Source organism: Leopardus geoffroyi, chromosome E2 (genome assembly GCF_018350155.1).
Source record: "Leopardus geoffroyi isolate Oge1 chromosome E2, O.geoffroyi_Oge1_pat1.0, whole genome shotgun sequence".
Taxonomy (NCBI): Eukaryota; Metazoa; Chordata; class Mammalia; order Carnivora; family Felidae; genus Leopardus; species Leopardus geoffroyi.
This window is the reverse complement of record NC_059335.1, coordinates 11,626,486-11,760,375: the sequence shown is the minus strand read 5'-3', so window position 1 is coordinate 11,760,375 and position 133,890 is coordinate 11,626,486. Positions and strand designations below refer to the sequence as shown.

At 57.3% G+C, this 133,890-nt stretch overlaps 9 protein-coding genes and 1 long non-coding RNA gene across 20 annotated transcripts in view; 9 read left to right on the top strand and 1 right to left on the bottom strand.

Moving 5' to 3' along the window:
• CBLC (Cbl proto-oncogene C) overlaps positions 1-7,341 on the top strand; it is a 12,515-nt gene extending 5,174 nt beyond the window's left edge. Inside the window, exons 6-11 of one of the 4 annotated variants that reach the window (XM_045442005.1) lie at positions 1,219-1,306; positions 1,989-2,120; positions 3,727-3,888; positions 6,838-6,953; positions 7,078-7,151; positions 7,263-7,341. In XM_045442005.1, coding sequence (XP_045297961.1) covers positions 1,219-1,306; positions 1,989-2,120; positions 3,727-3,888; positions 6,838-6,953; positions 7,078-7,087 — 508 coding nt within the window. In that variant the 3' untranslated portion in view covers positions 7,088-7,151; positions 7,263-7,341. Of the gene's footprint in view, positions 1-1,218; positions 1,307-1,988; positions 2,121-3,726; positions 3,889-4,111; positions 4,175-4,212; positions 4,272-6,837; positions 6,954-7,077; positions 7,152-7,262 lie in introns of those variants that run through there. The other 3 variants (XM_045442007.1, XM_045442006.1, XM_045442008.1) reach the window with 3 other exon arrangements.
• A 5,624-nt stretch (positions 7,342-12,965) lies between these two features.
• Positions 12,966-22,528, top strand: BCAM (basal cell adhesion molecule (Lutheran blood group)). The gene is made up of 15 exons (XM_045442004.1): positions 12,966-13,109; positions 14,848-14,969; positions 15,562-15,790; positions 15,880-15,950; positions 16,174-16,270; positions 16,369-16,551; positions 17,020-17,156; positions 17,525-17,681; positions 19,706-19,821; positions 19,930-20,071; positions 20,263-20,399; positions 20,589-20,733; positions 20,838-20,982; positions 21,825-21,942; positions 22,059-22,528. The coding sequence occupies exons 1-15, from the start codon at positions 13,028-13,030 to the stop codon at positions 22,062-22,064; spliced, it is 1,887 nt and encodes a 628-aa protein (XP_045297960.1). The 5' UTR covers positions 12,966-13,027; the 3' UTR covers positions 22,065-22,528.
• Positions 22,529-28,625: 6,097 nt separating this feature from the next.
• NECTIN2 (nectin cell adhesion molecule 2) lies at positions 28,626-58,168 on the top strand. 3 transcript variants are annotated; one of them, XM_045441991.1, is made up of 9 exons: positions 28,626-29,021; positions 40,577-40,972; positions 44,478-44,774; positions 46,208-46,325; positions 47,132-47,280; positions 54,647-54,800; positions 56,944-57,007; positions 57,150-57,236; positions 57,790-58,168. In XM_045441991.1, exons 1-9 carry the CDS (start codon positions 28,931-28,933, stop codon positions 58,057-58,059), a joined length of 1,626 nt encoding a protein of 541 aa, XP_045297947.1. In that variant the 5' UTR covers positions 28,626-28,930; the 3' UTR covers positions 58,060-58,168. The 3 variants fall into 3 exon arrangements, with proteins under 3 accessions (XP_045297947.1, XP_045297948.1, XP_045297949.1); XM_045441992.1 differs by lacking the exons at positions 54,647-54,800; positions 56,944-57,007; positions 57,150-57,236; positions 57,790-58,168 and adding an exon at positions 51,784-52,514 and having other exon boundaries at positions 28,628-29,021; XM_045441993.1 differs by lacking the exons at positions 54,647-54,800; positions 56,944-57,007; positions 57,150-57,236; positions 57,790-58,168 and adding an exon at positions 49,570-50,482 and having other exon boundaries at positions 28,628-29,021.
• A 2,071-nt stretch (positions 58,169-60,239) lies between these two features.
• Positions 60,240-70,893, top strand: TOMM40 (translocase of outer mitochondrial membrane 40). Its single transcript, XM_045441994.1, has 10 exons — positions 60,240-60,370; positions 60,466-60,745; positions 61,501-61,568; positions 62,044-62,136; positions 63,205-63,306; positions 63,387-63,492; positions 68,469-68,591; positions 68,712-68,788; positions 68,911-69,013; positions 69,990-70,893. The coding sequence occupies exons 2-10, from the start codon at positions 60,472-60,474 to the stop codon at positions 70,127-70,129; spliced, it is 1,086 nt and encodes a 361-aa protein (XP_045297950.1). The 5' UTR covers positions 60,240-60,370; positions 60,466-60,471; the 3' UTR covers positions 70,130-70,893.
• On the bottom strand, positions 65,699-71,631 carry LOC123578798. Its single transcript, XR_006702513.1, has 5 exons — positions 71,515-71,631; positions 70,887-71,178; positions 68,209-68,257; positions 67,768-67,880; positions 65,699-66,879 (listed from the first exon to the last, which is right to left on the bottom strand). It is a non-coding gene; the product is annotated as an uncharacterized LOC123578798 (long non-coding RNA).
• An 804-nt stretch (positions 71,632-72,435) lies between these two features.
• On the top strand, positions 72,436-75,167 carry APOE (apolipoprotein E). The gene is made up of 4 exons (XM_045441995.1): positions 72,436-72,522; positions 73,287-73,337; positions 73,831-74,017; positions 74,356-75,167. Exons 2-4 carry the CDS (start codon positions 73,295-73,297, stop codon positions 75,038-75,040), a joined length of 915 nt encoding a protein of 304 aa, XP_045297951.1. The 5' UTR covers positions 72,436-72,522; positions 73,287-73,294; the 3' UTR covers positions 75,041-75,167.
• Positions 75,168-78,536: 3,369 nt separating this feature from the next.
• On the top strand, positions 78,537-81,097 carry APOC1 (apolipoprotein C1). The gene is made up of 4 exons (XM_045442003.1): positions 78,537-78,589; positions 78,713-78,790; positions 79,321-79,441; positions 80,903-81,097. Exons 2-4 carry the CDS (start codon positions 78,733-78,735, stop codon positions 80,958-80,960), a joined length of 237 nt encoding a protein of 78 aa, XP_045297959.1. The 5' UTR covers positions 78,537-78,589; positions 78,713-78,732; the 3' UTR covers positions 80,961-81,097.
• Positions 81,098-86,754: 5,657 nt separating this feature from the next.
• Positions 86,755-92,238, top strand: APOC4 (apolipoprotein C4). 4 transcript variants are annotated; one of them, XM_045441996.1, is made up of 5 exons: positions 86,755-87,010; positions 87,769-87,904; positions 89,901-90,024; positions 91,641-91,770; positions 92,033-92,238. In XM_045441996.1, the coding sequence occupies exons 2-5, from the start codon at positions 87,851-87,853 to the stop codon at positions 92,196-92,198; spliced, it is 474 nt and encodes a 157-aa protein (XP_045297952.1). In that variant the 5' UTR covers positions 86,755-87,010; positions 87,769-87,850; the 3' UTR covers positions 92,199-92,238. The 4 variants fall into 4 exon arrangements, with proteins under 4 accessions (XP_045297952.1, XP_045297953.1, XP_045297954.1 ...); XM_045441997.1 differs by lacking the exon at positions 86,755-87,010 and having other exon boundaries at positions 87,791-87,904; positions 89,837-90,024; XM_045441998.1 differs by lacking the exons at positions 86,755-87,010; positions 87,769-87,904; positions 89,901-90,024 and adding an exon at positions 90,355-90,519.
• A 530-nt stretch (positions 92,239-92,768) lies between these two features.
• On the top strand, positions 92,769-94,569 carry APOC2 (apolipoprotein C2). Of its 2 annotated transcripts, none has more exons than XM_045442000.1 (4): positions 92,769-92,810; positions 93,787-93,871; positions 94,043-94,202; positions 94,441-94,569. In XM_045442000.1, exons 2-4 carry the CDS (start codon positions 93,817-93,819, stop codon positions 94,529-94,531), a joined length of 306 nt encoding a protein of 101 aa, XP_045297956.1. In that variant the 5' UTR covers positions 92,769-92,810; positions 93,787-93,816; the 3' UTR covers positions 94,532-94,569. The 2 variants fall into 2 exon arrangements, with proteins under 2 accessions (XP_045297956.1, XP_045297957.1); XM_045442001.1 differs by having other exon boundaries at positions 92,792-92,810; positions 93,796-93,871.
• A 4,566-nt stretch (positions 94,570-99,135) lies between these two features.
• Positions 99,136-131,943, top strand: CLPTM1 (CLPTM1 regulator of GABA type A receptor forward trafficking). Of its 2 annotated transcripts, XM_045441990.1 has the most exons (15): positions 99,180-99,264; positions 104,166-104,307; positions 105,518-105,630; positions 116,854-116,977; positions 118,192-118,350; positions 120,288-120,405; positions 124,688-124,773; positions 125,612-125,732; positions 126,305-126,549; positions 127,270-127,363; positions 129,343-129,533; positions 129,782-129,877; positions 130,172-130,307; positions 130,892-131,059; positions 131,198-131,943. In XM_045441990.1, exons 4-15 carry the CDS (start codon positions 116,975-116,977, stop codon positions 131,494-131,496), a joined length of 1,716 nt encoding a protein of 571 aa, XP_045297946.1. In that variant the 5' UTR covers positions 99,180-99,264; positions 104,166-104,307; positions 105,518-105,630; positions 116,854-116,974; the 3' UTR covers positions 131,497-131,943. The 2 variants fall into 2 exon arrangements, with proteins under 2 accessions (XP_045297945.1, XP_045297946.1); XM_045441989.1 differs by lacking the exon at positions 104,166-104,307 and having other exon boundaries at positions 99,136-99,264.
• Positions 131,944-133,890: the final 1,947 nt, after the last annotated feature.

Genomic DNA, 133,890 nt, shown 5'->3' with positions numbered 1-133,890 from the left:
AAGATTCTGGTCACATTTCTTTTTTTAATTTTAAGTAGGCTCCACACTCAACGTGGGGCTTGAACTCACGACCCAGAGATCTTCACATGCTGCATCTGCTGAGCCAGCAGGGCGCCCCATCTGGTCACATTTTTGTCAACCAATTGCTACCTGATTGGTAACCAATAGTAACCTTTTTGTGTGTCTCTGTCTGAAGACACCTTTTACATTTTTTTTTTTTAACATTTATTTATTTTTGAGACAGAGAGAGACAGAGCATGAACGGGGGAGTGGCAGAGAGAGAGGGAGACACAGAATCGGAAGCAGGCTCCAGGCTCTGAGCCATCAGCCCAGAGCCCGATGCAGGGCTCGAACTCACGGACCGCAAGATCGTGACCTGAGCTGAAGTCGGATGCTTAACCGACTGAGCCACCCAGGCACCCCTGAAGACACCTTTTTAAATATACAGTTGAGGGGCGCCTGGGTGGCTCAGTCGGTTAAGCGTCCGACTTCGGCTCGGGTCATGATCTCACAGTGCATGAGTTTCAGCCCTGTGTCAGGCTCTGTGCTCACAGCTCCGTGCCCCGAGCCTGCTTCGGATTCTGTGTCTCCTTCTCTCTCTCCCCCTCCCCTGCTTGCCCCCCCCTTTCTCTCTCTCAAAAATAAATGAACATTAAAAAACATGTTTTAATATATATATAACTGATACTTTCACAGTGAGCTCACGTCTCAACGAAGCTTATCTGACACCCATATTTTCTCTATACGGCACATCCCAGGCTTGTACTTAGGCACCCACGACCCTGGGATCATGACCTGAGCTGAAATCAAGAGTCAGATGCTTAACCAGCTGAGCCACCCAGGCGTCCCAAAGATGTCTTCTGCTTGAGCCCAAACACTCAAGGACAGGGACGGTGGGGGGGGGAGGGGTACTCTGGGAGGTCAAAGCCTAGGATGTAATCAGTTTCCTGGTTCTTGTTGATCTGAGTTTGTTTCCAGAGCTTCAGCCACCAAGGTCTCGTGTGCCCTTTTTGGGGAGTCTGAGGGGACACGGCCCTGCCCCGGGGCCTGAGGAGTCACAGCTTGACCTGGAAAGTCCCAATTTGAGGAGAGGGGAGGGAAAAGATCCCCAGGCCAAGGATGGGTTTAGGAGCGATGCTCATCCGGGGGGCTCTGGGCCCATGTCTGGGGTGAGGAGTATCAGACGGCCCTCAGTACCCCCATCTTTCCTTTGCCCAGCTTCCTCTACCCAGATGGGAAGAACCACAACCCAGACCTGACTGAACTCTGCCAGATGGAGCCCCATCAGCGTATCCATGTGTCGGAGGTGAGGCCCAGGCCTGCCACCGGTCCTGTCCCTGTCCCTGCGTACTGTGCCCCCCGAGGGCCTTAACTCAGGAGTTCTCTCCCTAGAGACTCAGGCCTAGAATCCCAGAGGCCGTGAGTTTCCGTGCTGGTGCGGTGGCCACATGACCTGGGGGTAAATCACTTGGCCTCTCTGGGCCTCTGTTCCTTCTCTGGAAAACACAGCTCGTCCTGCCCCCTTCCTGGGGGGGGGGGGTGGTTTGTGGGGATTAAACCAGGAAATGATACTGCTGAGGTTGTCAGAACGGCTAATGCACTTGACCCTTCACCGACAATAGCCCCTGTATCAGTGTAGTCTTCACAGCCACCCCACGGGTGAGGGAGAAACGACAAAGGAAATCTTTTGGTATAAGTATATCCCACAGAACCCTTGGGATATACTTAAACCCCAAAATAGGTCCATTGTTTACCTAAAAATCAAACATAACAGGCATCCTGTATTTTTAGCTGCTCAGTCTGGCCACCCCACCCCAGGGAACAAGTCTCATAGGCAGGTACAGGTAGGAGGCCGCCGGACACACGGCCTTGGACTTAGGAGGGTTCGGGGCTGGCACAGACGTTCGGGCCTTTCGTCCTGTGGCCTGACTTGGATCCCCACGGCTAACACCACCCCTCTCCATCCTCCCCATCTTCCGGCCTCCTAGGAGCAGCTGAAGCTGTACTGGGCCATGGACTCTACATTTGAGCTCTGCAAGATCTGTACCGAGAGGGACAAGGACGTGAAAATCAAGCCATGTGGACACCTGCTCTGTGGCAGCTGCCTGGCTACCTGGCAGGTGAGTCCGACCGCCCTGCCTTCCCGCCCAGTCTCCCCCCACCCCTCACCCCCAGCCTCCACCTTCATGCTAGAGGTCCCTAGCATGAGGGATCACGCCTCATGGATCAGATGGAGAACCTGAGGCCCGGGGAGAGGCAGAGATTGGCTCAGGGTCACTTGGGAGCAATGAACAGGAGCCCACCTGTCCGCCTCTGTATCTCTGTCTCCGTCTTGCCCTACATCTCTCGCCTCCTTTCGTTCTCTGGCTTCCTTATTAGCGGAAAGGGCTCCTTGTTCCCTGGCTGGGTGACCTGGGGCCAGTGGCTTCACCTCTCTGAGCCTCAGCCTCTTCCTCGGGAGAACCGGGCTGATAGTAGTCACCTCCCAAGAGCCATGGTGAGGATCCAAGCCCTTGGGGAAAGAGGGCAGTGGCCCCTGTGTATGGTAGGTGCCTGACGCGAAGCTTTGTGATTGTAATGGAAGTGTTTGCAAGCTTGTGATGGCTGAGGCATGCGTCTTAAGGACATTCTTGAATACACATTGCCCCACTCACTGTAGGGCTGGAGGATGCAGGTCCTAGCAAAATGACCCGAATGAGGAAACAGGCCACCCCACATGAAGTTCCCCTTTAAGAAAACTCGGAGTGGGGGTGGGGGGAAAGGGCGCCTGGGTAGCTCATTTGGTTAAGCGGCCGACTTCGGCTCAGGTCATGATCTCGCGGTCCGTGAGTTCGAGCCCCGCGTCGGGCTCCGTACTGACAGCTCAGAGCCTGGAGCCTGCTTCGGATTCTGTGTCTCCCGCTCCCTCTGCCCCTCCCCGGCTCATGCTCTGGGTGTCTGTCTCTCTTTCAAAATAAATAAATAAACATTGGGGAAAAAATTTTTTTGAAAGAAAGAAAGAAAGAAAGAAAGACAGACAGACAACCCGGGAAAACCTAGCCAGCTGACCCCTTAAGTGACCCTGCTTTTCCCTTCCCACACCCCAATGCCTTCAATTCACCAATAGAGAATGAGCCCATGAATTCCAAGGCATCCCCCCACTCAGCCCGTAATAAAGGCAGAGCCCCCCTGGTGCGTGTGTCTTCCCTCTGTCTCTACCTGGGACCTCACCGTGTGGCCCCAGGCAGGCCACGTACCCCCCAGGACCTATGGGTAATCGATCTTGGTCTTCAGAGCTCACTGGTGGTTGTTGATGAGGTGGGTCCTATGATCCTAAGACCCACAGGGGCCGGTGGAGCCACAACAAGGTTGGCCCCAGCGGTGGCAGTGGGGTGGATGTCTGTGGGGCTCCCCACGATTAACATGGGCCCAGGCCAGTACTCAGGCATTCCTAGGCAACAGCATCATCACCGTGGACAGCTGAGACCCCAACAACACCCGGCTCCCCTGGGCTATCTGCTTCTGTGCCCCTCCGGACCCCATTTGGCTCCCGCCCCCCTTCCCGTCAGTCCTGCCCTTCCCAGCCCCTCTCTGCCTGACTCCTCTCCCTCTGTTTCCCTCCATCTGTCCTCAGCACATCCCTCTGGTGGGGAGGAAGGCCCTTGTGGTCCTAAGGGACAAGATGGCCCTTGTGGTCCTAGGGACAGGGAGACCCTGACCCTATATCCCTTCCCATCCCACCCGCAGAACTTTGAAAGCCAGACGTGCCCCTTCTGCCGCGGCGAGATCAAGGGCCAAGAGGCCGTGAGTATCCATCAATTTCAAGGGAAGCCAGAGGAAGCCACGGCCGCTGCCGAGTACCTGAGGTCCAGCAGTGACCAGGAAGATGGGGAGGAGGAGCTGGGGCAGGTAAGCAGGGCCAGGCAGGAGCTGGAGCTGGAACCTCTGGGTCTGAGGGAGGAAGGGCCAGCGACCTGGATCCTGGGTCTGAGGGAGGAGGGGGCTAGTGACGGGAGTCGGGTCCTAGGGGCCTGGACTTTTGCTTTCCCCAGGGTCTGGGGCTCTGGCTTTCTCCAGATGAAACTCCCCTGAGCGTTAGGCCCTTGCCTTATTCTCTGTTGTATCTCCAAAGCCTGGAAGAGTGCCAGAATACTGGGACTCTAAGCAGAAGGACACGTAGGTAGGAAGAAAACGGCAATTTACAGTCCCCTCCCCACCCTCCATCACTCCCAGGTGGTTTCCTCAGCCCCCCCTCAGCTGAATGTGTCCCCAGCTAAGGCCAGCTGAAAATGGTGAGTCAGGCGCTGGTCTGGTTCAGCTCCAGGGTCCCTCAGGGGCACCAGGTCCTGTGCTCCCCCTCGGCACCCACTGACCAGGTGCTGGGCGATCTGGCACCCACCACCTCTGTGCCCTCTTGTTCACTTCCTTATGCCACCCCTCGCCAGCTTTCTGGCTCTCCTTCCAGCATCCCAGGCATGTCTCATCCCAGGGCCTTTGCACCAGCTGTCCCCTCTGCCCGGGCCTCCTGTCCCCCAGGCTTGCTCTCTCTCATCTCCTCCCCAGGGCGGCCTTCCCCGATCACCCCCCCCCCCCATTTTATTGAAAAAAAGCACCCCCACCCCCTGCTGATTTTCATAGTTCTTCCCACCACCTGGCAGAAGCGTATAATTTTCTGTCACCGTCAGCCGGTTGCCACCCTCCCGAGGGTTAGGACTTCGTCTTCTCCATTGGATCTCCAGAGTCTAGAACAGTGCCTGGCACATAGTAGGTGCTCAGTAAATAGGCTTTCAAGGAGTCCAGGGAACAGAGCCTTCCCAACAGCCCTGTGAAGTAAACAAAAAATGAAAGAAATGCTCCCCTCCTCATTTTCCAGACGAGAAAAAGCTCAGAGAGGTGACTGTACCTGTCAAAATTTCACAGGCTGATACAAGAGAACCTGGTGTTGGGGGCGGGGGTGGGGAGGGGGGTGGGGGGGGTGGGCGTGGTGCTTAGAAAACCCTACCATTATCTGCTGATCTTCGAAGCAAGCCCCAGCCTTCTTGCTCCTCCCCACCCCCTACTTCCTACCCCAGGATTTTCCGAGACCCTGGCCTGCTGGGGAGGGGCCCATCTGTGTTAGGCTGAGTACACATAAGATTCAATCAATACAGAGGCGTCTTCAAACAAACAGCTCAGGAAGTCCGGGAACATTATTTCGACCGCAGCAAACAAGTGAGCCAGCAGGAAGGGGGGTGGCGGTGACACCAGCCAGGGAAGCTAAAAACAGATCCAGACCTGCAGCCCAAGGCAAATGGAAACATTAGGAGGCACTCAGCTGGCTCCCAGAGGACAATGAGGGGGGACGCGGCCAGGACGGCAGGCTGGGGGGTGGGGGAGGGGGGGTGCCTCCGGCCACGTGGGCCCACCTTGGCCCGGGCTGTGCCCTCCGCCTGGCGTGCCCTCTCCTCTTCTCCCCAAACCCTGCCTGCTTCAAATTCCAGTCAACTCCTACCCCCTTGGTTCTTCAAAACATGCTGTAAGAGGGATGGCCCCCGGGGGTCCTGCCTCCCAGCAAAGTGACGGCCGTAATGAGCATAGTTAACGTGTTAACGTGTGTCTGAGTTGCTGGGCACCCGGCCCTGTGTTTCGTGTGTTAATTTTGACAGTCATGACAGCCCCGTGAGGTGGGTACTGTTGTGATCCCTGCCGTAAAGCACGGGACACCGAGCCTCGGAGATGTGGAGGCCATCGGCTCAAAATGACAGGGTCAGGAATGGATCCCAGGCCCGCGGCTCGAGACTCCAGACTCTGTCCTCCACTCCTGTGGGCCTCTCTTCCCTTGTCTGTGAAATGGGCATCATGGCAGAGGCCAGTGGCAATGTGGGTACGGTTTGCGTGTGCTGTTCTCCATCTGAGAAACCCACCCCTAGGCAGCAAGATCGTCCGTCATTCGGCGGGACCCTGGCCCCTTGCTGGCCACTGGGGACCTCTCCCGTCCTCGCTGTCTCCACGTGGAGAATGGCAATCAGCCCGGCGTGGGCCCCACAGGTCCCGATGAAGTCAGCAAGCCTGGGTTACGTAACCTGGATCATACCCCTCCCTGACCTCTCAGAAGCCCCCACTAATTCCCCCAGGGCTCCAAGAAAAAGCCAACATACCCTCCACAGCTCACAGGGCCTGGAGACCTGACCCGTCTCCACCTCTCTGACCTCCTACCATCCCCCCCAATTCCTTTTCAGCAACAGGGGACTACTGCTGTCCTAACAGGCCATAAGCCCACCACCCACCACAGGACCTCTGCCTACATCCTTGTCACACTCAGCCTTGTGTCCCATCGCCCTCCTTCTAAGAGGTTTTCCCCAGTCGCCCCCCACTCTCCCCAGGCCTATTCCAGTTCCCTGAAGGTCACTTAATACTCTGTGGATCGTTCCTTGTTCATGCATTGATTACTCATGGTAAGTCTTTTGCTCGGTAAATTTATCAGCGGCATGAGGACAGAGATTTTGTCTGCCTGGTTCATGGCTGTCTCTTCAGAGCCTAGAAGGGTGCCTGGCCCCACACTGTAGACGCTCCGGGAATGCTTGTGAGTTGGATGGATGGACGGATGGAAAGATGAATGGATGGACGGGCGAGTGGAAAGGATGGAGGGAGGGAGGGAGGATGGATGGATGGAAGGATGGATGAATGGACGGACGGACAGAACTTCCTACTCGAGCCAGAGGTGCTAGGGAAAAAAAACAGCATGGACAAGGACGAGACTGTTGGGCTGTCCCTCCCTCCTCCTGGCCCCAGCCACCCGTGTGTTACCACCATCTGGGCCTATGAAATGACAGTTCGCTGCAGCTCAGCTGTGACACTTCTTAATCTCCTCCCCTCCAGGTACCTCTGGCCCTCCCCAGACTTCAGGGCCCTCTACCCTTGCCAAGAATTAAGACTGTGGCCTTAGCCCCATGGGAAATCACCTCCAACCCTCAGGCCAGGGAGGGAGCCACAGGGTGAGTGGAGAGGCAGCTGGGGTCCAGGGCTCCCAGGTCTGAAGGAAGATGGGATGGGGGGCAGAAGGGAAAAACACTGGTTCCAGAAAATCAATAGCCCCTCTTCAAACTCTCTCCACTGCAGAAACTCCTAAAGGAAAAGTCACCCCTCCGGCTGCCCCCGTGGGGCCCGTGATCGCTGCCCAGGCATGGGGGCCGGTGAGTCGACCCCACCCCAGCGCTGGCCAGGTTCCCTCGGCCTGGCCCTGCCCTGTCCCCCAACCTGACTGGGATACTACTATCTGACCCACCTCTCTTTCTGCCTTGCAGGGCACCACACGTGCTGCTAAAGGGAGCCCCAGGGGCTGCAAGGGGTTTGTGAATAATAAACTGCCAAGCCTGGTCTGTCGCCTGATGTGTGGAGAAAACTACAGCAGCCACCAGGGGGCAGCTTGACATTGGGAACAGGTGGTCCTTGAGGCCTGATCGCCACCTGCTGAATCCAGGGGTCTGGAGGGGCAATGGTGGGGAGCCCAGCTCTTCTGGATTCAGGAGTCCAGTCCTCCAGCCTCCTCCCTCAGACCCAACAGTCCAGGCCGCCAGCCTCCTCCCTCAGACCCAGGAGCCCGGAGTCCCAAGTTTTCAGAGAATCAGGCAACCAACCCCCTCACCCCATTAATGAAAAAATAATACTAATTCCTGAATCCAGGCCCAGATATCCAAGTCCCGAGCCCCTACTCCAAAAGATCTTTCGTTTCTTTAAGAGGTACACACCTGGTCTTGCCCAGCGTTCCTAACCTTCTCTTTCTTCATCCGTCCCTGGGATCTTCTCCCAGAGTAACAGTGATTTCCAGTCCAAATCAAACAGAAGAAGTGTCTCCCTACCTCATCACTCATCTCGGAGGTTCAAGCCTCCCTCCACTTCGGTTTAAACCGTGAGCCCTGCCCTGCGCTGTGCCCAGCCCAGGCTGGATGAGGCTGGCACAGAGCACTAATCACTATCCTCCCCCCCCCCCATCTCCGGTGGCTCACAGTCCAGTGGGGGACAGACCGTGACGACCCAGAGCGGGCAGGGCTGGGATGGGGGAAACCGGGACGCTACAGGGGCCCAGAGCGGGCAGCTGACCCAGCCTGGGAGGTCAGGGAGGGCCTCCAGGAGGAGACATCCGAGCTGGGACTGAAAAGATGTGGGGAAGGTATCCCAGTACAGAGGGGAACGATTTTAGAGAACCAGGATGGGAATGTGAGCCGTGAAAGGGAACAGAATGTCTCATGGGCCAGGATTTGGGGAAGGGCTCGGCCCTGTGGTTCTGGGCAGGGTGCAATCACACCTCTCCGGGGCGGTGGCCAAGCTTCTAGTTTAGGCGCAGCCCCGCCCCACAGCGTGGTCCCCTGAGGCAGTCTGGCTGCTTACATGGTGGCTGAAGCCTTGATAGAGAGGTTTCTAGTGACCCAGGCAGAGGCTACCTAATCTTGGGAGTCCTGCAGCATCACCCCTGCCCCGTTCTCATCTTTGCACGTGAGTCCCCAAAGGGCACAGATGTAAGAGGAAGGGACCTAGACCCCCCCCTCTCAGTGGAGCGTCAAGATGGGGCTGTAGCATGTGGAACGAGAGATACTGTCGCAGGCATCTTAGGAAAATAGAACGTGTCCCAGCCACGTGAGGGAAGAAGAGAGAAACCAGTCCCCGCTTTTTGGCACTATTAGTTCCCGATTCAAAGCATAGCAGGACGGGGGCAGCTGGGTGGCTCCGTCAGTTGAGCATCCAACCCTTTGGTTTCAGCCCAGGTCATGGTCTCACGGTTCGTGAGTTCGAGCCCCACGTCGGGCTCGGTGCTGACAGCTCAGAGCGGGGAGCCCGCTTCGGATTCTGCGTCTCCCTCGCTCTCTGCCCCTCCCCCACTCACGTTCTGTTTCTCTCAAAGATGAATACATGTTGAACACTTTTAGGAAGAGCGTGTGACTCTCGACCTCAGGATTGTGAGCTCAGCCTCCACATTGGGTGCAGAGATTACTTGAAGATAAATAAATAGAAAACGTTTTTTTTTTTTTTTTTTTAAGTTCTTATCTAAACTTTCCCTGCACAGCTAACTCTTGTTGTCCAACCCAAAATGCACACACAGTGACCTCCAAGACAGCACAGACTCCCGATGGTTCCATCCTCCAGACGCAAATCGGGAACGACGGGGGAATCACCATTGCCCTCCAAACGTATCCTGATCCCGTGTCGCCCAAGCTGTGAACTAGTTTAAAGTGGACCATCACACAGTGTGTGTACAATGATGGGCACACTGGTCCCCCTTATCCACGAGGGGGACGGTTCCAAGACCCCGACTGGATGCCTGAAACCACAGAGGGTATCGAACGGCAGCCATACTTCATGTTTTTGACTAGCGACTTCGTGCGTGGATGTCTGGACAAACCTACGATACAGTTTAATTCACAAGCTAGGTACACTGAGATATGAGCAACACCTAACGACGAAAAAGAACAGTGAAAACAATCTACGGTGATCAAAGTCGCGTGACTGTGGTCTCTCCCTGGGAGTACCGGCGGTACTGTACTCGCCCTTCTTGTGATGACGGGAGACGGTGAAAGGCCCGCGGAATAAGCTGAAGCGAGGGGAATGACTTAAGCGTGAGGACATAAACGTGGGCTACACCTGCCCTTCCTAAATGGACTTCAAAAGGAGAATCATCTGCTTCCAGGGCCACTGTTGAGGGCAAGCAACCTGGAAAGGGAAGCTGAGGATGGGGGAGGGGCTGTAGAGGAAAAATGAGGCTTGTTCATGACAACGCGTAAGTGGTGGCACCAGGGGCACCTGGGAGGCTCAGTCCATTGCACGTCAGACTCTTTCTCGATTTCGGCTCAGGTCATGAACCCAAGGTCACGGGAGGGAGCCTCGTGTCTGGCTCCCTCTGCACCGCCCTCCCCCTCCCTCCTGCTCTCTCCCTAAAACAAAATGAAATGAATAAAACGTGGGGGCGCCTGGGTAGTTCAGTCGGTTAAGCGGCCAACTCTCCCATTTCGGCTCAGGTCATGATCTCACAGTCTGTGAGTTCGAGCCCCGCGGCGGGCTCTGGGCTGACAGCGCAGAGCCTGCTTCGGATTCTGTGTCTCCCTCTCTCTCTGCCCCTCCCCTGCTCATGCTCTGACTCTCTCTGTTTCAAAATTAATTAAAACACATTAAAAAAAATTAAAAATAAATAAATAATAAAAAATTAAATAACCATGCCACTGAATTTCCAAAGTGTACCATTTTTTTTTTTACTGTGCTTCAAATAAATAGAAAAAAATAGTTATAAAAAATAAATAAATAAATATGAAATGTGTACTATATACACACGAGACAGGAAGGATGGGACTGGGAAATTCGTTTATTCCATTCGTATTTACTCTGTTCCTCCCGCCAAGCACTGTTCTAGGCGCTGGAGATTCAGTGGCAAACAGAACAAAGTTTCGGTTCTCTTAGGGCTTATGTTCTACGCCAGACAGACAATAAAACATAAGCATGTTGCATCAGTGCTATGGAGGGAAAATGTAGTAAGATAAGGGAAATGAGGAATGGCTGGGATAGCAGGAATTGCTATTTGAAATAAGATGGTCGAGGGAAACTGATGAGGGTGATGTTGGAGAAGAGCTCTGAAGCCAGTAAAGGAGGGAGCTGTGTGGACAAGAATGTCCCGGCAGAGGGACGAGCAAGTGCAAAGGTCCTGAGGCCAGCACACGGCTGGCATTGGAGGAATGGCACGGAAGCAAAGTGGCCAGCGTGGCAAGAGCAGAGCTAGCAAAGGGGAAGAGAAAGAACGATGGGGTCAGGGAGGTACCAAGGATTGAGGACCTGGTGAGCCATGGAGTAGACTTTAGCTTTTACTTGGGGAGGAACCCTGGAATGATTCTGAGCAGAAGAGTGATGTGGGTTGACTCCCATTTTAACGGGATCCCTCCGGCTGTTTCGTGGGAAGAAATTGTAGGGGATGAGGGCAGATGACGTTAGGGTACCCGTTTCTGCAGGTCTGTGAGGGACTGTGGCTGGTATTTATGCCTTCCCTCCCTCATTCACACTCCACACCCGTCCTTCTCTTCACCTTGACCCTTGGCTGGTTGGATTCTTGAGGAAGATGGACTGATGAGAGGGTGCCTACTAGGGTCCAGCCCAAGCAACAGGGGCACGAGCGGGAGCCAGAAGAGCTGGGGAGTGGGTGTCGGGGTCGCAGTGTGTGAGCTGGTCCCAGGGAGCCCTTGAAGGTGTATTTGTCCAGGAGTGAGTGTGAATTTTTTTTTTAATGTTTATTTATTTCTGAGAAAAAGAGAGAGAGAGAGACAGAGCACGAACGGGGGAAGGGCAGAGAAGAGACGGAAACACAGAACCTGAAGCAGGCTCCAGGCTGTCAGCACAGAGCTCAACACGGGGCTTGGCACGGGGCTCAGCACGGGGCTCGAACCCACAAACCGCAAGATCTTGACCTGAGCCAAAGTCAGATGCTTAACCGACTGAGCCACCCAGGCACCCCATGTCCATGAGTGACTTTGTATCATGTGTCCTGCGGTGATCCAGTGAGCCCGTGTGCTCCTGCCTTTCGAGCCCTGCCAACCTTCCCTGAGCACCTGCTCTGTGTCTGGCCTTATGCTGGGGACACAGCAGTGACCAACAGAGACCGCCCCGGCCCTGCCCTCATGGATTTACGGTCCAGTGAGGGGACAGCTTAATCCCCAGAGTGTGCAGGACTGGGGTGGGGGAGCCCAGGGGGTTGTGGGAGTCCTTGATCCAGCCAGGGAGCGGGGAGGGCATCCCGGAGGAGGCAATGGTGTGACTAATACTAAAGGGTCTCTTCTGCCGGTGTAACGGTGGCTCTCCTGTATCACCAAAGAAAGTAGCGCCTTGACCAGTCTGACCAACAACTCCCAAGCTGACCTGTAATTGAAGCCTTCCTTCCGTGTCTGATGGGCAAAGGCATCTTACCAGTGACCACCCCCCTCCCCATTCTGACCAGTGTCCAGGGCTAGCTACTCCCTATATAACCAGTGACATTTCTCCCGCCCCCCAACCCCCACCCCCAGAGGATTTTGCCCCAGTCAGACCCGGCTTGTGAGAAGCTTTGGACAGTCTGATCTGTGACCCCCCATCTGACCTGTGACCCTTCCGACCCACAGCTCTGCTCTTCCCTCCTCCCCTCAGGTGCCCTAGCCTGCTCCCCTCCCCCTCTCACCTGCTCCCTCCAGCCTAATTCTCCTGCCCTGCCCCCCAAGGTTGTGAGGGAGTGAAGGGGAGAGGAAGGGAGGAAGGAGGGTGGCATTCCTGGGATTCCCTGGATGGGGAGAAGAGAGGGAGGGCCCTACAGAGTGGAGGAGAGCCCAGGCAAGAGCACCCCACAGCACTCGCTCTCCCCACCCCTCCCCCCATCGTCACAGAGACCCGGGCTGAACTGAGGTTTGAAGGCCGTGAAATTTAAGAGATTGAACTGATGGGTTCCAGGCCACTGGTCAGACAGGAAAGCAGCCCCTAGCACGGGCTCCAGGGAAGAGCCTCACCAGGCACCCTGGAGGAAGCTGCTCTAGGCCACCGATCAGGCGGGGCACCGCTGGTTGTACTGGGAGAGGGGAGTGCAAGCCCCCGGTCATGCTGGGAACCACCGGTTACCCTGGGAGAGGCCAGCGCAGGCCACTCACTGGTCGTGCGGGGTCAGCTGGGTAAAAATCAACTGGGCAAGCCCCGGTCACCTGCCGTGATGACCCCTGGTCCGAATTAGGGGGGATGGCGGCCGCAGCGGGGTGGTGAGGTCACAGCCCAGGACACTGGTTAGACTGGTCGGTCAGGCCACCGCCGCGGGCACCGGTCAGCCCGAGCCGGGCAGCCCAGAGCTTGGGGGCAGAGGGAGCCCCGCTCCGGGCCCCGGGCCGGGCGCTGGGAGGTCCGCTCCGGGCAGTGGGAGGTCTTGGCGGGGCGCCCGGGTTTGAGGGGGGGGGTACTCAAGGGGGGGCTCGGGAGGGCGGGGCGGGGCGGGGCTGCCAGGGGCGGGGCCTGATCGCTCCCAGCCCCGCGGCCGCCGGAGCCGCAGCCCGGGCAATCGCCGCCCGCTGCCGCCGCCGCGAACATGGAGCCCCCGGACGCCCGGGCCGGGGCGCGCAGGGCCCCCAGGCTGCTGGTGCTCGCGCTCCTGCTGGGGGCGCACCCAGGTACGGCCGGGGCAGAGAGCAGGGAGCCGCTGGGGGCGGCCCCTGGGGACCCCGGGAAAGGGAAGGGGGAAGGGGATCTCCTCGACCCCAGGAAGCCAAACGTGGGAGCCCCGGGGAGGAGGGATACGGGAGCACGGGGGATACCCTTCCCAACGAGCGAGCCGGGGACGGCCCGGCAGAGGGGCTGGGCAGACGCCGGCAGGCAGCGGGTTAGTCACCACCTGAGAAGCCAGCCCCCCTCCGCGCTCGGGACCAAGGAGCGAAGGGGCCCTCAGCCCCTGGAATCGGAGTCCCGGGACTCCTGCTTCCTCAGACCCAAAGGTCCAGGCCTCCAGTGGCCGGAGTGGCTTCCCCAGGACACAGGAGACCAAAACCCCAGGGCTTCCCTCTGAAAGGTTCTCAAGTTTTGCGAGGGTCGGGGACCTTCCAGCTAGATCGCAGGGAACCACATGCGTTTGAGGCTTCCCCGGATCTGGACTCAGAGCCAGGCTCTAAAGAACTCCCTTCCCTCGCGGGAGGGCTGGAGCGCTGGCCCTGGGCAGTGACGGCGGAACAGTGTTTCCGAGTGACCGTGCCCTCTTCCTGGGGCCCAGATAAATCCACACACCTGCGTGGTGGTGGGATGGGGAGGAGGCCTTGAGGGGCTGGCAGCTAGGGACAGAGAGATGGGAGAGATTAGGGAAGAGAGATCTCTCCATCCTCCTCTTGTCTGTTGCTCAGACTAGCCCCAGGCACCAGCCTGGCCCCACACCCCTCCCCTGGGACAGGCCTGGGCCAGAGGTGGGTGCCTGGGAATCCAGGCCCCTGGCACAAGCATGGCAAGTGGTGGGTCCCCAGGGGCAGGGCTGGGTCAAGCTGGGCGGGGAAGGAAAGGGAGGTTCTCAGAAGTGAGAGCTGATGCCAGGATGCCAGCCCAGGGGGTGAGAGAGCGTGGTTTCCCCGATGGGAACAGCTCTGTCTGCCAGGATCCTGGGACAGGAGTCCAGCCGCCCCCACTCCCGCTCCCTTCTCCCTCAGGACCCGCCATCCTGGGCCTCACTGCTCGCCTAATCGGAGGGGACACACCTTATCCCCTTCCCTGCTCGGCAAAGAGGCAGAGGGGCCAAGGGGTGGGTAGGGGGATCTGGTGCCAGGCCGGGCAGGTCTGGGCCAGCCTGTCCCTCCCACATTCCTGAAACCTGCCCAGCCCTGTCCCCCCTGACCGCCCCCACACACCCATTCTGCCTCAGCTGCAGCCCCAGCCCCCGACTCCTGACAGAGACCCAGGGGCTGAGAGAGACGGAGACAGACTGTCAGGCTGACAGAGAGGCAGAGACTGTGGGACGAGAGATGGAGACCCAGAGTGAGAGACACACAGGCAGAGGTGGAGAGGCACAGATCCCTGGTGACGTGCCAGGCCCTGCGCAGGGTGCTGGAGGCCAAGGGATGAGCCAGAGCTGGCCCTGCCCTTGGGGGGCGGCTGGTCTAGTGGAAAGCACAAGGACAGGTGCGGTCTTACTCCAGGAGGATTGGATAGAAGCAGCCAGGGCCCTGTGTGGCCCGGGGGAGGAGCCCGTAGTCCTGTGGAGAGAGATGGAGACAAATGCTGATGGGAGGGAGGAGGGGCTGGGGTCCTGGACCCTGGGTCTGAGGGAGGAGGGTACTGGGAGCCAGGACTCCTGGGACCCGGGGGAGGAGGCGCTCTGTCTGGAGGGCTGTCCCCAACAGAGGCAGAAAGAGCTCAGTGGCTCTCCTGCAGGTGCCCAGGCCGAGGTCCACTTATCCATGCCTTCCCTGGTGGAGGTGATGAAAGGGGAGCCCGTCGCCCTGAACTGCACCCCCCTGGGGGCCCACGACCATTTTGTGCTGGAATGGTTCCTGGTGAGTGCTGCAGGCTGGGGGCCAGAGGGTGGCCAAGGGGCCTGGGGGTCAGGGCACCACAGGGCTGCAAACGTGCATTCCCTCCTCAGAGCCCAAAGGACCTAAGGGCTCCATCCAGCTGCCTCTCCATTTTACAGATGGGGAAATTGAGACCCCCACCAGGGGAAGGACACTCCAAGGTTCCCTGGTGTCTGGGCACAGCTGAGACTAGAAAAAAGACGCCCCGTTCAGAGCACAGGCTCCAGAGAGAGAGACCATTCAGAGACAGACAAGGAGATAGCGGGAGACCCCAGGGGTGCAGGACTAGAAGGAGAGAGGAAAAAAGAGGAGATAAGAGGCAGAGACACAGGGCTGGAGGGGGAGACAGAGAGAGGAAGGGAGATAAGAACAGAGTGTGATGGAGAACAAGGGACCTGGACCTGGGGAGAGGAAACCCACACGCAGGCCAGGGAACAGGGGACCGGAGGGAGGTGACAAGAGGAGGCAGGTGACCCAGAGAGCAGCAGATGGAAAAGGTCGTGGAGAGAGATAAAGAGACACTGGGGGAGGCAGGCCAGGCGGCCTGGAGCTGAGCCCCCCCCGCCGTCCACAGGCAGACCGCTCTGGGGTCCGCCACCGCCTGGCCTCCGCCGAGCTGCAGGGCTCCGAGCTGCAGGGCACGGTGCACGACTCTCGGGGCCGCAGCCCCCCGTACCAGCTGGACGCCCGGGGGCGCCTGGTGCTGACTGAGGCCCAGGTGGGCGACGAGCAGAACTATGTGTGCGTGGTGAAGGCGGGCGCGGCAGGCAGCGCCGAGGCCACCACGCGGCTCCACATGTTCGGTGAGTGTCTGCGGGTCCCCCCCCCCCAGAAGGGGCGGGTGGGCGAGAGCCCAGGAGAGGGGCTCCTGACCCGACCGTCTCCCCCACAGCAAAACCAGAGGCCACCGAGGTCTCCCCCAACAAAGGGATCCTGTCTGTGGTGGATGACTTTGCCCAGGAGGTACCTGGGGCTGGACCTCGATTCCAGGGTTGGAGGGGGAGGGGGGAGGGGGCCGGGAGGTGGGGGAGGTTTGCACTCCTGCATCCTGGGGGAGGAGAGGGCTGGGGAACCCAGACTCCTGTATCCGGAGCGAGGAGAAGTCCCCAGGAAAGAGGGCCCCCTCCCCGCCCCCCCGCCCCCGCACCGACCTCAGGGCCCAGGGCCACGCCTGTGTCTGCCTTAGATCGCCACCTGCAACAGCCGGAACGGGAACCCGGCCCCCCAGATCACGTGGTACCGGAACGGGCAGCGGCTGGAGGTGCCCATGGAGGTGAACTCAGGTGAGCGGGCGCGGGAGCCCAGCTGGACGCGGGAGGGCGCCGGGTGGTGGCGGGGGGTGGGGGGCTGGCTGACCCGCCGCCTCCTCCCTCTCTGCCAGCCGGCTACATGACCAGCCGCACAGTGCGGGAGGCCTCGGGCCTGCAGTCTCTCACCAGCACCCTCTACCTGCGGCTCCACAAGGCCGACCGGGACGCCAGCTTCCATTGCTCCGTGGGCTACCACCTGCCCGCGGGCCAGCACGGCCGCCTGGACAGCCCTGCCTTCCGCCTCACCCTGCACTGTGAGTCCAGGCTGGTCCCCCCCTCCCCGGCCGCGGCCCCCTCACCTCCCTGAGGCCCCGCCCCCCCCCCCCCCCCCCCCCCCCCCCCCCCCGTCCTGACCTCTGACCGCCTCGAGCGCCCGGAGGCCCACAGAGCCTCGCACCCGAACCACGCCCCGCCCTCTCACACCAGCTCAGGGTCCCGGAATCCCCGCACGGACCTGTTGCCCACGCCGACCTCTGACCCTTGACCTGCACTCTCAGCTCAGCTCCACCTCTGACCTCTCTGGTCGCTGATCTCAGAATAAGCGGGAACCTGACTGTGACAGATGTGACCTCTACCCTTCGACCGACCGCAGCCTTCCCCTTGGCTGGGGCCTGACCTCTCTCCCCTAACCCAGCCCTTGCCTTTTACCCTGGACCTGACCTACCCTCGACCCTGACCGTGAGTCTGCCCTGACCCGTCTTCCCCTTTGCCCTTTCTCTTAGATCCCACGGAACACGTGCATTTCTGGGTGGACAGCCCCTCCACCACCGAGGGCTGGGTACGCGAGGGGGACTCCGTCCAGCTGTTTTGCCGGGGGGACGGCAGCCCCAACCCGGAATACACATTCTTCCGCCTTCAGGTGACTCACCCCGTCGTTCCTTTGGAAGTCCTGGCCCCTGACCTCTGTGACATATTGGCCCCCACCAACTTCTGACCTTTCACCTGGGTGGCCCCCGGCTTAGCGAGGCGCCTGCCTGTTGACCCAGGAGCTCACAGGACCTCTGAGCCCTGACTTGAGAGAGTCCTAACTCAGCCCGATACCCAGCCGGGGTGGCCCCTGGCCTGGCAGGGCCTCTGCCCCCTTGCTTGAGTGGGCTCTGATCTAGCACGATGCTAACCCGGTGACCCCTGACTCTGACCCGGTTGACCCCGACCCAGCATGACCCCCGCCCCCACCCCCGGACCAGGGCGGCTCCTGAGCCGGGTTCCTCATCCCTGGTCACCCAGGACAAGCAGGAGGACGTGCTGAAAACAAATCTTGAGGGGAACTTGACCCTGGAGGGGGTTCAGCGGGGCCAGAGCGGGACCTACGGCTGCAGGGTGGAGGACTACGACGCTGCCGAGGACGCGGAGCTCTCCAAAACCCTGGAGCTGCGCGTGGCCTGTGAGCGTCCCAGGGGGATGGGCAGGGGGACCCCGGCACCAGCGGCCTCCTCGCCCTCACCCCCACACAGCCCCGCCGGCAACCCTTTCCACTTCTGGGGTCCTCGTCCTGGTCTGGATGGTCCCCTCTGCCCCCTGGGTGCCTGCCCCAGCCCCCAGCCCCAGCCCCCTCCAGTCTCCCATACGAAGCAGCCAGAGAGCTCACTCCAAAGCACACACCTGATATCCCCCCACTCTGAACCTGCCGTGGCTCCCGAGTGCCCCGATCCACCCCGGCCTTCAAGGCCCACCTGGCTGGCCGCGCCTTTGGCTGACCCATCTCCCCACCAAGGCAGTCTCCTCACCCCAGCCGAGCTCCCCTCGTCGTTTCCAGGTTAACACCCCTGCTTTCTACCATCCACTTTCCAGCCTTCTAGAAAGCCTTCTGAGTCTGCTCGCACCTGAGCGCTGTGCAAAGGCCCTGCTCCTCCTTGGCCCTCCTTCTGCCTCCTTTCCTGGGGCTAGACCCCGTGACCAGGGTTGGGGAGACATCTATGAACGAGACAGCCCAGCCCCCACCTTCACAGAGATCTCGGTCAAGTAGGGGAGACAGGTGGTGAATGCTGAACAAGGTGCTTTGAGTAGCGATGGAGCCCCTATAGGGACTGACGCAGAGTGAGGGGATGAGGGACTGGCCAGGCGAGCGGGGACTGTTCTAGATGGAGGATGATGCAGGCTCCGTCTGTCTCCGTTCCCCAGGAAGCAGATTCGGATTCAGAGAGCTGCAGGCAGGAGGTTTATGGGAAGTGCCTTGGGATCCCCACCGATGGAGGCTGGAGTGGAGGCTGGGGAGGGCACAGGAGCAGGACTGGGCAGAGGCAGAAGATTGGTCTCAGTTGTAGTCTAAAGGTCTCAGTCGGCCCTGCAGGGTGCTGGGGAAGCTGGGATGGCCCCACTTGGGGGTAAGGGAGCTGGGCCTTTATAACCCCACACCAACCGGGCATTGCACGTGGCCTGCCCGAGGAAGGGGGCATGACCTTGAGCGAGGGGCTCTCCGCAGCTGAGGCAGTTCCCAGAGAGGGCTGACAGCTGAGGGCTGACAGCTGACATCCTTCTCAACAGCTGGGGGAGAACAAATCCTTCAGCGCTAGAGGGGAAATCTCAGTGTCCACCACGGGGGGACAGAGAGGCCTCCCTGAGAAGGGGCCGTTTGGGAAAACCAAAGAATGGGATCAGAAACTCGAAGAGCCGGAAGAGGAGCTCCCAGGCCGGGGGAACAGCAGGTGCGAAGGCCCCGAGGCAGGACCCCACATGGCGTACTGGAGAGAAACCAAGAGAGTAGGGTAGCTGGTGTTTGGGACAAAGGGTGGGGGTGGGGGTGGGGGCGTGCGGTAAGAAGTGAGGTTGAGGAGGTAGGTAGAGGTCAGACCAAGCAGGATCCTGGGGGCTTTATCAAAGAATTTGGTCTCTGTATACTGGGCAACCACTGCGAGGTTTCACACGGAGGGCAGGGCTGACGGGTGTGTGGTTCGAAAAGATCCGTCTGGCAGCTCAGGGGAGGAAGCCTGGCCAGCGGGGACACCGGCGAGGAGGTGGCTGCAAGGTGGTCCGGGCAGTCGGACCCGGACGTCAGAGACGGAGAGAAGTGGGAAGGTCCATTTCGAAGGCAGGGCAGACAGGGGCTCGATGGAAAGATGGGTAGAGGGGTTTGGGTGGTCAATCCGAGAAGGAACACCTTGCCACCACCACCCCCCCCCCCCCCCACCACCGGTCATGCATTAACTGTGGGCCCAGTCATCGGCTCTGGAAGAAGATGGCTGAGATGGGGCCTGTGTTTTGGAGTTAGATGTGGGCTCAAGGCTTGGCCTGGATGGGAGCGTGGAAAGTCCGTGGAGAGAGAGAGAGAAAACAAGGAGAAACACCTGACAAGCTCTTCTGGTTGTGCACTCACGTCTGCGCCCCCCACCCCCACCCAGTCGCCCTGGAGAGCCCCTAAGCCGAGTGGGTGAGGGTCTGGGGAAGGTGACAGTCTGTCCCCCCCTCCAGACCTGGACCCCCTTGAGCTCAGCACCAGGGAGGAACTTTCCTTACCCTTGGGCAACAGCACAGCCGTGAACTGCTCCGTGCAAGGTCTGCCCACGCCTGCCCTGCGCTGGACCAAGGTGAGAGAGAAAGGAGCCCCGCGGCCTGGGGACCCTCAGCCTGCACCCTCTCCCGTCTCTCGACCCCTCCCTCACACCCACCTGGCCGCCTGCTCCTCTCCCTGCCAGGACTCAATCCCCCTGGGGAACGGCCCCACGCTCTCTCTGAGCTCCATCACCTTCGATTCTGCGGGCACCTACATCTGTGAGGCCTCCATGCCCACCGTCCCCCTCCTCAGCCGCGCCCAGAGCTTCAAGCTGCTGGTCCAAGGTTCGGGATGGGGCAGGTTTGGTGGGGGACAGCGGGAGGGCGGCTGTGGGGGTGGGGGAGCAGGAGAAATGAGACGGGTCCACGGCTGGTGCCTCTGTCTTCTGTTCCTGTCCCCTCTGTCCTTCTCTTTCTCTCCCCCTCCTTCCCCTTCTCCGATGGGCCTCCCGCTCTCCCCCCACCGCCACCCACAGGGCCACCAGAATTAAGGGCAGAAGAGACCCAGCCCAGGAGTGAGGGCAGCTGGAGGGAAGGAGATGAAGTCAGGCTGGTCTGCTCTGCCCGCGGCTACCCGGAGCCCAAACTCAGCTGGAGCCAACTGGGGGGCAGTGTAAGGGACCTTCCCCGCCCCCCCCATCCTGAGCCCTGCGGGACCCAGGCGCCCTCCCCCAAACCCCTTGGGGAATCCTGCCCTCTCCCCAATCGTGGCCAGCCTCTCCCCGGGGGACTGGCCGTCTTCACCTCTGCCCTCACCCGAGCCCTTGAGCCCACGGGCCGGGGCTGACCCAAGCCTCCACAGCCAGCAGAGCCGGCCCCCGGAGGGCAGGGCTGGGTGAGCAGCTCCCTGACCCTGAAGGTGACCAGTGCCCTGAGCAGAGACGGGGTCTCCTGTGAGGCCTCCAACCCCCACGGGAACGCCCTGCACGTGTTTCACTTCGGCTCTGGTGAGGAACTTGGTGGTGGGGGGGGGGTTGTGCACAGGACCCTGGCGGGGGGACAGACAGAGCACTGCTGGCTGACCCCCTCCTCCTCCGTCCTGTCCCTGCAGTGGCGCCCCAGACTTCCCAGGCCGGAGTGGCTGTCATGGCCGTGGCCGTCAGCGTGGGCCTCCTGCTCCTCGTCGTTGCTGTCTTCTATTGCATGAGGCGCAAGGGTCGCCCCGGCTGCTGCCGGCAGGGGGAAAAGGGGGCTCCGTGAGTGGCCTGCAACCCTGGAATTGACTTCTGTGACCCGACCCCACCCCTGCACCCGACTCTGACTTCGCCTCCAACCTGAACCCCGAACCCAACCCACGTGGCCAACCTCAGCTCCCTCCTGTCCTCAACCCCAGACCCAAACACATCCCCGGCCCTGACCCCAACCCCGACCCGCATCTCATATTCAACCCCAGACCCCGAACACATGCCCAGACAGCCCCAACCCCAAACCCGGTTTATAGCCAACCTCAACCTCTCCAACCCTCAGCGCCAGTCCCCACCACACCCCTAACCTCACTCTGAAGCCGTGTCTCCCTCAACTGCATCTCCGGCCCCTCCCCTCCATGCTTCCCTCGTTCCCGTCCCCCCCCCCCTTTTTTTTAAGTTTATTTGTTTTGAGAGAGAGAGAGAGATTGTGAGCAGGGGAGGGGCAGAGAGAGAGGGATAAAGAGAATCCCCAGCAGGCCCCGCACTGTCAGTGCAGAGCCCGACACGGGGCTTGATCTCACGAACCGCGGGGCACACGACCTGAGCTGAAACCAAGACTGAGTCGCTTAACTGACCTCGTTCCCAGGCTCCCCACCTCATTCCCATTCCTAACTGATTTCGTCTCTATCTAACCTCTCCTGAGTCTGAGCTCACGGCCACCCTCCGCTCCAATCCGTAGCCACCTCCAGACCCATCTCCAACTCCTACCGCGTCCTACCCACCCGTCCCTAACCCCAATGCCTTTACCACCCCCCCCACCCCATCCCCCAAGGCCATCCCAACCGGAAGAGCCCCATCCTCAGTCCTTCCCCCAGGCATGACCGCCTCCAACATGCCGTCTCCTCTCCCAGGCCACCTGGGGAGCCAGAGCTGAGCCACTCAGGGTCCGAGCGGCCTGAGCAGACGGGTCTTCTCACAGGAGGCGCCTCTGGAGGAGCCAGGCATGGCAGCGGGGGCTTTGGAGATGAGGTGGGTGAGGGCCTGGGCACCCTGATGGCGGGTGGGGGGAGCTGCGGGGAGGCGGGGAGGGGTGCAGCGGCCCTCGTCAGCACAGGCGCAGGCTGACCTCTCTACCTCGTCCCCAGTGCTGAGCCCAAGGGCCTCCGGGAGGCTGCACTAGACCCGACATCAGAGAATCAGCGTCAGAGAACCAGGCCTGCTCACGCCTCCGCCCGCCCCCACCTTCCCACTTCTCCCCGGCCCTCCCTTCCCTTCCTTCCTCTGCAGGCTGGGCAGGGACCTACAGCAGCCACTGCTGCGGGGAGGGAGGGAGGGGCGGTGGGGAGGAGGGGACCTTCCTCCAGGGAATGTGACTCTCAGGCCCCAGAATAGCTCCTGGACCCAAGCCCGGGACCTGGCCCGGGACAGGACGAGGCTCCAAGGCTCTGAGGGTCGGCCGGCTCGGGCGAGTTTTACCTCCCGCCCCCGTTACCGGTCCCCCACCCCACCTGACGTCCTACTGCGTAGTCCGACACTGGATCCGGGCCCCTGCCCCCACCCCAGCTCCCATCATCTGTGGACACTGGAGTCCGGAATAAATGCTGTCTGTCACATCGCGCCAGGCTGTGGGCAGAGCCTCCTGTGGGGGACGAGACGGGAAGGGGGCGCAGGTGACACTCCCTGCCCCCACCCTCCTTGCAAGACCTGGGAGAAGTCTGATGTCACGGAGAAAGAATAAGAAAGAGGGTGGAAGAGTGAGGCGCCAAGGGTCCAGACGGTGCTGAGAACCGGCGCCCTCTTGGAGGATGGGGTGCTCTTCCCAGAAGGAAAATTCTCAAATCTGTCTTGCAGAGCCCAAGGGAATTGAAGCTGCAGGATGGGGGGGAGCTGTGGAGGGGATGGAATTAGGGTGGAGCCGCGCCCTCGGGGTGGGGGGGGGGAGGCATGGTGTTTGCAACGGAGGGTTCCCTAGGGAAGGAGGGGTGGCTTAGAGGAACCCACAGAAGGGTTTCCGGGGCAGAGAAGAGAGATAGCAAAAACAGTGAGGCCGGTTAGACTCCCTGAGGCTAAGGAAGAGCGATTTGAGAGCGAGATGGAAAGAAGGGGAGGTGGGGAAGGGGGTGGACCGCAGAAGCTCAGAGGAGATAAGAGCGAGACAGAGATCTGGGGAGAGAGAGGCAGAGACGGACAAACAGGGACAAGGAGAGCCAGAGAACTGGGACTCAAAGACAAGTACCGTCAGAAAGGGAAAGAAAACAAGGCCGAAAGGAGCAGCTGAGAAGCAGCGGGAGGGGGGTGGGAGACGGGTATGTGTGACCTTGGCCGAGGGGCCACCCCCCGGAGCCCATCAAATGGAGATCAGTCACATCTGGCCAGTGGAGGGCCACCATAAGGCATGTGCATGCCGGAAGGTCTCTGCCCTCTGGCCTCCAGTCTCGGGCAAGTGGTTCTGCTTCTCTGTCCTCGGTTTGCTCATCCACAAAATGGACAAAGTGGGGTCCACCGCCCTGGGAAACTGGCGAGCTGCTATGGGAGTCTCCTGGTAGGCGACCGAGCAGCACGCCGGGGTCCCCCGGTACAGAAGAGCTCACCGGCCTAATTAAGATGCTCAGATCCCACTGTTTATTGAATCAGCTTAAAACAAACGAGAGAAGCTGGAGAGAAGAGGTGGGTTAACCCACTTAGATCAGGACACGAGTGATCAAAGGTCCCCACCACCTGAGTTCTGGGACACACACAGCTCTGAAATCGTGTCTCTCAGCGTGGCTCTGATGCCCACGGTGGAGGGTGAACCAGGGGGTTCTGCACCCAAAAGGGTGTCGGGCCCACGTGGGGGCAAACGCCCCCAGCCATGACTGTAGCTGTTTGAAAACCTGCTTGCCAGCCATGGCTTTTACCTCCATGGCTTGGGCACAGGCGTCAGGGAACAAAGCTGGGGGTCACCAGCAAGAACCGCCTATGGACACACAGACACTTGGGGCTGCCTCGACCCGTCCATCCTTCCCATCTATATTGAAATCATTTTTGTGCAGATTTCTTTTTTCTTTAAGTAGGCTCCCACGCCCAGGGTGGGGCTTGAACTCACCACCCTGAGATCAAGAGTTGCGAGTTCTACCCACTGAGCCAGCCAGACGCCCCTATGTTCAATCCATACTGTCACTGCAGGGCTTGATAACAGGGTTTGAACTCACCAACCGTGAGATTATGACTTGAGCCGAAATCAAGAGTGGACGCTCAACTGACTGAGCCATCCCCCCTGGCGCCCCTGTGAGTCGCCTCTTAGGTTCCATCCTTTGTTTCATCACCTATCTGTCTCCTTATTTGTGTGGTTTTCTTGTTTTCTATATGGCAGAAGTGAATATTTAAAAAAAAATACAGCAGAAACATATAGAGGGTCATAGACTAGTTGGGAGAATTTGACAACCATGCAAAGTGTTTCTACAAAGCCTGTCACAGAGTATGTTTTCGGTATGTGTTTATTATTAGTATCATCATCCGAGGAAAATGGAGGGAAAGAGAGAAAAGCAAAATAGGGTCCTTTGGTCCAGGGAAGAGACCAGGTGGAGAGAGAGAGACCACTGTAAGAACAGACATTGGTCAGGAGAGATCTGGGGAGCTGGAGAGGCGGTGAGCAGATGGCTAGGGGGAGGGAAGAGAGGGGACCCCAGGGAGGAAGGGGGTGCTCAGCACCTGGTCCTTGAGTTAATGAGAGGAGGGTCCCAGCCCTCCTCCCTGGAAGACATACATTTGTATAAGGTCCCTCATCTGTCTGGCGTCCCAGGCAATTTGCATACAGATGGCAGCCTGTGCCCTCAGCCTGACCCCCCCCCCCCCTTGGACAAGGGTCTGGGGGAAGGGGCAAGAGGGATCTCCTGCAGGATCTGGGGCTCCGGGAAGTAAAAGCAAGTTTGCAGTAAACTACCCTTGTTTACAACCTTCTGTGGCTCCCTATTGCTCTCAAGTGCATGAACCGCCCTTCACCTGGCATTTAGGACCTAAGATGTTGCCCCTCACACACAGCCCACCCCTCCCTCTCTCACACATGCCCCTGCCTTGTGTCTTCATGACTTCACTATTCCTGGAATGCCCTTCCCGGTTTCCCCCATTGTCATAAAGCTTGCCTGTCCTTCAAAGCCTGGGCATCTGGAAGGATTCTGAAAAGTTTGCACTCCCCTTTTCCTGCCCTGGCAACTTTACAGGAATCTGTGCCTTTTTTGGGCTCCCATAGCTTTTATTAGTAAGGATATGTTTGGCTGCAAACGACCAAAAAAAAAAAAAAAAAAAAATGGAAGTAAAAAATTCGTGTAAATGAAAAGGGAAATTATTCACTCGTATAACCAGGCTGACTATCTTCAGGCATAGCTGGATCCAGGGGCTCAAATAGTCTCATCAGAAAGCTGTCCTGGGGTGCTTGGGTGGCTCAGTCAGTTAAGCATCTGACTTTTTTTTCTTTTCTTCCCCCAGTTCATTTATTTATTTTGAAAGAGAGAGAGAGAGTGGGAGGGGCAGAGAGAGAGAGAATCCCAAACTGGTTCTGAGCTCTCACTCTCAGCAAGGAACCCAATGTGGGGCTCGGTCTCATGAACTGAACCATGAGATCATGACCTGAACTGAAGTCAAGAGTCAGTCACGTAACTGACCGAGCCACCCAAGTACTCCAAGCATCTGACTCTTGATCTCAGCTCAAGTCCTGATCTCATCGGCGCCCTGAACTCAAGCCCTTATGTCGGGGTGTGAAGCCTACTTTAAAAAAAATAAAATAAAATATAAAATAAAATAAAATAAAATAAAATAAAACAAAATAAAATAAAAGTCTTACCAAAAAAAATGTGTTCCTTTACTATTAATTCAAGAGGAAGTCTCAGGGCTAATTCCCATTGGACAGGAATGGGCCCCACCCCCACCTTTGAACCAATCCCAGTGGCCAAGGGATCAAATGCACTGATTGGCCAGGACAGGATCAGGCTCCCTCTGAACCAAAAAGACTGAGTGTAGGGGATGCCCTATAGGAAAACTTGGCAGTAGGGTAGTAGACTGTTGGAAGAAGAAAAAGAGGCTACAGGTTGCCAGGCAGGTAAATACTTGGCATCAACTTCAAAGCTCTATCAGAAAGACCTTGGCCTTGTGCCTATACCTCCCAGAGGCTATGGCTCTTCAGCAAAGTGCCATGGGACTTCTCGGCACTGAAAGTCGACTCCTCAGGCATGAGACCCACCCAGGCATTTGTCAATAAACATGGCAGTGCGCAGCCTCATGTATGTCCCCTTCCGCCTGTGAACGGGCGTTAAAGTCCAGCTTACCTTCCTGGGGCTTCCCTCCTGGGCTCAAACATACCCAACAAAGAACAGCCGGAAAGAAAAGCTGAGCTCACTCACTGACAGGGCCAGAAAAGAGCAGGTGCTGCGGGCCCTTCCTGGAAGAAATCTCCCTGGGGACTGGGTATTTTGTTGAAGGGAGAGAGGGGAGTGGGGACAGAGGCAAGGATATTACAGAGCAAATTAGTGGCAAAGCCCTCACTAAAAGCCAGAGATCCTGACCCTCTAGGCTGGCTCCAGACTGGGGAGAGGCCAGAGAGATCACATTTACTACCCACATTTGTCCAGCTGGGCTAATACCAGGCTTGTGCCAAGCCTGAGATACATGCTATCTGAAGGACATGTAGGGTAGAGAGGATAAGAGCACGGACTGCCTGGGTTCAAATCCCTGCTTGCTACTTCCTTGCTGGGTGGCTTGGGGCCAATGGCCACCCTGTGCTCAGTGCACTTTTCAGTCAGATGGGGATCACGACAGTGTCTCCTCCGTGGGATTCTTGCGAGGAATTAACTAAGATATGTCAGATCTGGATTTGCCATTAAAAAAAAAAAAAAAAAAAATATATATATATATATATATATATATATATATATATATATATATATATTTAATTGAGAGAGAGAGAGAGAGACAGAGTGAAAGCAGGGGAGGGGCAGAGAGAGGGAGACAGAATCCAGGCTCTGAGCTGTCAGCACAGAGCGCAACGTGGGGCTCCAGCTCCGGAACCGCACGATCATGACCTGAGCGGAAGTCGGACGCTTAACGACTGAGCCACCCAGGCGCCCCTGGATTTGCCATTTTGTAACTTTGTTGGGCCATGTCACTTTCATCTCTCTGTGCCTCAGTTTCCTTATCACATAGGGTCAGGTGTGGGTTATTTGAGATAATATACTGCACTTAAATGTGTACGTGGCACACAGTAAGTGCTAAATACGGTTATTAATAGTATCATTACCAAGAGAAGGCAGACTGGAGACCTCGCCCTTTGGGGAGGAAAGCTGGGGCGTGTGCTGTGGGGAAGGAGGGCAAGTCTAGGGGCTCCTCTTGGTGGGGACAAGAAGGTCTCAAGCATCTGCGCCCAGCTGATCGGCACCCTCACCCTAGAGGAAATGGAAAGGAGGGATTTCAGGGGCTCAGTGGCATCCCCTCCCTCAGCCTCCCGCTTCCCGCCCTCACCCTGCCACACTGGGCGGCCTCACCAGCTCCCCCGGTCAGCCCTAGGAATGTGAAGAGGTAGGTGGGGGTGGGGAGGAGCGGGAGCCGCCGGGGAGAGACAAAGGGGCCGAGTCAGAGCGAGAGACACAAAGACGCGAGGAGGCTGGGAAGATAGAAGTGGGACAAGGACAAGGGGAGGGACCGGCGGAATCTGGAGGCCCGACCCTAGCCCAGCCCCGCAGGGCTACCAGAGCGCGGGGGGCCGGTCTGTGCTGCCCCCTGGCGGGAGGCCGCGGTCACGGGGAGGTAGGGACCGAATACAGGAGAGGACAGGGGGTTGGCGGGGAGCGAGAGCCACAGAGAACAGAGGCAGGAACAGAGACGTCGGGAGGGACAGAAACAAGAAGGCACATCGAGACACAGGGACAGAGTCAAAGGGATGGAAAGAGACGCGGGGACCAAGTGACACAGGAACGGTGTTAGAAAGACAAAGAGCAGAAACACCAGAAACACAAAGCGACTCCGACACGTGCGGACTCCAGAGGCCGAGAAATAAAGGGACGAAGGAGATCCAAAGATTGTGAGAGACATAAAGCCAGAGGCACAGAGAGGCAAAGAGAAATCTGGAAAGGAATGGCGCAGCGACGCCCAGAGTCCCGGGCAGAGCTTAGAAAGACACAGGATAAACCGAGACGCACCCAGTAGCGAGACAGGCACTGGGCGAGGGGCAAGAACTAGGAAAGTCTCCTGGCGGGCCTGGTGGGTGGGTGGGGGGTGGTTTCAGCTTGGGGGCGGGGCTCCAGGAGGGGGCGGGCCTATGAGAACCCACGTGCCTCACGCAGGTGTGACGACGCTTCAGCTACAGCTGAAGAGGCGGGGACAGAACTTCGCGCGGGGCTGAGACCAGGCGGGACCGAGTTCCCGGGAAGAGGCTGGACCCACTGCCAGTAGAGCGGGTGGGCGGGGCCGTCGCGGAGGCGTGGCCTCAGGGGGGCGGAGACCGCTGTAAACTCTGGAGAGGGCGTGACCGAATCTCAACCAGCCGCCCGGAGACGGGGGCGGGGCGCGAGCGGTCTCCTGGAGGGCAAAAGGGGTGGGGTTTGAGCTCCAGGGGAGGCGGAGATTGAATTCTGGGGGAGGGGCAACATCGAATTCTGGGGAGAGGCAGGTGTAAAACCCTGGGAGGGGGCGGGCGCAGAATGCTGGGCGGGGCGGGAATAAAATCCCGGGGAGGACCAGCGTGGAATCTCAGAGAGGGCGGGACAGCGTGAGCGAGTGCGGCCGGAGCCCAAGGTCGGCTCCGCGGGGGGGGGAGGGAAGGGGTGGGTCCTGTGACGTCAGCGAGTCCGAGCTGCCAGAGAGAAGCCTGGGGCCGGGGGCGCCGAGCGGGGAGAGCCCGGCCCCGAGAGCAGAGCCGCGGGAGCAGAGCGGGCGGGAACCGGCCGGGAGCCGGAGCCCCTCAGGCACCTGCTCGACCGCCCAGCCGATCGGCGCTCACGGAGTGGCCCGCAGGCCCCCGCCCGGGCCCAGTCCCACCCCGGGCCCCCCCATGGCCCGGGCCGCAGCCCTCTCGCCGTCGAGATCGTCGCCGACGCTGCCACTCCTGCCGCTGCTGCTGCTGCTGCTGCTCCGGGAAACCGGTGAGAAACCGCAGACGCCCACCCCCCGCGCGGACCCAACCCCTTCCCCACCTTCCGAGTGGGGAAAGACCGAGCACCCTCCCCGCTCTACCCCCAGTTCACCGAGCCCCCTCCCTCGAGCCCCCTTCCCGGCCGGCCGCACCGACTCCGACCCTTATCTCTCTGCAGCCCTCTCCCCCCGCCCACCACCACCCTTCTTAATCCCAACTCTCCATCCATCCTACACCGGACTTCTCGGTTATCCCCTCCCCCTTCCTCAGACTCTAACACCAAAAGGGTTAAATCTGAGCCTTCGCGCCCCCCACCCCACCCCGCACTGAGCTGTCAACCCGGATCTGAGGTTCCATCTCCGCTTCCCCGCTCAGGCATGTGGGGAATTTCTCCCCCCGCTCCCCAGCAGGAGGGTCGCGACGAGGAGACGAGACCATCCCCCATTTTCCTTCTCCCAGGGTTGGGCGTTTGAGGCCTTGGGAGAACTGAGGGCAGGGGGCCAGATGTCCAGGCTCTCCAGAGGGGCTGGAGGGCTGGGACTTCGTGTTCCTTGGAGGGCCAAGGATGAGAGTTCCGGCGACCTGGGGAAGGGCCTGAGGACTCCAACCTGGGGCCTCAGGGAGCTGTAGGTTCTTGGGACCCAGAAAACAAGGGGCTGGGGCCTGGCTCCTGGGACCCAGACAAATTAGGGGCTCGGGGTCTGAGTCCCAAGTAGAATGAAGGCTAGGGGCTATGTGTCCTGGGGTCCTGGTCTAATTGGGGGCAGGAAGGGCTCAAACCTGGGTTCCAGATTGTGAGCAGGGGGCTGTGGCTCCTGGGTCCCAGGTAAAACGGGGGGTGAGGGGGGAGGCGGAAGAGGCCCTATCTCCTGGGTTTCAGATTTAATTGTAGGCATTGGAATGTCTCCTGAGATCCAGATGTAAATGCGGGCGGGGCACCTGGTTCTTGGCTTCTGGATGTAATCAAGGGCAGGAGGCTCTCTCTGGAAGCTGGCGCTGGGTCGGCTGTGTCCCCTGAAGAAAGAAGACGCTTCCCTTTCCTTGTGAGCCGTCGGCTGGGACGTCCCTGGGGAAGTTTTACCGGTTTCACTTTAGCTGAACCCCGGCAGGGAGGGGCGGGAGCTCTCCCCGGCTCCCGGTTTCGGACTCCCAGGTTTCGGGACCTTATCTTTCCTCCGGTCGCGCCCTTGGAGCCGCCGCGGGGGGGGTGGGGGGGGGTGGGACGCGAGGAGCCGCCGCCCTAATCCCCCGCCCCTCCCTCTGCTCTGCCCACCGACTCCCTCCCAGTCCCCTCAACCCCTCTGAGGGAGGGCGCAGCTCTCAGAGGAGGGAGAGGCTGGGACGAACAGGTGAAGAAGGTTCTGGCCCCGCCCCCTTGCAGGTGACTGGGCTCTTTATTCCCAGCTAGAAACTCTGGACACTGGAGTTTCCCAAGGGTTTGCCCAGGAAGTGTAGGCGGGAGCAGGGGGTGGGGGTGGGGGCGTGGGGGGGTGTCTTGGGAGAACCCTGAACCCTGGCTATCCCTCTGACCTCATTTGCCCCAGCTTGTCGCTGACTTGTATCCCAAGCCTTGACTCCGACTTGGATACTGGCTCTCCCTTGGTGTCAGAGATAGGGACATGAGGTCAGGACCTGCCGCTTGTGAGAAACGTTCAGAACCCACCTGACCTTGAGCCAGGCTTTGACTTGACTCGCGATCTCATGGAGAATTCTAGATCGCCCTAGGAGACAGGTCCTCTGTTCCTATTTCCATTTCGCAGATGGGGACACGGAGGCTTCGAAAGGGCAAGCCACATTCCCGGGGTCCACAGCCGGTCAGACTTCAGAGCCTTCCTGGGCTGTGTTCCATCAGGAGCCCCTGAGGCTCCATTTCCTCCTTTGTAAAACAGAGACAGTAAGCCTTTCCCTCTAGGGCCAGTGGGAGGGTTCAGAGGCCTCACTGAGCCCCCGTGAAAGCTCTTAGCACCTGGGGAGGGGGCCTTCCGCCCTCCTGACCCCTCATCTCTGTGCCTTTGCTTCCCACCTTTTCTCCCTCCCCCCTTTTCTCTCTCCCTCTGTCTCTCCCGCCTTCCCTCACTTTCTCTCCACCTCCTCCCCTCTTCATTTCTCGCCTCTCTCTGCTTCTCTGGCTCTCTCCTCTCACAGAGCTCCTTCTTTCTGTCTTTCCTTGCCACCCATCTCTCTCTTTACCTGTCTCTGGCTCCTCTGCCTCCCCCCTCCTGGGCCCCTGGGGGACCGAGGGCTCTCCACCTGGGCCCCCTGCTGGGTCGCCGCCTCTCCAGTCCTCCCTAGCTTTCTTGGCTCTTCCCTGTCAGTCAGCCCGTAGTGGAGGGGGATGGGAGGAGAGGGCCTGCTGTCTCTTCTCATTAGGGAAGGGGGACTGGGCAGCGAGGTGGGGAGGAGAGCAGGGAAGGGATTCACAGACAGGGAGGGAGATACAGGGCTGGGGACAGAAGGCGGAAGGCGACGGAGAATGCGTCAGAAACAAATTTAGGGATGGGGTCAGGGACAAACCCTAGAGTGGAACCGAGAGAGATGGCGGGGGGCGGGGGGAGGATGAAATGTGGCCCACAAGGGTGGGACAGAAAGATGCTGAGATGGGGCCAGAAAGGTGGAGGAGGGGGAGGGAGCTGGACAGATGCACCAGGATAAAGGCAGGAACAGCCTAAGGAGAGAGATTTAGAGCCTTGGTGAGGGACTGGGAGCCCAGAAGCCCCCAGCCATCAGTGACGAGATGCCAGGACCCAGGGAGGTCAGGGCACAGGCCAGTCTCAAGGCCAGCAGTATGTGGGGGGCGCAGGGAGGGGTGGACACAGAAAGGACAGGGAGTTAAGGCACACCGGCCAGCTCCCCCGCCCCGCCAGGGACACTGTTACATTTTTAATGTCCCAACCATGCTGAGAAATGGAGGAGGAGGGGGAGGAGAAGAGAGACCCAGGGAGATGGCCCAGGCATAGACAAAGGGTATCAGAGATGCGGAGAGGCAGGCAGAGATGGGGAGACCCAGGAGGCAGGGAGGTCCCAGGGTCAGAGACATACAGCCCGTGAGAGACAGACACCGGAAACCCCGAGGGTTTAGAGACCCCAGGAGATAAAGCAGGGAGCCGAATTCCAGAGACTAGGAGACCCACACCCAGAAAGAGGGGCCTCTCAGGTGTCAGACATAGAGGAAAGAGAATATGAGAACAGCTAAGGATGTGGGCCGTCTTCTTGGGCCAGTGAAAATGTTCCGGGATGGACTGCCATGAGGGAGGCACAGATCTGGGAATATACTAACGCCACTGAACTGTGCGCTTTGAATGGGCGGATTGGATGGTATGGGAATTATATCTCAATAAAGCCGTTAGAGGGGCACCCGGGTGGCTCACTCAGTTACGCATCCAACTCTTGGTTTCAGCTCAGGTCGTGATCTCACAGTTGGTGGGATCAATCCCCGCATTAGGCTTTGTGCTGACAGCAAGGAGCCTGCTTGGGATTCTCTCTCTCTCTCTCTCTCTCTCTCTCTCTGCCCCTCCCCTGCTCGTGCATGCGCTCTAGCTCACTCTCTCTCTCTCTCTTTCAAAATAAATAAATCAACTTAAAAAAAAATAATAAAGCTGTTAGAGAGAGAATATGACAGACACAGAAAGCAGAAAGTCTGAGAGAGACAAAGGCAGAAACCAGAGAGCCGGGGAGTTGAAGACCTGTAGGGACAGACTCAGGGCCCAGGAACCAGATGCAGAGAGAGATCAAGGCCTGCGGGGGCAGGGGGGGGGAGGGTGTGGGCTGGCAGAGTCTCGGGGATGGAAACATTTTGGGGTAAATGTGGACTGGGCAGAGCGGTGAGAGCTTCTGGCTGAGGGGTTCGGCCAGGGAGGGCAGTCCTAGAGATCCAGCACCAGAAACATCAGACCCCATAGCGGGGGTCCTGGGTCCTTCCGGGGTAGGTGGGGGGGGGGGGTGTGTGGCCGCTGCAGAAAGACAGGGAGGTCTCGGCCTGGGGAGGGAGTGATAACCACTCTCTGAGAGATGGTTGGGGGAGACAGGGAGGCAGGTGCAGAAAGCCGGGCACAGAGAGCCCCATCTCCAGGCCACCGCTGCTGTGGCTCGCCTCTCCCCACCCCAGACCGGCTCCCGGATGTCCGCCGCGGGGGTGGGCCCTGTGATTAATGCAATTAATTAATTAGCAAGGTGGCTGAGGCAGCAGCCGAGGCCAGCGCTCATAGCACGCCGGCCTTCAAGGGCCTGCTCGAGTCCTGCCGCACCCGACAGGGCAGGTCACGGTGTTTATGGGTCTCAGGAGCCAGCCAGGCAGGAGCCCGGGAGTCAGGGCCCCCAGCCCCCTACTCGATCGAAGTCACCATGGCACCCTCCTCTCTGCCTCGATCTTCCAACCCCGGATCTCAGGGTCTCAGACTACGTGTCTCTGTCTCTCTCAGTTTTCTCCTGGGCTCATGCGATGCCCCGGGCAGCCCCCACTCCGCCACCAGAAAGCCTGCAGGCCCAGGCCATAGGGACAGGAAGTGTGTCTGGGGACCCAGGTGATGCCTCATGAAGCTGTCACCAGTCTGCCTTGCTGAGGGAAGCTGAGGGAGGCCCGTGTTCCCATGGCCAGACTCTCCCCCACCGTGGTGCCAGCCACGTCCCAGCCAAGGTCAGGGCACAGGCACGCTCCCGACAGCGCACTGGACACCAGGGTCCTAATTTCAGGCCAGCCGTCCTCCTGGCTTCGGTTCCCCAGCCTCCACCTAAGACGCAGAGTGTCTGGGCACCAGCCCACCCCTCTGCCCCTGACTCTCATAGCCTGTGGCCCTCACGTCCCAGCCATTCCCTGCTGAACTTGCCACCACGTCTGGTTGATCCTTCTTCCTCACAGCCCACCCCCCGCGTCCCTGCCCCATCCCATTCCGAGGGTTCTTCCAGAAGGCACAAACCTAACCCTGTTCCTCCCCCTGGGTACAACTCTCCATGGCTTCCCAGCACCCTCAGGCAAAAGCCCAAACTTTTTTTTTTTTTCTTTTATTTTTAAATTTAATTAACTTTTTAAAAATTTACATCCAGGTTCATTAGCGTAGAGTGCGACAGTGATTTCGGGAGTAGATTCCTTAGTGCCCCTCCCCCATTTAGCCCATCCCCCCTCCCACAACCCCTCCAGGAGCCCTCAGTTTGTTCTCCATATTTAAGTCTCGAATGTTTTGTCCCCTCCCTGTTTTTATACTATTTTTGTTTCCTTTCCCTTATGTTCATCTGTTTTGTCTCTTCAAGTCCTCATAGGAGTGACGTCCTATGATTTGTGTCTTTCTCTGACTGACTAATTTCACTGAGCGTAACACCCTCCAGTTCCATCCACGTAGTTGCAAATGGCAAGATTTCATTCTTTTTGATTGCTGAGTAATACTCCCTTGTATATATAGACCACATCTTCTTTATCCGTTCATCCATCGATGGGCATTTGGGCTCTTTCCATACTTTGGCTATGGTCGATAGTGCTGCTATAAACATTGGGGTGCATGTGTCCCTTCAAAACAGCACACCTGTATCCCATGGATAAATGCCTAGTCGTGCGATTGCTGGGTCCTAGGGTAGTTCTATTTTTACTTTCTTGAGGAACCTCCATACTGCTGGAGTGGCTGCACCAGTTTGCATTCCCACCAAACATCTTTTTTAATGTTTATTTTTGAGAAAGAGAGACAGAGAGAGAGAGAACAAGCAGGGAAGGGGCAGAGACAGAGACAGAGAATCCCAAGCAGGCTCTGTGTGGTGCCCGATGCGGGGCTCGAACCCACAAACCACGGGATTATGACCGGAGCGGAAACCGAGAGTCAGATATTTAGCCGACCGAGCCACCCAGGGGCCCCCAAAGCGCAAACTCTTAATGGAGCCTCTGCCTGTGTATCTAGTACACAGCTGATTCCCCAGCTTCACCTCATTCGTTCATCCATCATGTTTCTGGAGCTCCTACAGTGTGCCAGGCACCATTGTAGGCTCTGGAGATAAATTAGTCAGCAAAGACCCCTCCCCCTGGGCACTGATGTTCTAGTGGGGGAGACACATCAGGTGCTTTGAGGGAAATGAAGCGGGGTCGAGGCAGTTTTTATTACCATTAGGGTGCTCAGGGGGTCTCTGCCTAGCTGAGCAAAGACCTGAACGAAACGAGGGAGGGAGCCATGGGGACATGTGGGGAAGAAGCATTTCAGGATGCGGGGACAAGTGCAAAGGCCCTGAGGTCGTCTGGGGAACAGTGGGGAAGCCAGTGTGGTCAGAGCAGGGTGAGCCAAGGGGAGAGGGTGGGGGATGAGGCTAGAAAGAGGATGAGTGCAGATCGTGCGGGGCCTTGAGAGTTTCTTTTCTGAGTGAGGAGGGCCGCCGGAGGGCTCTGAGCTGGGAGGAGGGACCTATTGGCTGTGTTTGGGAACAGACCGTGAGGGCAACTGCAGTCCTCCGTGCGGGCAGGTACCAGTGAATTAGGAGCTCAGACGTGGTCTGTTGGTGGGTATATTTTGTAGATGGAGCCGACAGGGTTTCCTGATGGACCGCGTGTGGGGGTAGAGGACAAGGGGCGACGTTTAGGTGGAAACACCCCTAACCCCACAGGGGCTGAACCATCCTGTTCATTCATTCAGAATTAGAAACAGATTGGGGGAACTTCCAGAGGCCCCTGGGTGGCTCCATCGGTTAAACGTCCGACTGTTGGTCTCGGCTCAGGTTGTGATCTCGAGGTTCGTGAGTTCGAGCCCCGTGCTGGGCTCTGTGCTGACAGCGCGGAGCCTGCTTAGGATTCTCCATCTCTCTCTCTCTCAAAATAAATAAACATTAAAAAAAAAAAAAAAAAACAGAATGGGGAACTTCAGGCCATGGGATTTTAGAACCTCATTCATTCAGAGAATATTGAGTGTCCACCAGGAGCCGATCGCTGTCGCAGATACTGAGGGCATAGCTTGTGGTCCTAACTGGGCAAAGAAGTCATGAAAGTCCAGGCTGGAAGAGGGGGGGAGCAGTGCTCTGCAGAGGAAATGGGGGGGCAAGGGGAGGCGCGTATGGCCATCTGGGGCAGAGTGTTGGGGATGAAAACCCTGCCTGGGGAGCCTGCCCCACAAGAAGCCAAGAGTGGGGTCTTTTTTAAACCTCTGAAGCGGACAATGCTGAGACACCCCCCCTAGATACAGGATGGCAGCCCCCCCTCAGAAGATCCAGGTGTCACTTGGCCACAGGGACCTCCCCAGCATGTGAAATCTGGCTCACCGAAGCGTCCCAGGGACCCAGAGGTAGGGGTGGGGCTCCGCAAGCCTGAGCTCTGCTTCCCTTGAAAAGGAATGCCTTCTCCTCCAGGAAGCCCTCCGGGCCTCCCTCAGGCGGGTCAGGCCTCTGGCTCTGGGTTCTTACGCGCACACCTCACCCCCTTCAGTCTTCCCGGCCACCTTGACAATGACTCTTGGGACAACGTGGGTCTCCCCGCCCCATTGTCTACCCTCACCTGATACACATGTCCCTGTCTCTTCTGAGGCACCTGCACCCCACACAGAGCCAGATACTCATTTGGTTGTATTTATTGAGTGCTTACTGCATGCCATGCCTTGGTGTCAGCTCCGGGGATACAGCAGGGAACGAGAGACAGACATCCCATCCCCAGGGGCCAACCCTCTAGCACCCAGGACCTGTTTGCTGAGTCACCGTCCCACGAACTTGCCTGGGATGGGAGCAGATTCCAATCCCTCCCTCCCCCACCACGCAATCCCTTTAAGTTCTAAGTCCCCCTCCAGGAGCCAGCCTCCAGCCCTGCACCCAGTCTCCATCGTAACCTCTGGGTCTTCTAGTGACCCCTCTGCAGAACTTCTTGCTGTCTGGTGAGGCATTTCTGCCCGGCTCCACCTGCCCCTCGGGTTCCCTGGGTTCAAGCCTAGTCGTTCTCCAGCTGCGGAACCCTCCGTAGCTCCCACTTGCCTCAAAGGGGAAAACCTACGTTCCTGGCCCGACCCTACTTTGCTCTCTCCGGAGCCCACAAGGGCCGGGTGATTTTTCCTGACAGAGGGCCCGTCCCTCCCCACCCAGCTGGAAAGGGGCAGGCCCTTGGGGGACCCTTGTCCCACATTCCGTGCCTTTGGAGGCCGAGTGGGTGAAGGATCCTGGCACCGGAGGGAAGGGACAGCCTTTCCTCAGCTCCACCCAGTTGGTGACCCCTAGGAACCCCATATCCTGATTTTGGTCTGGATTTTGAGCTTTAATCTCCAGACCCTTCTGTGGGTCAGTAGATGGTTGAGTGCTGGTTCGTGTTGGAAACAATGCTGTGCGGGCCAAGAGTGAATACACGCGAAGCCGGATTTGGCCTGCGGCGGGCTGGCAGCTAACGGCCTCTGGCCTCTGTTTGACTCACCCGTGCGGGGCCCCTCAAAGGCCTCGTGGCAGGAAGTCGTCTCATGGAATCGTCACGAGGGACCCTGCTTGAACATCCCCATTTTACAGATGGAGGGATTTAGGCTCAGAAATAAGGTCACCACCCCCCCCCCACGCCCCCAAAAGGGACTGAGCCAGCGTGACACCACCCATGGCACCCTGCTCAGGGGTCCCACACTCTTGACATTCTATAGTGTGGCCTGTCTGAAGGGGAGGAGGCCCCCTTCCCAACATGTCACTCTTGGGTTATTTTGGGGACATGCGTGGGGATTCCATGAGATGACAGATCTTTTTTTTTTTGAAAGTATTTTTCAAAAACTTTTTTTTTTTCATGTTTATTTCTTTTTTTTTTTTTTTTTTTTTTTTTAACGTTTATTTATTTTTGAGACAGAGACAGAGCATGAGTTGGGGAGGGTCAGAGAGGGGGAGACACAGAATCGGAAACAGGCTCCGAGCTGTCAGCACAGAGCCCGACGCGGGGCTCGAACTCACAGACCGTGAGATCATGACCTGAGCCGAAGTCGGCCGCCTAACCGACTGAGCCACCCAGGCGCCCCATGTTTATTTCTTTTTGAGAGAAAGAGAGAGTGTGGACGGGGGAGGGGCAGAGAGAGAGGGAGACCCAAGACTCCGAAGCAGGCTCCAGACTCTGAGCTGTCAGCACAGAGCCCAATGCAGGGCTCAAACCCATGAACATGAGATCATGACCTGAGCCGAAGTTGGACACTTAACCAGTTGAGGCACTCAAGTGCCCCTTAGGTATCTTTTTAAGTTTATTCATTTATTCTGAGAGAGAGAGAGAGAGAGAGAGCACGCGTGCACGCGAGCAAGTGGGGGAAGGGCACAGAGAGAGTCTTGTGGGGCTCGAACTCACAAACCGTGAGATCATGACCTGAGCCAAAGTCGGCCACTTAACCAATGGTGCCACTCAGGTGCCCCGAGGCGATAGATCTGTTACACAGTGGTCTTGGCTGGGGGCTTCTTTCCAAAAGTCTCTGGGACCGGCCCCACTGATGCGACTGCCTTCTGCGGGGACCCCCTCATTAGGGTCTCCTATTAATGTGCCCTGGGTTTCTGTATGAGGCCAGTGCTCCCCACCCCCATCTCGGTCAAAGACAGCTGGACAGCCTTTGCCCCTTGAGCAAGGGCATGTGCCCTCGGCCTTGCCTCAAGGCTGAGTATCAAGGGCCACTTGTAATTATACTTACCTGGCTGTGTTTATTTAACAAGCACTGATCTCCTGTTTCCTGTGGCCCTGTGCCGAGTACTCCACAAATATTGTTTAATCTTTATAACAGCCCCTATAGGGGGCGGAGCCCTCTGATTACCCTCATTTTACAACCGAGGAAACCAAGGCCCAGAGAAGTTCAACGACTTGCCCAAAGTCACACAGCCAGCACGTGGCAGCACCAGGATGCGAACCCAGGCGGCCTGGGCCCGCGGTCGCCGTGCTGTATCGCCTCGCACCACAGAGCACCATCCTTCTTTATTCCGTGTTTTTATTAAACGCGAGAAAACAAACGAGGAGGAGGGAAAAGAGACGTTCCCGCAAAAACCCGTTGGCTCATATTCCGTTCTGTTCACAATCAACACAAAGTGGAGACGACCCGAGTGTCGATCAACTGATGAGCCGATAAATGACACAGAATGCACCCACACAATGGCATACTATTCAGCCGCGAAAAGGAACCAAGCGCCCGAACAGGCGCTACGTGGACGAAACTTGAAAACAGGATGCCAGGTGAAGGAAGCCAGTCACAGCGCCACCTAGTGTATGATTCCATTTATACGAAATGTCTCAAAGGGCAGATGTGTGGAGGCCAAGGAAGTGAGTGAGGGGTTTCCAGGGGCTGGGGGCACGGGGAGCGACTGCCAGTGGGTACGGAGTTACTTTGGGGAATTATAAAAATTCCCTAAAATTGATTGCAGTGACAGACACTATAGGTAACAAGTCTTGTGAATGAATATACAATATATACTCACCTGCTTTCAATGGGTGGGAATTATATCTCAACAAAGCTGTTTCAAAAGAAAAAAAAAGTGGGGCACCTACGTGTTTCAGTCGGTTGGGCGTCCGACTTTGGCTCAGGTTCATGGGTTGGAGGCCCCCCCCCGCGTTGGGCTCCGTGCTGCCCATGCGCAGCCTGGTTGGGATTCTGGATCTCTCCTCTCTCTCTGCCCCTCCCCCACTTGTGCTTTCTCTCTGTCTCAAAACAAACAAAAAGGTGGCTAAGAAGGCTGTAGGTTTTCTAGAAAGGTGAAACTATAACCGAGAGAGAGACAGAGTGCAAGCAGGGGAGGGGCAGAGAGAGAGGGAGACTCCGAATCTGAGGCAGGCTCCAGGCTCCGAGCTGTCAGCACAGAGCCCGACGGGGGCTTGAACTCACGAACCGCGAGATCATGCCCTGAGCCGAAGTTGACGCTTAACCGAGTGAGCCACCCAAGTGCCCCTGTCCTCACATTTTAAATATTTAAAATTTTATGTTGTGAGACAGGGCACCTGGGTGGCTCGGTCGGTTAAGCGTCCGACTTCGGCTCAGGTCATGATCTCGCGGTCCGGGAGTTCGAGCCCCGCGTCGGGCTCCGGGCTGACGGCTCGGAGCCTGGAGCCTGCTTCTGATTCTGTGTCTCCCTCTCTCTCTGACCCTCCCTCATTCATGCTGTCTCGCCCTGTCTCAAAAATAAATAAATATTAAAATAAACAAACGGTTTAAAAAAAATTTTTTTTTTCAATGTTTATTTATTTTTGGGACAGAGAGAGACAGAGCATGAATGGGGGAGGGGCAGAGAGAGAGGGAGACACAGAATCGGAAACAGGCTCCAGGCTCTGAGCCATCAGCCCAGAGCCTGACGCGGGGCTCGAACTCACGGACCGCGAGATCGTGACCTGGCTGAAGTCGGACGCTTAACCGACTGCGCCACCCAGGCGCCCCAACAAACGGTTTTTAAAAGGATATTAACAGTAATTCCACACTAGCACGTAAGCTAGTCGAGATTCCTATGTCCCCAGTGTTTCTGTGAAACGTGCTCTCTGGAAGAATCGGGAATCGGGACCTCACAAAGGCCTCCTGCGTCGCATCTGAGGCTTGCATTTCCCAGTGGGGCCCCTCAGCGATGGCCCTGCCTGGCCTGGAGGTATCTGGCTCCTTCCCCCACCCACCTCTCTCTCTCTCTCCCTCTCTCTTTTCTCCCCAGGAGCCCAGGATGTGCAAGTTCGAGTGCCGCCCGAGGTGCGGGGCAACCTGGGGGGCACCGTGCAGCTACCGTGTCACCTGCTGCCGTCGGGACCGGACGTCAGAGTCTCACAGGTGACGTGGCTGCACGTGGACGCAACCGGCACCAGCAGGAGCGTGGCCGCCTTCCACCCTTCGTACGGGCCCAGCTTCCGCAGCCCAAAGCCCGGCGAGGAGCGGCTGTCCTTCGTCACCGCCGGGCAGAGCAGCGGGACCAGGCAGGGCACGGAGACGGAGCTGCGGGATGCCACGCTGGCCCTCCGGGGACTGACGGTGGAGGATGAGGGCAACTATACCTGCGAATTTGCCACGTTCCCCAGTGGCACCAGCCGGGGGACGACCAGGCTCCGGGCCATAGGTGAGCAGGGTCGGGCGGGAGAGCCCTCTCGCAGATCTGTCTCTCCCTCTGCTCCGGCGGTAATATCGGCTTTCTCCGTGGTCTTCGGTCAGTTGGCAAATATCCATTAAGCGCCTGCCGTTGCCAGACTCTGTTCTGCGGGTTGAGGTTACAGCAGGCACAAGGCATTCGCCAAAGACGTACTGAGCACCTACTATGTGCTGGGCCCTGTTTGGGGCTCTAGCAACAAAGCGGTAAGACAGCTCCCTGCCCTCCTGGGGCTTCTACTTCAATAAGGGAGGGTCAGACAGTAACTAACGTTAGTAAGAAAAACAGGAATGAGTCGGGTGGTTCTAGGTGCCATGGAAGCTGGTGGGGGGCAGATTATAATTTTGGCTGTCGAGTCCGGGTGAAATCTGAGGAAAAACTCGAAGGAGGTAAGGGAGCCCCGCAGGTTCTCTAAGGGAACAGCATTTCAGACAGAGAGAATGGCAGGTGCAAAGGCCCTGAGGCAGGGCCCACCTGGAACATCTGCCGTAGAGCAAGGAAGTGAGTGTAACCGGAGGCTTGCGGCTAAAAGGAAAGGAGGAGGGGACAAGGTCAAGAAGGTAGTGGGAGCCACGGGATCACAGACAGCCCCATGAACCACATGAGGACTTTGATTTTTGCCCCGAGAGAACCGGGACTGTGGGAGGTTGTGAGCAGGGGATAGGTGTGATCTGGCTTCAGTTTTCACAGGCTCCTCTAGTTGCAGGTCGGGGGCAAGGGTGGCAGCTCAGGGGCCACAGGGGAGCAGGGGAGCGCGTGAGTCCCGGCAGGAGGTAGTGGCAGCAAGGCGGAGGCAGTTGGGGCAGCAAGAAGAGATCAGATTCGGGAAACAGGTAATGCCGGGGAAATGATCCAATTAGCCAACAAAGGGGACACACCAGGGTGATGCGCTACTCACTCCGAGTAAGCGACCCGGGTGGTCCCTTTTAGACAGAACGGGCAGGGAAAGAAAGCCTCTTCGTCAGGTCCTGAAGCGCAAGGAGTCACGCATGGACGTGTGCCCTCGGGCAGGGGAACAGATGCACCTGTGAGAGGGAACCGCGTACCAAAAAGCTGGGACGCAGGAGTGCCCTTGGCGATGTACCAGGAACAGAAAGGAGGCTGGTGGCCAGGGCTTGCGTGACCCCTCACCGAAGCAGGAAAACCAGCAGAGCCAGATCGCATGGGCCTCCTGGGCGAAGGATTCCATGGGGGCAGATGCAGCAAGGGGGGGGGAGGAGTGGGTGGGATAAAGCCTCCAGCTCCAGCCGGGGAGGGGGCAGGGGAGGGGCGTGACCAGCACAGCCACTTAAGAAAACGGGGGGGAGGGGCGCCTGGGTGGCGCAGTCGGTTAAGCGGTTAAGCGTCCGACTTCGGCCAGGTCACGATCTCGCGGTCCGTGAGTTCGAGCCCCGCGTCGGGCTCTGGGCTGATGGCTCAGAGCCTGGAGCCTGTTTCCGATTCTGTGTCTCCCTCTCTCTCTGCCCCTCCCCCGTTCATGCTCTGTCTCTCTCTGTCCCAAAAAAAAATAAACGTTGAAAAAAAAAATTAAAAAAAAAAAAAAAGAAAACGGGGGAGACTTTGGGAAGGGCCTTTCTTTGAAGGATGCTCTTTCTTGTTCCATCTTGGGCACCCGCCTGGGATCCCACCTTCCCCCGGCAATGTCCCGCAAGCCACCTCGCTCGGGACTCTCATTTTCGCTCTCTCAGCCCCAGAGGGTTTGAGAAGTCCACCCTATACCGTCCCTGGGCAAAGGCTTTCATTTCAGAGGCGCCCGAAACCCCGGGTGTTTTGCAGAATTCAAAACACAAGACTTTCACCGCACCGCCCCTGGCAAAGGTCTCTTCCCATGGCAGAGAGCACCTGTCTCACCCCAGATGCCACCTGGGGCAGGTGCACAGAACAGACCAGCCAGACCTCTGCTTTTCGTGGAGGAGCCCAAAGGAGAGTCAGATGTCAGGGAAGTGAGGCTGGGATCTGCAGGAGAAGACCCCGCAGCGGGTGGGAGCAGGGTCTGAGGGCGGCGTGGGGCAGGTGCCCAGGACGGTCAGAGGACAGATAGCAGGGTGACCAGGGAGGATGTGAGGAGGCCCCTCGGAGGCTCTGGCAGTCCGGGGAAAGGAGAGGAGAGCCCTACCGCATGGATGAGCTCAGGAGAATCCCAGATAGAGATTTCCACGAGCCAGCTGGAGAGCTGAGGCACCACCAGGGACAGTCTGGTGATAGCCGCGGGTTGCTTTTTCCTCATGGTGGTTTTATTGTTTTCCCTCCCCGTATCTTTCCATGTTTTCCAGGAAGGTAGGTGAAAAGGGCAAAAAATCTCCAGCTTTGGGAATCTCCGTAACCTTTATCCCACTTCTGGCCCCGCGATTTGCTGGTGATTTCAGGAAAGAAGTAGAAATCCTTTTGAGCTGGACCTTTGAACTACATTATTCTGCTTTGGCTTAAAAAAAAAAAAAAAAAGCAAAAAAAAACACTTAGCCTCTTCCAGACAGAATTCTATCATGGCACACGGTGCAGCGAGTGCTATACGTAGAAATTTATTTAATCTGCACAACAATCCTACGGGGTGGGCATTTTTTAAATTAATTTTTGTTTGAAGTTTATTTTGTTGTTTTTGTTGTTTATATTTATTTTTTTTAATTTTTTTTTAACGTTTATTTATTTTTGGGACAGAGAGAGACAGAGCATGAACGGGGGAGGGGCAGAGAGAGAGGGAGACACAGAATCGGAAACAGGCTCCAGGCTCTGAGCCATCAGCCCAGAGCCTGACGCGGGGCTCGAACTCACGGACCGCGAGATCGTGACCTGGCTGAAGTCGGACGCTCAACCGACTGCGCCACCCAGGCGCCCCTTAATTTTTTTTTTAACGTTTATTTATTTTTGAGACAGAGAGAGACAGAGCATGAACAGGGGAGGGTCAGAGAGAGAGGGAGATACAGAATCTGAAACAGGCTGCAGGCTCTGAGCTGTCAGCACAGAGCCCGACGCGGGGCTCGAACTCACGGACCGTGAGATCATGACCTGAGCTGAAATCCAGAGTTGGACGTTTAACTGACCGAGCCACCTAGGCGCCCTGGGCATTTATTTTAAGTTTATGTATTTATTTTTGAGAGAAAGAGAGAGCGGGAGAGGGGTGGGGGGGGGGAGAGAGAGAGAGAGAGAGAGAGAAAGAATCCCAAGCAGGCTCTGCACTGTCAGCCCAGAGCCCAGTGTGGGGCTCGATCCCACAAACTGTGAGATCATGATCTGAACCAAAGTCCAGAATTGGACAGTCAACCAACTGAGCCACCCAGGCCCCCTGGGGTGGGGATTTTTATTATCCCGACTTTACAGAAGAGGAAAGTAAGATCCGGAGCTGGGAAATGACTGGCCCAAAGCCGTGCAGCTGCTGAACAGAACTGGGATTGGAGCCCAGGCAGTTGGGGCTTAACGGCTGAGGTGTTTGTTGAGTGACTGCGGGTGAGGAGTGACGTCACCCCTCTGTTGCTCTCCCCAGCACAGCCCCAGAACCACGCCGAAACACAGGAGGTCACCCTGAACCTGGAACCTGTGCCCGTCGCCCGCTGTGTCTCCGAGGGGGGCCGGCCACCCGCCCGAATCTCCTGGTTCTCGCCCCTGGACGGGGAGGCCAGAGAGAGCCAGGTGTCCGGACCTGTGCCCGGCACAGTCACCGTCACCAGCCGCTTCACCTTGGTGCCCCTGAGTCGAGTGGATGGTGTCAAGGTCACCTGCAAAGTGGAGCATGAGAGCTTTGAGGAGCCCATCTTGCTGCCCGTTACCCTCTCCGTGCGCTGTGAGTGTTTCAGGATGTGACCGCGTCCCCCGTGTTGTCTACGCTGGCTTCTCTAGGGCACTGTCTACACTACCGCCGGGTGCTGGCTGCATTAGCCCCCCGGGGCCAGATTCTGCCCTGCCTTCCTGCCAACCGGTTGTCTATACTGGCTCTCGTGGGCAACGTCTACACCCTGCCTCCTCGTTGTCTCTACTGCCTTCTCCAGGCTCTCTCCTTGCCGCCCCCATCGGTAGTAAAGCAAGGTTTGCAGGGGCCAGTTTTATACATTTCTTCCCCGTCCCACATCCAGCGAGGTCACACTGACAGCTTGATGTCGATCGCTGAGGGCTATTTACACCAAGGAAATCGGCAAACACTGCAAATCAGGCCTGTTCTTTTTTTTTTTTTTTCCATCCCTTTTTTTTTTTTTTTTTTAATTTTTTTAACGTTTATTTATTTATTTTTTTTTTTTAATTTTTTTTAACGTTTATTTATTTATTTATTTATTTATTTTTAATTTTTTTTTTCAACGTTTATTTATTTTTGGGACAGAGAGAGATAGAGCATGAACGGGGGAGGGTCAGAGAGAGAGGGAGACACAGAATCGGAAACAGGCTCCAGGCTCTGAGCCATCAGCCCAGAGCCTGACGCGGGGCTCGAACTCACGGACCGCGAGATCGTGACCTGGCTGAAGTCGGACACTTAACCGACTGCGCCACCCAGGCGCCCCTAACGTTTATTTATTTTTGAGACAGCGAGAGACAGAGCATGAACGGGGGAGGGGCAGAGAGAGGGAGACACAGAATCCGAAACAGGCTCCAGGCTCTGAGCCGTCAGCCCAGAGCCCGACGTGGGGCTCGAACTCACGGACTGTGAGATCGTGACCTGAGCTGAAGTCGGCCGCTTAACCGACTGAGCCACCCAAGCGCCCCCATCCCCCTTTTCAAAAAGCCGGTTTACCAGCCCCCACCGGCCCCCAACGACACCTTTTGTGGCTCCCGCGGGGGCCCTGGTTGACATTTGCTTTACCGTGTGCATCGACCACTGTGGGTTTGTAGCGACCAACCCAACGTTGTCTACACCCCCCCACCCCCATTCACACCATCTAAACTGACCCTGCTGGGGTCGCCATACCAGCTCCTGCCCCCCCCGTATGATTCACGTTGGCCCCTGTGGGCCCCGTTGTGGTAGCAATAACACGATCTCTGTGGCACCCTCCGATGCTGCCGCCATTGAACGATACCTTCCTCGAAATGGTCCAGGTGGCATCCCGGGACAGCAGGTGCGCTGGCCTCAGCAGACGTAGCCCAAACTGACCTGCCCCAGTTTCCACGGGTCCACGTCCTGCCAACCCACCTCATTTCTTTAGGATTCCCGTCTATCTGCTCACCTATCCGCTCTCTGGGGACTCCGCCCGTCTCTGAGCCAGCCCCCCCCCCCCCCATTTCCTCCAGACCCCCCTGAGGTCTCCATTTCTGGCTATGATGACAACTGGTACCTCGGCCGCAGCGAGGCCACCCTGAACTGTGATGTCCGCAGCAAACCAGAGCCCACAGGCTACGACTGGAGCACGTGAGTCCTGGGTGGGGCTGGGCCCGTGGGTCTGAGGGAGGAGGGGGCTGGGGTCTGGACCCCTGGGTCTGAGGGAGGAGGGGGCTGGGGGCTGGGCCTGTGGGTGTGAGGGAGGAGGGGCCTGGGGGCTGGACTCCAGTGTCTGAGGGGGGGTGGGCTGCGGGGACTGGGTCCCTGGGTCTGAAAGGGGAGGGGCTGGGGGCCTGAACCCCTGGGTCTGAGGGAGGAGGGGCTGGAGGCCTAGACTCCTGGGTCTGAGGGAGGAGGGGCTGGGAGTCTGGACCCCTGGGTCTGAGGGAGGAGGGGCTGGAGGCCTAGACTCCTGGGTCTGAGGGAGGAGGGGCTGGGAGTCTGGACCCCTGGGTCTGAGGGAGGAGGGGCTGGGGGCTGGACTCCTGGGTCTGAGGGAGGAGGGGGCCGGGGTCTGGACTCCTGGGTCTGAGGGAGGAGGGGCTGGGGGCTGGATTCCTGGGTCTGAGGGAGGAGGGGGTGCAGGGCTGGACTCCTGGGTCTGAGGGAGGAGGGGCTGGGGGATGGACTCCTGGGTCTGAGGGAGGAGGGGCTGGGGGCTGGACTCCTGGGTCTGAGGGAGGAGGGGGCCGGGGTCTGGACTCCTGGGTCTGAGGGAGCAGCACCAGGGATCTGAACCCATGAGTCCTCCAGGAGAATGCTGGCAGTGTCGGGTCTTAAATATTAAGTTTTATGTCCCTGGAGCTTGGGTGTTAAAGGCTGCGTCATCAGGGACCAGGCCTGTGCCCCGCTATGGGCCCTGATGTTCCCCTCCGGTGACCCCTCACACCTTCCAGGACCGCAGGCGTCTTCCCAGCTTCCGCAGTAGCCCAGGGCCCCCAGCTGATCATCCACTCGGTGGACAAACTCGTCAACACCACGTTCATCTGCACCGTCACCAACGCCGTGGGCACGGGTCGTGCTGAGCAGGTGGTCCTCGTCCGAGGTGAGCGGGTCTTGGAGGTGGCGGGCGGAGATCGGGGCAACCCCCCGAGCGCTCCTCCTTCCTGGGTTCCGGGGCCGCGTTGCGGGGAGGCTGTGCCGCCGGCCTGGGGAGGGATCCAGACCCGCCTCGCCGATGAGAAAGGAGGGCAGTGTGGCTTTTCTGTCTCGCCCCCCCCACCCCCACCCCAGTTGGATCTTGATCAGGACGATAGGGTAGGCACTGGCAGAAGAATCGGGAGGATGAGGCCTCTGCTAGGGGCTTGCTCGAGACTAGAGGCTTGGAAAGGGTCTTCAGGAAGAGACCCGGGGATATTGCCCTGGGCGCCAGTTGGAGAGACGCATGACAGACAGCTAGGCAAACAGAAACACACTCAAACACTGATTTCTTACAGGGAGTGCTGGTCAAGTAACATTAGGAAATCAGTTTCTTTTTTTTTAATTTTCATTCATTTATTATTTTTTTTCATTCTTTTTTTTTTTTTTTTTCAGCGTTTATTTATTTTTGGGACAGAGAGAGACAGAGCATGAACGGGGGAGGGGCAGAGAGAGAGGGAGACACAGAATCGGAAACAGGCTCCAGGCTCCGAGCCATCAGCCCAGAGCCCGACGCGGGGCTCGAACTCACAGACCGCGAGATCGTGACCTGGCTGAAGTCGGACGCTTAACCGACTGCACCACCCAGGCGCCCCTATTATTTTTTTTTAATGTTTATTTTTGAGGAAGAGAGAGACAGAGCGTGAGCGGGGGGAGGAGCAGAGAGAAGGAGACCCAGAATCCGAAGCAGGCTCCAGGCTCTGAGCTGTCAGCACAGAGCCTGACGCGGGGCTCGAACTCACGGACTGTGAGATCATGACCTGAGCCAAATTGGACGCCTAACCGTCTGAGCCACCCAGGAGCCCCTTATGAGAGAGAGAGAGAGAGAGAGAGAGAGAGAGAGAGAGAGGTAGCACGCTCCAGCGAGCGAGTGGGGGAGGGACAGAGAGAGAGGGAGACAGAGGATCTGAAGCAGGCTCTATGCTGACCGCAGGGAGCCTGACGCGGGGCTCGAACTCACAAATCGGGAGATCATGACCCGAGCTGAAACCAAGAGTCGGACGCTCCACCGCCTGAACCACCCAGGCGCCCCAGGAACTCAGCTTTCGTGTGTGTTGGAACATTTGTGTTTCTAGGGGGCGTATTTTGGGAATGGCAGCTGATGTGTCTGTGGGTCAAAAGTTCTCTGAGTCCTCCCCCCCCCCTCCCCGATACTGAATTCAAACTCCGGACGGGCCCCAAGACAGGGGAGGAAAAGAACGAAGCCAGGCCGGGCCTGTGGCCCAGGCTGACGGAGGTGGGGTTGAGGTCACGGCTGTGGAGCTACCCACCTAGCGGGAGGCAGGAACTGTTACAAGGCGGCATGCCCCGAGACCCAGACATGTGAACCCCAGGGCTGAGAACGGAGCCAGCAGCCCGCGGGGCCCACGTCTACAGAGACGGGCTCTGTGCTCCGAGATGGCATCGTAACCGAAACAGAAACTCACCCACCGCAACCCACACTCTCAGACTCACCGTCACCCAGATGCACCCCCCAAGAGAACAGGGCCGCACAACGAACAGAGCCATCGAGATGCCATGTGTACCTGGAGGAAAAAACAAAAAAACATTCTAGGAAACACCCTCCCAGCTCGACACTCTACACAACACGCCTGTGCAAACACGCAACACTGGGCAGAGTGGGGAGGAGGAGAGGCCCCCCCTCAGAAACAGGACTGCAGACAAAGGCACAGAGGCGTGAGGACAGGCACACCCACACCTAGAGACAGGCAGACAGGCGCCACGGCCAGAAACAAAAACAGATCCCCTTACTAAGACGTAATCTTTTTTTTTTTTTTTTTTTTTTAACGTTTATTTATTTTTGAGACGGAGAGAGACAGAGCATGAATGAGGGAGGGTCAGAGAGAGGGAGACACAGAATCTGAAACAGGCTCCAGGCTCTGAGCTGTCAGCACAGAGCCCGACGCGGGGCTCGAACTCACAGACCACGAGATCATGACCTGAGCCGAAGTCGGCCACTTTAACCGACTGAGCCACCCAGGCGCCCCGAGACATAATCTTACAACAGACACACACACACACACACACACACACACCTAGAGAAACAAACGGAAACAGACCCCTCTCAGGAATTCCCTCGCCCTGGAGATACGACACGCGTGGTCCGGGTCACCGTCACGGCCAACGCACCCATAGAGACAGGCGGCCTGCCCTCAGCAAGGCTGACACTCACATGCACAAACACACACCCCCGCAGGGAGACCCGATCGCACTGACGTGCCGGCAGTGGGGAGAGCCCTGCGGACGGCGACAGTTTCCACACGCGGAAACCATCCCTCACACAGATGCTAAGGGAGAAACTCAAAGACGTTCTCAGAGGTGCACGCCCTCAGACAGTCCCCCGAAACCCCGTTGCTTTCAACACATCGTCATCTGACAAATATTTGTCGAGGGCTCCTCTTTGCCAAGCCGCCTCCTTGATGTCGGGAACACGGTGGCGAACAGAGAGGCCAGTCCCTGCCGTCGAAGGCGCACCCCGGGGAGGGAGGGTCAGCCCCACCTGCCACCCAGCAAGATGCCCAACTGGAAATACATCCCCTGAACCCGTGCCCCAGATACACACCCTCTTGGGTGCCCGCCCTCAGTCAGTAGGCACCCCCAAGGGGTAGAGCCCCGCAAAGCACAGGTGCAGCCCTGCCTGAGGGTCGTCCAAGGGCTCCACAACCACGAAAAAACGGACACCCCCTAACACTCCTGAGACACACAGAAACGGTCACAGACGCATGGTGTGGGGTTCCCGTTAGCGCAGCCGCGGGCCCACAGGCTAGACCTCGCCTCAGGGCGACTGGAGAACTTTTGACCCACCGACCTCACGAACACGCCCGCCGAACACGCCCGCCGTCTCCAAAATACCACCTCCAGGAGCACAGAGAAACATTCCGGCATGCGCCAAAGCAGGTTCCCAGACATTAACTGATAAGCGTCCGCAGCCAGAAAACTGTTCCACGCCTCTCACCCGTGGGCAGGTACAGACACACATTCCAGAAAAACCGGTTCACAAAATACCGCTTGACCTTCACACTGCGGACACACTTTTTCTGGTCTGCTTTTTATTATTATTATTATTATTATTACTGTTCCTTGCGAGTCACCAAAGTGAGGTGACAGCCCTCTGGGTCGTGGCTCTATTTGAAAATGCCACTCTGAAAAGAAACACCTGGAGAGGCAGGTGCCCTCAGGAGCGTGGGTCCCAGCCTCTCCTGTGTGCAGGGTGTGGGGAGGAGGGGCTCAGGTGTAAGTGGATCCCCCTCCCCCTGGCTTCTCCCCATCAGGCCTGGCACGCAGGGGTGGGGCAAGGGGTGTGTAGAAAATGGTTCCTGGTTCCAGCTGCATCAATGTCTCTCCCTGATGTGGGGCCCAGGGTCCCCTCCCTCATCTCTCCCGCCCCCACCCTTAGCACTCCCTGGCTTCCTTCTCCGCCTCCCTCAGACCCCTCCCCTCCCAGCTGCTGGGCCACTGATGGGGACAGGGGGCTTCATGGCTCCATTTTCCACACATGGCCAGACAGGAGGCAGGCCATGTCGCCTGGACCAGGTGCCCCCCAGCCCCTTCCAAGGGGAGGGAACTATCAGGAGAACCCTCACCCTTCTCGTCCTCTTCTGTCCAGCCCAGAGAGCTCTGGAATCTGTGACAGTCTCGAACCCAAATCAGCTCTGCCTCTTGATGGCTGGATCCACCCAAGATTCTGTGACTCGAACATCAGAGCCTTTGTGAGGACCCCACGGCCTGTCCCAAGCGGGTCACAAACTCGGACACCTACGGGGTCCTCCCAAGTGACCGGCTGGCCAGATGCGGAACCCTGTTCCGATACGAGCAGCCAGCCTTCACTCAGCCACTGCCCATCACCAGGGGCAGATGAGAGATTGGTGTCGCCATCAGTTTGATTTTCTTTTTCCCTACAAGAAATCGGGATTTGTGGTGAGATAGCCTGGTTTTGAAATATTAGCGAGTTTAACTTTTTTTTTCAGTTTATTTATTTATTTATTTATTTTGAGAGGGTGGGGGTTGCTGAAGGGGCAGAGAGGCAGAGACAGAACCCCAAGCCCCGACGTGGGGCTCGAACCCACGAACTGTGAGATCACGACCTGGGCGAAATCAAGAGTCGGAAACTCAACCGGCTGAGCCACCCAAGCGCCCCCAGCAAGTGTTAAGTTTTGAAAAACCCCGTGCAGGTATAAGGAACCACATCTGGCCACCCGTTGGCCACCCCCCGCCCCCACTCTGTCCAAGGTGCCCGCCGCTTAGCGCGGTCTCCCTTCCCTCCGCCTCCCCCGCCTTCTGCCCACACCCCAATCACATCCCGGATTTTCCCATCACTGTCCCTGTCGTGTCCTGTGCCCCGCCCCCCAGATGTGTCCTCTTGACCTCTTGTCTCCCTTTCTGTCTCTCGCCCCTCCTTCTCTCTCCTCAGACACACCCCGGGCCTCGCCCCGAGACGTGGGTCCAGTGGTGTGGGGGGCCGTGGGGGGGACACTGCTGGTGCTGCTGCTTCTGGCTGGGGGGTCCTTGGCCTTCATCTTGCTGAGGGTGAGGAGGAGGAGGAAGAGCCCTGGAGGAGGAGGAGGAGGAGGAGGAGGAGGAGGCGACAATGGAGGAGGATCCTACGATCCAAAAACTCAGGTGTTTGGGAACGGGGGCCCTGTCTTCTGGACACCAGCCGCCCCTGGTCCCCTGAAGCCAGATGGCAAGGATGAGGAGGACGAGGAGGAAGAGGAGGAGAAGGCAGAGGAAGGTCTCATGTTGCCTCCACCCAAGTCTCTCGAGGACGACATGGAGTCCCAGCTGGACGGCTCCCTCATTTCCCGGCGGGCAATTTACGTGTGACCCTGAGACAGACAGAGACAGAGACAGAGACAGCCGCCCCAGCCAAGGGTTCCAGACTGGTTGGACTCGTTTTTCTGGACGACACTGGAGCTCGAGTGCTCCCTCCCACCACTTCCCTGGGATTGGGAGGGAGCAGGAATCACACACTGGACTTCTGTCGCCAGGGCTGCGTGGGGAAGGAGAGGCCCCTGCGGAGCTCAGTAGTGGGGACCAGAGAGGAACCCCCCACCCCCACCCCCAGAGACTTGTTTTTGGCTCTGGCCTGCCCCACCCTGCCCCGCGACACTCAGGAGTTAATAAACGCCTTGGAGGAAAACAGCGGGGGTGTCTTGTAATACATCAGACCCCCTCCCTGAGGGGTGGGACAGGGACTGCTAGGTCCCGGGGGCGGGATGGGGGAGGGGCTGTGTTCTGACTCTTTGGATCCATCAATGACGCACCGGATGCCTGAGACCCCTGAGGCCAGTATAACCGGGGGAGCCGGTTGCTGGGTTCTGGGCTTAGAAGCTGGGAAGGTTGGACTTGGGGGGGGGGGGGGCGGTCCCAGGACTTGCGGGTGCCTTTCGGGTGGATTAGCCAGACTGGTGAGAACCCTGAGCTCCCCAGAACAGGACTGGGAACTTGGACTCCTTGGCTGCTGGTGGGGGGGGGGGGGCGGCGGGAGGGGCTCAAAGCTCAAACCTGACCTTGAGGTTGTTGAGGATCTTGGGAGGGAGCACTGCCCGCTGTGTTCTCTGGGCCCTGAGGATCCTGGGCAGGTGCTGGGGGACTAAGGAACCAGGAAAACCCCACCTTGACACCGATGACACCCGGGCCTTTTTCAGCCTCCTTCCTCTTTCCTTGCCCTGGGCCCAAGGGGCTTTTTGGTGATTCAGGGGAGGGTCTGCAGGTCTGTATCCCTCTTTCCCCTCCCCCCACCCCCAGCTAGAAAAGCCCCCAAACCCAGGCTGGGGAATGGGGGGGGGGCGGGGGAGACAGGGTCCTGTCCCAGTCACCTCTGCTCTCCCAGTGGCCCCTGGCCATCCCTCTGAGACTCAGGTAGAGCTCTGGGGGCCCCCGCAGCTGTCGTGGGGCAGGGTGTAATAAGCCTGTGCCAGGAACAACCGGCACTGAGCAGCTAAGTGGGGCTCGGGGAGTTCATTTCCCACCAGTATTGACTTCCACTTATCCTGCCGGGGACACAGAGGTGACTCAGACAGCCCCCTCCCCCTGGGCGTGCAGTCAAAAACAAAACAAAACAAAACAAAACAAAAAACCCAGGAATCCCAGCACTCTTAGGATGGCTATGTGTGGCTTGAGCGAGCGGCGATTACTGTTGTCCCCCCGATCCCCCAGCCCTGAAGCCCTCCGGAGGATGCCAGGCTGGGGTGCAGGGAGTGGTGGAAACCGGGGACCCAGCCATTATTCCTCCGGGCAACTTGATCTCCGCATCTGTGCAATGGGGATCACAGAGGGTGGGGCTCTTGTGTGTGCGTGGTTTCCTCTGGTTGTTTATGTCCTGTCACCCACTCTGCACCCCGCCCCCTCCTCCCCAACATGGGAGGCTAGCGCCAGCAGGCAGGGGCGGGAGTTTTGCCGACCTGGCACACGGGCCCCTCCTCCTACATCTGGCAAACGCCAGCTGTGTGCCAGAGCCTGCCCCTTGGAGCTCACAGTGCAGTGTGGAAATTGGCAAGTAAACAGGTGACATCAGGGGGTGAGAAGTGCTACAATCGAGAAGCCCAGGGGGCCACAGCTCCTCTCAATTCCTTTTCCTGTCTACATCCTCGCCGCCCCCCCCCCCATGACTCGATGACTCCGTTCCCTGTAATGAGTGAAGGGTTCCCATCCCGATTCCAGAATCCCCTAGGTTCCGCGCCTCTTAGCTCTGCCCCATCACCTCCCTTCCCTCATCTCCCCTGTCTCCCCCTCTTTTCTGGCCGCACGGTCTCCTTGCTGTTCCTTAAAAGGAACACGAGGCTTCCTCCTCAGGGCTTTTGCACTGGCTGTTTCCTTTGCCTGCAATGCAATGCTCTCATTTCCTCACGGTTCACCCCCTGAGGCTCCTTCAGGTCTTTGCTCAAATGTCACCTCCTATTAGGTCTGTCTCTGGCGACCCCTGGGCCCCCCCCCCCGTCACTTCCTTGTCACCTTCCCCTATGTTTTCACCCTGTATCACTCAGTATCACTCACTGCCGCTTGGCAGATTAGCTATTGTATTTGTTTCTGCGCTGTTGGTCTCTCTGCCCGGCTAGAACGTGTGTCCCACGGGAGCAGGGACTTCTGTATGTTTTGTTCACCACTGCGACCCAACAAATGCTCAGTAAGGACTAGGCAAAGGAACGAACGCCCTCTGCCTTTGGGAGAAGAGGTGGGCAGGTGGGCGATGACTTAGGGAAGAGGGTGCCTGGGAGTAAGGAGCTGTGGCTTCCTCTCCTGGGGATCCCCTTACACTGTCCCTCTTCTTGCAGAGACCCCCAACACAGCAGGCGCAGGGGCCACGGGTGGCATCATTGGGGGCATCATCGCTGCCATCATTGCCACCGCTGTGGCCGCCACAGGCATCCTCATCTGCCGGCAGCAGCGGAAAGAGCAGAGGCTGCAGGGGGCAGAGGAGGATGATGAGTGAGTGACGGGCCCCGAGAAGCGGGTGGAGGAGGGGTCCCAGAATTGGGGAGTCCAAGGGGGTGGGAGGGGAAACATCTGTGATGGCCGTGGGAGACAGAGCCACCCAAACTAACTGTGACTTAAATGGGAGGGAGGCCTTATTTCTGTCTCCCACAAAGCACGGGAATGACAGCTATGCTCCGTGAAGCCATCAGAGCCCAGGCTCCTGCTACCTTATTACTCAGCCTTCCCTTCCCTCCCGTTCCATGATAGCTCCCCGCTCTATCACCGTCTACATACTGGACAACCAGATACGGCCATCCTGGCCTCAAAACAGGCATTCCTGCCAGGGGGAAAGATAAACAGAAGGCAGTGAGCTGCCCTATAAGGGAACCCGTCATTCCCCCTCACTTCCCATTGGCCAAAATCTAGTCACATGGTGCACCGGCCACAAGGGACGCTGGGAAATGTAGTCTTTATTCTGGGTGATCATATGTCCAGCTAAAAGCTCTCTTTCTCTCTTTTTTATGTTTATTTCTTTATTTTGAGAGAGAGAGAGAGAGAGAGCAGGAGAGGGGCAGAGAGAGAGGGAGACAGAGAATCCCAAGCAGGCTCTGCACCATCAGTGCAGAGCCCAATGTAGGGCCTGAACTCACAACCCGTGAGATCATGATCGGAGCTGAAATTAAGAGTCCGATGCTGTTCCATATCCTTTGTCCAAATTTTAGATTCTCGGAATAAATGCCTTTTACAGATGCAAAAAACAAACAAACAAACAAAAGAGTCCGATGCTTAACCAACTGAGCCACCCAGGCACCCCCAACTAAAATCTCTTAATATGAGAAAGAAGGAGCCAGGATAGGGGGGCCAGGAGGGAACCAGCTACACGTCTCTGTGTAGAACATTTGTTATGTGCCAGGCTTGGCGAGATGCATTTTTACATGTGTGACCTTGATGAAGCCTCACATCCATTCGTTGACTCAACAAGCGTTCAGAAAGTGAGACAAACATTTTTAAAGTGTTCACTCACATAAATACATCATGGAAACATAAATTCTCACAGGGAGCCAGTGGTACCCATTTTATCAGAAAGGAAACAGGTTCAGAGGGGGCTGAGATCACTTGCTGAAATTCGCCCAGCAAGTAAGCATTTGGGGGGCAAAATGGTTCTGAAGTAACACTATTCAGTGTGTGTGTGTGTGTGTGTGTGTGTGCGCGCGCGCGCGCGCACGGCAGGCGTGGAACACTTGTTAACAATGTAGATTCCCGAGCTTATACCAAACCTACTACATCAGAACTTTTACAGGAAGGGCTCGGAATCTGTATTTATAACAAGTTCCCTGAGTTATTCTGATGCACAAGAAGATTTCTGAACCACTGCCTTAATCATCTAGTCAGTTCAAACCAACAACTTGCCGTCGATCTCCTTTGTCCAACCCAGTGCTGAGACCCAGTGGTGCTTGAGATGGCCCTGCCCTCCTGGGGCTCACAGTCTGGAGGAAACAGACCCATCCCTAGCGAGTGGCAGTCCAGCATGGCCGGCGATGGGCTAGAAAAGCTGAGAGAGCTGTGAGAGGCCAGAGGGGGCCCCTGACCCAGCGTGGAGGGTCAGGGAGGGCTTCCTGGGGGAGGCAACATCCGAGGTGGGGATTGAAGGCACAGTAGGCACTCATTATGCATGCAGGATGCTCTGGTCTGTGGGTATGTATGATGAGGGAAATGTATCGTAGGTTGGAGGCCAGGAAAGCATTTCGTTTATTCATTCATTCCATTAACAAATACTTCCTGACTTCCTCATGGCGAGTTCTGAGAGCACTGTTGAAGACACAGATTTCATTTTTTCCTTCACATTGCTTCACGGTGGGATACGGTTATTGGACGATATCAGAAATAATATTTCAAACACAAACTCAGTAAATGCTCTGAGAGGGAAGAAAAGCTAGATGTAACCGTATGTCCAGAATTCCTGACCCTCCTGGAGAATCAGGGAGGCTTCCTGGAAGAAGAGAAATGGATGGGGATGATTAGGCATTAGCTGGGTAAGGGGGCACGCGGGCGGTGGAAAGGGAGATCAGGCAGAGGGGAGAGCAGGTGCGGTGACCTGGGATAGGAGGGCTCTTCCCGTCTGAGCCTCCACCTTGACCTACCTCCTACCCCACAGTCTGGAGGGGCCTCCCTCGTACAAGCCACCAACCCCCAAGGCGAAGCGCGAGGAGCCAGAGATGGTGAGCATTTCCCCCGGTACCCGGCTGCGCCCACACCCACACCCACCTTTCCCCACTGAGGCGGGGGCTAGGAGGGGGAGCTGGTGGGGAGAGGCCAGCCGTGCGGGGGTTGTCCTGACCCGCCCCTCTTCCTTCCCTGCAGCCCTCCCAGCTCTTCACTCTTGGGGCCTCGGAGCACAGCCCGCTCAAGACTCCCTACTTTGATGCTGGCGTCTCATGTGCTGAGCAGGTAGGAGCTCAGGGCAGGTCAGGGGTGGGTTTAGGGCCGGGGTCAGCTCCTGACATTAAAGGTCACAATTCAAGGTCAGGGCCCTGTCTCTGGTCAGAGCTTAGAGAATCGAGATGTGTTTAGGATTCAGTGGGGGAGATCTTGGTTGAAAAAAGCACAAGAACGTGAGGTTAGAGCTCAAGGTCACTCAGTCAGTGAAAGCGGTCTGCTGGATGTCAGGGGTCCTATCAAAGTTGAGACAAACTGAGGTTCAAGGAGCTGTTTCGGCCTTAAGGTTAAGTAGCTGAGGATAAGATTAAAGTCAAAGGTTCGTGGAGAAAGACTTGTGGTCAGGGATCAAAAGACAAAGGAGAGGCCCAGGAGCGTTGGGATCTGGGCTTTGAGTTCTGGATAAGCCGTATGATTGCCCCAGAGCAACTTCAGCCCAGGCCGCAAGGGGTTAGGTCAGGTCTGGTTGGCATAAGGAGATGGTCGAGATTTGGGGGTCAAGGGGCGGGTTGGGATTCTGTGTGCTCAGGAGATGACCTTGGGCTTTTTCCCTCCCTGCCCCCAGGATATGCCTCGATATCATGAGCTGCCCACCTTGGAAGAGAGGTCAGGGCCCCTGCTCCTGGGGGCTACAGGCCTGGGGTCACCCATCTTGGTGCCTCCAGGGCCACCTGCTGTGGAGAGGGTTTCCCTGGACTTAGAGGAGGAGGAGAAGGAAGAGGAGGAAGACTATATGGACAAGATCAACCCCATCTATGATGCCCTGTCCTACTCTAGCCCCGCTGATTCCTACCGGAGCAAAGGCTTTGTCATGTCCCGAGCCATGTATGTGTGAGCTGCCGTGGCCCTGGCCTCTTGCCTCTCACTTTTTGATCCCTCAACTTTCTGCCAGGCCAGGCCACTGTCAGTTAACACACAAAAATGCATCTCATCTGTGACTTCTACTTCGGTGGCTCCACGATGACCTCTAATCCATGATCTCTGACCCAGAGAAACCAGTCATGACAACAGAAACCTGGCAACCTTACCTCAGGTGGGGGTGGGGAAGCACATTCCTGCACAGCCTCTGACCTGAGGGCTCCTGAGGCTGTGACTTTAGATCATACCTCTCACATCCCATCATCTCCAGACTCCCTCAAAACCCCAAAGAAGAACCCCAGACCTCTGATGTGTCCTCAGGGAGTAAACTCCCAATAGCTCTCCTGGGGTAGTTGGTGGGGGCACCCTGCTGCTCAGACCTGAGCCCTCCAGGCAGCAGAGCCCCACTCTCCCCCTCCCCACCCTGTCTGTTCCCCAAAGGCAAGAGGGAGGGGATTCCCCAGCCCAAAGCGGAACTTGCTCATCTCCCTCCTGCAGGCAGGAGTCTCAGGGGTCCAGACCCTTCCCTGAGCCCCCACTACCCCAATTCCTGTCCGGAGGGAATTAAGCCCCAGCCCGGGGTTAGGATGAGGTAAGCCTCATGCTGTGTGCCTTGCCAGTCCCAGCCTTAGGAGAAGAATTTGCTGTTACGCTGAAGACTACTGAGTCCTTTTACTCCTGCCCAGTGGGGATGGAACCCAAACGTCTCCTGGCAGGGGGTGGGGGTTGGAGGGGGTGGGTGGGGATATAATACAGTTTTGTAATACAGCATTTCCTACAAAATCTGAGTTTATACTTTGACCGGGTGTCAACTTGTGTTTTCTGCGGGATGTGAAGGGGATGGGAGTGGGACATGATGGGAAATGAAGAGGGCGCCTAGAGCTCGTAGGATAGACGTCAAGATGGGTTACAGGCAAAAAAATAAAAGGGCCAAAGATATCTAAAAAAAAAAAATTAAGTGAGCGGATAATGAGCAAAAACGCGTAAGCCAAAAACATAATGGTGGATAATGGAAGGAAAGGGGGAGGAGTCCAGGGAACGGTGGTTAATGACAGGGAACGACAATCTATGGGTAATGGACAGGAATAAACGGAACAAAGATAGAAATGGCAGTAATTCAGTTTGAGGGACTCAGGTTTAAAGGATAAATGGCAAGTAAGACTAGGCCAAAGGCAAAATTACGAATAATGCATAGGAGCTCAGGGCATTATGGTTAATAGAACTGAATGAATGGGCCAGAGGCAGAGGAATAATAGAGAAACAGGGCCGGCAGGCATGATGGGTAATGGACCCAAAACATCATGGCTAATTAAAGACGCGCTAGGATGATGGAAGTGAACAGGCAGAAACGAGCTATAGGTAGTTGAAGAAATGAGGCTGAAATGAATGGGACAGAGGCATGCTGGGTAATAGGACGGGAATGAATGGGCCAAAGATAGAAGCCGCAGTGACGCAAATGGGGGCGGGGAACAGAAGGGACGATGGGTAACGAAAGGGGTGGGTCTACGGCAACTGTCTCGCGTTGAACAGGTAAGGGGCATTGTGGGTAAGAAGAAGCAGGACAGGGTTCACATAAACCGGTTAGAGTTCTCCCGAGGCACTGTGGGAAGGGTCAGCACTTCCGGTTTTTGGCCGCCGACTCTGGACCAAGGGGCTGCCCGTCCGCCGCGGTGCCTGGTGGGACGAGAGGCCTGACCTTGCTGCCTAGCAGCTTCTGCCGCGCAACCCACCTTTACCCGCGTCCCTCGACCCTGGCACGTTAGCCAATGACCGTACCAGGCCGGATACGTCACCAGGGTCGGCCTCCTGTACCCGCGGAGCCAATCAGAATGCTTCAAGGGCCAAAGCAGACCAATTACAATGGCAACTTCGCCGCGGGGCGGAGTCGAAAGAGGGACGCCCCCTGGAGAGGGGCGGGGGCGACGAGTCAGTGGGCGTTTCAAAGTGCGCAGCGCAGACCAATGACGGACGAACACCGGAACCCGCGGCGTTGCGAGCCAATAGATGTGAGCACTGCGAGCCAATGGCAAAGGCGGGGAGGTGTGCCTTGACCTGCCTGTGAGTGGGAACCAATAGAAAAGGACGTCTCAAAGAGGTGGGTGGGACTCCCAGCCATGACTCCAATTGCAGGGCCAGGCCTTGGGGCTAGTAGGCGGATCCCAGGGCATGCTGAACCAATGGGCTAGGCGGGGCGGGGCGACGGTGGCGGCGGCGGCGGCAGCGGGTTCGGTTGCGCGTGGCGCACGGGGTGGGAGCGGAGCCCAGGCCGGGTGCAGGCGCTGCCGCCAGTGAGAACCGGGGCCCGGGGCACAGCGGGTTTGGCTGGGACTGGACCTGGAGTGCGCGGGCCCTGACCTTCGCCCTCTGACCTTTCCCCTTGCAGGCGACCATGGGGAACGTCTTGGCCGCTAGCTCGCCTCCCGCAGGGCCGCCGCCGCCGCCCGCGCCCGCCCTCGTGGGACTGCCGCCGCCTCCGCCCTCTCCTCCGGGCTTCACGCTGCCGCCACTCGGGGGCGGTCTGGGCGCTGGGGCTGGTGCGGGTCGAGGTTCGGAAAGGACCCCCGGTGCTGCGGCCGGCAGCGCCGCAGGGACTGCGGACGATGGGGCCTGCGGCTGCCTGCCCAACCCGGGCACGTTCGAAGAGTGCCACCGGAAGTGCAAGGGTGAGAGGCGAGAGACTCGGCAGGGGTGTGAGGGCCCGGATCTCGGGGGAGTGGGGGAGGGAGAGCACTCTGAGGACCTTGGGAATTGGCATGGACCATTGGAAACTAACAGCGTTAGGAGTTGACGTTAGGATCGAGAGGTGGAACGTTGGACTTGGAGCACAGAACGAGGGAATCAAATGGTGGAACCTCAGGATGGAATGCCAGAGCAGTGGAGTAAAGCCTTAGGGATCTTAGGAGCCCCAGGGATCAGCCAAGCCAGCCTTCTTGTGTGATCGGGAAGGAAACTGAGGCCCAAGGTCACTGTGTCAGCAAGGGTCCGGTGGGGGTGGAATTCAAGGCTTCTGGATCTCGGCTTGGAACAAGTATGATAGCAAAGGCGGTGATGGCTTATTGAGCATTGTTTTGGCATTCGGGGTATGTCAACCCACGAAATGTTTGCGGTGTCTCCACGTGGTGAGCTTACAGATGGCATAGGTGACAAGTTTGACATAGAGAGTTAAAGCGACTTGTCTTGAATCAAATGGGCAGTAGGTGGTTGCTTTGGGATTTGGATGCAGGCAGAGGCTCTGGTCCTGGCCCCATCTACTAGCTTAGACGGTCTCTTTCCTGGTCGGGGTACTTTGTGCAGTGCTCTGCTTCTGGGTCCCTGGAGAAGGGAGTGCGGGGATGGTAGGGCAGGAAGGGATGAGATGTGTTTGCGTGGGGGTGTGCGTGTGTGGAGAGTGGAGAGTGACAGTGTTTGTCCTCTTCAGAGCTATTTCCCATTCAGATGGAAGGTGTCAAGCTCACAGTCAACAAAGGGTTGAGTAACCATTTCCAGGTGAGCCTTCCTGGTGCCCTTTCCCTCCAGCGGTCACCCCAACCATCTCCCTGCGCCGACACATACAACCCCCTTACTCCCCCTGAAGGGCTAGGCTCCTTGGTACCTGAAAAGACTCTCAGAGACACAGTGCCAGGCTGACTGCTCATTGGGTCCAGTGGAAGTGTTTAGGGACCCAGAATCCAGAGGTACCCCTCCCCCCCCTTAACATCCAGGCAGGAGCAAAGTACCCGGTATGTAGCCGCATCTCCAACTTATTGTTTCTTTGAGTACGTGATCTGGTGGGGCCGAACCTCCCCGTCTTCATCCCCTGCCCAACCCTTAGCCACGTGTCTTTTCCTCCCTGGTGGGGAAGCCCGACTGGCAAGCGTCCCCATCCTAGCCTGGAAGGGAGCTTTGCTGGGGGTAGGTTGAAGCTGGGTTTATCGGCGATTGGCCCACAGACTCAGCTCCACAGCCCTCCCTCTTCTCCCAGGTGAACCACACGGTAGCCCTCAGCACAATCGGGGAGTCCAACTACCACTTCGGGGTCACGTACGTGGGGACAAAGCAGCTGAGTCCCACAGAGGTGAGGTTCCTCTTATCTGTAATGTATTGTGTCTTTCTTCTAACCAAGGCTCAGTGTCGCAGGAGGCGGGAGCTGTTGAGGGAGCGGAGGATGTTGGGAGGTGGGGATTGGCTTTCCGAGGTGCTTTGGAACATGGCCGGTCATTCCTTCATCCTGAAGCCCTGTCGTCTACCCAGCCCTGTGCTGGGTCAGGGCCGGGGTCACCAAGCAGTGATGACCCAGAGTAGGGCAGGGCTGCACTGTAGATCCTGCAGGGCTTTGAATGCCAAACAAGGCATGTGGGCTTTCTCTAGGGGGCAGTGGAGAGCCACGGAAAGATCTGAACGACGAAGGTGGTCAAATTTGTGCTTTTAGAAGTACCCTTCAGGGGCGCCTGGATGGCTCAGTCGGTTAAGCGGCCGACTTCGGCTCAGGTCATGATCTCGCGGTCAGTGAGTTCGAGCCCCGCGTCGGGCTCTGTGCTGACAGCTCAGAGCCTGGAGCCTGTTCCAGATTCTGTGTCTCCCCCTCTCTGACCCTCCCCCGTTCATGCTCTGTCTCTCTCTGTCTCAAAAATAAATAAACGTTAAAAAAAAATTTTTTTTTTTAGAAGTACCCTTCAGGCTGCCATGCAGAGGCTAAGCTAAGGGAATGGGGGCAAAACGGGGGGGCCTGGAAGGAGGCTGGGCAGGACACAGCTGGAGCTAGGGGATTGAATCGGGTCTCTGCTAATGGCGACTATTTCCATTCAATAAATTCACGTGTTTGACAAACCTTCCTCATACCCCATTTTGTGCTCAGCCCTGTGCTGGGCAGTTTTGGAGACAGAGCGGTGACTGACACAGCCATGGGGTTCTCAGCATAGTCGAGAAAGGGAACAGACCTTTCGGACTGTCCCCAGACCGTCCAGGGTAGCCAGGACTGAAATGGGGGAGGGGAGCCTGACTCGGCCTAGGCGGTCAGGGAGGGCTTCCTGGGGGAGGGGACTTCAGTGTGGGTTTTTGTGATGCTAGGCTTCTCACCTAGGCTCATCACTCGTGTATTTCTGTGTTAGACCTCTGACCTCTAACCTTGACCTCTGTGCCACAGGCATTCCCCGTGCTGGTGGGTGACATGGACAATAGCGGCAGCCTCAATGCTCAGGTCATTCACCAGCTGGGCCCTGGCCTCAGGTCCAAGATGGCCATCCAGGTAAGTGAGAGACCGGTCAGCCGCTCCCCTGGCCACCCCGAGCACCAGGCTGCCCTCTACACCGTCCCTTCCGCCTACAGACCCAGCAGTCCAAGTTCGTGAACTGGCAGGTGGATGGGGAGTACCGGGGTTCCGACTTCACGGCCGCCGTCACTCTGGGGAACCCAGACGTCCTGGTGGGTTCAGGTAAGAGACGCAGGGCTTGGAGGGTAGATCTCAGTCCCAGCTTTCCCAGCACGGCCAGTCCCTTGTCTGGACATCCTTTCCCACCGTCTGGAAATGGCCAGGGGCAGACGTGAGCTCGAAGCCTCCCGCAGTCTAGCATTTGGGCGTAAGCGAGCAGGTTCAGACCCCAGTTCTGCCACTGACTTCGCTGCGGTTGTAGGCGAGTTCCATCACCTCTGTGGGCCTCCTTTTCCTCATCTGCCCCACAGGCTGGTTAAGTTCGTTTAAGTTCATCCATGTGAAAAAAAACTTCAAGTGGCGTGGGACACGTAATGGGTCCCAGGGAAACGTCAGCTGCTCTGACTGCTTACGGGCTTGGATTGTTGGGCTGCATAGATAACGGGGAGGGTGAGTCCCCTTGCAGTTGTAGGGGCGGGGGGCCGGCTGTCTTGAGACAGAAGCGGCCGAGGAAAGTTCCCATTTGGGTTGGTGTGGGCAGGGACCGACCGACCTGTGTCTGTATGTCTGGTCTCTCCTTGGTTCCCCTTTTTCCTGGCTCTGCGTGTCTGATTTCTCAACGTTCATAATGCGTGTTGCCTGGGCATGTACCGTGCACATTCCAGGCCCTGAGGAGAAGGGAGCAAAGGAGAGTTAAGTCTGCCCTCTGGGAGCTTCCGTTCCGGAGGACGCAGATGCTGGCAAAGCATCGCGTAAAAGACAAGGTGTCCGTGTCAGGCGATAGGGGCTGGGAAAGACTAGGGCCTTCGAAAATGGGGTCCTCGGAGAAAGCCCCCTTCTGTAAGTGATACTTGAACAAAGACTAAGGGCGGGAGGGGAGGTACCCGGCAGAGAGGGGTGGGGGGAGGGAGGTCTTGAGCCTGAGGGGGCGACAGGCACAAAGGCCCTGGGGCCGGAGGTTTTATAATGGGTGGGGTAGGAGGGAGAGCTAGAAGCCCGAGGGGCGAGGAGCCAAATCGCAGGAGGCTCTGTAGGACTTGAGCCTTCACTCTGCGTCAGGGGCCATTGTCAGCATGAGAGGGACAGGAGCTGGTGTAGCTTCTAACGGGCCCCGGGGCCCCGCCGGGGAGAGCAGACTACAGGGGGCTCCGCTGCGGGAGCCGTTGGGAGGGGTGAGTGGAGGTCAGGCTCAGACGGGCTGTGAGAGCGGAGCCCCTGGGGTTGGCCGGGGGGTTGGGAGTGGGAGCTGGGTGAGGGCGTGACTCTGTAGGTCCGGGTTTGAACACCTGGCAGGATGGGGGGGCGGGTTCCTGCACGTGTGTCCGTCCCGCCGCCATTCGCTGGGTCCCCGAGAGCCAGGTGGGCGCTGCCAGCTTGCTCATCGTCCCGAGCCCCAGAGAGGGCAAGCGCTTTCCCCAGGACGCACAGCGGGTCAGACTCGTGAATCCATGCTCTGTGTCTCTGGCACTGAGTACCCCCCCCTGCCCCCACCCTTGCATACGCTCTCTGGACGGTCCCCCGGTGCCTCCCAACACTGGCCTCCGTCCGGGTCCCTCTGCCCCGGAGCCCAAGGCCAGCAGTGACCCGTCCGCCCCTGAGTTCTCCCAGGGGTCTTTCCGTTCCCTGAGACACGAACACTGCTGGCCCAGATGAGCGCTGAGCACGCGAGTAACTTCCACGGACGGCTCGGCCTCAGGCCCCCGGTGGCTCCAACCCCATGGAGCCTCCCGTCACAAGGGCACAAAAACAGCGACCGCGTCTCGGTGAAGGATTTGGCGGGGGGAGCCCGTCTTCAGCCCTGAGCGTGGGGCCAGCTGCGCAGCGAGGCTTCTCCCTGTGTGGGGTCTCCACGTTGTCCCGCCACCGGCAGGGGCTGTCCCTGTTTTCATGGCCCCCATGTCACAGGTGAGGGAAGTGAGGCCCAGGGATCCCACAGAGAAGCTGGAATGTGAATCGTGGCCTGTCTCAAGGGCCCGTGTTCTTTCTCGGTTCCCTCTGCGTGGCCTCAACTCGTTCTCTGGAGCCTTTGCCTTCTCCTGAGAACCTGTCATGTGCCCGGCCCCAGGCAGGGCGGTGCCGGGACCCAGCAGTGCCTGAGACGGCCCCTTCCTGCCCTCACAGGGCTCCCAGCCCAGTGCAGGAGACATCTGCTTTTTATTTATTTATTTTTTTTATGTTTATTTTTGAGAGAGTGCAAGCAGGGGCGGGGGACACAGAATCCGAGGCAGGCTCCAGGCTCTGAGCTGTCAGCGCAGAGCCCGATGCGGGGCTCGAACTCACAAACTAAGGTCATGACCTGAGCCAAAGTCCGGTGCTTAACCGACTGAGCCACCCGGGCACCCCGACATTTGCTTTTTAAAACAAATAATCACACAGTGACTTCATTACTGTTGGGAAAAACTCAACACGGAAAAAGTTCAGGTTGCCACGAAAGCTTGTGACTACCACTCCCCCCTGTACACATACACACTCCGTTTCACCTAAAGTGACCGGAGCAGCTTCTTTAAAATGGTGTTTAGTCAAAGGAGGGTGAGGAGGGCACTGCTTCTGAGGCCTACGCAGCACAGAGTGTGGGGAGCAGACTGGCTGGGGCCGAGAACTGCGTTCCTTCCGGGTACTACCCTTACCTGCCCATCTGCTCTGGGGTGTCTGCCCTTCCTGCCCCATGGGGGACTTCGCCAAGGACTCCTGGTGTGCGTGGGTCCCAGGCAAGCAGGGGAAAGGCGGGGGCGGGGGGAGTCAGCCCAAGCCTTCCTCCTGCCCCATCTGTCCCTGGCTCCCTGCCCAGCAGGTTGGGGAGGCAAAACTGGAGACCTGACTCTTGCCCAGGTTGGCCTGGCTCTGCCCATTGGCCAAGGCCACCTCTTTGCTCACAGGTCTAACTCAGTTTCTTTCCTTCTCATGGGGTTTTGGACTTCCAAGACCCTTCCCGGCCACTCCAGACACTGCAGAATGGCCCCTGGTTGAGAACCACTCATTCTGGCGAAGCCCCTGCCTCGGGGCACCCGGTGCCTTAGGGGAACTGGGTCTGGATGCAAGCGGGAGGCACAGGCTGAGTTTGGGAGACAGAGATGGGGGAAGGGGTGAAGCCGGTGAAGATCTGCAAGCCGGGCAGCCCCGGGACGAAGCGGCCCAGGGAATGTGCTTGGGGAGCAGGGAGAATGGGGCGAAGTACGGAAACTAGCCAGGATCCGTTGGAGCGAGACGAGCAGTGGAGACCGTGTTCTGACCATAGTTCTCAGCGTATACCTGCCAACTGCAGGCGTGGGCCAAGGTGAAAGCAGGGAGGCCAGGACAGGGCGACTGCCATGGTCCTCTGGTGACCGTGCCTCTGATCAGGGAGTGTGCTTGAGAGAAGTAACCTGCTCCAGGAAACACTTAGGTGCGAGTATGTAGTCGGCCAGACTCATCAGGGGCAGTACGGGCAGGAAGGACAGCGTGTGCGTGGTCCTGAGGAAAGAGTGAGCTCTACGTATTCATTTGCTAGAGGGGCGTAGCTGACTGTGTCACGGGAAGAGGAAGGGGCCCGATTTTGAAGCTGGGGCTCAGCCATGCAGGGCCCTGCAGCCTGCTCTCCTGGGCACTGGGGAGCCATGGCAAGTTCTGAGCAAGGGGGAGAACAGGTTTAGGTGTGTGCGTGAACAAGGTCCCTCTGTGCTGCCCATGCAGTTGCTTGGAGAGGGCGAGACCGGGACCAGCAGAGCAGGGGGCGGGTGGGCAGGGAGATCGAGGGGATGTTGGGGGTCCCCCAGCCCCGAGTCTCAGTAGGTGCCAGAGCTGAGAGGCCAGAGACCCTTGAGTTTAAGTGCCAATCTCTCTGCGACCACAGACTGTTGCTTTTCCCCTCTGGGCCATAGTTTGCCCCTCCTTGAATGGGGGGACAAGCCTGGCTGGAGGGGTGCCCCAAGTCTCCTGCTCTGGGGGGGAAGGAAGGCACACTGAGGCTCGCAAAAGCCCATAGGGGGCCAGCTCGGCCCACCCTGGACCCCAGAAGACACAGCCCCAGAGCCGTGGCCATGAACCGCCAGCCTCCCTGGACCCGGTGGTTTTCTTGGTCTGGGAAGCCTCTCTGTGCCTCCTGCCCCTCACTCTGCTCTCTGCTCTCCCCGTGTCCCTCTGCGTCCGGCCTTCCCCTTTTGTCCGTCCTCTTCCTCACTGGGCCATCCTCTCAGCCTGTCTGTGTCTGCTCATTCTCCCCCCCAGGGAATCTTCCATTCCCTCTCCCTCCCTCCCTTTCTGACCCCGTTTCCATGTCTCCGACTCCATGTATGTCCGTGTAGTCCGTGTACGTGCCCTGTTTTCTGTGTCACCGGCCCTCCCCCTGCTTCTTCTGTTTACCTGGTTTGCCGTGTCTACTCTCCCAGGCTCCAGTCCTCCGGCTTCGAGAATTTCCGCCCACCAGGGGGCGGTCGCCTCCTGGCCAGCGCTCAATAGGGGTCTCAGGGCTGTCCCTACAGCCAGGGAGCAGAGGAAACCAGTCGTAAAGCTCACCGTGGCCAGTCCCAGCCATCACCAAGCACTGGTCACGCTACCCTGCGCCTCATTCGCTCCTCTAGGCCACAGCATAATCTCGAGAGACAGTCCCGTTCGCAGAGAGGTGATGCCAGTGGCCCGCCATTAACTCTGCCAGCGGGTGGTGGGGCTGGGATTTGAACCCAGGCTGTCTGGCCCCCAGAGGTGTGCTCTTACCAGCCCTACCCTCCTGCCTCTCCCAGCAGCATAGTGGTTCAGGACGCAGGCCTGGGAGGTAGAGGAGCCCAGATTCTGCCCCTCACATACCTTGTGACCGCGGATCAGTGACATACTTCCTTAGCCTCCGTGGACTCCTCTGTAAATAGAGTGGCAGGTGAACGCCAGCCTCGTGGGGCGATACAGACCTGATGAGGTCCCATGGGGCGCGGGAGGCCTGAGGGCAGGCCCTGTGCCTCCAGCAGGGGCGAACCTGGAAAGCTCCCTGGAGTGGGAGTCCGGCCTGGCACCTTGGCTGGGCGGAAGCTGACCACCAAGCCCAGGTGACCCCTCCCCCATCTCACCCGCAGGTATCCTCGTGGCCCACTACCTGCAGAGCATCACGCCGTGTCTGGCCCTGGGTGGAGAGCTGGTGTACCACCGGCGGCCCGGGGAGGAAGGCACGGTCATGTCTCTAGCTGGGAAATACACACGTGAGCCTGGGGCCTGAGGGCAGGGGTCGGGGCCGGGGTCTGAGGGAGGAGAGAGGAGACGGGCCTGCCTTCCAAGCCCCCTTGGTGGTCTGCCCCACCCTCCACCCTGCTGTCTTACAGTGAACAACTGGTTGGCGACAGTGACGTTGGGCCAGGCAGGCATGCACGCGACATACTACCACAAAGCCAGCGACCAGGTGAGCTGGTCCAGGGCCCGGCTGCGAGGGTGCACTTTGCAGGCGCGGGCTGCCAGGGGCCCGTGTGCCCGGGCATCTGGCCCGGGAGGCTGACTGTCTGCGTGTTGCCCTGGCCCCTCCAGCTGCAGGTGGGCGTGGAGTTCGAGGCCAGCACAAGGATGCAGGACACCAGTGTCTCCTTCGGGTACCAGCTGGACCTGCCCAAGGCCAACCTCCTCTTCAAAGGTACAGGCCTCAGTTTCCGTACTTGGAAAACAGGTGACCGGTGACTGGGCCCGGGGCGGGTGTGTAGGCCAAAAGAGTTGGTGGAGGGCAGCGTGCTGGCACTTTGGGGAGGGGGCGGGGGAGGGGGCCTCCAAATTCCCTGGAGACTCTTGTTAAGCTGGTGGAGACCTGAGCCTGGCACTCCTGGTCCTCTTCTGTTTTCTCACAAGCGGGAGGCGACTCGGAGTGCATCGGGGCCACCCCGCTCCTCTGACGTGAGTGGGGACAGGTTCCCTCAGGTGCACGGTTACAGCCCCGTCCAGAACCTCCTCCCAGGCTGACTCTGGTCCTGACGCTAAGTCTTAAGTCTTTCCCCTCGGACCTCAGTGGTTCTCAGGTTGGCGGTATGTGAAGACCACCCCGCAAAGCCGCTTCCTTCAGCCCCGGGCAGGGCTTTTCCGAGGCCCAGGGGTTTATTTGCCTCTGAAGCCTACCTTCTGTGCCTGCCCCTTGACCCCTCTCTCTGCAGCCAGCCTGCTCTCCGAGGCCGGGCTTGCGTTCCCACTGCGCTGCCCTCCGCTCCTGTGAGATGAGCGACTGGCCCTTCGCACGGTGTGGGGATGGCCCCACGGGCTTGCACACGCGTAGGGCTCAGTCTCTCGTTCAGCAGATGTGAGCACCTGCTCTGAGGCCAGCCTTTGTGCCAGGGTGCTGGGGACAGAGCGGTGGCCAGGCACCGTCCTCCCAAGGCTCACGGTTGGGGGTGGGGCAGAGGGCTGCCCGGAGTGGCGGGGGGAGCGTGGGAGAGGACGACTAAGCCAATCGTTCCTGGGCTTGGAGAACTTGGGGTTCGAGAAGAGGTCTCCGGGTGGTGGGAACAGTGTGGGCAGAGATCTAGAAGCCAGCAGTCCGGCTGGTGGTATCTGAGGTGGCCTGGAGCGCGACTCCTTGGGGACAGGATGGGAAGTTGGCTCTCAACCCAGCCGTCTACTTGCAGGCTCCATGGACAGCAACTGGATTGTGGGCGCCACACTGGAGAAGAAGCTCCCGCCCCTGCCCCTGACGTTGGCCCTCGGGGCCTTCCTGAATCACCGAAAGAACAAGTTCCAGTGCGGCTTTGGCCTCACCATCGGCTGAGCCCCTGCTGGCCCCCGCGCCTTCCACCCTTCCTCCTTCAGATCCCACCTCCCCCTCCCCCTGCCACGGAGGGGAGACCTGAGCCCTCCTCCCCCTCCCTTCCCTCCCTCCTAGGGGGCCAGGGGGGCAGCGGAAAGGAGGGGACCCATCACCCCAGCAGCTGAGGGGGGATTCTAGAACCACGGGCGCTTCAGGATTCGGAGCACCAGAGGCAGGGTGCCCATGGGCCTGGAGTCCCGGGAGGGATTCCAGAATCGAGGGGCACGCCAGATTCTGAGCACCAGGGGCAGAGGTGGCCAGACAACCTCAGGGAGGTGTTGGGGCGTCCCAGTCCCCCGAAGGGCCCTGGGCCCGGCCCTGAGGGGGCAGCGAGAAGAGGAGCTTCCCCATCCCCTGTCAGTCTGCCCCCGCCCACTTCCCCACCCATCCCTCAGTATAAATCATGTTTATAAGTTATGGAAGAACCGGGACATTTTACAGAAAAAAAAAAAAAAAAGCCAACAAAAAATATACATGAAAAAAAGTGGAATAGGAGGCCTCTGTTTTCCTCCGTGTAGCCCCTCTTGCCCGGTCCGCCCAGACGGACCTTACAGTGGCCAGCAGGGGGCGCCGCGGGGGCGGAGGCTGGAAGCCAGCGGACCGCGAGGGAGCCCCCTCCTGGCCTGAGATCACACATCCTCCCCGTGACTTGTGTGACTTCTGCCGGCACATCACAGGCCTTCCCTCCCCGGGAGGGCTCGCTCTTGTGGTCACTCACCCCGGCTTGGCCTGGCCGGAGTGGCCACAGAAGACCGTGCCTGCCAGCTGAAGCCACAGGGACGATGTGTCCGTGCAGGGATTGGGGCACAGGCTGGGACTCCGCGGGCCCTTCGGCTTCCAAAAGGGGCAGAGGATGGTCGGAAGGTCCGCGCTTTCAGAAGCCACGCCAGGATTCCAGCACCTCGAGAGACTTGAGAAGCAATCAGCCGTGCCTGAGGGGATGAAGGGCTTCTGGGCCTCGGGAGAGAGGCCGGAGTCTGGCTCTGGCCTGGGCAGAGTCGTCTCCAGGTCTCCAGCATAGGTGGGGAGGAGGTGAGGTGTCCGTTTAATTACCCAGGTCTCCAGTAAGCTCCCACCCCACACCTCTCCAGACGGGAACTGAAACCCGCCACACTACACACGGGCTTTGGGGAGGGAGACGGTTGAGCAGAGATGACCCCTCGTTACCCAGAGAAGCCACCCACTAGTTCCCTGCCGGCGCCTTCTGAGGCCAAAGCAAACAGGCCTGAGCCCGGCTGGCACTGGGGTCACCTTCCTGGGACCAGGCTTTTGGCCTCCCCTGACCTGCTAGAACCCCGTGTTCCACACACCCTCCAGGGAGCGGGAGGGAAATCCAGCCCCTTTACCGTGTGGCTTCATCCACGTCCACTCAGCTTGGGGTTCTCTGTGAAACAGGATTCAAGGACAGGCTGCTGGGAAGGTGACCGAGCTCGCTGTGGGTCACCGCGACGAGCCCTGCTGTGTACCAGGAACTCTCCGTATTTCACGCATGCCGTGGCTTGTTGCATCAACAAATGACGGCGTGGGTGCAACTATTTCCCCTGGCTTTGTGGACCAAGAAGTAGGATGTTCAGAGAGGCTAGATCATTGGGCCAAGGTCAGAGAGCTGGCAGCTGAGCGCGGGTTGAAGCCCGGGCCTTTTAGTTCCAGAGTCTGCGGTCCTAACCGGCAGCACAAATTCTTCCAGGAGCGAGTAGAGCGGGTGTAGGCGCTCCTGGGATCTGCGAAGTTCGCGTCAGGGAGAAGGGCTGGATATGACACGGAGAAGGGGGCTCAGAGAAGTGCCCATCTGTGCCCCAGATCACAAAGAAGGAGCTAAGATTAAAACCCGGGTTTCCCCTCTAAGAGCCTAGGCCTTTAGCAGATGCATTACCCTACCCCACCCCTCTCATCCCATCTCGGTCCAGCCCCCGCCCCTCAGAGCCCAGGAATCCAAGCCCCCAGTCTTTTCCCTGACCCAGGATTTCGGCCCCGAGCCCCCTCCCCAAATGTTATTCATCCATCCACGGAAAGAGACAAGGGCAGGGGGTGGGTGCTCCGGGAAGATGCTGCTCTTTCCCCTTTCGTGCCTAGCCCCCCAGAATGGAGGAGGGTGCCTGAGTTACTGGGTAAGATGTCACCTCGCTTCTCGGGGGCTGGGCGTCACAGAGCCTCCAACCCCCACCTCCTTCCCCCTGCCGGCTGTGTGAAGGGGGGGGGGGGGAACAGCCCACCTCGTGACTGGGGGCTGGCCCAGCCGCCCTGGCCCTGGAGGAGTGGGCGGGGCAGGGGGAGCCTTATAATTGGACGAGTCTGGGATCCCTGAGTCCTAGTCAGCCCCAGCGGAGGCAAAGGAGGAGGTTCCCCAGGAGCCGGTGAGAAACAGTTGAGGGACCAGCCTAAGGCTTCTGTGAGGGATGGGCGGGGGCTAGGTGACTGTCCTACGCCAGGGTCAGGACCGAAGCAGGGGACGGATCGAGGGAAGGAGCGGGCCCCAGGGGCATTCCGTCTTGGCTGGAAGGTGGGGGGGGGGGGGGGGGAACCTGGACCTGTAGGAAGACCCAGATGAGACATATCAGGAGCCCACGAATTGTCACTGTCATCTGTTGAGCACCTACTCGGTGCCGCCTCAGATCTCCATTAGTTGGAGGAGCAGGGGTGGGGGTGAGGGCGGGACGGGAGGCAGGGGTGGCGGTCAGGTAGCTAGAGCGCTCATCGGAGGACTTTCAAGTGAGCATTAAATTAGCTAATAGGTGGGAAATGACGTTTAGATGTGAAGTTGGGGCTTAGAATGTGAAGGCAGGACGAGGAATGCGAAGTTGGAACTTACAAACCAGAGTTGGGGCTCACGTGGAACTCGGGGCAGGGTGACTGGAATTTGAACCCCGGGAGAGAGGGATGGAATTTGGGCGGCAGAGGCCGACCTGGGGACGGGGAGATAGGAGGAGACAATGAGGGAGCCAAATAGACAATGGAGGGGCCGCTTGGTAATGTTTGTGGTCGGATTAGGCTGATGCAGATACGGGGCGGGGCGACGGCGAGACTTGGAAGGCCCGGAACGGGTGGGGCGGGGCTCTGGGTGGGAGGGGTCCCCACTGGCTGCTGATTGACATTTCTCACCCATACTGACCAATCGCAGGCTGGAAGATGAAGGTTCTGTGGGCGGCGCTGCTGGTCGCGCTCCTGGCAGGTATGGGGGCGGGGCCTGCTCAGGGTTCCCCGCCTCCTTCCCCTCCCATCCTCACGTGCCCCCCCCCCCCCCGCCCCACCTTGCCCTCCTTCCATCCCTGGGTCCCTCCTTCTGCGGGTCTGTCTCCCCCTTGAGGGGAGGCCTCTCACATCCGCTGGCTCTGTGGACCTGTTCTACTCTCTCTGGGCCTCGGTTTCCCCGTCCTTAAAATGGGAGTTCTAACAGTTCCTAACGCGTTGTTGTCAGGTAGCAAGCACCAGATTAGTGTCAGCCGTGACTAGTTTTATCCCCCATCACCACCACACGGCCCCGCGTGGAGCAGGCGTAGACACATGTACGCTTGCCAGCCGGTCAAACGCACTGGGCATCCTTCCACCGGCTCCCAGTGCCCTGTAAAGCAGCCCCGCGTTCGTGGAGCACCTACTGGGTACCAGGTGCCGCGTGCCTGGAGGGGGCAGAGCCGCCTGACTGCCCGTGAACTTGCTCTGCGCAGGATGTTGGGCCGATGTGGAGCCGGAGCCGCAGCTGGAGCGGGAGCTGGAGCCGGAGGCCCCGTGGCAGGCCAGCCAGCCCTGGGAGCAGGCGCTGGGCCGCTTCCGGGATTACCTGCGCTGGGTGCAGACGCTGTCTGACCAGGTGCAGGAGGAGGTGCTCAACACCCAGGTCACCCAGGAACTGACGTGAGTGCCCCTGACGCTCCTAGTGGGCCGTTCCTTCTGGACCCCCAAGCCGCCTTCCCCCCGGTCCGGGACTCTTTGTGTCCCTGTCGCCAACTCTTCGGCGTCCCTGCTCACATCTCGCTTCCTCTTTCCGCTCGGGGCTCCTGGCGGTCTCTGGCTCTCTGTCCTTCTCAGCTCCTCCCGCCTCTGGCCGCCCCTCCGTCAGGCTAGCTCAGTCTCTCGCACCGCCTCCCTCTCCATCTCCGCTCCTGTGTGTCTCTGTCCCCATCTTGCCCCCCCCCCCCACCTCGGTTTTCCTCCCTCCCCACGCACACGCTCCCGCCCTCTCGGCCCCCCAGGGTGCTGATGGAGGAGACTATGAAGGAGGTGAAGGCCTACAGGGAGGAGCTGGAGGAGCAGCTGGGCCCCATGGCCTCGGAGACACAGGCCCGCGTGGCCAAGGAGCTGCAGGCGGCGCAGGCCCGGCTGGGCTCGGACATGGAGGACGTGCGCAACCGCCTGGCGCAGTACCGCAGCGAGGTGCAGGCCATGCTGGGCCAGAGCGCCGAGGAGCTGCGGGGGCGCCTCGCCTCGCACCTGCGCAAGCTGCGCAAGCGGCTGCTCCGCGACGCCGAGGACCTGCACAAGCGCCTGGCCGTGTACCGCGCCGGGGTGCGCGAGGGCGCCGAGCGCAGCGTCAGCTCCATCCGCGAGCGCTTCTGGCCGCTGGTGGAGCAGGCGCGCGCGCGCAACGCCAACGTGGCCGCCGTGGCCGTGCAGCCGCTGCGGGAGCGGGCCGAGGCCTTGGGCCAGCAGCTGCGCGGGAGGCTGGACGAGGTGCGCGAACAGGTGGAGGAGATGCGGGTCAAGATGGAGGAGCAGGCCGACCAGATGCGCCAGCAGGCCGAGGCCTTCCAGGCCCGCCTCAAGAGCTGGTTCGAGCCCTTGGTGCAAGACATGCAGCGCCAGTGGGCCGGGCTGGTGGAGAAGTTGCAGGCGGCCGTGGGCACCAGCCCCACCACGGCGCCCGTGGAGAAACAGTGAGGGCGCCACTCCTGCCCCCGCGCCCCTGCCCCGCGCCCCCCCCCCCCATCCCGACTACAGGAGGCCCTGTCCCTGCCGCCCTCCTGGAAGGCCCCAGCTTAATAAAGATTCACCAAGCTCCACAGCAGCCGCTGGACCTCCGTGTGTCATTTCTCCCGGCTCCCGCCTCCGTTTCTCGCCCCGGCCACCACGCCGCTCTGCCCTGTCCCCTCCGCTCGTGCGTCTGCTTCTTTGTCTCTTCTGATCTCAGTGTTTGCTTCCTTCTGCCCCTTTCAGAGGCTCCCTTTTTCGCTCTGTCTCTGCTCAGCAGCGCTCGCTGTCTCTTCCGTACCTCTCTTTCCCTTCTGTCTCTGAGACATGGTTCTGGAACAGATCCCCCTTCCCCGGGTTAAACCTTGCAGTCCCCTCTGACAAAGGGGGGATGGGGGGGGAGGGGCAAGAAAAAAAGCCACCTTTCCGAGCCTGGCTTGCTCGGAAGCTTCATAGTACCTGCTTCCTGGAGTTGTGACCTCAAAGGCCCGGGACCACTGCCATTATGATTAAGCCTTTACTATTGTCACTCTCCTTTTTCTTTCTTTTTTTTTTTTTTTTAATGTTTATTTATTTTTGAGAGAGAGAGAGCGCACAAGCATGGGAGAGGCAGAAAGAGAGAGAGGGAGACACAGAATCCGAAGCAGGCTCCAGGCTCTGAGCTGTCAGCCCAGAGCCCCACGCAGGGCTCGAACCCATGAACTGCGATGCGAGATCATGACCTGAGCCGAAGTCAGACGCTCAACCGACTGAGCCACCCAGGTGCCCCTAAGATTTTATTTTTAAATAATCCCTAGACCCAGTGCAGGGCTCGAACTCACAAACCATGAAATGACCTGAGCCAAGATCAAGAATCAGACTCTTAATCCACTGTGCCACGCAGGCACCCCTTAACTTTTTTTTGTTTTAAGTTTATTTATTTATTTTGAGAGAGAGAGAGAGGGAAAGAGACAATCCCGAGCCGGCTCCGTGCTGACAGTGCAGACCCCGACGGGGGGCTCAATCTCACGATGGTGAGATCATGACCTGAGCCGAAATCAAAGAGTCAGATGCTCAACCTCCTGAGCCACCCAGGCGCCCCTGTTTCTCCCCTGTTTCACCTAATTCTGCCTCCTGCCCTCTCCTGGCCTCCTGGCCTGTCCAGGCTGAGAAGCCTCATTCTTCTGGCTTCCTGTTTTCCTCCACCTCTATCTTTTATCTCTTCCTCCTCCAGTTTCTTCCCCCCCTCCCCCTCCCTGCCTGTTTCTTGTTTCCCTTCTCCCTCCATCTGGGGTGTGTCCTCTCCACCATTCTGTTGTACTTGGGCCCCTCGTTCCCTCTGGGTCAGCAGGTCTCTTCATCTGAGCTGTGTGCCTGCCCCCTGCCCGCATCCGCCTCCCTTCTGTCCCCCAGCTGCGCTGCTGACTTCTCATCTATCTCAACAAGCTTACGGGTGCCGGTCCCAGCTCAGCTGGACAGAAGGAAGCTGCCCATCCGGCCCACCCTCACGAGGGTCTGCCCCGCCCGGTAGAGTCCTGGAGTCTGAGGTGGGGAGCAGGTGGGAGTGGACACTCAGAGCAGTGAGGACTGGAGCCTGGAGCCCCTGCTGCTGGCGTTCTCTCCCCACCCCCTCAATTCCCAGACGAGGGGAGCAGGGTTCCCAGCCCAGGGGACAGGCCAGGACTTGAGCTTGGTAACTCCCGGGCCCAGCCTGCGCTCCTCCGTGTGGCTGGTGCACACTCTTCGCTCCTGGCTTTTGCCAGCTGCCCCCAGCGCCCTTGGGGAGGCAGGCTCTCCTCCCCACCCCCCCAGATGACTCACCCCAGGCTTGGTGAGGAGGAGAGGGGTCAGTGGGCTCAGAGGCAGGGGACCTAGTCCCAGCCAAGCGTGCTGCTGATTCACGGTATGCCCTGGAGCTGGGGCCGAGCCCTCTGAACCACAGATGTCAATGCGGGGGCTGGCATCAGCCATGTTCTTCCCCTCGAAGAGCTGAATCTTGAATTCTCATGGACGAAGAGAGCAGTCAGGTCTAGAGGTAGCACAGAGACTAAAGAAGTTTGGGGGAACAGAGGCTGGCAGGGGGTGCTGTGGGGGCGGAGGCTGATCCCCACAGAGATCCAGGGCGACTCCCAGGAGTCCGGAAAGGGGAGGGACAAGGAAACACCCCGCCGCCCCTTAGCCCCTTGCTGAGCCATTGAATGTGCTTGGCTGTGCCTCGGTTTCCCCATCTGTAAACGGAAGGCCCTGAGCTGGGTTGAGGATGGGACTTGGAAAAGCAAAGCTGGTGTTCTATTCCGGTGGGGTGGGGAAGGAAGGGAAGCAGACCCTTGGGTGGATGTCTGGAGAATGCTAGACTCACAGGGGAAGCAGATGTCTGGGGAGACAGCTGGGGGGCTGACAGGGACTCGAGGCACTGAGCTGGCCAGGGGGTTGTCGCAATCCTGCCAGGGTCATGTCTGTGCATCCCTTTCACAACCGTCCCCCCGCCACCCCCAAGCTGACACGTGGTTGTGGGGGCACAAGGCCAGCCAACCTCGAGTCTGAGGCCAGGGCCGCCCTCCCCACAGCTGCCAGGGATCACTGGCGGTCAAAGGCAGCCAGGGGAAGGGGGTGGGGGAAACACTGGACTCCAGCCCTGAGGGACGGATGTGGTGGGAGGGGAGGCGAGGGGGGGAGTGCTTCGTGCCAGGAGGGGCCCGAGGGGGTGAGTCAGGGCAGATGGAGTGTTTACCAGGGGGCCTGGAGGCCTGGGGAGTGGGGAGGGGGGGGGTCGGCAGAGGGAAAGGAGGGGTCTGGGGGAATGGATGGAAGCACACACACTGCGATCCTTGAAGCTGAAGCTTTGCAGTTTAGACTGGCTGAAAAGACCCCCTCCCAGAAGAGATTGGGGGCTGTGGGACTAAGACCCCAGGACACATCCACGGAAGTCCGGGATGCTCCCGGATGCAGGGAGATGAAGGGGAGGGGGGGTGCTTGAGGGCTAGTCTGAAAGAAAGACTGCAGGTGGCATGGGAGCATGGGAGTAGGAATGTGGGGGCAGACTGGGTGACCCCAGTTGCTGGCGCTGAAGGGACTTGCTGAGCAGGGAGGGGCGGTGGAAGACGAGGAGGCCTGGGGAGTTACAGCGAATGGAGTTACAGAGTGACTGAGTGACTGAGACGACCCCTGAGGCCTGAAGAAAGGTGTTATGCAGGAGAAAGCCCAGAGGGAAGATGGCTTGGGGGGCGGGGGGTGGAGAATATAGGCAGTCCGCTGTTGCAGGGCTGAGATCCACCGACCGTCGGGGAGATTTGGAGGTGCAGGTGCTTAACAGCAAGAGGCACTGTCCCTAAGGGGTGTGCCTAGGCCGCACCTGACCCGCCCGCCACCAGCAGCCAGGGGCAGGAGAGGAAAAGGTAGGTGGGCACAGGACGGGATAGGAGGCTGAAGGGGAGGGATTAACCTTCCCCGCCCCCTCCGCCTCCCCCTCCCCAGCCCGATAAAGGCCTGGGCCCGGTCGGGACCTCCCATCCCTTCCTTGCTGTGGCTCCACGGATCCAGGTTGGTGCTCCATGCCCGGGAGGGATGCCCTTCCAAGAGCACTACAAAGGGGGTGGAAGGAACTTCGGGGAGGGAGGAGGGAGGGGTGTCACCGATCACTCCCACCCCTGCTTCTGCTTCCAGAGCGCCCCTTCGGTCCAGCCATGAGGCTCATCCTGTGGCTCCCGGTTTTGGTGGTGGTTCTGTTGATGGTTTTGGAAGGTAAACGTGGGATAGGAGAATCTGGGAGTTTGAGATTTGGAAGCTTGAAGTTGGACACGGGCCTGGGGCCCAAACTTGGAGGTCCCTTGGGAGCGCAGCGGCCCGTTCTGTGCCCTGGTTTTCCTATGTCTCACCGACACTCCCACACCCGACCCCTGCAGAGATGGGTGAGGGCTCTCTGAGGGGCGGTCCAGCGACGGGCAAATCTGTCCGGGAAGCCCTAGCAACCGATGATGTATGCACTCGCCCCTCCACGATTGGTTGTCATGCGTTTACAGTCTGGAAATGGGCGGGGGAGGAGGCTGTGCTGAGAGTAAGCGAATACCCACCCAGCAGTTTGAGCTCCATCTGGTCGCGTTAGTACTCGCCCCCCGCCCCCCCCCCCCGCCCCCCACTCCGTTCCTTCCGATTCTAGCACCACGACCTCCAAGAATCACTTTCAAGTACAGTAGCTCCTCTCTCATCTCTGGTATCTCACCCTAAGGGCTCCCAATACTGAAATTTTTGTACCCCTGCCTATCTCTGGACAGGTCCAGCCCCGGCCCAGGGGGCCCCAGATATCGCCGGCACCTTCAGGAACATTCCCAATTCGCTGAAGGAGTTTGGTAACAACCTGAAGGACGCCTTCGAGAGCATTCCTGAGGCGACCCGGTTAGGAATCTTCCCAGGGCTTGGGAGGGCTGGGTCTGTCGATTAGCAGAGTGGGGAAACTGAGGCTTGGAGCGGCTGACAGCTTGCCCCGTGGTCACAGCTGGCTCACAGAGTGCTCAGATGTGGGGGACGGGTTGCCGACTCCCATCTAGACCACACTGTAGAAATGGTGCTGCGTGGTGGTGTTAAGACCAGCTTGGGAATCAGTCGGACCTGGGTCCACAGACCAGCCAAGACTCGCCACTCTCAGTGTGATCTCGGGAGTAGATCTTGAGCCTTTTTCCAAGAATTTAAAACGGAGGGGATTTGCGTAGTGCCTGGCACATTGTAAATGCTCAATACGCCGTTTAACCAACACTGACTCCATCCGGTGACTTAGAGAATCATTCATTCAGGAACAAATATTATTCCTTATTGGGCTAAGTGTCCAGGACTGTTCCAATGTGGGGAATAATCGTGGTGAATAAGATAAAGTCCCAGCCCACAGGGAACAGACTGTAACACCAGTGAATTTCCACGAGATTAGCCCAAACAGAGCCTTGTAGATTTGGTTATTGGGTCCCCTTTGAAGTGGAGACACTTTCTTTTTTTAAGTAAGCGCGATGCCCAACATGGGGCTTGAACTGATGACCCCGAGATCAGGAGATCAAGAGTCGAATGCTCCACTGACTGGAGCCAGCCAGGTGCTCCTTTTCCAGATCTCAATTTAAAGTGTTAGTGCTAAGGCGCCTGGGTGGCTCAGTCGGTTGAGTGTCCCACATCAGCTCAGGCCATGACCTCACGGTTGGTGAGTTCGAGCCCCGCGGCGGACCCTGTGCTCACAGCTCAGATCCTGGATCCTGCTTCAGGCTCTGTCTCTTTGCCTCTCCCCTACTCAACTTTTGTTTCTCTCTCTCAAATATAAATAAACATTAAAAAAAAAAAAAAAAGTAAAGCGTTACCGCTTCATGGGGCACTTGGCTGTCTTACTTAAAAAAAAAAAAAAAAAAAAAAGAGATCTGAATGATTAGGAAAATCCAGCCAGGCCTAGAAACATGGGAAGAATGTTCCCTGTGACTACAAAGGCCCTGAGCCAGGAAGACACGTACATAATCAAGGAGAGACTGGCATTCCAGGCAAGGGGAACATCCTGGGCAAAGATAAGGAGGCTCTGAAGAGTGCCCTTGAATAAAGCAGAAGAAAGCTAGGAAAGAGTGTGCTCCGTAGCAAGAGACAGCAAGCCTTGACAGCTAGGCCAGGGTGAAGCGTTCTGACTTCAAAGGGCTCTGATCCATCTGGAAAACTGAAACCCCAACCTTGGGCCACCCACCCCAAGGCTCTACCCAGTCTCACAGATGTGGGAGCTATGCTGTTTCTTGGGGGGAGGGAGGAGATAGGGAGTCAGGTAAGGGGCAGGATTGGGGCTTCCTGAGGGGCGACAAAACACAATGACCTCTCTTGCTCTCCCTCTCTCCCCTACAGGAAATTGATGACCTCCTTTGCTGAGGGGCTCAAAAATTTCAGAATTCCCATGGTCTGAATACCAAGAGAGCTGCCTCTGTCCTCCGGGCTGTGCCCCAGGAGGGGGCTCCAAAATTTCCCATACCCCGGCTCTCGGCAGGAGGACTTTGTAATGTCCATATCGACCCCATCCTCCAATAAAAATACCTTAGAGAATTCTGAGTGCTTCCTTGCTGGGAGGCAGAAGGCTATGGGACAGGGTAGGGGTTGCGCCTTTGGGGGAGAGGGGCTAGGATTCAAATGTATGGAGGAATTCTCTACTTGTCCTGTGCTGAAGACTTTGAACTCCATGATCCCAAAAGAATCCTCATGAGTACCTTGGGATCTGGGACCTGTTAATTCCATGAGGGCATTGAAACCCAGAGGGGTGGGCGCCTGGGTGGCTCAGTCGGTTAAGCGTCCGACTACGGCTCTGGCCATGATCTCATGGTTTGTGAGTTCGAGCCCCCAATCCTGCTATCTGCTGTCAGCACAGAGTCTGCTTCAGATTTTCTGTCCCCCCTCTCTCTCTGCCCCTCCTCTGCTTGTGCTCGCACTCCCTCTCTCTTTCTCTCTCTCAAAAATAAATAAACATTAGGAAAAAAAAAAAAAAAAAGTTATGAAGCCCAGAGAGGTGAAGTCACTTGTCAGGAAGGGGAGAGCTGGGTTGGACCCCAACCTGAGGCTACTGCTCTGCCATAGTCTTCCCTGACTGGGCTACCCAAAACGAGGGACCCCAGGTTGGTTCATCGCCATGCACACAATAGGTGTTTATTACACTTAAAATGGGAAATAGAGAGGGATGTGGAAGGGAGCAAGGGGAGGACATAGGCTAGAGCCCTGAAAAAGATCAACACAATCCACACCCTCCAAGGAAACTTTGATGCCCCCTCCTCCAGGAAGCCCTCCTTACCCCCCACGCTGGATCAAGCATCTCCATCCCAGCCCTGCCCACTCTGGGTCATCACTGTCTGGTGATGGGTCTGTCTCCCCTGCTGGACTGTATGCCCCATCACTGCTGTCCCCAGGCATAGTTCAGCACAGGACTGGGCCTGGTACATGGGTTCCATAATACTTGGTGGCATAATTATTCTCAATCTGGGGAAAAAAAAAAAAAAAAAAAAAAAAAAAAAAACCTAAACAAGAAGAAACTGAGGCACAGAAGTCTAAAGTCAATTATGTGATGTTACACAGCCACAAATGGGTAGAGCTGGGATTGGAATGTCGCCTGGGGGTGGGGGGCAGTCCCAGGACCACATTCTTACTTCACTTTCCCTGTTCCTGAGTCACCCTGCCAGACTCACCGGCTACAACCACACCCACACCCACTCACTCACACACACACACTCACACACACACACACACACATACACACACACCTGGCTGTGGGCCCTATTTGCTCATCCCCAGCATATTAAAGCACACCCACATCCCTCATTAGGTAAAATTCATACGAGCAATCTCGCTTGGCAAAAGGTTGTATTCTGTGCCGACTTAATCAATTGCTAATCTTTACTTGGCCCTTTGTCCAGCATTTCGGAGCCCATTTATTTTATTTTATTTTAATTTTTATTTATTTTTAATTTTTTTTAATGTTAGTTATTTTTGAGAGAAAGACAGTGCGTGAGCAGGGGAGGGGCAGAGAGAGAGGGAGACACAGCATCCGAAACAGGGTCCAGGCTCTGAGTGTCAGCACAGAGCCCGACGCGGGGCTCGAACCCACAAACCGCGAGATCATGACCTGAGCCGAAGCCGGATGCTCAACCGACTGAGCCACCCAGGCGCCCCGGAGCCAATTTATTTTTTAAGCATTTTCCTGAAAACCGCCATCTCACCCCATCCCCAACCCCCAACCCCTGCCCCCTACCCCCCCAGAGCTCTCAGGTTAGAAAGGCACAGGGACAGAGAAGACGGACAGCAAGCAGTTCATGGAGTGAGTGGCCCCTCCGCTTTTGAAGAGAGGCTCAGACTCAGGGGCAATTAGATGAAAACTACCAAAGACACCAGTCTGCTTCCGGTCACCCGGCCGAAAGCAGAAGATTGGAAAACGCCAGGTGCCGGTGAGGATATGGGTACCCGAGAAGAAGCACATTCTTGGGGCGCCCGGGTGGCTCAGTCGCTTAAGAGTCCGATTTGGCTCAGGTCATGATCTCACAGTTTGTGAGTTTCAGCCCCGCGTCGGGCTCTGTGCAGACAGCTCAGAGCCTGGTGCCTGCTTTGGATTCTGTGTCTCTTTCTCTCTCTGCCCCTCCCCCGCTTGAGCTCTGTTTCCTCTCTCTCTCTCTCTCTTTCTCAAAAATAAATAAACATTAAAAAATAAAAAAATTTAAAAAACCCAGCACACTCTCTTCAGGAGTGTGGACTGGATCACTCTTATGAAGAGCATCCTGGAAGTTTCTAGTGACATTAAGTATTTGGGTGCCCCGCGTCCCAGCGGTCCCCAATCTGGCACCGTGCGGGGACCAGAGAAACATCTGGGAAGATGGATGAGGACGTTCACTACAGAAGCAGCCTAGCAGTCCATCACCGGCGGGGGTGGGGGTGGGGGTTGAAAAAGTAAAGCGTGGAACCCCATGCAGCCACAGAAAGAACCAGCTAGATGTTCAGGAAACCTTTTGGAGAGATGTAACAGTGTAGAGCTGAGTGGAAAAGAAACAGAAGACGCATAGGGTGGTGTCATTGATGTAAAATTCAAACACACACACACACGTGGAACGGCCTTGTGTGTTTGACCTCTTTTATGTCTGAGGACAACGCCAAGCACGTCCGGGGATGCTTATGGAGGATGGAGGACAGGACAGAGGATGGAGAACAAAGGTGGGAGATAGGGGCGCCTGGCTGGCTCAGTATGTGGAACTTGTGACTCTTGATCTCAAGGTTGTGAGTTCAAGCCCCATACTGGGTGTAAAGATGACTTAAAAATAAAATCTAAAAAAAAAAAAAAAAGGTGGGGGGGGGTGCGCCTGAGTGGCTCAGTCAGTCGACAGTCTGACTTTGGCTCAGATCATAATCTTGCAGTCAGTGAGTTCGAGCCCCGCGTCGGGCTCTGTGCTGATAGCTCGGAGCCTGGAGCCTGCTTCTGATTCTGTCTCTCTCTCTCTCTCTCTCTGCCCCTCAGCTGCTCATACTGTCTCTCTCAAAGTAAATAAACATTAAAAAAAATTTTTTTAGGGGCACTTGGGTGGCTCAGTCAGTTGGGCATCCGACTTCGGCTCAGGTCGCGATCTCACAATTCATGAGTTCGAGCCCCACGTCGGGCTCTGTGCTGACAGTTCGGAGCCTGGAGCCTGCTTCGGAGTCTGTGTCTCCTTCTCTCTCTGCCCCTCCCCTGCTCGTGCACTCTCTCTCTCAGAAATAAACATTTAAACATTTTTCCCCACCTTTTTTTTTTTTAAGTGGGAAATAAATATAACCCTCTGTACTTTTTTTAAATTTTTTTTTTCAACGTTTATTCATTCTTGGGACAGAGAGAGACAGAGCATGAACGGGGGAGGGGCAGAGAGAGAGGGAGACACAGAATCGGAAACAGGCTCCAGGCTCTGAGCCATCAGCCCAGAGCCCGACGCGGGGCTCGAACTCACGGACCGCGAGATCGTGACCTGGCCGAAGTCGGACGCTTAACCGACTGCGCCACCCAGGCGCCCCAACCCTCTGTACTTAATGCACCATTTCCCCCTGCCCTAATCAGCCCTCCAAGCTCCTTATACCCTCTTCCCACTCAGAAGCCAGAGGGATCCTGTTAGAACACAAGTCACATCACACCCTTCCTCCACTCAGAACCCTCTCACCACCCTCAGAGGAAAACTCAAAAGATCTTATGAGAGTCTGTCAGCTTTTCACTACCTGGCCAGGTCACCCCTACGGCTTTTTCCCCTCCCTCGTGTGCAACTCCTCAGCCTCGTCCAACACACTGAGCAGGCTCCTACCCCAGGGCCTTTGCACTGGCTGCCCACCCTGCCTGGAACGTTCTTCCCGCAGATGTCCAGCTATCTGCCTGGCTCACTCCTCTTCTTCAGGTGTCTGTTCAACAGCCGTGTCCCCGTTGTGGTCCCCCCAGACTGCTCTCCCACCGCCCTGCTACCTCCTTATCTGCCTGTCTTTCCAGTATTTGCCACCCTCTAATACGTGTCTCTTTGGTTACTTGTTTACTGCCTGTGTCTCCCACTGCTGGAAGTCAAGTTCACGGAGGCGGTCTTGTCTCCTGCAGTGCCCCCCACCGAGTGCCCAGGACAGTACCTGGAGCACAGTGAGAGCTCCAACAATGCGGCTGCTGCTTCTCCTTCTCCTTCTTCTTCTTTTTACTTTATTTACTTTGAGAGAGAGAACAGGGGATGGGCCAAGAGAGGGGGAGAGACAGAATCCCAAGCAGGCTCTGTGCTGTCAGTGCAGAACCTGACATGGGGCTCAAGCTCATGCACCATGAGATCATGACCTGGGCCGAAACCAAGAGCCAGACGCTTAACAGACTGAGCCAACCAGGCGCCCTTCATTCATTCTAATTTTAAGATTTTCTTTTTACGTTTTATTTTTTTAAATGTTTGTTTTTAATTTGTTTTTATTTTTTTTAACGTTTTTTATTTATTTTTGAGACAGAGAGAGACAGAGCATGAACAGGGGAGGGTCAGAGAGAGGGAGACACAGAATCCAAAACAGGCTCCAGGCTCTGAGCCGTCAGCCCAGAGCCCGACGCAGGGCTCGAACTCATGGACCGCGAGATCATGACCTGAGCCGAAGTCGGACGCTTAACCGACTGCGCCACCCAGGCGCCCCTTTAATTTTATTTTTGAGAGAGACAGAGAGAGAGAGCAAGCAGGGGAGGTGCAGAGAAAAGGCAGGGGGCGGAGGGGGGGGAGGGGAAGGACCCGGAGCAGGCTCTGTGCTGACAGCAGAGAGCCCGATGCGGGGCTTGAACTCACCAACCGCAAGAACGTGACCTGAGCAGAAATGGGCCGCTCAACTGAGCCACTCAGGCGCCCCTCTTTTTACCCTTTGTATTTAGAGACAATATGTTTGTTCTCAGGTTTACAAACTTAACTTTCAGGACCTCAGAGAGCAAATAGCCCTGATCACACCGAAACAAAAAACAAACAACAACAACAAAAAAACACCCAGAGAGCCCCGAGCATGTGTGTAGGAGCATTCACACTCCATACTTGGGGGGGAGGAGGTGGCCCACCCAGCGGGCAGGGCAAGGATGGGGGACTCCAGTGGGCACCTGGCTTGGGGTAGCTAGTCCGGGAGGGCTCCCTGGAGGAGGCGACACAGCACCTGCAACCCAGAAGACAATCCGGAAGTAGTCAGCGAGAACCGGGGAACAGCCTCACGCTCAACTTTCGTCCCCATGTATGTTCGCCAGGAACCACGTGACTGAAAAACTGGCTACAAAAGCGAATGAGCAGAGCCATTTTGGAGAACAGTCTGGCGGTTCCTCAAAGCGTGCGACAGAGCTCCCGGCGATCCCATTACTGGGCGTCTATCCACCCAGGGGAACCGCACACAGGTTCGCGCAAAAACGTACGCGTGGATGGTCACGGCAGTGGTGTTTCCACTGGAACAACCCAAATGCCCATCAACTGAGAAACGGACAAGCAAATCCACATGGCGTGTGTAGATGTGTATCCGCGCAGTGAATATTATTCTGCCAGAAAAAGGAAGGAAGCGCCCTCACACACCACGCAAAAGACCACGTAGTGTATGTTTCCCTTCCCATGATGCCCGGGATAGGGAAACCCACAGAAACAGAAGGTCCATCGGCAATCGTTGCCCCCTGCTGGGCCAGGGGGGAGAAGGCAATGGAAGTGACCCTAATGGGCTAATGGGAATGGAAGTTTGCTTTCGGGGTGATGAAAACGTTCTGGAATCGGAGGGCGGTGATGGTTGCACAGCTCGGCAAACGTACTGGAAAACATCGAATCGCACCCTTGAGGAGGGCGAGTTTTACGGTTTGCGAATATCCCCGTTTTTAAAAATTAACGAAAGGAGAATTTCCCGGGTGGAAGGCAGAAAGAAGAGATAACTGAGGGGACGTTGTTTCAACCTCTTTTCTGCCCCAGGCTTCCCTGCCAGAACCCGGAGGCACAGAGGAAGGAGGTGAGCATTTAGGAGTGCTGGAAGGGAGGCGGGTTAGGGGATTGAGGAGGGAGGGGATGGGGTCTGGACTGGGGGTGAGTGATTTTGGGGTCTGGGGGTCTCTTGGACATGTTACTGCAGGCTCAGAGGTGCTCTCTGCCCTGTGGGCTCACGGGGCCTGCCACTCCCAAACCCGCTCCCTCTTGTGACCTCCGTCTCTGCGCCCATCACCCCACTCCCAAGTTGTTATTGAGCTGACTCTGAGGTCCGCCCTGAACGACCTTCAGCCTGTTCCTGTCCCCAGGATGGACAAACATTGCAAACAGCAAACAGCCCACACTGACCTTGGACCTGGGGCAGGGGTCAGAGACCTCCCCCAGACCCACCGGGCTGCCAGCCCTGCTCCAACCACCCTCTTGGCCTCCGGGACTCAGGTGGGGGAGGTGCGTCGGGGCATGTCCTGGCTTGGCTAGATCCGAGAGAGCCGGGTTCAAATGCACCCCTTGCTGTTCGAGGAGCCATTGGTAAGTGGACTCCCCTCCCGCGCCCCCAAGCCTCAGTTTCCTCATCCGTAAAATGGGAACGATAAAGGTGCCCACCTCAGAGCTCTGTTGTGTTACATCAACGAGTTAAGGTGCCAAAGCCCTGCTGTGGCCCCTGGTGCCTGGCGTGTGCTCAGAAAAACACAGGCTTAATCAACAGCCACTGACCTTGATCCAGCACCTCTGGTGCCTCTCGTGGTAATTTACATAAACGGTCTCCTCTACTCTCTGGGATAGGTAGTCCATGATTCTCAGTCGTGGATGAAGCAACCGGCCCAGAGAGGTTAAGCAACTCACACCGGGTCACACAGCAGGGAGGATGAGGAGCAAGGCTCTGAACCCCCACCTCGTGCTTCTTGTAACACAAGGCATGGTGAGTTTTTCTTTTTTCCTTTTTTCTCATGGCCAAATACATCACATACAATTTACCATTTTAAGCCATTTTAGGGGTACATTAAGTTGCACCCTCCATCCCTGGAACTTTCTCAACATACCAAACAGAAATTCAAGGAGGTGTGTGTGTGTGTGTGTGTGTGTGTGTGTTTTAATGTTTATTTCTGTATTTATTTTGAGAGAGAGAGCACAAGTCAGGGAGGAGCAGAGAGAGAGAGAGAGAGAGAATCCCCAGCAGGCTCCGCACTGTCAGCACAGAGCCCCAGGCGGGGCTCCAACCCGCGAGCTGTGAGATCACGACCTGAGCGGAACTGGGGAGTCGGACCGAGCCGCCCACGCGCCCGTCCTGGAGGTTTTATTTTGTGGTTCTGTTAGTGAGGAACTGCTGGGCACATTCGTTGTGCACCTGCTGCGTGCCAGAGCCCGTTCTGCTGGAAGCCGCTGGGTCAGGACCAAGCTGTACAGTGTCGCCCCTTATCTGTGGGGGTTGCACTCCAAGACCCCCAGTGGACACTTGAAACCACAGATCGTGAGTGCCAAGCCCTAGATACACTGATTTTTCCTATCGGAGCACCCCTATGATGCAGTTTAACTTTTAAAATCAGACAGTAAGAGATCAACAACACTAATGATAAAGAAAAACAATTACAGGGGCGCCTGGGTGGCCCAGTCGGTCGAGCGTCGGACTTCGGCTCAGGTCATGATCTCACGGTCTGCGGGTTCGAGCCCCGCGTCGGGCTCTGTGCTGACAGCTCAGAGCCTGGAGCCTGCTTCGGATTCTGTGTCTCCCCCTCTCTCTGCCCCTCCCCTGCTCATGCTCTGTCTCTCTCTGTCTCAAAAATAAATAGAAAAATTAAAAAAGCAAAAGAAAAGAAAAACAATTACAATAATACACCGTAATAAAAGTTATGTGAGCGTGGTCTCTCTCTCCCCCAATATCTTATCGTACTGCGTTCACCCTTCTTGTGATGATGCGAGAGGATAGGATGTCCACGTGATGAGATGAAGTGATGGCAATGACATAGACCCTGTGACCCAGTATTAGGTGATTATTGACCTGCTGGCATATTGTCAGGTCATCTGCTTCCAAACCTTAGTTGGCCTTGGGTCACTGACACTGTGCATAAAGGTGAGGCGGGGGGAGGGGGGGGCTACTGTCTACTTGTTTGGGTTGTGGCCAAGCGGCAGGGGGGGGGGGTTGTCAGATTCACTGCATAAAAATACAGCCTCCCCGGGGGGCGCCTGGGTGGCTCAGTCAGTTAAGCAACCAACTCCTGGTTTCGGCTCAGGTCACGGTCTTGCAGTTCATGAGATCGAGCCCCACATCGGGCTTTGTGATGATAGAGCAGAGCCTGTGGGATTCTCTCTCTCTCTCTCTCTCTCTCTCTCCCTCTCTCTGCCACTCCCCTGCATACACGCTCTCTCCCTCTCCCTCTCAAAATAAATAAACTTTAAAAAAATGTTTTAAAAAAAGGACAGGCTCCTGGTTAGATTTGAATATCAGATAAGTAACAAATAATTTCTAGTATAATTCCCCAATATTGCATGGGACATACTTATATCAAAAGAAAAACTTATTATTTATCTGAATTCACAGGGGCATCCTATATTTTACTCGGCAACCCTGGACCAAAGAATCCAGTCCATGGTCCCCTGGCCAGGCTGTGTGCCCTGAGTTATGGCTGGGTCCTCCGAGAGATAAAGGCTCATTTCCTTCCTTCGTTCCTTCCTTCGTTCCTTCCTTCCTCTCTCCTCCTTCTCTCTCCTTTCTTTCTTTCTATGTCTTCTTTCTTTCTCTCTTTCCTTTCTCTCTTTCATTCTTCCTTTTGCTCATTTTCTTTCTGCCTAGTATTGGGCCTGAGCCTGACATGGACAACCTCCAACCATGTGCACCTGGAACTTTCTCTCACAGAGCCTCACGCAGCCTTCACACGGACTCTAGGAGGCAGGCGCTTCTTACCATCCCCATTTTACAGATGAAAACAGTGAGGCCCAGAGAAGGACTTGGAATTGCCCAGATCACACGGCGAGAGTGTGTCTGGCCTAGAGCCCAGTGCCCAAGGGTCTTCAGTATGAAGGAAGTAATCATAAACAGCCATGGTCCGAGAGCACCTCCGTTGCCGGGCTCCTTGTTAAGACCTCTCCTTGCAGCATTTCATTCCATGAAAGCCCCGCCTGGAGTATGGACTGTGGGCCCATTTTTCAGAGCGGGAAACTGAGGCCAGAAAGAGGGGCCAGCTCGCGAGGTGGAGCCAGGATTTGAACACCAGTCAGCGTCAGAGGCCAAAGAGCCGGCTGTCTTCCCCGGTCAGGCCAAAGTGCTGGGAGGGGAGGAAGGAGGGAGGCCAGCAGGGGCGGGTGAGGCCTCTGCTTGTCACGGTCACCTGGGCCCCTCTCTCTGAAGTCCCTGCCAAGGGGCGTGGGGAGGCAGCCAGGGGAGGGCTCTGCTCTGCGTAGTCTCCCCCTCCCCCAGCCTGGAGAGCTGAGCGCAGAGGAACAGAGGAGCAGAGCCCCCAGAAATGTTGGTTCCTGGACGCAGGCCCCAGGCCCTGCCCTCCCTCTGCTTCTGCATTCTGGTCTTGGCCTGTGTCGTGGGTGAGGAAGGAAGGGATGGGCGGGCGCGGGGACCCTGCAGTCGTGCGAGGTGTGAGTGTGACGGTCCGGACGGCACGCAGGTTTGTAGACGCGCGCGCGGGCCTGGAGCTCGCGTGCTTTGTCGTACGCACGCAGATGTGTGTGCGTTTCCGGGCGAACGTGTCCACCGGGGCCGTGCGCGAGGGGTGTCCTTGGGGCGGGTACAAACGACAGTGGTAAATGTGTGTGTGCACGTGTGTCTTTACGGGGTATTTATGCCAAGGATTTGAGCGCGTGGACGCTGTGAGGGTGTCTGTGGGCGCTGGTGTGCGAGCGTGCCTCGGCTTTGCACGCGCATTTAAAATGGTAACACTTAACGTAGTGCCTCCAATGTGCAAGGGGCCATTCCTAGTGCCTTATGCGTGTTGGGTGCTAGCGCCAAGTCCTCCCAGGAATCCTGGCCTTATCCCATTCTGCAGAAGGGGAAACTGAGTTTTGAAGATGTGCACCCTTGGCTTGAGCACACTGCCGGGCCCATGGGTGCCTCTGCGCATGCGTGCGCCTGTGCGCCCATGTGACGCCTGGGATCTGTAGGTGAGGCTTCGCCCGGGGGGCGTGAGCGCCGCGCAGGGAGGTGCCTGCAAGGACGTAAAGTGCCCTCCGAGGCACGACCCCGGCCCCGGGGAGGAACGGACGACGCAGCCCTGCCAACCTCCTTCCCTAGGGCTGGAAAGTCCTCTGAGCTCTCCCTCCACTGCATGCGGAGGTGGTTCGGACAGCGTGGCGGGGGGCGGGGGGGGGTGTCACAGGAGAACCGAGGGGGCAGCAAGATCGGGCAGTAAAGGAGGCCTCGAGAGGGGGACAGGAGTCAAAGAGGTGGGGCTGCAAACTGAGGGGGAAAAGCCACAGGCAGACAGAGGGGTGACAGGAGGGGCCGTGGGCACGGAGGGTGACAAGGAATCGACGGATGGCTCAAAGGGGGACAAGTGATCAAAGGGACAGAAAAGGTGAAGACCAGGAGTGATGTCAGGGGGTCACCCTTGGGCCACCGGGAGCGATAGTGACGGCGAGCATGGAGGGGAAGGGAGGAGGAAGGATTCTTGGGTCCCATCCCACCCATGTGACCCTCCGGTCCCACCTAGCATGCCAGCAAGAAGTGCCTGCAGCAACCCCCAGTATGCCACCGGAGCTGGTGGATAGTCCTTGGAGCCTGATGAAGGACAAGGTGAAGACACTGGTGACCAGGACCAGAGAGAAGTGGCGGTGGTTCTGGTGAGTGTGTGCAGCAGGGCTTGGGGGGTGGATTCCTGGGCCTGAGGGAGGAGGGGTTGGGCGCCTGGACTCTTGGGTCTGAGGGGGGCGAGGCTGAGAGTCTAGACCCCTGGGTCAGCGGGAGAACCCGGGTCAGAGGGGGGAAAAGGGCAGGGCCCGCACTCTTGGGCTCTGAGTGGGGTAAGGCGCGAGGGAGGGGGGATGAAGGGGGCGGAAGTCTTGGGAGTTGCTGCGGTCTCACGGTTTTGTCCCTCCTCTGCAGGGGACCGGAGGCCTTCCAGGGCTTTATGCAGGCCTACTACGAAGACCACCTGAAGGAACTGAGGCTCCGCACCCAGGCCTGGCTCCGCAGCTCCAGGGACAGCCTCCTGAACAAGGCCCACAGCCTGTGCCCCCAGCTTCTGTGCAGGGACGGTGACAAGAATTAAAGTGTTTACAGCCTCCACAATAAAGAAATGCTTCTCTGTGTCCCTGTCTTAATCCGTCCCCAGCGTGACCACCCCCAGCAGTTAACGAGTAGAGGAAGGGACACCTGGCAAGGGAGGGACAGTGGGGGGGGGGGCCTGAGGGGAAAGAGTCGGGGGGATGATCCCTTCCCCCAGCCCTGAGACCCACCACTGTGGGAATGTGGGGGGGCAGGAGACACTGGGCAACTCAGTTTGGGATGGAAGGTGAAGGCTGGAGTGCAGGCAGGGTCAGCAGGTCCCCACAGAGACCCCTATGCCTTTGCTTCCTATGGGGGGGAAACCCCAGACCCCTTTTCTGGTCGAACCCCAAGGACCCCCAACCTCTCCACAGCACCCACCTGGCCCCCTGTATCTCCCGGGAGATGGGGGGGTGGGGGCTCCCTCTGGCTTGACCCCGGGGATGATGTCACTGCCCTCTCTGCCCCACCCCACCCCCTCAGCGGTCCTGTTGGCTAGGACTTTGGCCTAGGGGACAAGGTGGGGGTGGTGGCTGCGGAGGGGAGGTGGGTCCCAAGAGCTATAAAGACCTTCTCTGCACGCGTGGAGCCCGTGAGGACAGCCTGCCAGAGTCGGGTAAGAGAGGGCCCGAAATGGAAAAATGGAAAAGGGGAAGGGTCAGCGGGGAGGGGGCAGAGGTGATTCAATCAGAAACCGCAAGAGTCACGACATTCGTTGGATTCCTCTGTTGGGATCACAGAATTTAGAATCCTAGACTGTTTCCCCCTGCTGATGTCCCTCGGGGTCTGACCTCCACCTTATCTCCAAATCGCAAATGACAACAGGGCCTGGGAACCGTGTGCCTCAGAGCCGAGAGCCTCTGTCATAGGGTTGGGGTGAAGACAGATGGAAAAAAAAAAATTTGTTTTACATTTTTTTAAATGTTTATTTATTTTCGCGAGAAAGAGACAGAGTGTGCAGGGGGGCAGGGAACGGGGGGGGGCGGGGGCCGGAACACAGAATCCGAAGCAGGCTCCAGGCTCCGAGCTGTCAGCACAGAGCCCGACACGGGGCTCCAACTCAAGATCATGACCTAGGTCGAAGTCGGACGCCCAACGGACAGACAGAGCCACCTAGGCACCCCCAGTGGTGGGTTCTTAACTGAGCCTGGGACCCTGCAGACTGGGTCTCGGCCTAAGTGTCACCCTCTGCTAAGGCTTTCCCAGGCTCCGTGACACACCCTCCCCCCTCCAGAGCACTCCCCACCATACGACCCGCTGTGTATTTTACTCAGTTAGTATTGTTGATCGTGTATCTCTCTCACAATGGCTTCGTAGACAGGCAGGGCTGTTGCTGTGTTCACAGCTGGGCCCCAGAACTGTGTTCGGTACACAGTAGGTGCTTCCTGAGTGAATGAGGGGATGTTAGAATTAAGGTGTTAAAATCAGGAGCAGAATCATGAAATGTTAGACGATGAGCCCCAAGCCAATGCATTAGCACCCGGAACTCAGCTGGGGAGGTGGAGGGGCAGGGAAGCCAGCCTCTCCCCTGGAGTTTCCGGGGGGGGGGGGGGACTCCAGGACTAGACGTCACCAGGGGCCCTGTCCCACAGCCTCCTCAGTGTTCCAGGTCTTCTGACGCCATGGGCACCCGATGCCTCCTGGTTCTGCTTCTTGTCCTTCTGGTATTGAGATGTGGTGAGTGTGGTCGGCAGGGGGCGGAGGGTCTGTGAGGGGGATGGGATGACCCCCCCCAAGCATCTTTCCAGCCCAGTTCTCGCCTGGCCCTACCCCTGTCCCCCTCCTTCCCTGCCTCATTCTCCCCTGCTGCTGGTTCCTCAGCTCTCCTAAGGCACCCTCCCTCTGCAGAGGTCCAGGGGGACGACATGGCCCGGCAAGATGAAGCCACGGGCCCCACCCTCCTCTCCCAGATGCAGGAATCACTCTATGGCTACTGGGACTCAGCCAAAGCGGCCGCCCAGGACCTATACGAGAAGACATATCTGACCGCTGTGGATGAGAAAATCAGGTAGCCACAAGCCACGCCCCCCCACCCAGGGGAACCAGGAGTCTGGGCCCCGAGCTCTGTCGGAACCCTGGATTCTGAGATCCCAGCCCTGTCCTACCTGGGGATCCAGGAGTTTGGGTTCCAGCCACCATCCCTCACAGGACACATGATTCTGGGCCCCAAGCCTCATCCTCCCTCAGACCTGGGGCCCAAGACCCAGGCCTCCTCCCTGCTCAGAGCCTCTGTCCTTTCTCCCCAGGGACATGTACAGCACAAGCACAGCAGCTGTGAAAATTTACACAGGGATTCTCACTGACCAGATACTTTCTATGCTGTCGGGAGACTCATAGCAGCTGGGCCCCGACCGTGGGGGAGGGGAGAGCCCAGACCCCATGACTCCTCGGCTCCCGCGACCTACCCCTCACTTCTTAGCAGCTCTCGGTATCCTGTTCCCGATGCTAGCCTGACTTCTTATAAATAAATTAAAAAAAAAAAACCAAACATTTATTTTCTTCCATGTGGTTGCTTTTCGAAGACCTTAGAGGGCCAAGATGGCAGGACTGATTCAGTCCATCCAATACTTATCGAGTGCCCATTGGACGTATGTAGCCCTAACTCGATCATTGGGGATAAAGAGGTGAATAATAGCATTGGATCGTCACAACAACATTAGAGACTGTCCTTCACCAAGGTCCGGCTTTCTCACATGTAAAACGACCATGAACATCGCTAACCTGCTGTGGCCTCTGGCAGTCTCTAGGCCCTGGGCTGATGTTTTATTTATTTATTATTTATTTATTATTTTTTTAAATGTGTATTTATTTTTGAGAGAGACAGAGACAGAATGCAAGTGGGTTAGGGGCAGAGAGAGAGGGAGACCCAGAATCCAAAGCAGGCTCCAAGCCGTCAGCACAGAACCTGATGCGGGGCTCGAACTCACAGAGCTCTGGGATCATGACCTGAGCCAGAGTCAGACGCTCAACCCACTGAGCCACCCAGGCACCCCTGGGCTGATGTTTTTTTTTATTTTATTTTATTTTTTTTAATTTTTTTTTTAACGTTTATTTATTTTTGAGACAGAGAGAGACAGAGCATGAACGGGGGAGGGGCAGAGAGAGAGGGAGACACAGAATTGGAAGCAGGCTCCAGGCTCTGAGCCATCAGCCCAGAGCCCGACGCGGGGCTCGAACTCACGGACTGCGAGATCGTGACCTGAGCTTAAGTCGGACACTTAACCGACTGAGCCACCCAGGCACCCCTGGGCTGATGTTTTAAGTGTGCATCACAGTGAGGTGTCCAATGGTCCTATGACAGGGGGAGACTGGTGCCCAGACGTCACTGCTGAGCATAGGAAGTCAGCAACCAGCTTGTCTGGGACCCAAGAGAATGGATCCGTAAAAGCCGTGCCCTGTGACAATTCCTACACACTTGTCCCACAAGTATTTATTGAGACCCTGCCAGGCTCAGGAGACACTACAGGGGAAAGACAGAGAGTCCTGCCCTCTGTGGTCTTTCCAAAAGCTATTCATTGGGTCCTGGCCCAATTCCACTCAGCTTGAGTGCTGATGGCTTTGTGGTATGTTTTGTTAGCTGCTCTCTCCTTATTAGCAATAGCGGTATCATTTCCTGAGCTCCCGCTCAGGGTCAGGAGCTGTATTCCGTCTTGAAGCCACAAACAGAGAGGCTGGTGGTGGGGAGTAGGGAGGAAGCAGAGGAGGAGGAGGAGGACAACGACCAAAGGAGATGACTTCAAGTAACATTATGTGCCATGAAGAAAAGAAGAAGTGAGGAGATCCAGGCCTGGGAGCAGGCCCCTGGGGTAGGGGAGGGCATCCTGGCTGGGCTGGTCATGGGGGGATGCATCACAGCGCAGTGGTTTGGGGCTGTTGATGCCGGGAAGTGGGGGGGGGGGGAGGAGGGTACTGGCTTGGCCCCCAGGTCCCCGCGGGGCAGTCAGTGGTTGGGAAATGGTATCTGGGCAGTGGGGGAATTGTAGGCAAAAAGCCCAGGGTGTACAAGAGCAGAGATGGTACAGTCAGAGAGGACAGCGCTGGGGCTCCTGGGCAGAAGGCTGGGGATCTGGACTTCTGGGTCCTCAGGAAGTAGAGGGTGGTCCGGGGCCCCCAAGTCTCAGGGGTGGGGCTGCTGGCCTCCGAGGATCCAGGGCCTCTGTTTCTCCTAATCTGCTTGGCATTAACCTCCAGCCAGTCTTTCAGTGCTCTTGGGGCAGTTTTCCCAGGTCCTGAGGATGGGCAGCTGTGAGTCTAGTAGAAAACAGGGGCCTTGGGGAGGGATTGTGGGAAATGCCCCCAAGTCCCCAGGGCCTGGGAAGAGCTGAGGCTGCCAAACCCAGGGGGTGATGGGGAGGGGGGACCCTAGAGGAACAATCCCTGCTCTGTCCACTTGTTTCCCACGGACTCAAGCCAAACCAAACGACTGCCCAGGCCGGTTCTGCTTCCAACCAATCCCGGTGCCCTTCCTAGATTCCTCCTTCCTTTCTCAGGCCTCCACCCCAGTCCCACTGCCCTAGGACCCCAGAGTCCAGGCCCCTAGACTCCTCTTGCCTCACAACGCAAGAGTCTGGGTCCCCAGACTTCTTCTCCCTGGGACTCAGGAGTCTGGACCTCCAGCCCGTTTTCCTCAGGACCCAAACGTTCAGGGCTCCAGCTCTCTTCTCCCTTAGAACCCGAGATCACAGCCTCTGGTTGGTGTTGGGCGCCCCCTAGTGGAGTGCAGAGTGGCCCTGGGCGGTGATTCAATTAGCAGTTAACAGAAATGGAAGAACTTTTCTGGTCATTCAACAGAAATGGGGGAGGGCTTTGCAGGGGTCCTAAGGTCACAGTCTAGCTCACTGACCCTCAAGCTCCGACAGATCGGGACTCTGCAGTTTATGAGACAGGAGGGCCGACTGGAGCTTTTATATCTAGAGTTAAAAGCAGAGATGAGGTTACATGAAGCTAGAGAAGATTAAGTTTCAAAGCCCTTCACTTGCCTGGGCTTTCTGTGGTCCTCTATTACAAACTACACACGTAATTTTGCACTGTTATTTATTATTAATTAATTAATTAATTAATTAATGTTTTTAGTGTTTATTTATTTTTGGGAGAGCGAGCACAAGCAGGGAAGGGGCAGGGGGAGGGGTGGACAGAGGCTCCAAGCCGACTCTGTGCTGACAGCAGAGAGCCTGATGTAAGGCTCCAAGCCATGAACCGTCAGATCATGCCCTGAGCTGAAGTTGGATCCTCAACCGACTGAGCCACCCAGGTGCCCCGAATTTTGCACTTTTGAGAAAGAGGCCGGCAAATCTCAGTCTGCCTCATGTCTGGTGGACTTAGTGAGTATGTTCGTTTCATCCCTAGACTGCGCCTACAATTTTAGAGAATCGTTCTCACTACCCTTATTATATGGGAGAGAAGTGGACTGGGCAAGATGTTCTCTAAGGTTCCTTCTTGCCTTTGTGTTGGCTCTCAGATGTGTGTCATCCACCTGCTGCACGCAGACTTTCATCCTTTCACTTAGCAACCATCCCCTGGGGCAGTGCTGGAGGCAGAGCAGTGACCGTGAATGCCCTGGGCTTCCCCGCCCACTCCCACGGCAAGACATACCACACCCATCCCTGACAGCGATAACACAAAATGGGCAGGGGGGGAGCTGGGGAGTCCTGGGATCTGGAAAGACTAGGAGACTGTGCCGGCACAGCCTGGGGGCCAGGGAGGGTTTCCAGGAGGAGGTGATATTACTACTGAGCTGGGACTAAGAGGAAAGTGAAGGCAGTAAGCAATAAAATGAGAAATAAGTTAATTGGAGAATCCCAATGCAAAGCCTACTCTCCCTTCCGGGTAATATGTAAGGTTCGTAATAACAGTGCACAATATTGATCGCTTGCTAAGAGCAGGTGTGTATGTGTGTGTGTGTGTGGGGGGGGTGGTGGGAGGTGCTTTACATTAGTGATCTCACTAGGTCTTTCCAAAAACCCGGAGAGGCAAAAGCGGGAGGGAAATGCTTAGTTTATAAAAGAAACTGAGGCCCAAAGAGATAATGTCACTTGTCTGGGATCGTATAGAAGGTCAGTAGCACAACCAGGGTTTAAACACCTCCACTCCATTCATACATAAGGCTTAACAGCCGCTGACAGACTTCTGTCCTTTCCCGTCCTCCATACCATCCTCCCCAGACCAGGGGTCACTCAACCCGTGTCCAGGCTTGGAACTGTACAAACACACATAGCTAAGAAAAAGGATGAAGTTCTAAGAGCCCTTGAAGCCGAGTCCAGAGTTGCGAAATTGCTGGAAAGCAAAGACCACTCCGGAAACGCGCGTGCGGGCCAAACTAGGTGGCCCGAAGTGTTGGGAAGGGAACGACAGGGTCCGATTTGAAGGTGTGGTGGCCGTGAGAACCCTGAAATAATAACTTTGAATGCACAGAAAAATTATAACCTAAGGGGACTTGGAGGAAATGGTTCCTTTAGGAAGAGGGGTCTGAAGGCGATGACATTGGCCTAAGGCCCGCCCTCTGAGTCTCGGTACCGCGGCCAGGGAGGTTCCTTGAACACACGAAGGGCGTGTATTGAGCCGAACATTTTGAGGAGTTACGGTGGCCGGGAAAGCTCAAGAAACACGAAAACGGAAACGACTCGAAGAATCGGCCGAGTGAGGAAGGCAGGATGGCCTGCAAGGCTTCATATAAATGGAAGAAGCAGATTAACTCGAGGAAGCAAAGGGAATGGAGCCCGTGGGACGCTGATACGCTGGCCGAGAAAGTCCGGGCGTTCCAAGCAGGGTGACGGTCTACTAGGTGAAAACAAACGTACGGCAGGGTGGTGGTTGGGGTACGGTGGCCGGGCTGGTTCTTTCTTAGCCGGAAGCGGCTCTTCTGAGAGGCGTGGCTTGAGCTGCCTTGCCGGATACGGTAGCTGGCGGGCCCGGCGAAGTGTGAAATCTCGCGCGATCGCGCTGGCGCCGTCGGGGACGGGGCGGGGCTGGCGGCGGGGGCGGGGACCCGGAGCGGGAAGATGGCGGCGGCGCAGGAGGCGGACGGGGCCGGCAGCGCCGTGGTTGCGGCCGGGGGAGGCGGCTCCGGTCAGGTACGGAGGCCGAGAGGGGCCTGAGGGGTTCTTCCCCACCCGGGGGGCCTCCCACGGGGCGTGTCCTGCCCCTTTTCGCGGAGTCCCGTGCACTGGGGGCTCCTTGCCCAGAGGGACCTTGAGTACCGGGCCCAGGCGGGCCGGGCAGTCCTGGAGGCCGGACGGTGCGGGGAGCGGGGCCCTGTTGCACGCCGGGTCCCCTGCACGCTCGCGCTGGGCGGCCACCAGGCTCATGGCTCGAGCCGGGAGACAGTGGCGCGGAGGGGCGCAGACTTCTACCCAGGCGCCCTGGTTCTCGACTCTGCGATTCAGGCTCTAAGACCGTTCTTGAAGTGGACTGGCATTCAGAGTCTCCCTCGCAGTGCCTGAGATGTGGGCAATCATTGATTGATTGGGAGTTTTCTAGCTCTGGGGAAGTCAGGTAGTCATCGTGGGTAAGGGCACGGACGGTGGAGACCGACAGACCCACTTTACAGACGGGAATCCAAGGAAGAGCGAGACTAAGGCTCTTGTAGAAGGTCACCCAGGTTGGGTTTGGGATCCATTCCGTGTAGCAATCCAGACATTGCTGACCCAGGGTGGTCAGGACTGGGAAGGGTGTTTATGCTTTGAGCATAAATTAATCCAAGGGGGGGGGGGTTAGCCCAGGTGGTGGTGACTTCTGACCCATTACTGTTTCAACTAAACTGAAGCTGCAGAACATACTAGTTCAGGCATCCACCCTTCAGGCATTTAGGGAATGGATGGAGTGACAGCAAGGTGCTGTCGACCCACCCACTGGGATGTCACTGACATGTGGGAGGCAGCACCGGGGAGAGGAGGTGCAGGTTGAGAGGGAAGAATGAAGCTGACTTTCTGTGTGACCTTGGACAAGTTCCTTGCCTTCTTTGGGCCTTTATTTCTCCAGTGATAAGTGGAGGGGTTGCACAGGGTGGCCGGCCATGTGATGGGTCACAAAGATGGTTCCAGCCATGCCCCTGCCATCAGTGGAGTGGGAGAGAAGATTGACATGTAAAGAATTATAGTCCTGAATGACTAGGGTGGTGACAAAAGTCTGTGCCAGGGACTGAGGGAGCCCAGAGGAAGAGCAAATAATATCACCTGGGGAGGCCACCCAGATGAGATTTGGTGACTGAGCCCAACATACCTGGCTCAGCATCTGCAACCAGGGTCTGGCCTGGGGGCGGCCTCAGAAAATATTTGTTGAGTTAACTCTAGAATGAAGACAGAGTCCCTGTCATCAGGGGCTTCCCAGTCTTGCTGAAAGATCTTTTCCCCCTCTGAGTTTCTGCTGGTTACTGGATCGGGGGTGGTCAGAGAGACCAGGGCTCAGGTTCCCTTGATTGCCAGGCTTCCAGGGACCCCCTGATTTTTCTTTTGTCTCACCTCTGCTTAAAACCTTTCAAGACTTCTTCCTTTGCCTTCAAGGTAAAGTGCAAATTCTTTAGTAGATCAAGGCCTTGCGTGGTCTGAATTTTCTTCAGGCTAGATAGATTAGTATTTCCCAGCCTCAGCACTATTGACATTTTGGGTCGGTTAATTGTGTGTTGTGAGGGGCTGTCCCACACATCGTGGGGTGTTCAGAGCATCTCCGGCCTCTGCACACTAGATGTCAGTAACACACGTACCTCTCCCCAGTCGTGGCTGTCAAAAATGTCCCAGATGTTGCTAAGTATCCCCCCCTGGGGGGGGGGGCGGGGCAAATCACCCCTGCTTGAGAAACACTGAGTGAATGGAACATCAGCCACTGTAAAGGTCTTTTATTTCCAGGAGTGTGCCTTGTTCTTTCCTCAATGGCCTTCTCACATACTTCTCCCCTCTTTACCAGATCGATCCATACTAGTTCTGTACATCACAGATGTTCCCTCCCCTAGGAAGCCCTGTCTGACTCTCTCAGCCTGGGTCAGCGCTCCCACAGCCCCCTGGGCTCGCCTGTCCCAGCCCTGCCCACTCTGGGTTGTACTGTCTGCCTGTCTCTTCCCCTGGACTGGGAGGCCTTGGAGGGCAGAACCAGGACTGTTTGGGTCAACACTGTGTCCCCTGCACCGCCCAGCTTGGGACCCGGCACAGAGCAGGTGCTCAGTGTTTGTGGAATGAACAGGTCTTGAGTCAGAGGCTGGGCCGAGATGGAATTCCCACGGTGGACCAAGGCAGTCGGTGAAGATGTGCTTGAAAGCCGGTCTTCATACTCCAGCCCAGGCTGATGGTCTCAGCTGTTTCTGGGCCCCTAAGCCAGTGTTTCTGGGGATTGTGTGAGATTGGATGTGTGGGTCCCAGAGGAGGAACTGTGTCTTAGTCACTACTGTGTGCGGGGACATCACACCCTCCCCAGGCCTGTGGGGCCTAGCACTGAGGGGGCGGACCCTTGGCCGTGTCATGCTCCTGCCAGCCCGCTCCTCCAGCCAGAGGCCCAAACATGGCCCAGAGCCCTGCCCTTCATTCCTTCAGCTAGTGTATACTGAGTCTCCACTACTTGCCAGGCTCCAGGCTCATGCTGGGGATACAGCTGTGAACAGAACAGAGTCCCTGCCCTTTTGGAGCTCATGTTCTGTCTAAGGGTCCGGGGGGTGGGGGTGAAAGAATGGACAGGAGTACAATGAATATAGCACGTCAGATGGTGATAAGTCCCGTGGACAGAGTAAAGCTGGAGAAGGAGATAGGAAGTGAGGGGTGGGTAAGAGGGTTGCAATTTATTTATTTATTTATTTATTTATTTAAATAAAATTTTTTTTTTTTTTACATTTATTTATTTTTGAGACAGAGAGACAGAACATGAACAGGGGAGGGGCAGAGAGAGAGAGAGGGAGACACAGAATCTGAAACGGGCTCCAGGCTCCGAGCTGTCAGCACAGAGCCCGATGCAGGGCTTGAAGTCACAGACCGCGAGATCGTGACCTGGGCTGAAGTCTGATGCTCAACTGACTGAGCCACCCAGGCGCCCCTGAGGGTTGCAATTTAAACAAGGTAGTCTGGGGGCGCCTGGGTGGCTCAGTCGGTTAAGCGGCTGACTTCGGCTCAGGTCATGATCTCGCGGTCCGTGAGTTCGAGCCCCGCGTCGGGCTCTGTGCTGACAGCTTGGAGCCTGGAGCCCGTTTCAGATTCTGTGTCTCCCTCTCTCTCTGACCCTCGCCCGTTCATGCTCTGTCTCTCTTTGTCTCCAAAATAAATAAACGTTAAAAAAAAAAATTTTTTTTTAAACAAGGTAGTCTGGGAAGGCCTCTCTGAGGAGGTGACATTTGAACAAAGACTTGAAGAAGACGAGGGAGGGAGGCATGCGGATACAGGGTCAGCAGGAAGCCTCTCGGGTAAAGGGAACTGCCAGTGCAAAGGCCCTGAGGTGGGAGGTGCCTGGTCCTACTAAGGAACAGCGAGGAGGCCTTGTGGCTGGACCCAATGAATGAGAGTAGAGAGGCATGGAAGGGGCCAAATCAGGCCAGGGCTTAGGGATCAACATGAAGACTTCGCCTTTACTCCCAGGGAAGTGGGAGCCACAGGGAAGTTGCCTTTCTTTTGAGCTACAACAGATACAACAACATTCACCTGTTGTTAGTGTGGAGTCCAGTGGCTTTTAGTCCAGTTTTGCAATTGTGCGGCACCACCATCGCCACCATCCTGTCTGCATCCAGTCAGAACATTCCGGTTTCCTCTTGCAGCCACTCTCTGCCCCCAGTTGGGCTCCTTTTTATTGCTGAGTAGCATTCCATTGTGTGTATGGATACACCAGGTTCATTCATCAAGGTGGAGGGGCCTTTGGGTTGTTTTTGGCTATTACAAATAACGCCCCTGTGAACATTTGCACATTTGCACATAAGCTTTCCCGTGTGTGTGTGTGTGTGTGTGTGTGTGTTCTCCTTTCTCTTGGGTAGAGACCGAGGAGTGGGGCTGCTGGTTTGTATGGCAGGTGCACATTTCACTTATTAATGCTCTGCTGCATCTTTCAAAGCCGCAACCCCATCTCCCCACCGGCCCTGTTTCCTCCACACCCTCGTCAACACTTGTGATTGTCCGTCCTTTTGACCGTGGCCAGCATGGTGAAGTGGCATCTCACTGCACTTCTCTGCCTTTCTGTGGGAGGGTTTCCAGCCAGCTTGTCCACCCGTGCGGGTAAGAGAACAGACCTGGGAGTCGGCCAGACATGGGTTCAAATCCTGGCCTGGCCCTCACCTTCTGTTTCTTGACCCTGAGAATCAGCACACAGCTGCTGGAAGCACTTACTTGGCCCCCTGCGCTTCCGGAAGCAAGGCCAACCTGAATAAGGGGACCCCGTGCCTGTCTCTGACCTTGCCTGCCCCCAGCCAACCCCTTCCGTGAACCTTTCCTCCCACCATGCCCTTCACCCAAATGTCAACAACAGCTCCTCAGGCAGGCTCCTGACCACCTAATCCAGAGTGGGTCCCCTTCCCCACCCCAGTAGGCATCATGTGTCCCTGCTTGTTTCCTCCAGAGCACTTTTGTTTCCTGTTTACCAGCTTGAGCGATCCTGTTGACCGTTCCGTGGGTGTGTTTTGTTCTAGACCCTGAGCTCCATGAGGGCAGGGCCCAGAGCTGCGTGGCCACTGCCTAGTACTGAGCCTGGTGCACAGTAGATGCTCAGGAAATCCATTTTTCACACATGAAGGAAATCTTTTCTGTCTAAAACATACCAGTATTTTCACAACCTGGCCTTTGGGCCAGAGAGGGGAAGTGACGTGCCCACGATCTCACAGTCAGGAACTGTGGGGCCCTAGAGCCCCTACCAATTACCACGGTACTGTCCCGCATGTTGGTAGATACAGGGAGGAACTCCTGCCGAAGGGGACAGGGGGTGATGAATGACAGAGAGGGGTGGGCTCGGGGCTGTGGTGGGGGGAGGCCTGGGTGATGCGGGCAAGCCCTTCAGGGAACACGTGTTGATTCCACAGGTGTTTGTTGAGCCCCTGCTCTGTGATGGGCAGTGCTCCTGCCTCACGGTGACCATGACAGTCCTGGTCCTGCCTCTTGAAGGCTGAGCGGTGAGGGGACAGAGCTGGGAGGAGGAAGAGGACAGGATCCGGGAGCCAGCAGGTGCAAGGACAGGGGTGGGAAGACATCCCCGCCTCGGGCCCTTCCTGACATGACATTCCCTGCTTCTGAGCTTCTGTTTCTGAGTGAAGGTTGCTCTAGGAAGCCCTGCCTGACACCCCCTTGTCACCCTGCTGCCCTTTTCCTTCCTGAGCCACCCAGACAAGTGGATTCGCCTGTCAGAGCCTCCATCTGCCCGGCTGCTGAATGGAAACATTCCTCGTCGTGGCCTCACGGGGTAGTGTGTGCCTGTGGCTCACACTCTGGCCGTGTTGCTCTGTGTCTGTCTCCTGCTGGATAAGGAGCCCCTGGAGGGACAAGGCCCCGCACAGGGCCGGCCACCGAGGAGGCCTTCGGAACTGTTTGCCCAGGGTAGACCCTTTTAGATAAACCCAAGCCTTATGGGATCTGGCACTTGTCACCATGCTGCATTGTCCCCCTAGCCTGCATTGTCCCTTGCATCCTGGGCTCTGGCTTCAGGGAGCAGTGGACAGTCCTCAGAGTCAGATAGTATCTCTCCCCTTCATTTCTGTACCGGCTGCTTCCCTCACTGTTTCCTCTGCATTATCCCTTTGTTATGTTTTAAGTCTCAGCTCCAGTGCCCCTTCTTCCAGGAAGCCCTCCCTGACCTCTAGGCTGGACCAGATGCCCCCTCTAGCATCCTACATCCCAGCCCTGTCTACTCTGGATCATCCCTATCTGGGGACTCTTTAGCTCCCCCCACTGGACTGTGATCCCCAGGAGGGCAGTACAGGGCCGTCTCCGTCACCTCGGTGTCACCAGCACGGAGTAGGTTTTGGGGAAGCGTTTTTGTCTTGAAGGAGCAAGATATACCAGCCTTCCTGGGTGACTGTATTCATCCGTTCTCCAGTTCTTTAAATTTTTTTTTTCTTAATGTTTATTTATTTTTGAGAGAGATAGAGACAGAGAGCGAGAAAAGGGAGAGAGAAAGAGGGAGACGCGGAATCCGAAGCAGGCTCCAGGCTCCGAGCTGTCAACACAGAGCCAGATGCGGGGGCTCAAACTCACAAACCGTGAGATCGTGGCCCGAGCCGAAGTCGGACGCTCAACCGACTGAGCCACCCGGGAGCCCCGAAATGTTCTCCAGTTCTTGATCAGGCACCACTCTGTGCTCAGCCCTGTGCCGGGCCTTGGCGCGCAGTGGTGCCTCAGGTGACACCCTCCCTCCTCACCTGGTCTCCGTTTCCTGCAGGTGGCCAGCAACGGCAGCATTGGGAGGGACCCGCGGGCGGAGACCCAGCCCCGGAACCCAGCACCCCAGCCAGCGCCCAACGCCTGGCAAGTCATCAAAGGGGTGCTGTTCAGGTGAGCAGGTGGGGCTGCTTCTGGTCATCGAAAAAAGTTCACATAAAACATAAGAAAGGAAAAAGCCACCGGGCGTAACCATTGGTGGTGACTAGGGTTTTCTTTTACTGTGGTAAAATATGCTGTTCTTGTTGTTATAAGTAGTCTCCACACCCCATGTGGGGCTCGAACTTACAACCCCGAGATCAAGAGCCACGTGTTCTGACTGAGCCCACCAGGCACGCCTATATGTCTTTTTTGAGATTTTATTTTATTTGCTTTAAATGTTTATTTATTTTGGGGAGAGAGAGAGAGAGAGAGAGAGCAAGGGAGGGGCAGAAAGAGAGGGAGACAGGGAATGCCAAGCAGGGTCCGTGCTGTCAGCACAGAGCCCGATGTAGGGCTCGAACCCACGATCCGTGAGATCATGACCTGAGCCAAAATCAAGAGTTGGCCACTCAACCAACTGAGCCACCCCACGCCCCTTTTAAGACTTTTTTTTTTAATTATTCTTTTAAATGTTTTATTTATTTTTGAGAGAGACAGAGACAGAATGCGAGTAGGTTATGGGCAGAGAGAGAGGGAGACACAGAATCCGAAACAGGCTCTAGGCTGTGAGCTGTTAGCACAGAGTGCGACGCGGGGCTCGCACTCATGAGCTGTGAGATCATGACCTGAGCCAAAGTCAGACGCCTAATCGACTGAGCCACCCAGGCGCCCATAAGATTTTATTTGTAAAGATTTTTTTTTTTTTAAACGTTTATTTATTTTTGATAGAGTACAAGTGGGGGAGGAGCAGAGAGAGAAGGAGACACAGAATCCGAAGCAGGCTCCAGGTTCCAAGCGGTCAGCACAGAGCCCGACACGGGGCTCGAACCCACAAACTACGAGATCATGACCTGAGCCGAAGTCGGACTCTTAACCGACTGAGCCACCCAGGCGCCCCAAGATTTTATTTTTAAATAATCTCTAGACCCAGCGCAGGGCTTGAACTCACAACTCTGAGATCAAGAGTTGCACGCTCCACCAACTGAGCCAGCCAGGCGCCCCTAAATATACCATGTTAAATTGCTAGGGCTGCTGTAACAGATAGCTCAGACTGGGGGCTGTAAACAACAGAAATGTATTTTCTCACAGTTCTGGAGGCTACAGGTCTGAGATCAAGGTGTCACCATGATAGAGGTTTCTTCCAAGGTCTTTCCCTGGCTTGTAGATGGCCATGTTCTGTGTGCCTACATGGTCTTTGCACTGTGTGTGTCTGTGTCCTAATCTCTTCTTATAAGGACACTGGTCATATCGGATTGGGGTCCACCCAGTGGCATCACTTAGCTTCAGCCACCTCTTTAAAGGCTGGATCTCCCAGTACACTCACTGGGGGTTACTGTACTCGGGGTTAGAACTTCAACTTATAAGTTTTAGGGTGGGGGGGGGCGTAGTTTAGCCACAGCATGTACATTACTACATAAAATATGCCAGTGCACAATTGTAACAGTCACTCCCATGCATGTCCAGAACTTCATCTCCCCAGAGAGAAACTCTGTATCCATCAAGCACTAACAACCCCAGTAAGCACAAACCCCCGCTGTAACAACCCCTGGCACCCATCATTGTATACGTTCCATCTCTCTGAACTTGACTGTTACACTGACCACATTTAAGTGGAGTCATACAGGCTGTCCTTTTGTGCCTGGCTGGTGGTGGTCTTTTTATGTGTGCCTTCATGTGGCCAATTCCTGGGTAGTGGGAGCGCAGGGCTTGCCTTCTGGAAACCTGGCCTGTGACCAAGGCCCTGGGGAGAAGCTGAGTGGGGTCAGGGAGATCTATCTGAGGCTGAGTTCTACGACTGCCCACCTAGACCTGGTGACAGTCTGCCTTCTCTGATCTGGGCCCTTTTCGCCCATTTGCAAAACAGACATTTCTTTTTCTTTCCAGAGAGGTATTTCAGCAAAATGTTCAAGAGACAGGCCATGCATTTAGGCAGGCACTTTCTCTCCTTATCAACTATGAGAAATTCTGTGGCAGAGTTGTTTATTTAATTTGTTATTAGGTTTAAAAAAAATGTTTTTAATGTTTCTATTTATTTTTGAGAGAGAGAGACAGAGACAGAGTGTGAGTGGGGGAGGGGCAGAGAGAGAGAGACAGAGAGAGAGACAGAATTTGAAGCAGGCTCCAGGCTCTGAGCTGTCAGCACAGAGCCTGATGCGGGGCTCGAACTCACGAACCGTGAGATCATGACCCAAGCCGAAGTCAGATGCTCAACCAGCTGAGCCACCCAGGCGCCCCTAATGTTTATTTATTTTTGAGAGAGAGAGAGAGAGAGAGAGAGAGAGAGAGAGAGAGCAAGCAAGCATGGGGGAGGGGCAAAGAAAGAGGGAGGCACAGAATCCAAAGCAGGCTCCAGGCTCTGAGCTGTCGGCACAGAGCCCCACGTGGGGCTCAAACTCGCGAACCGCGAGATCATGACCTGGGCCGAAGTTGGATGCTCAACCGACTGAGCCACCGAGGTGCCCCTGTTAATAAGGTTTTATTTGAATTTGGGTATAGGTAACATACAATGTAATACTGTCTTTAGGTGTACGATACAGTGATTCCAGACTTAATACATCACCCGCAGCTCATCGCATCAAATGCACTCCTTAGTCCTCATCACCTGTTTCCCCCTTCCCCCACCCACTTCCCCATCAGTTTGTTCTCTAGAGTTAAGACTCTCTTTCTTGGTTTATCTCTCTCTTTTTTTTTTCTCCTTCTTACTCGTTTATTTTGTTTCTTTCTTTTTTTTTTTTTTTATCATTTATTTATTTTTGAGACAGAGAGACAGAGCATGAATGGGGGAGGGTCAGAGAGAGAGGGAGACACAGAATCCGAAGCAGGCTCCAGGCTCCGAGCTGTCAGCACAGAGCCTGACGCGGGGCTTGAACTCATGAACAGCGAGATAGTGACCTGAGCCGAAGTCGGCCACTTAACTGACTGAGCCACCCAGGCACCCCTTATTTTGTTTCTTAGATTCCACATATGAGTGAAGTCTTATGGTATTTGCCCTTCTCTGACGTACTTTGCTTAATATTATAACCTATAGCTCCATGTCACTGCAAACGGCAAGATTTTGTTCTTTTTTATGTCTGGATAAGAATCTGTTTACGTGTGTGTGTGTGTGTGTGTGTGTGTGTGTGTGTGTGTGTGTATCTCATCTTTATCCACTTACCTGTTAATGGACGCGTGGGCTGCTTCCCTAATTTGGCTAGTATAAACAATGCTGCTATGACATCGGCGTGCATGCATCCCCTTGAATTAACATATTTGTATTTTGGGGGTATATACTCACTAGTGCAGTTCCTGGATCGTCGGGCAGTTCATACTGTTTTCCACAGTGGCTGCACCAGTTTGCATTCTCACCAGCAGCGCGCGAGGGTTCCTTTCGCCACATCCTTGCGTAGCAGAGTTGTTTAAAACAGTCCTCCCCTTGGCCAGTACGTCCTTATGGGGCTGTGGCCTGCCGCAAGGGAGCCTGGGAAATGTGATCTTTCTTCTGGGAAACCGAGTGCCCCGCGGAAAGCTGGGGTTCTGTTCCTGGGGGGCGAAGGTGGTTGGGGTGGGTCAGCTGCTTGTCTCCTCCATGCCGTCGTCCTCGTTTTCCCCTCGAAACTCATTAGTAATACACACTTCCTGTAGAAAGCAAATTCAAACAGTACAGATGCATAGAGAGAGGAAAGTCACACAGAAGTGTGTTAGGATTGGTGGCCGTCCTATAAATGCACACCTGCGGTTTGCCTGAGGTGATGCTATGTGAAGATGCTCATAGACAGTTGTTCAGAATAGAGAAAAATGGGGAACGGCCTGTTTGTCCAAACCAGAGGCTCGGCTGCCGAAACGTGGAGGGGGGCAGGTCCCCTCCATCACCTCGGCCCCCCCGCCTCCCTGCCGTGTGCCTTCGCTGGCCGAAATACCCTCTCGTGCCTGAGTTTCCGTCTCAGAGCGGGGAATCCTGACAGTTCGCAGGTCATGACAGGGTGCCAGGAGGTCTGTGTCACCTGGAGACAGCGGGAGCTGGCACCCGCTCAGAATTGGCCAGGGTTGTTGGGGCGCCTGGGTGGCGCAGTCGGTTAAGCGTCCGACTTCAGCCAGGTCACGATCTCGCGGTCTGTGAGTTCGAGCCCCGAGTCGGGCTCTGGGCTGATGGCTCAGAGCCTGGAGCCTGTTTCCGATTCTGTGTCTCCCTCTCTCTCTGCCCCTCCCCCGTTCATGCTCTGTCTCTCTCTGTCCCCAAAAAAATAAATAAACATTGAAAAAAAATTAAAAAACAAAACAAAACAAAACAAAAAAAAAAACTGAGATAATATAAAGAGAAGCAGCTTAAAAAAAAAAAAAAAAAATCAGCCCACAATCCCAGACAGTCACCAGTCACACTTGGGTGTGGGACAGGCCTGCCTGCCTAGTGTGTTCCAAGGATGTCACCCAGGATGCGGAGAGGCCCTGCAGGAAGGAAATTCCCCACTGTTCCGCCCAGACCCTTGGGCGCCATCCCTGACACGCACCCAAGCTTCTTCCACTGCGGCCTCTGTTCCCTCCATTCCTTCTCCGTTCCACTCTTCCCCACCGGGTCCAGTTAGGACCTAGAATTTTCTTCCGTATCATCTTCCTTATTGCGTGCTCCAAGCAGCTGTGAATAAAGATTATTTTTATCTTTCCCTTCACTTTTACATAAGAGTAGCCTATTTTCCCCAGTTCGGCACCTTGATTTTTTTCATTAACAACATATCTTAGAATCTTCCCACATCAGTGCATACGGCCGCTTCCCCTTCAGATAGACATTTTTTAATATGGTCATAGCTTAGGCTCATTTCCTTCCTTAGAACCAGGCAGCACCAAACGTTAGCCGGGGTGGGTGCCTGGAGACCATGTCGCCTGGAATTCTTTTTTTTTTTTTTTTTAAATGTTTATTTATTTTTGAGAGAGAGAGAGAGAGAGAAACAGAGAGCAAGCAGGAGAGGGGCAGAGAGAGAGAGGGAGACACAGAATCCCAAGCAGGTCCCAGGCTCCGAGCTGTCAGCACAGGGCCCAATGTGGGGCTCGAACTCCCGAACGGTGAGATCATGACCTGAGCCGAAGTCAGACGCTTGACCAGCTGAGCCACCCAGGTGCCCCTCAACTGGAATTCTTTTTTTTTTTTTTAATTTTTTTTTTCAACGTTTATTTATTTATTTTTGGGGGGACAGAGAGAGACAGAGCATGAACGGGGGAGGGGCAGAGAGAGAGGGAGACACAGAATTGGAAACAGGCTCCAGACTCTGAGCCATCAGCCCAGAGCCCGACGCGGGGCTCGAACTCACGGACCGCGAGATCGTGACCTGGCTGAAGTCGGACGCTCAACCGACTGCGCCACCCAGGTGCCCCTCAACTGGAATTCTTAAGGTGGGGTCCAGGGTTTGTTTTCAGGGGCCCGTGAATTCTTCAAAGCTTCGAGCAGATGGCATAAGAGTGGACTTTTTTGGGGAGAGGGGAGTCCAGTTTTCGGCGCGTCCCCACATGATGCCAGTGGTTACCTGGAGTGGGGGATGGGAAGGGATGGGCACTGTGTGGATAGATGGATGGGGTGGAGAGTTTTCATTGTTTGACTTTTCATGTATTTAACACTCTTCTGAACCCGTGAAAGCAGGATACTGACGTGGGGTGGGAGAGAAGATTTACCGTCTTTTATTTGCTTACTCCGGTAGGCTGAAAAGCATCAGGTGAACGCCAGTCTCCTCCAGGCCTGCTGTTGTAGGGTAGGACTTCCTGGCCTGGGATGTGTGGATGGAGGGGTGTGTCCACGAGCTGTCTGAGAGGACCCACAAAACTGTGGGTGTACAGGTACACACAGGGGCTGTTCAGGAGACGAGGGATCCGGAGTTCTCCAAAAACGTCTGGTCCAGTCTACCTCCTTTTACACGTGGGGCTTCCTCCAGGAGCCCGGAGGAGAGGTGGGACTCCTGAGGCCACACTAAGCCAGGGCAGAGCTGCTGGTGGGCATCCCTGCTCCCGCACGCTCCCTCGGCATAGTTAACCAAAATGGGATCCTCTCTTGGAGGCGGAGCGTTCCCCGGAGATCTCCAGTTCCAGACCTTCCTCAGCTGTGTGCGTCAGGGACTTCTTGCGGAGGCAACAGATGGCTCAGCTGGGCCATCGCCCCTGAGACCCCAGACCCCAGGGCTCCATAGCTGCTACAGGCAAAGACAAGCCTCTCTGCCCAATCATGCCCTTCCGTGTGGTTTGGGGCCCACCCACGCTAAGATTCCCTGGTAGTAGTTTTCCATTCCAAAGAGTTTTGTCTGCCTTTTTCCTATGATGAAACTAATAACATCTAACACTTTTAAAGTACTTACTGGCTGTGTATCAGGCTTCATTCTAGGTGACGTATATATATCGTGGGTGTGTATGCATACGTACTTATAGACGGATACGGGTACAGAGCTGTATTCATGCATTTAATGCTTATAAACAACCCTACAAGGTAGGTAGTGTTATTATCCCCATTTTAACTGTTGAGGAGACAGAGGCCTGGGGAGGTTAAGTCTTGCCTGAGGTCACACAGTTGGTAAGAGGCAGAGCTGGGCTTCAGGTCCGGGTATTGCAAAGTAGAGGCTGAGCCCTTAACCTCTGCTATATTGCTTTTCATACCTGTAATTAATAAGTTCCTGTCTCATTTAATAATTACACAGCAGCAGGTGTCTGAGAGACCTGAATTAACACAAGTTTTTTTAGAAGTTGTTTACTTCTCTCTCATGTGCTATCCCAGACATAGGAAAACCAGGATTCTGTCATCTGTCATCAACCAGATTCCTTCCTGCCTTTTTTCTACCGTCAATAGGTTTTGTCCCTTGTCTGCATGGCCCAAGATGGCTGCTGAAGATCCAGCCATCACATCCACATTCTGGAGGGAAGCAGAAATCAAGGAGGCCTATTCTTTCTCTTTAAGGACACTCCTCCAAAGCCCAGCACAATACACGGTGTTTACATTTTATTGGCCAGGACTTCACCTTCTCTCCATTTCTAGCTGTTAGCGAGGCTGGAATTGTAGTCTTTATTTAGGAGTTCTCTTTTTGAGACAAAAGGGGAAGACAGATATTGGGAAACATCTAGCAATCTGCTACAATTTTCTTTGGGGCTTTTCTTTTGTTTATTAAAAGACAAAATAAGAGGAGCGCCTGGGTGGCTCAGTCGGTTAAGCGTCTGACTTCAGCTCAGGTCATGATCTCACGGTTCATGGGTTTGAGCCCCGCTTTGGCCTCTGTGCTGACAGGGCAGAGCCTGGAGCCTGCTTTGGATTCTGTGTCTCCCTCTCTCTCTGCCCCTCCCCTGCTGATGCTGTCTCTCTCTCAAAAATAAATAAACATTAAAAAAATTTTCAAAAAAAATTCAAAACGAAAAGCCTTAAGAAGAAAGTAAAAATCCCCTAAGGATAACCGTCAGTCATCATTACTCTATTGGTGGTGATCCTTTTACGTGTTGATTCATATAAATGCTGGGGTTTTTTTGTTTGTTTTGTTTTTTTAAGTAGGTTCTTCTCCCCACGTGGGGCTTGAACTCGCAACCCCCGAGATCAGGAGTCGCATACTCCACTGACTGAGCCAGCCAAGTGCCCCTGGTTTTTTTTATTTAGGATTTTTAAGGCAGTATTGTGTCTTGTACTATTTTTGTACACCTTCCCCCTACTCTCCCAAACCAGGAAATCCATTTGAAAGTCTGATGCGTATCATTTCATACCTCTCTGTCTCTCTCTGTGTGTGGTTTTGTTTTGTTTTGTGTTTCGTTTGTTTGTTTGTTTTTAAATTTTTTTTTTTTTTAATTTTTTTTTTTTCAACATTTATTTATTTTTGGGACAGAGAGAGACAGAGCATGAACGGGGGAGGGGCAGCGAGAGAGGGAGACACAGAATCGGAAACAGGCTCCAGGCTCTGAGCCATCAGCCCAGAGCCTGACGCAGGGCTCGAACTCACGGACCGCGAGATCGTGACCTGGCTGAAGTCGGACGCTTAACCGACTGCGCCACCCAGGCGCCCCTTTAAATTTTTTTTTTAATGTTTATTTATTTGGGAAAGCACACACTTGCGTGAGCGGTGGAGGGGCAGAGAGAGAGGGAGAGAGAACCCAAGTGGGCTCTGTGCTGTCAGCACTGATCCCAACTTGGGGCTCGAACCCATGAACCGTGAGATCATGACCTGAGCTGAGATCGAGAGTCAGACGCTTAACCGACCGAGCCACCCAGGCTCCCCTCGCCTTTCTCTTTTAATAGTATGTCCTGGAAATACTGCGAAGTCAATGCTGATTCTAAGGCTGTGCAATACTGCGTTTATTCAGTTTTGTGAATTGAAAATAGGACGCCAGCGTATTTGTTTTCGTGTCATTTTGGTTTTGTTTCTGTTTTCTCTGTCGTGTTACTGAACATACGGTGCTTCTGCCTCAAAGTAAACTCTGTCCCCCACGTGAGGCTCAAACTCATGACCCCGAGGTCAAGAGTCACGTGCTGCCAGCATGGTACTTTGAAAGTTCTCTTGGGGCCCCTGGGTGGCTCATTTGGTTAAGCGTCCGGCTTCGGCTCAGGTCGTGATCTCACGGTTTATGGGTTCGAGCTCTGCGTCGGGCTCTGGGCTGACAGCTCAGAGCCTGGAGCTTGCTTGGGATTCTGTGTCTCCCTCTCTCGCTGCCCCTCCCCTGCTCGTGCTCTCTCTGTCTCTCAAAAATAAACATTAAAAAAAATAAAGCTCTCTTGATACAAATTTTGAGGGTTTTTTTTTTTTTCTTAATGTTTTTTGAACGTCTATTATTGAGAGACAGAGAGGTAGACCCTGAGCAGCGGAGGGGCAGAGAGAGAGAGAGGGAGACACAGAAGCCGAAGCAGGCTCCAGGCTCCAAGCTGTCAGCACAGAGTCCAACGTGGGGCTCGAACTCACAAACTGCGAGATCATGACCTGAGCCGAAGTCGGGTGCTTCACCGACTGAGCCACCCAGGTGCCCTCAAATTTTGAGGGTTTTTGTAACAGATTCTGCAACATCAGAGTTAAGTTGTTGTGCGCATCTCAGAATTATTTGTAGGAATAATTTCAGACCTAGGATGAACGTATTTTCTCCAGGAGGACGTGCTTTCCATCCACTGGCTGCTGGGGGCATCAACCATCCGAGGTCTCTTTGCACCAGGTGATTCCTGAGGAGGGCTCGGCCTCACCTGCCTCCTGGGTCCTGGGTGCGGGGCCCTGTGGGGTGTTAGTGTCTCATGTGGTAGGTCTCTGGTGACCCGGTGCGGGTCTCGGCTAGCATTTCTGTTACCCACCAGAATACCTGGCAAGTGTCCTCAGACGTAAAAAGAAGCTTCTGGTAGTGTTTCATTTCTCTTGTTTCCAGTCTTCCCTTCAGTTTTTGCCTGGTAAATCTACAGTCTTGTTCATTCGTCAGTGTTTTTTTGTTTTTATTTATTTATTTTTAATTTGCATCCAAATTAGTTAGCATCTAGTGCAACAATGATTTCAGGAGTAGGTTCCTTGGTGCCCCTCCCCCATTTAGCCCATACTCCCTCCCACACCCCCTCCAGTAACCCTCAGTTTGTTCCCCATATTTAGGAGTCTCTTATGTTTTGTCCCCCTCCCTGTTTTTATGTTATTTTTGTTTCCCTTCCCTTGTGTTCATCTGTTTTGTCTCTTAAAGTCCTCGTATGAGTGAAGTCATATGATTTTTGTCTTTCTCTGACTAATTTCACTTAGCATGATACCCTCCAGTTCCATCCACGTAGTTGCAAATGGCAAGATTTCGTTCTTTTTGATTGCCGAGTAATACTCCACTGTATATCTAGACCACATCTTATTTATCCATTCATCCATCGATGGACATTTGGGCTCTGTCCATACTTTGGCTATTGTTGATAGTGCTGCTATAAACATGGGGGCGCATGTGTTCCTTCAAAACAGCACACCTGGGGGCACCTGGGTGGCTCAGTCGGTTGAGTGTCCGACTTCGGCTCAGGTCATGATCTCACAGCTCGTGAGTTCAAGCCCTGCGTCGGGCTCTGTGCTGACAGCTCAGGGCCTGGAGCCTGTTTCGGATTCTGTGTCTCCCTCTCTCTCTGCCCCTAACCCACTTGCATTCTGTCTCTGTCTCTCTCAAAAATAAACATTAAAAAAAAAAACAAAACAAAAAAACAGCACACCTGTATCCCTTGGATATATTCTTCAGTGCTTTTTTTTTTTTTTTTTTTAATTTTTTTTTTCAACGTTTTATTTATTTTTGGGACAGAGAGAGAGACAGAGCATGAACGGGGGAGGGGCAGAGAGAGAGGGAGACACAGAATCGGAAACAGGCTCCAGGCTCTGAGCCATCAGCCCAGAGCCTGACGCGGGGCTCGAACTCACGGACCGCGAGATCGTGACCTGGCTGAAGTCGGACGCTTAACCGACTGCGCCACCCAGGCGCCCCAATTCTTCAGTGCTTTTAAGAAAATGTATTTACAGGGGCTACCTCAGGCAGTGGAGATTGTAACTCTTGATCTCGGAGTCGTGGGTTCAAGCCCCACGTTGGGTGCAGAGATTATTTAAATGAATAAATAATTAAAACTTAAAAAAAAAGATAGTATGTATTTACATATATTCGTACATAAACTTGATAAAAAAAACATACATAAGAGAACCACTAGCAGAATATATCTTTGCTACTTCAAGATACATAATTATGTATAGAAAACCAGCATTGATATGTTCTTAGTATATTAATTTTTACTAATCTTTTCCAAGTTGTTTCCAACCGCAGTATTGGCCTGAATCACCTAGCCCAACATTACTAAAACTTGGGACTAACCCTTGTCTCATTGTCTGCTTCTCAAGTACTTCAGTTGACTTGAAGTTCTAAAATGTGGCTCTCAAAGGTGCCGTGCCTCCAAAATGCTGAGGTTCCAGATTCTTAGGGTCCTCTCACTTTGGGGTCCCAGGGGCCTGGCGTGTTAGGTTTCCTAGGTCTGAGGTTAGAAGGTCCAAGCCCTCGCAGCCCCGCGGCCACCAGGGCCTTTTGGGAAACATGGGCAGCACCCCAGATACGGCCTCTGGGGGCATCTTGTCTTCCCAGCAGCCCGGGGCTGCCTTCTCAGGGGCCCTCCCTGCTCCCTGCTCCTCCACCTGCCCCGGGTCAGGCCCTACCTAGCCCGTGCTGAGTCTGGAGGAGGTCAGACAGACCCACGTTGCAAAGAAGAGGCTTGGGACTCACCACCTGTCTTGCTTGCGTCTTCAGGATCTTCATCATCTGGGTCATCAGCAGCTGGTTCCGCCGAGGGCCGGCCCCTCAGGACCAGGCGGGCCCCGGAGGAGCCCCGCGCGTCGCCAGCCGCAACCTGTTCCCCAAAGACACTTTAATGGTAACCGCCGGCTGGGAGGCCAGACTCGGGAGATGATGGTGTGGGGGAGGGTGTGAGGGAGCGGCGTGAGCAGTTGGGACAGACAGGTCCCTGGTCACTGTCAGCCGCGCACGGGTCTGGGCTTGAGGAGCTCCGGGTCCATTCTCAGCCCATGAGACCTGTGTCAATCTAGCAACACTCTTAAGGGAAGAATAAATTCTGGTTTTGTGGGGAAGAGGGACATCAGAGGTTTCACGCAGTTGTTTGCAAACGCTTTTAACAGGGCGTGTACGTACTTCAAAAGTCTGCTTAGGTTTCAGAATTGCGAAGAGAGGTGTGCAGGGGACGGGTTGGAAAGAAACGGGAAGGAGAGAGCGAGGAGCTCGGCAGAGGGGGACGAGGGACACGTGTCATGTCCTGCAGGATCCCGAGTGGCTGGGGTTCGGGAGCACCCGCAGCCAGTGCTCAGACCCTGGTAACCCAGACTCCTCCCGCCTTTGCGCTTCTCCGCAGCTCTGGGATCCCCGACTACACAGAGTTCTGGTTAGCGGGTGCCCGCTGCTCAGATGCGCTTTATCAGTGGGCCTCTGGGGCTCTGGACAAAGATGGCCATGGGGACTTGTGAAGGGAGGGCGCTTTCTGAGGCCTGGTTTCTCCACTTCCCTGGTGTTTTCAGGGACCAGCTAACCCTCTTGCCGCTCTGACTGTGCTTTATCCACAAGCCTGCAGAGCTCTGACCAAGAAGGCTGTAAGAGACTGAGAAGGGAGAAGATAATTCTGGAGACTTTGATCCCTTCTGACCCCAAATTCTACTTACTTACTTTCTTTCTTTCTTTTCTTTCTTTTCTTTCTTTTCTTTCTTTTCTTTCTTTTCTTTCTTTCTTTCTTTCTTTCTTTCTTTTTCTTTCTTTCTTTCAAGAAGTGGGGCTCAAACTCACTCCATCGCTGGTCAGCCGAGCCAGTCAGGCGCTGCCCCCAGATTCTAAGTGGCAGGCTGGCCGTTCTTCGGCTGTTTCTTGCTCATGGATGCCACAGGCTCGGACCAAGACAGAGGTGGTGGCGGGGGAGGGTTGAGAAAAACGAACATTTATTCTAGCAGCTGCCGTTCTTCACCTGCCCCCTTTCCGCTCCCTCCGCAACACCGGGGGTATCAGCGTGCTGCCGGCTCTTTATCCCCCAGCCTTCAGAGGCTCGGCAGCAGCCCTGAGCCCCCTCCCCGCCCGCCCCCCCCACAGAACCTGCACGTGTACATCTCCGAGCACGAGCACTTTACAGACTTCAACGCCACGTCGGCGCTCTTCTGGGAGCAGCACGACCTCGTGTACGGCGACTGGACCAGCGGCGAGAACTCGGACGGCTGCTACGAGCACTTCGCCGAGCTCGACATCCCGCAGGTGGGGGCAGCTCCCGGTTTCTTCCGACTCCCAGTCCCGCCGCCGAGTGCAGGCTCCAGGCCGGGCACCGTCCTCCGTTCTCACGCTGTGTGACCGCAGGGAGGTCCCCGAGGTCTCTGGGCCTTGGCCTCCCCATCTGAAAAATGTGGGTGGGGTTGAAATTGGTCTGGGATCCTCCCAGCTACCTCTAGGGTAGAGAGAGAGCTTAGGTGACTTACAAGGTCAGACGGCTCGTGAGCGATTCGAGCTCAGGCCGTCTGGCTCTGGACTCCGGCAGCCCCAGGTCCGAATCTGTCTCCCCCAGGGAGCCTTCCTTGACGCTCAGGCTCGGGCAGCTGGCCCGCTCTGGGTTGTCCCTCCCAGGGCTGGTCTGGTCACCACTGTGTCCCCAGCCCTGCACAGCGTGGGGCCGATACCTCAGTGAATACATGTGTCAGTGAAAGTAATGGATCGGTGGACCAGTGGGTGGGGACGTCTCTCTGGGGCTGCCCTGTCTTTCATTTCTCCCCAGCGGGTCTTCTCCTCAGCCCCTGGGTGGGGGGGAATGATGTCTGCTCTGGCTTGGTGCCTGGAAATAGGGTGCGTGCACAGTCTTTCTGAGGTGGGTAGCGTAGCTTGCAGAGGAGTGGCTCGGCCGAGACCTCAGGCCCAGCCCCCGGCCCCGTCCTCGTCCTTGCCATGAGACCCCAGGAAGGCCGAGGGGGCCGCAGGTTGGGTGGTGAGAGCTGCTCTGTAGCGTCCAGTCTAACCCTCCTTCCCAGCTTCTTTGGGGTGGGGGAGGTGGCTCGCTTGTGCCTGATTTTGAGTTACTCCGCGCATTTCCCACTCAGGGCCGCAGGGGAAGCACCGGGTTTGGTCAGGAGCCTTTGCCGGAGTTTCCACGGGAAAAGCAAGGCAGGCAAGGGAAGCAGCTTAGGATTGGCTAGTTCGGTGGGCTCTGGGCTGGAGGGGTGGTCTCCAGCGGTGTGGACCTGGTGCTGGGTGATTCAGGGCAGCTTGGGGTATGAGGTCAGGCAGATCAGGGGAGTGGGCAGGAGTGTGGGCTTGGATGGGCAGGTGAGTCGTTTGTCTCTAGGAATTAGTAGCCCTGGGAGGGGCGGCCTCTCCCCAGCCAGGGGAGACCCCCCCCTCCCCAAGATGTTGAAACAATAAAAATACACAAAACATAATTAACACAGAGGTGGGCTTAAAAGGCAGGGAAGTGACGGGGACACGGTGTGGCCAAGGTAATCCAAGTTCTGCTTGAGGAGCAGACGGGCCTCAGGCACACGACCACCGTCTTGGGTTTCCTCATCTGCGTCAGGTGGGAGTGAGAGTAGTCCCCTTCCTGGGGAGATCGTAGGTGACAGACAGGCACAGGCAGAGAAGGGGGGGTACACGGACGGTGACAGAGCCACACGGGAGCCCACAGACTGGCTTCAGATCCGCTTATTCGCCACATGTCACCTAACCCTCCTTGTGAGGCCCACTTGCCTCATCTGGAAAATGGGGCCAGTAACACCACCACTGCGTCAGGTGTATGTGGGTTAGTTACACACGCGTGACTTGGAGGTCACCAGTGGCAGTGCCCAGAGCGGGCTCTGGGCCCCCCTGCCTCGCCGCCGGACGGGTTGGAACTGCTGGCGTTTCTTGAGCTGCTGCCCTGTGCCCGAGTGGCTGCGCCGGAGGCTCTCGGGTCACTCTGGCGCTCTCGTAAGCTCAGGGATGGCCGTCTGTGTCGTGCAGCCGGGCACTGAGGCCCCGCCAGGTGGAGCCCAGGGTCACACAGCCAGGGTGCATTCGAGGCGGGGCTCGGACCTGAGCGTGTCTGACATCAGTGGCTTGCTCGCGGGCGCCCGGCCACGCCGGCCCGCGCCGGCACTCCGGAGCAGGAACCTGGAGCCGGGTGCCGAGAGGGGCCTCAGCCCTTCCTTTTCCCCTGTCGGTCTGCCTTGCAGAGCGTCCAGCAGAACGGTTCCATCTACATCCACGTCTACTTCACCAAGAGCGGCTTCCACCCGGACCCCCGGCAGAAGGCCCTGTACCGCCGACTCGCCACCGTCCACATGTCACGGAGTAAGCACCCCCACTGTGTGGCAGACCCCCCAACGCCAGGCCCACAAGGGCAGGCAGGAACCCCAGCCCGGGGGGGGGGGGGGTGCGGCTGGGGTGGGCAGGCCAGCTCCAACCGGGAGCTGACGGGGGAGGAGTCAGAGAGCAGGTAGGGAAAGGGACTTTTGAAAGTCGGGACGGGCTTCCTAGAAGGGGAGGGCAGGGGGAGGGCGGGGCTGGCTTGTGCCCGCTGCCAGGCCTGGTGGGAGCGGACGTTCCAGAATGGTCTGTGAGGGAGCAACAAAGAGTAAGCAGGCTGAAGCCGGGAGGACACTTGGGGCTCATCTCCTGCGTGGCATCTGTAACCGCGCGAACGGGTCTTGTGCAAACGCACCGCCCTTCGGGGGTCCTGTGGGGTGGTGCCTGGCTCCCAGGGTGTTCCCGGGTGAGTGTGCTGTGAGGGCCACGCGGCTGGATGAGGCACCCCCCTCCCCGTCCTCATTCTGGCCGGCCAGCCGTCTGGCGCTGGCTGTTCACCAGAAGAATCCCGACTCTGGATAAAACCCAGGGACTCCGAGTGACCCCGACAAGCCCTGGGGGAGGGCCGGCCACTTGGGACTTCCGACGTAGTCTGACCAGGGTTTTTCTCTGCCCGGGGCTTCATCTTAAACTTCAACTCTTCTTGCGCATACGCGGTTTAAAATCCAAATAATTCAACAAGATGGCGCAAGTCCTGTCTCCCTTCACCTCTCCCCCTTCCCCCACTTCCCACTCCCCACAGCCAACTGCTTTGAAGCTCCGGTGGCTGTTCTTCGGCTACTTGCTTAACCTCCACAGTTCCCGATTAACCGGGTGATGCCGCGGTTTCTTGGTTTTTCAGTTTTAGACATTTTTCTTCACTTCCTGCTCTGGAAGAGAAAACCCTAATACAGGAGTAAGATTTTGATTACGTTAATATTCAGTGGCGTGGCTTGTTGGCATCCGAGCCACATGGTGAGCACAGTTATTTTTCCCTTCCGGTCCAACTTCTCATTTTGCACGAGCTTGATCGTGGTTGGCGTCTTTTTGCTCCCACTTTGTGTCTTTGTCCTGGAGTCCACCGTGTCCTGATTGGCTGCCCAGTAGGACTCTCTCACCGTACTTGGGCTTCAGCAGATCTAGAAACTCCATGGCTCCCTCAGGAAGTTCCCGTTCCCTTCTTGTGAGTCTCGTGTGCCCACCTTGCTTTTTGAGTTCAGATCCCTCCGGCTGTTTTTGTGTGGGGCAGTGGTAGATGTACGTCTCCTCGTGCGGGTTAGGTCTTTGCTAATTTTGGAGGGTATAAAAATATCCCAGAGGACGATCTGATTTTTTTCGTTATCACCTGTACTGGGCAAAACAAAAGGTCGATGACCCTGTCTCAGTCTCCAGAACTGATTGGCGGAAGTCCCCTCGTGTGTGCTGAGCTCTGCTGTGTGCGTGTGTCTGTGGAACATGATGTGTGGCATCCGCTAGCGGGATCTGGTGCAGGCAGAGGCAAGCGGAGGGAGCGTGGCTTGCGTGGGTAGACTCCACAGGTGTGGCCCTGGGAGTGGGATTTGTTGGGAGCTCCGGGTTAGATGTGCCGGACATCTCGGAGGCTGCCTTGAACGTGACCCAGGAGGGGGGCGGCTCACCCGCCTCTCATTTGCCCCCGACCGACGCCAGTGTTACTTTCTGGGGTTTTGCCTCTTGGTGAAACGTGATCCGTATTAATGCGCGGCTAAGGTCATTGTTCGTGGTCAGCGTGACACGTGTTGGTGTGGTCTGCAAAATAGCATCTGTAGCCCATGGACCTGAAAAGCCTGCTAGGGCCCTCCAGGCCTCCCTTCCCGGCCTTGCAGCTAGGACCCCTTGGAGCAGGGGCTTGGAGGGACTCAAGCTGGTCCCACGTCAAGTCCAGGGGGAAGAATGGGAGTGTGGGATCAGAGAAGTCCCCTCTGTCTCTGTCCCCAGAGGGCCAGTAGTTAGGGCACAGAGGAGGATGGTGTCATAGAGCCAACAGCAGCCACAGAAGTCCTTTATGTTTTCTAGTGGCCACTTAGTGTGAGCAATAGTTTTATTGAGGTCAACGTGTTGTCGTTTCAGTGTGGAATCAATGGGGAAAATTGGTGAGGTATCTTCGTCTTTGCCTTAAGTTTGTTTTTGTTTGTTTGTTTTGTTTTGTTTTGTTTTGATGTTTTTATTCTTGAGAGAGAGACAGAGCTCGAACGGGGGAGGGGCAGAGAGAGAGGGAGACACAGAATCCGAAGCGGGCTCCAGGCTCTGAGCCGTTAGCACAGAGTCCGATGTGGGGCTCGAATTCATGAACTGTGAGACCTTGAGCCAAAGTTGGACACTTAACCGACTGAGCCACCCAGGCGCCCCCCGCCTTACCTTTTGAAATCTAGTGTGTGTTATGCACTCACAGCAGATCTCGGTCTGGCCCAGCCACATCATCAGTGTCCACAGCCTCCTGTGGCCACTGACTATACTGGCTGGTGCCGTTCCGGGAGCTGTAACTGCGAGAAAAGGGGACTCTTGTCCCCCACGGAAGGCAGGCCCATCTCATGTTATAGGCCATTTTGCATGCCACCAAATCATAGAATGCCACCTGAGCCGAAGCCACTCTCCTTCTGGGGCCAGGCCGGATACGGCTCCTCCCTTCTCTGGACAGCCTCTCCCTGGAACAGCAGCAGGGCACGTCCGCCTGGAAGGTTCCCTCCAGGATGCCCACCCTCGGGTGTTTCCTGCTCTCCCTGGACATGGAGGCAAGGTCTCCAATGAATGGACGCGGGAGGAGTGGTGGGTGATGTTGACGCCGACAGGGAGAGCAGCAGGCTCTGGCCTGAAACCAAAAGCCAATTCCCAGAAGCCTTTTCACACTTGAGCTCATCCATAGAGTCTAAGAGTCCTGAGCCCTGGTTCCGAGTCGGTGAGAGGGATCTGGGCCCTGTGGCTGGTGTTAATGTGACGAGCAGGGACCCTGTAGAGCAGGGAGCCACTTCCCAGGGTTCTGCCAAGAAGGGGTGGGGCTTTGAACCCCATTCTCTGGAGGAGGGACTGAAGCCCAAGGAAGCGATGTAGCTCCCGGAGGTCCCTCGGGGAGCCGGAGCCAGGATGTGACCCCAGAGCCCCCACTCTTGGCCCGCTCCCTTTCGCATTTCCCCCTCTCTCCCCGGCCCCCGGGCAGGAGGGAGTCCTGGGAGGGGCGGGTTGCCGTCGTGCTCCCACGAGGAAGAGCTGAAGAGTACAGGGCCAGGGCGGAGGAGGGGAGACGGAGCTCAGGCGGGCACCGGCGTCCTCTTCCTGGCAAGTCTTGGCAGTCTTCCGGGCAGGGTGGCGGGGAGCCCGTAGCCAACCTGGCCTCTGCAAGGGGAAGTGAGGTCCACTGCCGGCTGGGAATTCACAGCCCCTCAGTATCTCTCACATTGGTGGCTCCGGGGCCTTCTCCAGAACTGTCCACAGCCCCCCTGTTTGTGTCTCTGGGTTCTACTAGTTGTCAGTCCTGGGGTTGGCAGACCGGACGAGGCAGCGGACGAGCCAGCCGACGGGGAGGTGAACTTGGGGCCGGGGCAAAAAGTGGTGGAGGAGACAGAAGCGGCAAGGAGGGCGGCTGGACGGCCTCCTGCAGTGGGGTGGGCAGGGAAGCCTGTGGAAGGGGAGCATGTCACCAGGGACCTGAAGGGTACAGAGGAGCCAGGCGGGAAGGTTCCGACCACGGCGGATGCGTGCCGGGGAGATGGAGCGGCACCTCGGAAGGCCCGGGGTTGGCGGGTGCGAGGAGAGAGGAGTGAGGCGGGCGAAGGCGGGAGGTCAGTGCGGCCGTGGTGAGCGTGGCAGGCGCCCTGCTCCAGGAGCGGGAGCCTGCGGAGGCTCTGGAGCAGCTGCACGTGAGCTGATCCTTGGTTCAAAAGGATTGCTGCCTTGTGGAGAGAAGGTTATGGGGGCAGGAGCGGGCCACCAGGGGGCCGGGAGGAGAGGGTGGCCCGCGGGTGGGAGGAGGGGTTGGATGCGAGGCACGTGCTGGGTGGGGGGCGGCCCCGGGGCGGCCGATGGAACGGACCGAGCGGATTCTGGAGAAGGGCCCCTCCAGGGCTTTGCCTGGGGCAGTATGGCAGATGTTGGCATCGCTGTGAAGTTGGGGGATTGGGCGGCGGGGTTTGAGAGGGCATTTGCGGCTCTCGGCCACTGTTCTTGTCCGCTGTGGGCTGGAGGCCAGTGCGCGGCTGTTGGTGGGCAGAGGTCCGGTGTCCGGCGCCGGTGGGTCTCATGTCCCCCCTCTTTCCTCTGCACCCCCCCCCAACAGTGATCAACAAATACAAGCGCCGGCGATTTCAGAAAACCAAGAACCTGTTGACGGGAGAGACAGAAGCTGATCCAGAAATGATCAAGGTAAACGCGAGCACAGCTGTCGGATCTTGGGGGAGCACCTGGCCTTTCACAGCCCAGCAGCCGGCGTCCGCGGGTTCCCCTGTGGCACTCCCACTGAGCCTCTGTGGGGGCTTGGTTGGGCCACCTCGCCTCTCTGTGCCTCAGTTTCCTCTCTGGAAACCGGGTAAGGAGTCGGAGCTACCTCTCAGGCTGGGGAGGACTCCGGGCAAGCATACAGCAGTCAGCACCTACAGAGCAAGCGTTCTGCCCGCTGAACACGCACGTACTTAGACGCTTCTCACCAGCCCCGCCGGGAGGGTCCTGTCACTGTTCCCATGTTCAGACCAGGAGACTTGCCCGGGGTGTCACAGTCAGGACCCGGCAGGGCCCGGATTCACACCCAAGCAGCCAGGCCCCAGAGCCCAGACTCACCCTGGCACAGAGTAGCCACCTGATGATGTGACTCTAGCAGGAATACTCCCTGGCAGCCTGGGGTGCTGGGGTGTTAACCCGTGATGGGCGCCAAAACCTTCCTTTCTCTACAAGCTGATCCCTGGTGAGAGGGATGGTCCCCAAGCCCGGAGGCTGCGTGTGGGTCCCACATCCGTGCTGTCACACGGCAAAGCCTGGTACATGACCCCATCCACGACCTCAGGCCTGGGTCTCCTGCTCTGTTAGGTAGTTGGGGGGATTCTGTAAAGGCTGGCATGGGTACCGTCTGGGGTGAGCCTTTGGCCAGTGGTCACCGTGATGGTTATTGTTCTGCTGTCTCAAACGTCACGGGAGCCCTCAGGAGAAAGCAGGCAGGTGTCTCTGAGGCCCCCCTCTCCCAACCCTGCCTCACTCTGTCTCCCCTCAGAGGGCCGAGGACTATGGGCCCGTGGAGGTGATCTCCCACTGGCACCCCAACATCACCATCAACATCGTGGACGACCACACGCCGTGGGTGAAGGGCAGCGTGCCTCCTCCTCTGGACCAGTGTGAGCCCCCACCTGCCTCGGGCCCTTGCCCGGGCTGTTTCCTTGTCTTTCCACCCCCACTCCCTGAGAGTTTTGGTCCCCACTACCCGCAGCACTCCCCTTTATCTTCTCTCCTTCCTGTACCTTCTGGTGACCCCGGCACTGACCGCCCGCGTGCGTGCCAAAACCAGTCCCCTGGCAAGTCTCACCTGGCTCATGAGCTGTTGGACCCAACGTCTGAGGTTGGGACAGCATCACCTACAAACCCAGATTTTTTTCTGACTTCTTTCACAAAGCCGATATGTTGGAATCCTGGATGGGGCAGCCGTGGGCTGGAGCTGAGCTCTAGCTGTCCCCTTCCGGCGGGGCCCGCCTGGCTCTTTCTGCCCTGTTCCCTCCACTGAGGTCAGGCAGTCCCTTGGCCCCTTGTGGTGTAGCCAAAAAGCGTCCCGTCAGAGGGGCCCCGTCAGATCCCTGCAGGCCCCTGGATGTGCCGCCTTCGTTCTTGGAGGTGCAAGGGCTCTCCCCAGCCTCTTGGGTGCCGGTGGCCTCCAGCCCGGGCTAAGAGGCGCCCCTGCCCCACGTGCCCGCAGATGTGAAGTTTGACGCCGTGAGTGGTGACTACTACCCCATCATCTACTTCAACGACTACTGGAACCTGCAGAAGGACTACTACCCCATCAACGAGAGCCTGGCCAGCCTGCCGCTCCGCGTGTCCTTCTGCCCGCTGTCGCTCTGGCGCTGGCAGCTCTATGCCGCCCAGAGCACCAAGTCGCCCTGGAACTTCCTGGGGGACGAGCTGTATGAGCAGTCGGACGAGGAGCAGGACTCAGTGAAGGTGACAGGGGACAGGGGGCTTTCCAGCACCTTCCCGGGCAGCGAGAGGGGAAGGCGGAGGGGAGGTGGCAGCCTGAGGACCTCCGGCCCGAGCTGCCTGCCCAGCTCCACAGTCTCCTGGGCCCCCTCCTGAGGCAGGCCCCGGCTGGCTCGGGGGTCCTGTCTCCGAGGCTCCTGTGGGCCTTCTTGTCACAGCCTTTATGTCAGCTTGGTTGGGCCTTCTGGGTCTGGACCTGCGTTCCCCTTCCCCCCTCCCCGCCGCCACGGCCTGTCCCCTTGACCCTGAGCTCCGACTCCATGTCTCTTTTCCCCCTTACTGTGTCCTTGAACGTCTGTTGTTCCCACCTTTCTTCCTGGCCTGTGTCTGTGACCTGAAGACTCAGTGGTGCCTCCCTGGGCTTGTCTCTGGTGTTGAGTTTCCAGTCCTCACCCCAGCTGTCCCTTCATGTGTTTTGGTCACTCTGCCTCTCTCCCCATTACTGTCTCTCCACCCCCCTCGCCTCCCGTCTGTAAAGCACTTGCCTGCCTCTCCGTGCCCACCTGCCCGTCCTGACCCACTCTCCTGCTGGCCAGTGTGCTCTCTCTGCCCCGGGGCAGCCCCCGGGCTCCGGTCTTCTGGGGCCCAGGGGAAGGGGAGTGGGGCTGGCTAACGAACATGCCGCAGCGGTCACCCCTGGGCAAGGGCGCAACGGTGCTCACCGGCATCTCCCCCCACCCCTAGGTTGCCCTCCTAGAGACCAACCCCTACCTGCTGGCGCTCACCATCATCGTGTCCATCGTCCACAGTGTCTTTGAGTTCCTGGCCTTCAAGAACGGTAGGGTTGGGACCCTGGGGCCAATGAGAGGCCACAGGGGCTGGGGATAGGAGGGTGTGCGGTGGGGGCTAGGGTCTGGCCCCTTCCTCCCCTCCTTCCCCATAGGTTTGCCCTCTACGTGGGGTCTCTCAGCCCCACTCTCCAGAGGCCTGAGGAGCTGGGGAGGGTAATGGCCCCAAAACTCCCAGCCCAGAAACTCCCATCCAGCGGGTGTGGCACCGGGGAAGGAGCTGGCCTGCTGTGCCGGCAGAAGCCAGGATGGCACCACCAGGAAGCGGGGCTGGGGAACTCCAGGGCTGGGAACAGGGAAGCCCCAGGGCTACTCCCGCTGCCCTGCACAGCAGCTCTTTGGTGGGAGAGGCCCCTCAAGGCTGCGCGGATGGGGACCACCTGGGTGGGGAGGCAGCAGCCCTGTCCCCAGAAGGCCCCTAGGTTCCGAAGGCCAACAGTGCTGATGGCCAGCATTTCAGGGGGGACTGGCCAGGTGCCGGGCACCGTTCTTAGTGCCCTCACTCGGTAACTTGCCGAGTCCCCATGACCCCAGCCCCACGAGGAAGCCTGTTGGTACCTCTGTGCTTAGGGGTGAGGAAGTGGACGCTCAGGGAGGTTAGGTAACTTGCCCGTAGTCACGCAGCTCCCACATGGCAGAGCCAGGATTTGGACCCGGGCGGAGGCTCCGTCATCCAGTCTCATCCTCTCAGCCCCGTGGGCCACTGCTTCCTTCCCGGAGAGCTGCAGGTGGGGGGCGGGGGCCTCCCGCTCTACAGCTTGCGCAAGCAGCAGTACTAACGGGCACTAGCATTCTTAAGACAGTACTGCCGTGGTTGAGAGTTACCTTCTAGAAGTTTCTGCCATCCAAATGGGACAGTAGGTGGTGGCGACCACTGGTAGCTGTGCCGTATGGAGCACTCGCTGTGCCTAGGCACGCCGTGGCTCCCAGACTTCCTGCTGACTGCCGGCTGGGTCGCCTAGGGTCCCTCTTCCTCCTAAGAGATGAAGGCACAGAGGGCATGGTCACTCGCCCGAGGTCACTCAGCAGGGGGATGGGCCCCGGGGGCCTTTACTCGTGCTCGTTGCCTCCCTGGTCTGAGGTGGGACTCAGATCCACCCGCCTCCAACCGACCCCGTCTCCGTACCCTTTTTTCCCGGTCAGGACTGGGGGGTTCTGTGGGTGTCCCCGGAGTCTGATCGGGGGGCAGGGCGAGCATGCTGGAGCCCTGGAACCAGAATCAGAGCAGGGTGGACAGCCTTGCACACTGATGCAGAGCCAGCCCTGTGTGAGCCTGGGCCTGGCCTCGCTCCTGTGAGGCAGGCACTGGGGCGGTCGGCTTCCTGTGGCTGCAGGTGGGGACACTGCCGTTACCCACTTTGGCCCACGGGAGGCCAGGGCTCAGGGAGGGGCTGGCCTAGCCTTGTGGGTGGGGTCCGCCAGGGGCACTAGAAGGAGCTGTTGGAGACCAGTGCCCAGTCCCTTGCCTATGCCCTAGGCGTGTCTGAGGCCCTGCAGGGTTTCAGGGCGGTGGGCTGGAGGAGCTGGTCTTGAAGTGCGTGTCCCAGAGCGTCGTGCCCAGGGGAGAGAGCATGGCACCGGGGGGACAGCCTGGGGCTGGTGTCATGCAGACCTGGCTTCCGTCCACATTCCACCAGGCCGGGCTGTGTGGCCCGAGGAATGTGGCTTCCCTGGCCAGCCTCGGCACCTGACGCGTGGCAGTGCGCACGGTCAGACTGCACCCTGGGGGCGGGGGTGGGGGCGGGGGTGGGGGGTGGGGTTCCACTGTAAGGACCGCAGTCGTCCTTCCTGCCTGCCTGCCGCTCTGCAAGAGACTCTTTACGGGAGCGGGGGGTAGTGTGCGCCGCTGCCCGTGACAGACCCAGCGCCACTGTGGCGCGTTGGGGGTCTGAGCACGGGGCCTGAAGGAGCTGCAGGAGGGGCTCGGGGGCTCCGCACCCTCTCAGCTTCCCCCCCGCCTCCCGTGCAGATATCCAGTTTTGGAACAGCCGGCAGTCTCTGGAGGGCCTGTCCGTGCGCTCCGTCTTCTTCGGCGTTTTCCAGTCCTTCGTGGTCCTTCTCTACATCCTGGACAACGAGACCAATTTCGTGGTCCAGGTCAGCGTCTTCATCGGGGTCCTCATCGACCTCTGGAAGATCACCAAGGTCATGGATGTCCGGGTAAGGCCGGGCCGCTGTGCTGTTCTGGGGGCCGCCGGGACTTGGAATGGCGGTCGTCTGCGCCAGCCAGACCCTGGAGCTGGCCCCTGGGGGTTTCCCAGTGCCTGTTGCACTCCCAGGACCAAGGGGATTTTCACACCAGGGGATTTTTTGGGTCACACGTGGGACAGGGGAACTGGGAACAGTGAGGAAGGGTGGGGGTGGGAGCCAACGTGGCAGCCGACCACGGCCTCCCTCCCCGTCTGCAGCTGGACCGGGAGCACAAGGTGGCAGGACTCTTCCCCCGCCCAACCTTCAAAGACAAGTCCACGTACATCGAGTCCTCTACCAAAGTGTATGATGATGTGAGTGTCCTCCACGGTGGGCCCCGGGGAGGGTCTCCAAGCACCCACATGCCCTTGGGGGGCCCAGGAGATGGGCAGTGGGTGGGGGGCTAGGGCATCTGCCCGCCCACTGGCCGGGCCCTTCTTTATGGCCTGCGTCACACCCTCCGGTGTTCTGCGCCTGCCGTGTATACTTCCTGTGCGAGTCCACGGTTCCCGGGGCCACCTGGAAATTCCCCTGGCCCGGCCTGCCGGACCGGGTGTGGGTGGGTGAGGGTGGGGAGCCGGGTGCCAGCCCTGCCCCGCGCCCCGCAGATGGCGTTCCGGTACCTGTCGTGGATCCTCTTTCCGCTCCTGGGCTGCTACGCGGTCTATAGCCTCCTGTACCTGGAGCACAAGGGCTGGTACTCCTGGGTGCTCAGCATGCTCTACGGCTTCCTGCTGACCTTCGGTGAGCTGGCCTCCCGGGGCACCCGCCGCAGACGCTCCTGGGCCCCACGCCGGGCCCTGCTGGCGCCCAGCGGTGGTCCAGGAGGCCCGGCCCTGCCCTCCTGATGCTCACGGCCCGGTGCGGGAGAGACTCCTCCCCAGACAGGGACAGCCCTGGGTGGGCAGGGGTGGCGCGTGAGGAGCCTTGAAGGGGGTGAGGGGTGCCTGGCCCAACGTGGGGGTCAGCGAGGACTTTCCGGAGGCCACGCACGGCATGTTTCGGTATGTCCTTGTCCTCAGGGGCCCCTTCAGAGTCAACAAGCAGACGGGAGAGTTACAGCGGGTGCCGCGAAGGGGTCGAAGTAAAGGGGTTTGGGGAAACCTCTCGGGGCATGATGTGTAAACTGAGGCCTGCAAGCTGCCCGGGGTGGGGCGAGGGAGCTGTGGTGAGATGTGCCTGGGCGCGGGAGTGGTGAGGGGCCGGTGGGGCGGGGGGGTGGTGCTGGAGCAGAGTGCGGAGGGCAAGACCGGCAAGGCAGCCAGAGAGGTCGGGGGTCAGGACGCCCCTTCCTCTGCTCACGGGCGTCCCTTTCACCGTCACTGCAGGCTTCATCACCATGACACCCCAGCTCTTCATCAACTACAAGCTCAAGTCTGTGGCCCACCTGCCCTGGCGCATGCTCACCTACAAGGCCCTCAACACCTTCATTGACGACCTGTTTGCCTTTGTCATCAAGATGCCCGTCATGTATCGGATCGGCTGCCTGCGGGACGGTGAGGTCCAGCGGGTGGGCGGGAGGGCCGGCGCGGGAGGCCGCCGCCAGACCCGGGCACAGGCAGGGCCCTGGTCTGAGGGGTGCCACGGCCGCCCCCTCATGCTGCCCCCCTCGCCACCCCCCCCCCCCCCGCCAGATGTGGTCTTCTTCATCTACCTCTACCAACGGTGGATCTACCGCGTCGACCCCACGCGGGTGAACGAGTTTGGCATGAGTGGCGAGGCCCCGACAGCAGCCGCCCCCTTGGCCGAGGCCCCAACAGCAGCAGGGGCCCTCCCACCCCCACCCACCCCGGCCCCTGCCACAGCCACCGCCGCCGCCGCCAGGGAGGAGGCCTCCACGCCCCCGCCCGCCAAGCCCACCCAGGGGGCCAGCTCTGCCACCGAGCCCCAGGAAGCCCCTCCAAAGCCAGCAGAGGACAAGAAAAGGGATTAGCCGCCCCTGGTCCTCCTCTTCTGCTCCGGCTCCTGGTGACCACCATCCCCGCGGCCCCAGCCCCCTCGCCTCCCCTCCTTGTCGCCCTTTCCCTGGACAGATGGGGCCAGGGTGGCAGGAGGCCCCCATGGGCCAGAGCCCAGCGTGTGTTGCGGGGGCCGGGGCAGGCCGGGGCACGTTGTTTGTGGAGGCGCCGTCTGTCCGTGTGTCCCTCTGTGTTTCTAGCCATCTCGCCCTGCCAGCCCAGCACTGTTGGGAATCATGGTGAAGCCGACGTGGCGCTGCCGAGGGGGGTGCCCAGGCGGGGGGGCGGCTGGGGCCCCTCTGCGGGATGCCTGCGGCCATCCATCATCTTGTCCCTTGTCCCCCCGCCACGCCCCTCCTCCCAGACCGCCACCCTTTAACACAGTCTGGATTTAATAAATTCATATGGGTGTTTAACTTAAACTCAGCCATCCCCCCTCGTGCCTGCCTTCCTCTGCCACCTCGGAGGGCAGCTTCGCCGGGGTGCGGGTGTCTCTCCTGGGTCTGCAAGGGAGACCTGCGGAGTGCAGGACGGAGTAGAGTGGGAGAGAGTGACCCCCCCGTGACCAGGCCCTTTCTCCCCCTTCTCCCCCTCCCGGCAGCCCTCCAGGGGCTTCTGTAACTGTCCCCATTTCACAGACGGGAAGCTGTTTGCTGTGACCTTATTGCACCTGCATTCTTGCCCACGAGGCTGCATCTGGCTGTGCCCCCTCCTCTGATGCTCTCCTGGCCTCGTGCTGCCAGGCGGGGCAGCAGCACAGGCCCACCCCATGAGTCAACTCCCCATCAGGCTTCCTTGTTGAGTAGTCCCTGCATCCTAGACACACAGCCTCCCGTCTCTGGGCCTCTGAGCTCTCCCCGCCAGGGTCACGGTAGGGGTACGGGGGTGAATCCTTACTCAGGGTGGTGTGCCTGGCTGTCGTGCTCTGTAGCTGTGGAGGTGACATCTGCCCCCAGGACCCAGCCAACACGTCTTCCCAGCTGTCTGGGCTGGGACTGTCGATCCACTGTATAGACATGGACTCTATACGTCTCTGGATGTCCCTTCCCTCCGAACTGTTGGGACCTCACATTTCCAGATTTACTGTTTTGGGGGGTGGCCGCATCAACACAGGGAGAGGACGCCCAGGGCCACACAGGGCTCCACTGCCGACCTCCTGCAGAGCCGGGCAGGGAATCCATGAGGTCCTGGGAAACGTTGGCACACGCAGGGCCCTGCGTGTACACACGTGGGCAGCGGGCCCCTCCTCCCCTCAGGCAGCCCCACGGACCCACAACACTCCCTTCCCTGCCTCACCTCATCCCAGGGTTGCCAGTGCCCCGGGAGAAAGCCCGGACTCCTCTGCGGGGCTTCTGTCCCACGATTCTAGGAACCAAGGAGGCTCTCAGGCCCCCTGGACTCACTAGCCCCCCACAGGCACACGCCCAAGCCTTTGGCAAGGCCCACCAGCCGTACCCCCCACACTCGGGAGTCCCACCTCTTCACTCCCACTGAGGCCACCTGGTCCAGGCTGTTCCCCGTCTGTCGCTGCCCCTCCCGTCCACTCTCCACTCAGCAGCCAGAGGGTTTTCTAAGGCACAGACTTGACCCTGCCTGTCCCTGTTCAGAACCTGCTGTGGTTCCCAGTATGCTTGGGAGAAGAGTCCAGGCCCCTAATAAACGAGACCTTGAGGGGATGGGAGGGACTTCACCCCCACAGCCTCGTCTTGCTTTTTTTTTTTTTTTTTTTTAACATTTTCAAGTAATCTCTATGCCCAATGTGCTTGAACTCACAACCCCGGGATCAAGAGCTGCACGCTCCAGCCACTGACGGAGCCAGCCAGGCGCCCCTCCTCACCCTTGCTTTAACTTGCCATGATCTCTTATCTTCTGGCTCTAGACCCTGCTCTTCCCTTCCCTGGGATGTGCCCTGAGGCACACAACTCATTATCTTACCCTAGGCGTCCCCCACATTGCAGTTCCAGTATCTCTTCCTCCAGGAAGTCCTCCCTGACTACCTGATCCAGGACCCCCAGCTCCCTGATCTCTCACCCCAGCCCTGCCCACTATGAGTCATCCCTGTCTAGGGACAGGTTATTCTCCACTGGACTGAGCCTTGTGAGCACAGAGTCAGAGCTGTCTCAGTCACTGTTCTGTCCTCTGGGAATGTTGGCTGAGCACATGTTTGTATAGTGTCTCACAGACAGGTACACATCCAGAAGTGTGGACCTTGGCGGGGCCTGCATTAACACACTGGTGGAGAGACTGACATGCAGTCAGTCCACAGATCTTTCCCGAGCACCTCCCCTGCACCTTGCACTGAGCGGGGATGGGGGTGGGGGTTCTGCTTACACAGCAGAGACCAAGATAGCCCCAAGCCTGCCCTCAGG

Coding starts and splice junctions, on each gene's coding strand:
- BCAM (XM_045442004.1), top strand. CDS start 13,028: ATGGAGCCCCCGGACGCCCGGGCCGGGGCGCGCAGGGCCCCCAGGCTG. Junction 17,157..17,524: donor ACACATTCTTCCGCCTTCAG/GTGACTCACCCC, acceptor CTGGTCACCCAG/GACAAGCAGGAGGACGTGCT. Junction 17,682..19,705: donor CCTGGAGCTGCGCGTGGCCT/GTGAGCGTCCCA, acceptor CCCCCCCTCCAG/ACCTGGACCCCCTTGAGCTC.
- CLPTM1 (XM_045441989.1), top strand. CDS start 99,193: ATGGCGGCGGCGCAGGAGGCGGACGGGGCCGGCAGCGCCGTGGTTGCG. Junction 126,550..127,269: donor AGGAGCAGGACTCAGTGAAG/GTGACAGGGGAC, acceptor CCCCACCCCTAG/GTTGCCCTCCTAGAGACCAA. Junction 127,364..129,342: donor GTTCCTGGCCTTCAAGAACG/GTAGGGTTGGGA, acceptor CCTCCCGTGCAG/ATATCCAGTTTTGGAACAGC.
- APOE (XM_045441995.1), top strand. CDS start 73,295: ATGAAGGTTCTGTGGGCGGCGCTGCTGGTCGCGCTCCTGGCAG. Junction 73,338..73,830: donor GCTGGTCGCGCTCCTGGCAG/GTATGGGGGCGG, acceptor TGCTCTGCGCAG/GATGTTGGGCCGATGTGGAG. Junction 74,018..74,355: donor CAGGTCACCCAGGAACTGAC/GTGAGTGCCCCT, acceptor TCGGCCCCCCAG/GGTGCTGATGGAGGAGACTA.
- APOC1 (XM_045442003.1), top strand. CDS start 78,733: ATGAGGCTCATCCTGTGGCTCCCGGTTTTGGTGGTGGTTCTGTTGATG. Junction 78,791..79,320: donor TCTGTTGATGGTTTTGGAAG/GTAAACGTGGGA, acceptor ATCTCTGGACAG/GTCCAGCCCCGGCCCAGGGG. Junction 79,442..80,902: donor AGCATTCCTGAGGCGACCCG/GTTAGGAATCTT, acceptor TCTCCCCTACAG/GAAATTGATGACCTCCTTTG.
- APOC2 (XM_045442000.1), top strand. CDS start 93,817: ATGGGCACCCGATGCCTCCTGGTTCTGCTTCTTGTCCTTCTGGTATTG. Junction 93,872..94,042: donor CCTTCTGGTATTGAGATGTG/GTGAGTGTGGTC, acceptor CTCCCTCTGCAG/AGGTCCAGGGGGACGACATG. Junction 94,203..94,440: donor GCTGTGGATGAGAAAATCAG/GTAGCCACAAGC, acceptor CTTTCTCCCCAG/GGACATGTACAGCACAAGCA.
- NECTIN2 (XM_045441991.1), top strand. CDS start 28,931: ATGGCCCGGGCCGCAGCCCTCTCGCCGTCGAGATCGTCGCCGACGCTG. Junction 40,973..44,477: donor GACCAGGCTCCGGGCCATAG/GTGAGCAGGGTC, acceptor TGCTCTCCCCAG/CACAGCCCCAGAACCACGCC. Junction 57,008..57,149: donor AGCGCGAGGAGCCAGAGATG/GTGAGCATTTCC, acceptor CCTTCCCTGCAG/CCCTCCCAGCTCTTCACTCT.
- TOMM40 (XM_045441994.1), top strand. CDS start 60,472: ATGGGGAACGTCTTGGCCGCTAGCTCGCCTCCCGCAGGGCCGCCGCCG. Junction 68,592..68,711: donor TCTAGCTGGGAAATACACAC/GTGAGCCTGGGG, acceptor GCTGTCTTACAG/TGAACAACTGGTTGGCGACA. Junction 68,789..68,910: donor ACCACAAAGCCAGCGACCAG/GTGAGCTGGTCC, acceptor TGGCCCCTCCAG/CTGCAGGTGGGCGTGGAGTT.
- APOC4 (XM_045441996.1), top strand. CDS start 87,851: ATGAGGAGCAAGGCTCTGAACCCCCACCTCGTGCTTCTTGTAACACAA. Junction 90,025..91,640: donor AGTAATCATAAACAGCCATG/GTCCGAGAGCAC, acceptor GGTCCCACCTAG/CATGCCAGCAAGAAGTGCCT. Junction 91,771..92,032: donor GAGAAGTGGCGGTGGTTCTG/GTGAGTGTGTGC, acceptor CCTCCTCTGCAG/GGGACCGGAGGCCTTCCAGG.